Below are 144179 nucleotides of genomic sequence, written 5' to 3'. Positions count from 1 at the left end.
AAAGCAGAGAAAGGAACAGAGCAGCAAAGACTCCTTTCAAAGTAAGGAAGCTCTTGCAAGTCTGCAGGAAGAAAGAAAGCGGCTTACAGAGCACCAGAAGATGCTGAGGCAGGAGCGGTGCACCCTCAGCCAAGGAAGAGACAAGGAGGGCTGGTCCTGTTGTGAGGAGGAGATTCAGAGAAGTCGGTTTACAACGGAATAGGTTTGGCGAATAGAAACAGCACAAAGCCAACAGAGGAATCAGCATTTCCAAAGACACCGTGGAAGGAACTGCGAAGAAAAAAAATAATGGAAACAGAAATGATCGGATGGGGAAGGGAGAAGCGCAGAGATGTTTGGCAATGGGCGAGAAAAGCGTTGAGATTTGGGCTAGCGGCTGAAGGTGGCAAGGGTGGACGGGCTGGCTCTAAACCAAAGCAGACTCTATGGGGTGCAGGCCTGGCTCCCACGCAGCGGCAGCCAGCACTCTGTCCTGCCGTGGAGGTTGTTTGTGGCCTGTGAAGCCATCTTCTCTTGGGCGATTGGAGAAGGGCGTCAACTGACACCGGGTAATAAATGTGCGTTCACAGTGGCCCGTGGTGGAACAGAGCCCTCCAGCTGCCCGGGGTGGAACTGCAGGTGCCTGGTGGAGAGCGGAGCACACTCCCCGGAAAGTCCAGGGAAAAACACAGTACAAAGCAAATCCAGCCAGTGAGGCTCAGGGGTCATAATCAAAAATGTCAACATGTAAAATCCTTTCTTTGTATATAATTACTGAGCCTTTCACTCTACTTATACCTTTATCTCCACTCCCTTTCAGCTCACATCTATGCCTCATCCCAACAAGATCACAGCGCTGGATTCTTACACTACCTGATAACCCCTGGAAATGCAGTGACTTGCTTGGAGTAAGAACTACTGAGTCTAAATGTCAGACCTTACAACAAAGGAGATTAAGATTGGGTAGGAATACCTTTGAAATCTAGATTCATCTGGATTATGATGCCATAGTTAGATATCTTTTTAAATGTAGATACATATGGCCTAACTCTCTTTTTGTCCTCCAATATTCACTGCTCCTCTTCTCTCACACTATAGAATTTTTAGCTGGAAATTTGGTTTCCCAAAAGAAAGACTGTGTATCTCAGCCTCCCTTGCAGCTAGGTGTGATTAAGTTGGCCCGACAGGATATAAACAAAATATTGTTTGTAAGCTCCTGGGGAGCTTTCTAGAAAGACAGTTGGTGTGAGCCTTCTACCCTTTTTTTATTCCTTCCTCTACCCTGCTGCCTGGAATTTAAGTCTAGTCCCCATCTTGGACACAAAGATAGTGGCACAGCCTCAGGATGGGGAAGCAAAACTGAAAGAGAATTGATCCATAAGACTTGCAGTGAACACATATCAGACCAGCACTGTCTGTCCTTGAAGTTGTACAGGATTAAGATAAAACTTTCATTTTTTTCTTTTTTTTATAGAGACAGGGTCTCACTCTGTTGTCAGACTGGAGTTCAGTGGTATGATGATAGCTCACTACAGCCTCAAACTCCTAGGTTCAAGCAATCCTCCTGCTTCAGCCTCCTGATTATCTACAACTACAGATGCACACTACCACTCCTGCTCATTTTTTAATGTTTATGTAGAGGTGGGGTTTCAATATGTTACCCAAGCTGGTCTGAAACTCCTGCCTCAAGTTATCCTCCCACCTCAGCCTCCCAAAGTACTGGGATTACAGGCATGAGCCACCACACCCAACCTAAAATTTCTATTTTGTTTATGCTAATGTTATTTGGCAATTTTCTGTACTTGCAAACCTAATTCTAACTGATATACTAAGTATTAAACTAGTCAACGGGAAGAAAAAGATAATGCAAAAGGTAATGACTTGATATTTAAGAATATCAATAATTAAGAGAAGCAGTATTCTAGGCAGTGGGATTTGTTGGAGCAGATACCTGGGACAGAGGGAGCGTAGCACTTGTTCATGCAGAACAAAACATGACAAAACAGTGCTCTCCTACACAGCATTAGTAGCCAACTAAAGTGTTGTGGAATGAAGCTTAAAGAGTGAAGTTTTAAAGTTTAGAAGAGGCCGGGCGCGGTGGCTCACGCCTGTAATCCCAGCACTTTGGGAGGCCGAGGCGGGCGGATCACAAGGTCAGGAGATCGAGACCACGGTGAAACCCCGTCTCTACTAAAAAATACAAAAAATTAGCCGGGCGCAGTTGTGGGCGCCTGTAGTCCCAGCTACTCGGGAGGCTGAGGCAGGAGAATGGCGTGAACCCGGGAGGCGGAGCTTGCAGTGAGCCGAGATCGCGCCACTGCACTCCAGCCTGGGCGACAGACTCCGTCTCAAAAAAAAAAAAAAAAAAAATAATAATAATAATAAAGTTTAGAATAAGTCACCAATGGACTGGTAGAAAAGGACTGATAAACCTCACTTTGGGTTGCAGACAATAAAGCAATAGGCAGGGGTCCCAGTAGACATAACTGGATAACCCCCCAGCAGCATTCATGAGCTCATGCAGAAGACAGGCTAGATGAAGAGGAGAGGAGTACACAGTGAGGCATCAGGATGGGGCAGGTACTTGGGGAGAAGCTGAAATAATGGGGGCCTCCATGAGGTTCAAGCAGGTGAAATAAAATCAGTCAGGCAGGAGGGATGGGAAGCTGTGATTACAGGCAGCACATGGATGTACTTCAGAATTGGAGCAGTTCCAGTGATGTCCCCAGTGAACATGGGAGATTGAGACTTGGGGATGGGACAGCAGCTTGAGGGTGGTGGGAAGAAGCTGTGGCAGAGTTTTGCTAGATGAGAGGTAGGGGACTATGGATATTAGACCAGGTCCGGGAGTGTGTATTTGAGGGAGAACGGGGAGCATTGCCTGGAGAGGAGTACAGAGGAGGTCCTGTCTTTCAGGGAGAGACTGAGGCTGGGTCACAACTCAAACAGCTACACAGAAAAATCAGGTGCAAAGGATTAGGCAAATCACTCAAAACATGTCTTCAGCCAGGGTTCCTACCATGGTTTAATATATCTTTTTACTGTGGTAAAATATACATAACATTTACCCTTTTAAATTGTATAGTTCAGTGGTATTAATTATATTCCCATTGTTGTGCAACTATCACCACTATCCATTTCCAGAACGTATCCATCATCCCAAACTGAAACTTTGTACCCATTAAACACTAACTCCCCACTCCCGCCTCTCCCTCATCCCCTGGTAGCCATTAAAATTTTTTTTTATTATTTATTTATTTTGAGATGGAGTCTCGCTCTGTCGCCCAGGCTGGAGTGCAGTGGCACGATCTCGGCTCACTGCAAGCTCCGCCTCCCGGGTTCACACCATTCTCCTGCCTCAGCCTACTGAGTAGCTGGGATTACAGGCACCCACCACTACGCCCGGCTATTTTTTTGTATTTTTAGTAGAGACGGGGTTTCACCGCATTAGCCAGGATGGTCTCAATCTCCTGACCTCGTGATCTGCCCGCCTCAGCCTCCCAAAGTGCTGAGATTACAGGCGTGAGCCACAGCACCCGGTCCCCCTGGCAACCTTTATTCTACTTTCTGTTTCTATGAATTTTGCCTATTCTAAGTACCTCATATGAGTGAAGTCATACAATATTTGTATGACTTTTGCATCTGGCTTATTTCACTTAGCATAATATCCTCAAAGTTCATCTATTGTGTAGCACGTGTCAGAATTTCCTTCCTTTTAAGGCTGAATAATATTTTACTGTGTGTCTATACCACATTTTGTTTATTTATTAATCCATCAATGGACATTCGGGTTGTTTCCACATTTTGGGGGCAGCTAGGATTTATTTATTTATTTATTTATTTATTTATTTATTTATTTATTTATTTGAGTCTCGCTCTGTCACCCAGGCTGGAGTGCAGTGGCAGTGGTGTGATCTCTGCTTATTGCAAGCTCCGCCTCCCAGGTTCACGCCATTCTCCTGCCTTAGCCTCCCGAGTAGTTGGGACTACAGGTGCCCGCCACCACACCTGGCTAATTTTTTGTATTTTTAGTAGAGATGGGGTTTTACCGTGTTAGCAGGGATGGTCTTGATCTTCTGACCTCGTGATCTGCTCGCCTCGGCCTCCCAAAGTGCTGGGATTACAGGTATGAGCCACCGCGCCTGGTCTGGGGGCAGCTAGGATTTTGACCACCTGTGGTACAGGCTTAATTATAGTGAAAGGACTGAGGGGAAAGGGAGATTTCACAGAGAAAGGGAGAAACCCAGAGTGAAAGAGGGAAGTAATACACTGTCTCTTTGTACAAATGTGGAAATGGAAGTTGGAAAAAGCCTGAATGACTCAAAGTCACAGAGAACTCAAGTCTTCCAACGTTGGGACTGCTTTTCCTTCTAGTTTACCATCAAACTGGTTGGAACTCAGCTGAACTCCATGACAGGCAAGGAATATGGGTAGGGCCAGAGAAGCAGACCCCAGAACCCTAAGAGCAGAGGCTGGAACCCCAGGCCATGATGCCAGAGCAGCTCAGAAACAGAACTAGAGAGACACTATTCCAAGGCAAAGCCATCAAAGCTTCTTTGAGCTCACCTCACTTGGTCATTGATCCTTTCTGCATCTCTGCCTTTGCTGCTTACTTTCCCTTCTCTGACAGTTCCATCTTGTTCCTTTTCTTGCTCTCTGCAGGATAAGAGCAATCTCTGCTGAGCAGGTAAAAGATTATCTAGGTATCAAAGTACCATCTATACCCCTCCTAGAGAGATTCACATTTTAAGGGGCAACTTTAGAAAATCGAAAACTTTAGGGTCCAAAAGAATCAGCTCTAATGGTAGAATGGCAGAGCATGAGGGTGATGGATTCAGGCCTGAGTCCTCCGCTCCTTGCTGGGAGAGCATGTTAGAAGGGTGCAAAGATGAGCAGCTGGGGGAACTACCCACCCAGCTCTCCTTCCCTTGTGAAGAATGGAGGCTAACTAAAAAATGGACTAGGGTTGGTTTTGTTTGACTTTTCAGAAGCCAATTTTAGCCCCCTTGAGAAAAAAAAAAATGCATCTTATATTTATTTTACCATTCATGCAGTGTGCACTAAAGCACTCTGCACATAGTAAGTTATCAGTCAAACCTATTAGGATGACTAACTGCTGGCCAAATATATCAAACTTGGATGAAGATGTCAGGATAATATAGAAGAATTGCTTTCATTGCTACTTGATCCCTCAGATTTATCATGGGTCAATAATAGCACATAAATATAATCAATGAAGAATATTTTTCTTCTTTCTCAATCTTTGACAGTATTGAACATGATATCCTTCATTAAATACTTGCCCTATTTTGTTTATTTTTTTAGTTTCTTCTTTATATATAAATGTCACCTTGCTTTTATAATACTTAAAGCATAACAAAATCTAGACTGTACCAGATTCCTCTGCAAATACTACAATCTTTTTTTGTCTCTAATAATGAACTCTGTTTTGTCTTTAGTAATCATCTATCACCCATGAGCAAATGCAAGTACATATGAATCCCCCTTAGAGAATCAGAGTTGTGAAAAGACAACTTATTTCCCTTTCAGATTTCTTTATACTTCTTGTATTATATATGAGAGATATATATGGTTATTATTGTGATTTTCATGAGAACCAAATGTCTCCAAGTCCAAAGTAGAATGTGTACAACAGTATCTGTAACTACTATTTGACCAGTGTCTTAAGGTTTACGGAGTACATTACTCTCCTTTGATCCTCGTATGAGTACTGTGAGGTGGTCAAGATGGCAAATAGTTGCCCAATTTGTAAATGTGGAAACTAAGTCTCAGACATAATTTGCAGAAGGTAAAGCTTGCTGACTTAGTCCTCAGTCTTTTAGTCCCACATCTCACCCTGTTTCTACTCTCCCTTTCTCTAGGCATCATATCTGCCTATCTCTACTAGGCTGGCAGTGTCTTTTCAATGCCCAGTTAATGGGAAATTTCTGCTAAACCAACAAATGCAGCAAATGGCAATAGATCTCATTTTCAGTATGTTTCTTTCAAGTAGTCACCTAATCAGGTTTGGCATGCTTATAAATAAGCCTGAAATGTACTGTATTTCCATTATAGATATACTCTTAAAACTAGCTATTAAAAATGTTTCATTATAAACACTTTTTAAAAATCCTTTACCATTCCATCAAGTTTGGAAATAAGATTTTTTAACAGGTTTAAAAAGTGAAAAATGCAGTTAGCTAAAATGTAAGTGAAGTGTAATCTTAGGACTTTTACCAAATTAGAGTATCTAAAATGTTTTCTAAATTCAAAATTATTCAAGTCTACCTCCAAAAGAAAAGCCATTTCTCCAGCATTTATTTTTCTCTTATCATTTGTTTATAATAGTTATTTGACAGGTCCTATAAACAGATAAAATGCATGTTTGGAGAATATTTTTCTATAGAAACAGTAAATAACTATAATGCCTATTTCTTCTGCTTGAAATATTGTTTTCATTAGATAAATTGAGCAATATAAGATCTTATGTTAATTATAGCACAGAGCATAGAAACAAATTTTTCTAACTCAAAGTGCATTATTACTTTATTTCTATATTTCATTTATTTTTTCCTTATTTTATTAAACTCTCCCCACTCATTTTTTATTTTTTATTATTTACTAAGTTCTGCTCCCTTCCACAAAGTGTAACAAAGTAAACAACCTAGTAGTACAGTAATGAAAAAACCAACAAGGATCTCCTTCAGAGTTAGGCTGAAGGGAAACAATTTGCAGTAGTTAAGATTTATTCCCCTATCCTCCCTTCTAAATATTACATAGCTCAACAAAGAATTCTTGTTTAACTTTATTGGAAAGTGTGTAGCAGAACCATGTTTAGAAATACTACAGATCCAAAGGCACATACGTTATCATTGCTAGCTGGGAGGGAGCACTGGGAAAATGAGAATTTCAATTTGTTACACTGACATCTCATATAAATAGAAATATTAACAGTACCAGGAATTGTTTCAAAAGCAATTTCTTAACCTATCGATAATTACTAGCCTACAAATTAATAATAAGCCCAGCTTACTGCTCTTTTCTTCTGGTCCTTCCTTTAATCCTTATTGGGGTAGGAGTTTCAGCTGTTTTAAAGTTTCAGCATCTGAGCTTAAAGTGAACATTTCTGCCCATGTGCATTGAACATCGAGCCTCTGTTCCTGATTTCATTTCATAAACCCACACACTTTCTGCTAAAAGAGATTTGTAATTGTTTGTGGTGTAAAACGTCCTATCAGTTTTAAATTTATATATATATATATATTTTTTTTAAAACATGCTATTCTTATAAACTGGAAAATTTTAAAACTGAAAAATACAGCAATATAAAATGAATCAATCAACAAAGATCTCAGGCTACTTGTTTGGTTTTCTGCGCCCATCACTGTGTATCCTAAAAGTGCTCTTGGGCTCTGCCAGTATTGTCAGGACCGTCCTAGAAAATGGGAACAATGCAGCCCACGCTCCAAAGGGCTGGCGTGGGATGCGCCCCCGGTCGGACGGCTGCCCACGGCAGTGCAAGGCTACGGGTGCGCTGCAAAGGAAGGGGTTCCACGGGCGCCCTTAACGCTCACGCTGGGGAAGGAGGTGCAGGAAACGAAGGAAGCGGGGAGGAGACGGAGAAGTGCTGCAGCAGCTTGAGTCGGCAAGCTGAGAGAAGTGAAAGCAGTCCAGGTTGGGCGAAACACGAAGAAGGGCTGGAGTAGCGGCCCAAGGTAAAAAGATCCAGGCCAGACGAAAGCGGAAACTGGATTAGGAGGGCCCTATTAAGCGAATTTAAGGAGATAGGACTTTAGCCCGAGAGCAACAGAGAGCCCATTAAAGATTGTAAACAGGAGTGACACGATCGGATTTACATTAAAATAAAGCATCTGACTGGCTGCTCTGTCGAGACGGGGGAGGGGCAAGGGCGGAGGCGGAGAGAGCGGAGAGCGGTCGCCGGAGGTCCAGGTGGGAGACGCCGCGCCACGCACCGAGGCATGAGAGCGGCAGCAGCGACAACCAGGCGGCCTGAAGTGCAGACGCAAAGCGGATCCCGGGGCTAGGTGAATTGGGGTAGAAGGATAATGACCAGACTGTAGTGTTGTCTTTGCTGAGTCGGGAAACACGCGAGGCTTGTAGGGAAGGTGCCGAGCTCCGCTGAGAACGCCTAGATTTTGAGATTTCTGTGGCATCCAAGTTAAATATGCCTGGACTTCAGGACACGGGGGTTCCGGAAGCAGGATGACGCGTCAGGAGGGGACGAGACGGTCCAGAGCATGCCCGGGAGAGAGGGCGGCCCAGACGGCGCCCAGGGACCCCCACTCCGCGCCGGCCCGCGCTCCAGCCCTCCCTGCCTCCCTCATACACGCGGAATCTCAAAACATGCGGTGAGACAGGCGGGGTGTTCATTGGTCTAATTTTGCAGGTAGGGAAAATGAGAGCTTGGAGTAGGGGCTTATGCATGACCACCTGGCAGTGAATCTCCCAGGCAATACAAGCCCCACTCTACCCTCCTACAAATTCCGTGCATCCGATTGTTGAAACACATTCGTTCTCAAATTTTTGGTAGAATGCATCACAGAAATGGCTTTTGCTTTATAAATGCCTTTTGTTCCTCTTTCTCCCAATCCCATAATAAAATATCAAGTGACCAACTTTCAATTTTAAATATCACCAGACATCAGAAATATGTAAGCACTTTTCTCTTAAACCGAACGGAGGAAAATCTTAGAACGTGTGTCCACCAGTCAGTGCATAACTTCTCTAAGTTCTCTGTCCTGCATAAATAAACCTTGACAGCTCTGGCTGTACGCTTATTAGCTCAGCACATCCATCCCCGCTTTTCCCGTCTCCAGGACACGCCAGCCCCTCCCGCCCGCCTCGGGCTGCACCACCTGCTCCGGGCGCCTCCCCGCCCCCGGCCCGCCCGCGCCGGTTCTCACGAGCGGCCAGCGCCCTTCCCCGCCGCTCCCGCCCCTTTCACTTCCGCACAGCTTAGAAGTCGGGGTGAGTGCCTCCGCGCCCACCTTCCCAGCCCCTCCGGCGCTCCCAGTTTTCCACACCCGCCACCAGCCGCCGTGCCCCCCACGAAGTTCTCCCTCCCGTGCCGCCCCCTAAGAGGACTTCAGGGGCGGTCCCGGGACATCTGGCGCTGATTGGCTGATCAGCGGCGCCCCGCCCCCTGGGCACGCGCAGGAGGTGGGGCGGGCCTGAGGAGCGCGCGCCGCGCGGCCCCGCGGGCTGAGCGTTCGTGACCCGCGTGCTGGCCCCGGCGTCCGGATCCCGGAGTCTGCGAGGCTGCGGCGGTTGGCGGCAGATGCCGCGGCCGCCGCGGTGTGACCCTGGGCTTGGGGAAATTTTTTGGCCTAGAGGTCTCCTGTTGTCCGGCGGCGGCGCGCCGGGCGTCCCGCGGGGACTGGGAGCTGCCCGAGGGGCCGCCGCCGTCGCCCGCCCGGTAGCCCGGATGTCGCTGCCCCCTGCGGCGGGGCCGCCAACGCGCTGCTCGGCCCCGGGAGGAGGATCGTCTTAAAGGGACAGCGCCGCGTTCGGGCGGAGGAGGCGGCGCGTCCTGCCCTCCGTGCGCGACCCTGCCCCGGGGGACGCCGCGGCGCCCGCCGCCCAGACCCTTTCCCCGGGCCGGGCGCAGTGGGAGCGCCGCGCGCTCTGCCTGGGTTGTCCGCAGATGGCCGACTGAAGCCAGGTTTTACTCCGGCCGGAGCGGTGGCCGGTGGCGCCGCGCGGGGCAGGGAGGCGCCGGCCTGTGATTGGCCGAGGCCACGGTGAATGCAGGACATTGTCTGGTCGCGGCCGTCTCAGTCCCTGCCCGGCCGCCCCTCCCTGGATCAAAATGGGTGCGGAGCGAGGGTCTGGGAAAGCCCCGCCTGGGGGCCATTCAGTGGTGGGAACACCGTAGGGGAAAATGTAACTTTTTTGAGATTCTGAGACTGGCATAAAGGTGCTGATTTAAAATACAAGCTCAGCTTTAACAAGGAGATAAAATAGTTGGATTTAACATAAAGGTTTCCTTTAAACTAAGATGAAAAATATTAAGGTAGTTGAAAAGGATCAAGTGTTATGAAAGTGACTTGGTTTTGTCTTCAGGATTCCTTTAATTAGGACCTGTGATAAGTCATCTGAATGTCCTTTGTAAAATGTTAAGCAAAAGTAACTATAATATGTATGGTCTTAGTTTCCATGTGTGTAAAGACGCGAGACTGGTTAGCTTTCCCAGTTTGCTTCCATTGTTAAAATACTGATTCTGACTAGAGTTGAAATCTTGATGTGTCCTATGGATTGAATCGTATCTCAAGGCCTTGGAGTAGATGAGACCTTTGAAAGAGCCCTTGAGGTGATGATAGTTCTCCCAAGATTATCTTTGAAAATACCTGGGTGTTATTTAAGTGAGGTTGTAATCTTATAGAGTGTAATTGTGCAGTAAATGAAAATTAGGCTGGGCACAATGCTGTAGTCCCAACTACTTGGGAGGTTCACTTGAGCCCTGGAGTTTGAGTCCAGCCTGGACAACATAGTTAAACCCCTGTCTCTTAAAAAAAAAAAAAAAAAAGGGAAATTAGTAGAGGAATATGTGAAGACACCCGCGAAATAAGAGATACACATGATAAATGAGAATTTTGAATAAAGTAAACTTGGTATTTGCTTTAAAAAAACGGGTTAGAAAAAAATATTGTAAAGTTAAAAGCAGACGTGTAGAGAGATTTTTTAGCATCAGTTTAATATCTTTTGAAAACTAAAACAAACTGATTTTATTTGAATAATCAACAACAATTAAGGACTTAGAAATGACAAATGAAGGAAAGACTTCAGAAAGAAGATAAATTTAATGACATGATTCATTGCAAGAGACATGACCTCATTTCTTATTAGAGTGATTTCCACTAAACCAGATTTGATGTTAATTAAGTTTACAGACTTTCCTCAAATTTATAGTAATGCAATATGTCTTTTTTTTTTTTTTTTGTATGGAAAAGAGAAGAGATATAAGGAAAATTGTAAAAAGTTACAGCTTCCTCAAATGATAGTTTTCTAGACGCCTCACCCTCATCCCTCATAATACAGAAATAAAAGAAGCAGAAATAGCGTGATTTCTGATAGCTGTCCCTGGAAGTGAACCATAAATAGTTGTGTGAGTGAAGCAGATTTAGTTTTATTTAAACTCCTAGCACTTAAATTCTTAATTTTTATAATTAAACTGGTTTTACTTAAAAGGTACTGAGTGATTAAAATTTAGAAATTAAGCTCAGTGAAATAAAAAGTTGTTTATAATAAACCCAAACATTAGGCAATATGTATAGGCTATCAGTTACAAAATGCCTCAAAAAAATAAGTTTGAGACTTTTCCAGCATGTGTTTTCCTTAGGATTTTTGCTTTGGTATTCAATATGTAACTTTATATAGAGTGATAATATTTATGGAACACTTGGTATATGCCAAACACCAATCTAAGTATTTTATTTAATCTTCACAAAGATTTTAGGAGGCAGGTACAATTATCCCATTTTAAAGATTTGGAAACCGATGCTCTAGAGGTTAAGTAACTTGCCCAAGGTCTGACGGTCGGTGGATATAGAACTGGGATTCCAGCCTAACTGATTGCTCAAAGCCCTGTGGCTGTGTATTTTCAATCACTCACTAAACAGACTTATAACTATAGATATGAATATTTATTTTTCAACTTAGAGATTATTAATTCGTTTTGATCAGACCTCTTGGACAGTTTACTAATTTAAACATTTTTGCAGTAGCCTTTTCATTCATTTATATTTCAGGTGGCTGTGTGAGTATAAGATGGCCATCTGTTAAGTCAAGCACCTGTGTAATTTTTAACAGTATTATCCCCTCGAATTTTCTTCTTCTATCCTCTCTTACTGATTGATGGATTGATTGAGACAGGGTCTTGCTCTGTCATCCCAGGCTGGAGTACAGTGTCGTGATCACAGCTCACTGCAGCCTGGACCTCTCAGGCTCAGTTGGTCCTCCTGCATCAGCCTCCCAAGTAACTGGGACTACAGGCACACACCACTACACCCAGCTAATTTATTCACTTTTTAAAAGATAGGGCCTTTTCATGTTGCCCAGGCTAAGTCTTGAACTCCTGGGCTCAAGTGATCCTCCCGCCTTGGCCTCCCAATGTGTTGGGATTACAGGCATGAGCCACCACACCCAGCCTTCTGTGCTCTTTTAAACAGACCCTTGGCATGGATAGTGGTGCCTGGGTAAGTCTTTCCACTTCCTGTCTCTCTGTTCCCTTTCCCCCTCTTTTTCTTCCTTCAGACCTATTGCTCCATAGAACTCTATGCCTATTGGCTGTGGTTATGGCATCTAATGTGTCAGTCCCAGAAGAGGTGTTAGCATACTCAGTCACTTAGTTGTTGGCTGAATGCCTACAAGTCACCCAAACCTTCAGAAGATGGAGAAGGGAGGAGGAACCGAGAGGGCAAGAGACAGGAATGTTGGAGGTTCATTAGCATGGCTGAGAGGAAGGACTGTGTTTTTAAAATTTTCTTTTGCCTCTCTTCTTCAGTCTGTACCTTTGGCTAAGACCTGGCACATCACTAATGGCAATCGAGGCTAATGGGTTGCTACCCCTTACAGTTCCTGTGCTCTCTCTCTTTAGGCACTGGTTCTGTAGTTTTTGACCATTAGAGCGCTCATCTGTAGCTCTGCCGAAGACAGGAGAAAAAAAGAGTGTAGTCAATCTCAGATCAATCCCAGTTGTTGCTTGTTTACGGCATCTATAAGGTGGGTTAAGAAGTTAGAAATAAAATTATTCTGAAGGGGATCATTTGTGACTTATTAATCCATGTGATTTTCGATGCTCATTATCACTGAAAATTGAGTTGGCTAAGTCTGTTTAACTTTTGTGATTAAGGATCAGTGTGAGGATTTGATGTTCGGGCTGAGAGGGAGAAAAAGATTGTATGCACACATCCTCCCACTTATCACTTAGCTCTCTTTATCTTTGGCCAACAACTGGTTCTCTAGCTCCTGTACAGTGAAGTGACATCTAGGGAACAGCATGGAGGAAGGCACAGCAGCTGGCAAGCCCGACCCATCGAGTCACCCTGCCATCGGGGTGACAGGCATGGCTGTGCCCAGTGTCTTAATACCCGAGGTGCTCCGGGGCAGTGGAGACACCTCTTCAGGCCCTACTAAAGAGAACCACCTGGCCTCTTATTAGCTAATGGGTATGTCTTTTTTTTTTTTTTTTTTTTTTTCTGGAGTTCCATAATTAAGCTTTTACCATGTGGTATTTCTCAAACCCAGATATTAAAACATATTACAAATATTTAAAAATATTTTAAATCTGATAACAAGCACCTAGTTTCCCAGATCTTTTTTCTAGTATTTCTTAGGGCTCAACAGGTGGCCACTCTTCCTTGCCTCTAGCGCACGGCCTGCCTCTGGCTGTGCCATCTTCTCCTCTCAGGCTAAGGGAGGGCCTGGCTTCCCACTGCTACTGGGCCCTGGGAGCCTTGCCGTGTTGATTCCCTTAACTCTGCCCACACTTCTTGAGAGTCTTTACAAAACCCCCTAAGGAATATGCCTTTGATGACCTCCTCAGATGGTGCCCGATTCAGACACCCATCATGGTCCAGCCCCTCCTTCACCTCCAGTCTATACTGTGGTCTTTGCTTTCTGCATCCTTGCTTCTGACGCATCAGACTGCTGCCCTAACCCACCCACCACTCTCAACCTTGCATATGCTGTTCTTCTGCCAAGAATACGAAGACTTCCTAGAGCCCCTTCCACGTGGGCTGCCTCTATTATGCCGTTACCGCATTGCATTTTAAAATTATTTTTACATGTCTTTAATTTTTATTTTTTTAGAGATGGTGTCTTGCTTTGTCACCCATGCAGGAGTGCAGTGGCACAATCGTAGCTCACGGCAACCTCAAGCTCCTGGGCGCAAGTGATCCTCCCAGCTCAGCCTCCCAAGTAGCTGGGACTGCAAATGCCTGGCTACCATATTGAATTTTAACTGCTGCCTTGCCTTTCCAGAACGGGAAGTTCATTGAGGTCAAAGATGGTGTCTTACACATCTGTACCTTTCTGGTGCTTAGCACAAAGCCTCACTTATGGTAGAACATGGGAAAGTAATAGCTGAATAATAACTGAAAATAAGTTTCTTTCTTCTGTTGATTCTTTTCCTAAATCAGTTTTTAGAGTTTCAAAATTGAAATTTAAAAAATTTCAATCTTGTCAGTATTTATGTACACGAAATTATGTACTTTAATCAATGTGTACATGATAGCATGCTTTTACAATACTGTTTACAGCAGATGTGCTCCTGAAAGTTCCATAGATTAATATTTGAAATTTAAGTGTTTTTAAATGTAATTTGATTTATTAGTGAAGATTTCTTTGTGGATAGTAAAGAATCATTCTGTAAGTTATATGACTTTTTCCTGTATCAGATTTGCCTTAAATAATCCTATGTTGAACTCATTATAAATAGGTTTGACTCAGAAGTATCGTTTTAGTGGTTTTTTGCCTGTGAACAGAAGAATAAGAACCACAGTGTAATCATCATATTTTTCTTCATGGGAATTCCACCATCTGTGTGTTTTGGGCAGTGGGAGAAGGGGAGGACAAACTTCTCCTCGGTCTCTCCCTGTGTTTCTCTAGTTCTAGCAGGGACGTTTCTGTAATTGGTTTTCAACATTTGCTGAGAGTCTGTTTCCTCTTAACATTCAACATGTTTAACAGAAGTCTTGTAATAGTTCCAAAAATAATAAAACCAGTCCCAAGAATAAAATTGATACATTCACAACATATTGGTGTGGTTTTTTTTTTTTGTCATGGCTTTGGTTTTGTTAAGTTCTTTTTAATAATTCTTAGTGTCAAATCACGTGAAGAAATAAAAAGGTTTTCTTCACAGTAATAAAGCCCAGTGAAGAAATGCCATCGATAGCTTGTGCAGCGGGGGGAGTTGTCGGCCCAGAGGCAGTCACAGGACTGTGTTGAAGGCACTCCCAGTACAGTGTGGCCATCTCAATGTCTAGCACTTCTCTGCAGTGATGTAAGTGGATGGTTATGGTTACATGTAATGCTGTAGCCTAGGACGAATGAGAGCTGATGCTTCTGATATATCATTAATGCTGCTGTTAATCTGCTGAAATCCATTCCTCACATTGTCAAATATTAACATAAAAAAGCAACACCTACTTATATTTCATCCCACCCCACCATCACCCCTAATACAGCGATTAATGTGTCCCAACAATAAATTTCTCTGCTTTAATAATTAGATGTTTGACAAGTGAAAATAATTGGACTTCCTTTATAATTATTATTTAATTTAACATTATTATTATTATTATTAAAGCATCTTTAAGTGTTCAGGGCATCTGGACTTAGGAAGAGCTTTAAAATCCCAGAGAGAGATGAGAGGCAGCTGCCAAGCAGGTAACTGGGGAGCTGATAACAAAATCTCTTTGATTTCATGCAAGGCATTTTAATTGTTTCTTCATCAGTAAACTGGAGTCCAAAAGACCTAAGACCTTGGCAATAAAAGCAATAATTCTGGTGAAATGTGGTCCTCTGTGTTGCTGTTAGAGCATGCATCCCAGAGCCAGCAGGATTCACACCATGTTTGGGAAACTTTCATCCTTTCCCTAAATCTGTCCCTTGCACTCTTCTAAATGAGCCCAGTTTTCCCCGGACCTGGATGGGTTGTGAACAAAAAGCCTTGTCACAAGTGTGGTTTCAAGGCCAGCAGCATCCTCGTGGTTGTACTGGGATCGTCTGACCCAGATCTAAAGACATCTTCAGGGGACTCACATGCACCCCCCATCACAGGAAAAGCTGGGCTGAGAGCAGACCCCAAACGAGACCAACCAGAAGCCCCCATAGCTCTCACAATGGGAACCCCTTTGTGTATTTTGTACGCCATTTTGCAGGTTTCCAGAAAGTGGAAGGATTTGCAGTGGAATGAAAAGGAGTATGCACCTCACAGAGCTCCATCAATACTGCGGTTCTGGCCAGGCGCAGCGGCTCATGCCTGTAATCCCAACACTTTGGAAGGCTGAGGCGGGCAGATGGTTTGAGACCAGAAGTTCGAGACCAGCCTGAACATGGCGAAACTTCATCTCTACTAAAAGTACCAAAAAAAAAAAAAAAAAAAAAAAGCCGGGCATGGTAGTATGTGCCTGTAATCCCAGCTACTCAGGAGGCTGAGGCACGAGAATAGCTTGAACTCAGGAGGCGGAGGTTGCTGTGAGCCGAGATCGAGCCATGGCACTCCAGACTGGGTGACAGAGTGAGACTCTATCTCAAAACAACAAAAACAAACAAACCAAAAAAACAAAAACAAAAACACCCTGTGGTTCAAATTCAAATTATATCCTCGCCAAGGTAAAACCAAAAAAACAAATGGTGGTGGGGGATTGTCATTCAGTGTGTAAGCATTACATTTAAATCTGTGTTTGTTTCTTAGGGCTGCTGTAAAAGTATTACGGACTGGGTGGCGTGAAGCAATGGAACTGTATTCTCTCACAGTTCTAGACAAGAGTGGGAAATCCAGCTACAGGCAGCACTGTGCTTCTTCGGAGCTGCTGGCTAGAAACCTTCCTGGCTCAGCCTAGCTTCCAGGGTTCCTGCAATTGGCATTCTTTGGCTTGCAGCTACAGGGGAAGAGGGCACAGAGCAGAGAGGGACACAGCAGCTTGGGAATGTCTCTTGGAGCGACTTTATAACCAGACTTCAGGCGACTCCCTTCGGACTCTGCGTCCCGGAGCCTGTGTTTGTAACAAGTCCCAAGTGACTCTGATGCAGGGAGACAGCCTCACTTGCAACCCACCCCACGGCATCAGGATACTGGGGAGGTCTCCCCAATGTTCTGCAGCCCACACCCATGCCCTGCCCGGAGTGCACCCCAAGTGTGCACTTACATGAACAATTGGGAGAAGTGTGAGAATAATGGATCCGAACTGGAGGAGCCCAGTTCCAGGGAAAGCAATTAGGAGTTTGCTGTGAGAGTATAGTGACAGGTGACAAAGGCCCTCAACAGCGTCATGAACACTTTCATTGTTGTGAAGTCCATACACTAACCCCAAGCCTTGTGAACTAGAGATGGTTCATTCACTTATCAAATATTGGAGTGCCAAATATATGCAAGGCACTATATTCAGTGCTTTGAGATTTGAGAATTTTGCCGTAGTTCTTTTTTAAGCAAATTACATAAATTTAGGAGATTAATATAGAATTGCACGTTTAAAATTTTTATTATGCTAAGTATGGAGATTTTTTGAAAGTGCCATCATAAAAGACTTTTTCATTGTTATTTTATTTTTTATTTGTATTAATTTATTTTTAAATAGGTTAGTATTCAAGAGTCTATTAAACAGGCTGGGTGTGGGTGTGGCTCATGCCTGTTATCACAGGACTTTGGGAGGCCAGGGTGGGTGGTTCACTTGAGGTTAGGAGTTCAAGACCAGCCTGTCCAACGTGGCAAAACCCCATTTCTACTAAAAACACAAAATTAGCCGGATATGGTGGCGTGCACCTATAGTCCCGGCTACTCAGAAGGCTGATGTAGGAGAATCGCTTGAACTCGGGAGGTGGAGGTTGCAGTGAGCTGAGATTGAGCCACTGCACTCCAGCCTGGGTGACAGAGTGCAACTCTGCCTTAAAAAAAAATCTATTAAACAAATTAATAGAGTATTTTTATTTTTTAAATTAACAGGCTATTTTTTTTTTAGCAGCTTATAGAAAAGTTTCCATGTACCGTCTTACGCACCTATTATTAATATCTTGCGTTAGTGTGATAATTTGTTATAATTGGTGAATGCGGATACATTATTACTAACTAAAGTTAGGAATTTACATAAGGGATCATTCTTTGTGTACATTCTATGGGTTTTGATACCTGCAAAATGACATGTATCCACCACTACAGTTTCATACAGAATAGTTTCACTTCGCTCAGGTACAAAGGATGGTGGTGGAAAGTAAATGTCCCTTGCACAGAGGCAACCTCTATTATTATACTAGAAAAAAAAAGCCATTTTAATATAAACAACTTGGAAAAACATAATCTTAGAGAAAAAGAGTTTTTTTCCACAAAAAGAACAGTTGGGAAAACTATGCTTATATATTTTTCCTTTCTTTATTCATTCACTTATTCATTTACCAATGATTTTTTTATACCCCTATGAATGAGGCGTGATTTCAGATGCAGGAACCAGAGAACAAAGCAGTGAAAAACCCATAGCCTGCCTTCTTGGAGTTGAAGTTCTTGTGGGAGTTGGATCAGAAACTGGGACACCTCGTGGAGGCACATGTGAGCAAATGGGGAATCCCAACAGAAGCCAAGGAAGAGAACAACTACCTGGGCCAAGAGTGAGCTGGGTTTATTCCAGGTACTTAGATACAAAAATGAGCACACGTTTAGAAATTGACCACCTGCCTGGCCGGATGTGGTGGCTCGCGTCTGTAATCCCAGCACTTTGGGAGGCCGAGGCGGGCGGATCACCTGAGGTCAGGTTCGAGACCATCCTGGCTAACACGGTGAAACCCTGTCTCTACTAAAAATACAAAAAATTAGCTGGGCGTGGTGGTGGGTGCCTGTAGTCCCAACTACTCGGGAGGCTGAGGCAGGAGAATGGCATGAACCCGGGAGGCGGAGCTTGCAGTGAGCCGAGATCGCGCCACTGAACTCGAGCCTGGGCAACAGAGCGAGACTCTGTCTCAATTTAAAATAAAAATAAAAAAAAAGAAATTGACCACCTGCCTTGTCCAAGACTGGTCAGACAGGGCCAGTAGGACAACTAGTCGAACGTCTTGTGTAGGTCTGAGCTGGACTCGGGAAACAGAGTCTGACAATAGGGCTTGCTCTTGGCTTGAGTACTAACGCAAGGTGAGGCGGGAATACTAAAGCACTGAAAGGATAGTCGTTTTTTTTTTGTTTGTTTGTTTTTTTTTTTGATGAGGGGGTTTCTATTTATGCAAAGAAAGCAGCTGAATCCGCCTGCCGTTTGCATGCTTCTCTGTTCATCTTTCAAGCATCTGGCCTTGCCTCTGATTCCAAGCGGCAATTGAGCTGCACTGAGTTACAGCTCTGCCCACGGCTCTCCCATCTGGAGATCTGTTGGGAAGGGTGAGCCACAGCTTTAAACCTTTACACAAATGAATAGAGTATTCTTTTGATTGTTTTTTGAATGAATAGATTACTTTTTTTTCTTTTTTGAGATGGAGTCTTGCTCTGTTGCCCAGGCTGGAGTGCAGTGGCACGATCTCGGTTCACTGCAACCTCCACTTCCTGGGTTCAAGCAACTCTCTTGCCTCAGCCTGGTGAGTAGCTAGGATTACAGGCATGCGCCACCATGACCAGCTAAGTTTTGTACTTAGTAGAGACGGGGTTTCACCACGTCGGCTAGGCTGGTTTCTAATTCCTGACCTCAAGTGATCCACCTGCCTTGGCCTCCCAAAGTGTTAGGATTACAGGCGTGAGCCACCGCGCCTGGCCTAGATTAGTTTTGTTTTGTTTTGTTTTTTGCAGTTTTAGGTTTATAGAAAAGTTTCCATGTACCTCCTCTGCCACCCTCATTTCCCCTATTATTAACATCTTGCATTCATGTGGTAATTTGTTGTAATTGGTGAATGTGTATTGATACATTATTACTTACTGAAATCAGTAGTTTTAAGCTCATGCCTATATTCCCAGCACTTTGGGAGGCCGAGACAGGCGGATCTCTTGAGGTCAGGAGTTCAAGACTAGCCTGGGCAACATGGCAACACCAAATCTCTACTAAAAATACAAATATTAGCTGGGCGTAGTGGTGGGTGCCTGTAGTCCCAGCTACTCAGGAGGCTGAGGCAGGAGAATTGCTTGAACTTGGGAGGCAGAGGTTGCAGTTAGTGGAGATCACGCCACTGCTCAAGCGTTCCACCCGCCTCAGTCTCTAAAAGTGCTGGGATTACAGGCATGAGCTACCATGCCCTGCCCCTTTATGGGTTTTGATAATTGCAAAATGACATGTATCCATCACTGCAGTATCAAACAGAATAGTTTCACTGCCCTAAAAATCCTCCGTGTTCCACCTATTCATCTCTTCTCATCTCCCCAAAACCCCGAGTAATTATTGCTTTTTTGACTGTCTTTATAGTTTTGCCTTTTCCAGAATGTCATATAGCTGGAATCGTACAGTGGAGAGCCTTTTCAGATGGGTGTCTTTTACCCAGCAATATGTGTGTAAGATCCCTTCGTTTCGTTTTGTGCCCAATAGCTCATTTCTTTTTATTGCTGAATAACATTTCATAGTAGGGATGTACCACCGTTTTTTATCCATTTATCTATTGAAGGACATTCTGGTTGCTTCCAAGTTTTGGCAATTATGAATAAAGCTGCTGTAGATATTCATGTGCAGGCTTTTGTGTGAACATAAGTTTTCAACTCATGTGGGTAAATACCAAGAAACGTTGTTGCAGAATCATTTGATAAGAATATGTTTAACCTTTACGCTTGTTTTTGCAAACAAACTTTTATGTAAAGTGTTTAATGCAGAAAATGTAGCATAACATTTTATTTTAAAACAATATGTTGCATGCAATTTCTTTTTTGACAGGAGTTTGCCAGTTAAGGAATTTGCCACACAAAGCTAAACACTTTAATGTCCAAAACAATACTTGGGATATTTGGTTTTTTAAAATTAGACTTTGTTTTTGAGAGAAATTTTAGTTTCATAGCAAAATTAAGCATAAAGTACAGAGATTGCCCATATGCCCCTAGCACCTTTTTTTTTTTTTTGAGACAGAGTGTCACTGTTGTCTAGACTGGAGTGCAGTGGCGTAATCTCAGCTCACTGCAACCTCTGTCTCCTGGGTTCAAGTGATTCTCCTGCCTCAGCCTCCTTACTAGATAGGATTACAGGTGTGTGCCACCACACCCGGCTAGCTTTTGTATTTTTAGTAGAGACAGGGTTTCGCCATGTTGGCCAAGCTAGACTTGAACTCCTGACCTCAAGTGATCCATCCACTTCAGTCTCCCAAACTGCTGGGATTACAGGCATGAGCCACTGCGTCTGGCCTAGCACCTACATTTTTACAGTCTATCATTTATGAAAATATAGTTGCATGTGGTTTGGCTAATGAAAATGTTGACTTTAAAAAAAAGCAAAACTTCACAACTTTTAAAATTCAAATGCAATAGAAGCACACAGAAACAAGTACAAGCAAAGCAGACCTGACGAATGTAACCATCAGTTCTGGCCGGGCGTGGTGGCTCATGCCTGCAATCCCAGCACTTTGCAAGGCTGAGGCAGGCAGATCACTTGAGGTCAGGAGTTTGAGACCAGCCTGGGCAACATGGTAAAACCCCATCTCTACAAAAATTACAAAAATTAGCCAGACATGGTGGCGTGCACCTGCAGTCCCAGATACTAGGAGGCTGAGGTGGGGGAATCACTTGAGCCCAGGAGGTGGAGGTTGTACTGAGCCGAGACTGCTCCACTGCACTCCAGCCTAGGCGACAGAGGCCAACTTTGTCGCAAAAACAAACAAAAATATAATTTCTCCTTCTTTCTCACTCCCACCCCCTTGCCTTGGTCACTACTCAATACAATGTGTAAACTTACAGACATAACTTTTCTGTGCTTCAAAAGTGAAGTTAAGGGTTTTTTGTTATTTTTTTTCTCAGTTCACTGGCAGTTTCATTTGTGTTATTATTTTTACAAAAATGGGATTCTACCATAAATATTGTTCTGCAATTTTTTTTCTTTAAATACAGTACAGATGCTTTTTAATTTATGATAGAATTGTGTCCTGATAAACTCATCATAAGCTATCCAATAATTGTTAAGACCTCAGAAAATAAAATAAAGTAAAAAATGTCATTATAAGTTGAAAATATCATGTTAAAAATTCACTTAATACACCTAGCCTACCAAGCATCATAGCTTAGCCTACCCTGCCTTAATCTGCTCAGAACACTTACATCAGCCTACAGTTGAGCAAAATTATCAAACACAGCCTATTTTATAATAAAGTGTTGCATATCTCATTTAATTTATTGAATTCTATATTGAAAATAAAAAACAGAATGATTGCTTGGGTACTTGAAATATGGTTTCTACTAAATGCATATTGCTTTTGACACCATTGTACAGTAAAAAATATCATTAGGTCAAACCATCGTAAGTTGGAAATTGTCTGTATGAACTTTCCAGCTGAGTGCATAATGATTGCATAGTATTCCACAATCCATTACCCTATGATAGAAATATAAGTAATTTTGTTATTCCAAATCATGCTTAAGTAAACATTCTATACACACATCTTTATGCATTTGTGCTAAAATTTCTTTTTTTTTTTTTTTTTTTTTGAGACGGAGTCTGGCGCTCTCGCCCAGGCTGGAGTGCAGTGGCCAGATCTCAGCTCACTGCAAGCTCCGCCTCCCGGCTTCACGCCATTCTCCGGCCTCAGCCTCCCGAGTAGCTGGGACTACAGGCGCTGCCACCTCGCCCGGCTATTTTTTGTATTTCTTAGTAGAGACAGGGTTTCACCGTGTTAGCCAGGATGGTCTCGATCTCCTGACCTCGTGATCCGCCCATCTCGGCCTCCCAAAGTGCTGGGATTACAGGCTTGAGCCACCGCGCCCGGCAATTGTGCTAAAATTTCTGTAAGACGAGGCAGAAGTATAGAATTGGGATTATTGGCTCATTTCATACACACGCAGACACACACACACGCACACACATGCACACACATGCACACACACTCTCATCGATTTAAATGGTTCTCTATAAGTTCCAGCAACATAAGTAAATCTCTACATGCTGGATGGTATTTTTTGCCACCTTCAAAGGCAAAAATTGGAATCTCATTATTTCAAGTTATATTTTACTGATCTTGAACATCTTTTCATATGCTTGGAAATCATTTGAATTTCTTTCTTCTGAAATTGTCTCTGTTCATGCTTTTCACCTATTTTTCTTTTAAAATAATTTTCACAAGTAATATACAACAGTTCATATAATACAAGTAATATATTAATGTAATGTCCTTATAAAATTTCAAACAGGGCCAGGTGCAGTGGCTCATGTCTGTGATCCCAGCGTGCTGGGAAGCTACAGTGGAAGCATCACTTGACATCAGGAGCTGGAGACCAGACTGGGCAACATTGTGAGACCTCATCTCTACAAAAAGTAAAAATGAAAAATTAGGTGAGTGTGGTGGTGCATGCCCATAGTCCCAGCTACTCAGGAGGCGAAGGTACGAGGATTGCTTGAGCCCAGGAGTTGAGGTTACAGTGTGTTACGATTGTGCCACTGCACTCTAATCTGGATGACAGAGGGAGACGCCATCTCTTAAAAAATAAGAAATAATTTTTAAAAAGATTTGAACAGCACAGAAGAGTATAGAATTAAAATGTAAAAATTCTGTATCCAGAAATCAGCTACTCTAGTCAAAATTTGGGATGTATTCACCTATAAAGTTTTTTTCTGCATATGTGATACATACATACATGTATACAGACATGTGTATGTGTGTAACTATGATCATAAAAATCTATTATCCTGCATCATGCTTTTTGAACTTAATAGATTTATATATAAATTGTTTTACTTAACAATATGTCATACATAGAGAACCGTGATTTATTTTTATTTATTTATTTATTTTTGAGACAGAGTTTGGCTCTGTCACCCAGGCTGGAGTGCAGTGAAGCAATCTCTGCTCACTGCAACCTCTGCCTCCTGGGTTCAAGCGATTCTCCTGCCTCAGGCTCCCGAGCAGCTGGGACTACAGGCGCCCATCACCACACCAGCTATTTTTTTTTTTTTTTTTTTTGTATTTTTAGTAAAGATGGGGTTTCACCATGTTGGCTAGGCTGGTCTCAAACTCCTGACCTGAGGTGATCTGCTCGCCTCAGTCTCCCAAAGTGCTGGGATTTACAAGCATGAGCCACTGTGCCTGACTAAGGTTTTTTTTCTAAATTATTTTATTTTATTTTATTTTATTTATGTTTTTGAGACGGAGTCTTGCTCTGTTGCCCAGGCTGGAGTGCAACGGCGCCATCTCGGCTCACTGCAACCTCCTTCCCCAGGGTTCGAGCGATTCTCTTGCCTCAGTCTCCTGAGTAGCTGGGATTACAGGCACCCACCAGCACACCTGGCTAATTTTTTGTTTGTAGTAGATACAGGGTTTCATCATGTTGGCCAGGCTGGCCTCGAATTCCTGACCTCAGATGACCTGCCCACCTTGGCCTCCCAAAGTGCTGGGATTACGGGCTTGAGCCACTGCACCCGGCTTTGGAGAACCCTGATTTTTAAACCATCCTTTAGTATTCCATGTGGTATAGACTGAATGTTTGTGTCCCACCCCCAAATTCATCTGTTGAAACCCAACCCCGAAGTGAGATGGTATTAGGAGATGGGGTCTTTGAGAAGTTAGGTTTGGATGGAGTCCTGAGGGTTGGAGCTCCCATGATGGGATTAACGTCCTTTTAAGAAAACAAAGAAGCTAGAGCTCGAGTTCTTGGCCATCTGAAGGTACAGTGAAAACGAAGCTGTCTCCAGACACCAGATATGCCAATACCTTGATTTAGGACTTCTCGGCCTGCAGAATTGTGAGAAATAAATGTTCGTTGTTTAAGATGTATTTTTGTTATATAGCCAGAACTCACCAGAACATCATTAGATTTTTCTTCCTTTTGTTTCCTTTCTTTTTAATCAACACATACATATTGCAAGTGGATAAGGCATTCTTATAGTGCTTTATAAGTATTAGCCCATTTAATCATCATAACCATCCCATAAACAGGTATTCATTTGATTAAGAAAACTGAGGTATGAAAAGGTTAAGTACCTTGCTCAAAATCACATGCTGGTAAGTTGCAGAATCAATTGAAATTTTACTTTAAAATTACCTTATTGATAAGTTCACGCTGTTTCTAGTTTCCTGCGGTTTCGCATGGTGCTGCAGTGCACATCCCAGGGAACCAGCAAGCAGCCTGGAGAGGAGCAGGGAGTCAGGTTCAGGGGGACTGAGAAGGTCAGAAGCACCAACACAGGTAGGAGAAAGAAGGGCTGAAAGCCTTCTTTCTGAAGTGTGGTATGCGGGTGGCCTGCAGAAAGAACACATTCTCACAGCATCCAGGAGCAGAAAGAACAGACCACGGAGCCAATCAAGGACAATTTATCTTGAGAACAAGGTTAAAGTAAGTCAATAAGGGCCAGCTTGCTGGGCAGGGTTTCAATGTGGAAAAGTTGCTTTATTGAGCCACAAGCTATGATCCTAACAGTTGTTATTGCTCAATGATTTGGATGATATGTATGAAAGAATATTATATTACATTATCAAATAGCATGTAAATATGATTTGATATGATTTACCTGGTGAATTTGCTATATTTACTTAGCATTTGAGAATTTTCATTTATATTGAATTGATTCATATGCATATGGAGTGAATATTTGCTGTTTCTTCCTGGATGACATTTTATAGCTAAAATAAGATAAATACTATTTTTATGTATTTTTACTTTTTTTGGAGACAGAGTCTCACTCTGTCACTCAGGCTGGAGTGCAGTGGCGTAATCTCAGCTCACTGCAACCTCCGCCTCCTGGGTTCAAGCGATTCTCTTGCCTCAGCTTCCCAAGTAGCTGGAATTACAGGTTGCACACTACCATCATCATAACTATCCCATAGAACAGGTATTCCTTTGGTTAAGAAAACTGAGGTATGAAAAGATTAAGTTAATTTTTGTTTGTTTGTTTTTTTGTTTGTTTTTTGAGACAGGGTCTCGCTCTGTCACCCAGGCTGGAGTGCAGTGGTGAGATCTCGGGTCATTGCAACCTCCACCTCCCGGGTTCAAGCAATTCTCCTGCCTCAGTCTCCCAAGTAGCTGGGACTACAGGCGCCTGCCACCACGCCCGGCTAATTTTTGTATTTTTAGTAGAGACCGGGCTTCACCATGTTCAGGATGGTCTCGATCTCTTGACCTGCTGATCTGCCCACCTCGGCCTCCCAAAGTGCTGGGATTACAGGCGTGAGCCAATGTGCCTGGCCAAGAAAGGCTATTTTTTAAGATAATAAGCTAAGAGATGTATAGAAAGCAAGAAATTGAAAATAAAAATAGATAAGAACTGATGAAAATCAGAGTTAGTAGAAATTATGGAATATCTTAGATTTGGTCAAACAAAAAATAAAAACAGGCAAGAATTTCCTTCCTAAAGTGAACGAAATTTTGAAAATGTAGAAGCAAAACAAATTTTAGATTTTGAAAACAGAGATCATTAAAACAGAAGTGTTTCTGGAATAAATGTCATTATCTCTAAATATTTTTTAAAAGTCCTTGTTGCATGGAGGCGTATCTTGCTCCTGGATGAGAACACTTGCTATTATAACAATATCAGTTTTCCCCAAATTAAACCATACATTTACCTCAACTTCCTAAAATCCCAAGAGAACTATGAGGGTCTCAAGTGGTGGCGCTAGCATAGAAATACAGAATCTATGACACAATAAAAACTTGAGAAGCAGGTTCAAATATGCATATAAAAGTTGCCTGAAATTAAAGCATTTAAATGTACTGAGGAAAGGATTAACTGCTTAATAAATGATATTAAAACAAAACACGAGCTCATCAAGTTGCCAAAAATATATTTTTCAAATAAAAATTTCCACTATTGGTAATAGAGTGCAGGAAACAGAACATTCTCATGGTCTGATAGGAGTATAAATCGGCACATTTCCGGAGGGAAATTATACAGATATAAAATCTTCAACAATGTCTCTACTTTATGAACCAGTAATTCAATTTCTAAGAATGCGTTCTAAAGAAATCTAGTATTTTATTTTATTTTATTTTATTTTATTTTATTTTATTTTATTTTTTACTTTTAGAGATGGGGTCTCACTCTCTCACCCAGACTGGGGTACAGTGGCACAATCATAGCTCACTGCAGTCTGGAACTCCTGGGCTCACGTGAAAGAGTTGTTGATGTGTCCAAAGATGTATCTCTGAAGATAATAACTGAGTGTTGATTGTTTTGCGTAAATTATTTGTCAATCTAAATAGTCAATAGGAAGACATGATTAAATAAATTATCGAACACCCTCACAATGAAACCTTCACTCAGTGAACACCGTCACTGTGCAGCCATCAAAATTATATAGCATGACAGTGAGCTAACATCTGTCCAGTGCTTAGCATTTGCCAAGCAGATTTCTAAGAACTTGACGTGCAACAACGTGGTTCACCCTCCGCACACATCTGTATGAGGCCGGGCGATGATTACTTTCATATTATAGCTGAGGAACCCAATGAGGGGGTGCAACTCCTTGCTAGTAAGTGGTAGAGCCCGAATTTGAACACTCCTAATCATTACAACTATGTAACAACGTTGAAAGATTTTATGCAACATAAGTGGGGAAGGAGGCAGTGTGCTCAGTGTGACCTGATTTTGGTGAAAGAAGGCATGTATATGGCCGGGCGTGGTGGCTCAAGCCTGTAATCCCAGCACTTTGGGAGGCCGAGACGGGCGGATCACGAGGTCAGGAGATCGAGACCATCGTGGCTAACACGGTGAAACCCCGTCTCTACTAAAAAATACAAAAAACTAGCCGGGTGGCGGGCGCCTGTAGTCCCAGCTACTCGGGAGTCTGAGGCAGGAGAATGGCGAAAACCCGGGAGGCGGAGCTTGCAGTGAGCCGAGATCCGGCCACTGCACTCCAGCCTGGGCGACAGAGCGAGACTCCGTCTCAAAAAAAAAAAAAAAAAAGAAAGAAAGAAAGAAGGCATGTATATATAATCATAGAAGGAAATCAGAATGAAATCCAGAAAGATGCTGAGTGTTTTCTCTGGGGGGTGGGATTCTCAGTCTTTTGAGCAGAGGCTGTTGGTACTCTGGCCCACCCTCGTGTCACCACCTTGAGTGCCCTTATTACAGGCCAGGAGTTTCCTGGTCTCTCTGCCCAAGGGCATCTCTGGCCAGTGCCCAGGGCAGACCAGACTGCTGAGGAGCTGATGTCCCAGGAGTACCCCCTACAGATGACAGAAGGTCCCCTTTGCTGGCTGTGTCCTTCCCACTGTCTCAGAGGGTCCCCAGGAGAATGAGCACCAGGGACCCATAGCAGTAACATTTATAGCAGTGACAACACCTTCGTGAGCTTTATCTGTTCCTCTCCCATCTCATTTCTGCTTTCTTTCGCTGTGCTTCCTGGGATCACCTCCCGGCATATTGGCACACAAATCATCTCAGCGTTGGCTTTGTGGAGAATTCAGACTTGGTGAGTAGTTTTTAAATGTTCTCCTTTCTTCAGGTTTTTGTTTGTTTGTTTGTTTGTTTGTTTTTCCAGCAAACATGTTGCATTTTAACAAGTTAAAAGGAAAACGAAGTTATTGTTAAAAAGGCATTTACTGGATTTCTAGTTAAACAAGGTGGATTGAACACATGCATTTATCTCCTTCACAAGACTGCAGAAAATGCCATCAAGGGAATAAAATATACAAATACACAGGGCAAAGAGAATAGGAGAAGAGATAGCAGTGTACAAGAAATGCCAACAAATATTTGACTTAGCAGAGCAAAATGTCGGTGAACAGAGTTGCAGTCGTGAGGGAAGGTGAGCCAAGGTGTGGGGCTGCCTCTGTGTCTCCTCCAAACACCACACAGCCAGAGATTCAGCCTCCATCCTTCCTCACACGGGAGATGGAGATTGAGTTCGGGTGCCATTGGCTTCAGACAAGGGATGCCTAGTGCCAAGGAAGGAGTGGGTAAGAAACAGGGCTGAGAGCTCTGGGGAGGGAATTGCGAGGTGGGTACAAAATGAGGAGGGGTTGCTTTCTTATTATAAGACTTGTAATACTATCTGGCTTCTAAAAAAACTGTGTGCTTGTATAATGTTCATTTTAAAATAAAATATTGAAGGAATGTTTTTATTTCAATTTAGAAAAATCAGACAAGTGCTATTTAATCCTCAGATGGACACACAGGCACAATGTCTATGGCAGCGCTGGTCACAACAGCCAAAAGGTGGAAATTGCCCAAATGTCCATTGGTGGAAAAATGCATAAGCAACTTGTAGTATAAAATTCAGTTGTAAAAAGGAATGAAGTACACGTACAGCTACAGTGTGGATGAAGCCTGGAAATACGCAAAATGAAAGGAGCCAGGCACAAAATGTCACCTATCATAAGATTTTATTTATATGAAGCATCCGGAACAGGTAGCTCCATAGAGACAGAATGCAGATGGTGGTTGCCTGGGGCTGGGTGGAGGGTACTGGGGCGTAACTTCTGGAATGGGATCCCCTTTGAAACTAGACAGAGGTGGTGGTTGCACACATTGTGCATGTACTAAATGCCACTGAATTGTCCACTTTAAAATGGCTAATTTTACATTTTGTGACTTTCGCCTCAGTTTGAAAAGAAAGAAGGGGACAAAAAAGCATTCAAGACTGATAAAGGACTATGCGCGGTAGCTCATGCCTGTAATCCCAGCACTTTGGAGGCTGAGGCGGGCGGATGGCTTGAGCTCAGGGATTCGAGACCAGCCTGGGCAACATGGCAAAACCCCATCTCTACAAAAAATACAAAAATTAGCTGCATGTGATGGGGTGTGCCTGTAGTCCCAGCTACTCAGAAGGCTGAGGCAGGAGGATTGATTGAGCCCATGAGGTTGAGGCTGCAGTGAGCTGAGATTGTGCCACTGCACTCCAGCCTGGATGACATAGTGAGACCCTGTCGAAAAAAGGAAAGAAAGAAAGAGAAAGAAGAAAGAAAGAAAGAGAGAGGGAAAGGAAGAAAGAAAGAAAGAAAAAGAAAGAAAGAAAGAGAGAGAGAGAGGGAGGGAGGGAGGAAGGAAGGAAGGAAGGAAGGAAGGAAGGAAGGAAGGAAGGAAGGAAGGAAGGAAGGAAGGAAGGAAGGAAGACAACTAAGTGGGAAGGCAAGAAGAATTAGGAATGCTGGACACTACTGCACTTGCCATGTTTTCAAGAACGTTACTGGGCAGACCAGTGATTCTGCCTCGCAGGATGACATATGGCCCTCGGACCAGGCGACACAGTGGAGACGTGCATGCCAGCCTCATGAAATCATGGAGGCTCAAGGAGCAAAGGGCTCACATGCCTAATGAGTGTTGAACAGGTGGTAAGACACCCACAGTTAGGAAGGGGATTGATTATTCCACGTGCTGAGCTTTTCTCTAGATTCAGCAGACACAGATGAAAACAAGGAACACGGAGGAAGCATTCTTCAGAATCTCTTTATACCTTGCCTGTTTGTGTCACACATAGTGTTCCCTAAATCCCAGCTTCATCATAAAGACTCCCTGGGCTGAGGAAGGAGCTGAGGGCTTCCCTTTTTAACCCTCTAAAGCTCGTAATCTACACATTTTTTATGAGTGGAATTGTGCTCCAGCCCACTTCATATGTTAAACTTCTAAACCCCAGTACCAGAAAATGTGACAGTATTTGGAGATGAGGTCTCTACAGTGCAGTCAAGTTAAAATGAGGTGACCAGGGCAGGCCCAACTGCAGTATGACTGGTGTCCTTATAAGAAGGGGACGTTTGAACATAGGGACCCACACAAAGGGAAGATAATGTAACCGGACAGAGACAAAATGGCCATCTACAAGCCAAGGAGAGAGGCCTTAGAGGCAACCAATCCTTCAACACCTTAATCTTGGACTTGCAGCCTCCAGAACTGTGAGACCATACATTTCTGCTGCTAAACTCCCCGAGTCTGTTGTACTTTGTTATGGCTGCCCTAGCCAAGCAATACTACACTGTATAATAATCCCTGCTCTTCAACCTTCAAATGCGTATTACCTGTACAAATATCTCACTCATCTTGTATTGGGTAATCTTGTGAAATAAACTCATGATCATTTTAGATAATAAATTTTTATAGGATAGATCCTAGGGATAAATAATTTTTTGGCTACAGCCTCTAACGGAACCATCGCTGATTACAGTCATTAGTAAATGCTTTTATACTACTAACTGCAAAGAGGATGTTGAGTATCAGTGCTTTAACAGAAATCACCACCTGCTTGAGGAAAATGTATGACATGAAGCATGGTTAACCCACACCTGGGCAGCTCCCAACACAGCACACACACACAGGCAAAGAGGCGGCACGGGGCTGGCGCGGTGGTCATTTACCACGTTCAGTAAATGTGAATTCTGTGCGGCAGCAGCATCTCCTGGGGACTGTAATGTGGCCATTTTAATGCAAAATTAATTGTCAAATATAAGACTGCAGCGGCCTTCTCCCGAGTGATTACCTCACCCTCCAGCAAGTCATCTTCGCTCTTGTCATCGATGCTCCCTACCTTGTTAGCAATATTCAAATGATCACAAATGACTTCAGGATCTCACACATAAAACGCAACACCTCCTGGTCACTCACACCCATTCTAGAATTTGTTCTTACTTGCTTATTTCTACAATAGGAAGGGAATCATTTCTGGAATCTGTGTTATTTCTCCATTGTCATTGTCATCATCATAATCATCGTAAGATGACACTTGTGTACATTTGACCCCTGCTTGAAATTTAGACTGAATTCTGGGCATAAGTCACATTAGAAAATGTGTCTCTAATATTATAGCAATAAAGTCCTATGTGGTACATATGATTTTTTATGGAATCTCTTCTGTCCTGATATTTGATATTCTGAATAGCCTCTTGGTATACAGATTATTGTGAGGCTGGAAGATGTAAATATAATACTCCTAGATATTCACTTTGCTTCTGCCAAGTTGAGTTCTACACATGCCAGGCAGTGCAGCAGCTTTACCCTCCCATAGCCCCTGGCTGTGACGTGCCGTTTCACTGCAGGTACGCAGACAGCCCAGCAGAACAAATGTCTTTGTTTGCAGGGTATAAGGGGTGTATTCGTTTCTATGACTGCCATAACAAAGAGACTCTTTGGCTTAAACCAACAGAAATTTATTCTTTTACCATTTTGGAGGCCAGAAGTCAAGGTATCTGCAGGGCCATGCTCCCTGTGAAACCTGGGGAAATCCTTCCTTGCCTCACCCCAACTTGTGGCTGGCAGCCAGCAATCTTCAGCGTTCCTTGGCATGCAGCTGCCTAACTCCAGTCTCTGTGTTGGCCTCACCTGGCGTTCTCCTTGTGTGTCTGTCTTCACCGGGCCATCTTCTTATAAGGAAACAGTTATGTTGGATTGGGGGCCCACCCTACTCCAGTAGGACTTCGTTTTCATTAATTGCATCTTCCATGTTCCTATTTCCAAATACGGTCAGATTCTGAACTACTGGGTGGTTAGATATCATTTCATTTCTTTTTTGTTGTTGTTATCATTGATAGAGACAGGGTCTTGCTATGTTGTTAGGGATGGTCTCAAACTCCTGGCCTCAAGAGATCCTCCTGCCTCAGCCTCCCAAAGTGCTGGGATTACAGGCATGAGCCAAGTTAGGATTTCAACCTATCATCTTTTGTATTCAACCTATCTTTGCATTGTAGACACAATGCAACCCATAAAAGGGGCATGCTACAAACTTCATGCTTTTTAGTTTTGAGGGCAACTTATAAGGCAGCATTTTTGTTTGTTGAATGAACACAAAATCTTATTTATAGGGAAGTGCATAAAACACATAGGTATAGTTTATAGACATATAAAGCAAATATCCATGTAAGTCTTATTCAGGTCATGAAACAGAACATAGCTAGTCCCAGATAATCTCCTTGTGCCCCTCCTATCCTGCTAGAGGTAACCAATATCCTGACTTTTGTGATCATAATTTCCTTGCTTAACTTTAAAGTTGATGAAATGATGCTATATATATTCTTTTCTGTATATTTTCACTAGCAAAATTCATTCGTTTAAGTAAAATAAGGGTTACTAATTTAAAAATATCATTCATGTTGCTAAATGGTTGCAGTTCAACTCATTTTCATTGCTGTATGTTATCCCACTATATGAATATACTATGGTTCATCCCTTCTATTGATGCACATCAAGGTTGTTCCCAGGGACTATTACTTATGACACTGAATATTCTGGCAGAAGGATCCTGGTGCACATGTGGATGAATTTCTCTAGGGCATGTTCTGAGAGAAGGGTTTGCAGGCTATTTTCTAAAGTGGTTGCACACATTTGCTCTCCTTCCAGTAGTATATGATATGAGCATTTCCTTTGCTTTACAACCTTGCCAACATCCAAACATTTGATGTCAGACTTTTACATTTTGCCAGCCCATGGATTATAACTCTTTCACTGTGAGCTTTAAAAAAATTATATATATTTAGAAATATAGATAACCACGTTGCAAAATTATTAAGATGGTGTCTTGTTCTGTCACCAAAGCTGGAGTGCAATGCCGTTATCATGGCTTACTGCAGCCTCAACCTCCCAGGCTCAAGCAATCCTTCCACCTCCACCTCCTGAGTAGCTGGGACCATGAGTGCACACCACCACACATGCTAGTTTTTTTGTTTGTAGAGATGGGGTCTCCCTGTGTTGCCCAAGTTGGTCTCAAACTACACCAAGTTTCCATATACTTGTCATGCACCTCCCCTAATATTAGCTTTTTTTTTTTTTTTTTTTTTAGATGGAGTCTCGCTCTGTCACCAGGCTGGAGTGCAGTAGTGGCACAGTCTTGGCTCACTGCAACTTCTGCCTCCTGGGTTCAAGCAATTCTCCTGCCTCAGCCTCCCAAATAGCTGGGACTACAGGTGCACGCCACCACACCCAACTAAGTTTTGTATTTTTAGTAGAGACAGGGTTTCAACCATGTTGGCCAGGATGGTCTCAATCTCTTGACCTTGTGATCCACTTGCCTCGGCCTCCCAAAGTGCTGGGATTATAGGTATGACCCATCGTGCCCAGTCAATATTAGCCTCTTACGTAACCATAGAACAATGATCAGAACCAGGAAATTAACACTGATTAAAATGCTGCTAATGAATCAGCAGACCCTATTCCTGTTTCACCGGTTTTCCCACTAATGCCCTTTCCTGGATCCAGCATCCCACACTGCATTTTGTTGCCATGGCTCCCTATCTCCTCTAGTCTCTGACAGTTCCTCGTTCTTTCTTTAACTTTCATGATGCCCAGTTGTGAAGTGTTGGATACTTTGTAGAATGTTGCTAAATTTGGGTGACAGGTTTCCTCATGACTGGGTTGAGGTGACCCATTTTTCGCCATGGAATAGTGTTTTTCTCAGGGCATCCCATTGGGAAGTACGTGGCATCCTCACATCTTCCTAATCACTTGATAAGCCATGGTGTCTGCCAGGTCTCTCCACTGTTGTATTTATTCTTTTGCAATAATATTTTGTGAGGAGATACTCAGACTGTATGCATAGCCTTTCTCAGGCTTTTGCCCATGAATTTTAGTATTGATTCCTGCCTTTAACAATGACTGTGTTGTAGATTTTCTGTTTACATCATCCCTTTTCTCTTTACTAACTGGTCGCTAATGTAAGGAAGAGCTGCGTCTTTCCCATCTACTTAATCATTCATATTAATATAAACTTATGGATATTTATCTCACTCCCTGGTTTATGATCCATTACTAGCATGTTAGTTAGTGTCCTTTGGCCTGACTCCCCTCTGCCCCATCATTTTACGAACAATTCCTTACTTTTCTCTGGTATCGCAGGATATTCCAGGCTCATTTTCTAATTTCACTGCCCCAACCCAGGAAATCAATCATTTTTCTTATGAACCCCAGTTTCCTTTATTAGAGAATGCTATTTAGAAACCAGTAATGGGCAGTAGGCATTATGCTCATTGCTACTGGGCCCTCTCAGCAGACAAAGGTGAAGAAACATGTTTACTCACAGTGCATCTGTAAATATAAAATCCACGAGTTCATGATCTCCTCAATTGCAACCTACCACCACAAGGTTCACTCTAGCCTTTCTCAACTTATTTGCAATGCATTTTTGATGAGGAACTTTGCTCTCATTATCCACAATGTATTTACTTATTTGCTCAGTCTATGTGAAAAGTAGCTTTGCATTGTTAACCCATCCCCTTTACTAGCTACAGCCTTTGTGATCGTTCATTTTGTCTTCAGTCTTACAGTAAACAGTGATAATACTATTTTCCAAAGTTATATATGTTGGTTTTCTTCCCTACCCCTTCAGTGTGGTGTTACTCATTTGACAAGTTCATTAATAGTTTGTATTTTACCGAGTTCCTGCACTTCATGGTTGACTTTATGTTTGGGTTATGTGAAACATAACCATAGTTGAGTCAGAGCCATACAAAAAATGTACCCTGAAAGAAGCAACATTCTCTTGTCCCAACCATCCTATTCCCAGCCCTGTTACTTTTCACCCTGTACCTACCCAGTGTTTGTAACTAGTTTCTAGTGTATTCTAGAGATCTTCTTCCTCATCCTTCTTTATAGCTGTGTAGGACTCCACTGTGTGGATGGACATAGTTCATTGAATCACTATAGTTTACTGAATCACTGTAAGTGGAAATGACATGTGACTCATTTCCAATAATTTCTAATTACAACCAATGCTGCAGAAAGTAACCTTGTGCATATGGAGCTTTTGCTTTATTGGAGAATTATCACTTGGGCAGATTCCTACAAGTGGGATTTCTGGGCTAACAGCAAGTGTATATGTAATTTTATTAAGTATTGTCAAGTTCCCCTCCAGAAAGGTAGTTCCAGTTTGCACTTCTACCAGCAACACACAAAGGTGCCTCACCAATACAAGGTGGCATTGTATTTGACATTTCTTCCAGTCTCATAGGTGAGAAATGGCATCTTAGCTTTAATTTGCATGTTTGAATTTTTAAAAGTAAATTTTATTGTGTTTAAAAGTATACAACATGTTATGGGATACACATAAATAGAAGAAGGTTACTAGAGTGAAGCAAATTAATGTATCCATCACTTACATTATGTTTGAATTAAAAATGCATTTTAGGGACATTTTATATCTTTTCTTGTAAATTGCTCATTTTCCTCCATTTTTCTATCAGGAGTTTGGCACTTTGTTCTTCAATGTTTAAGAATTGGCCTCATAATTTTGTAAAACTAATTCATACTAATACATAGACTGACACTTAGTTTTTGGCCGGGCGTGGTGGCTCACGCCTGTAATCCCAGCACTTTGGGAGGCTGAGGCGGGCAGATGACCTGAGACAGGAGTAGGAGACCAGCCTGGTCAACACAGCAAAACCTCATTTCTACTAAAAATATGAAAAGTAGCAGGGTGTGGTGGCAGGTTCCTGTAATCCCAGCTACTTGGGAGGTTGAGGCAGGAGACTCACTTGAACCTGGGGAGATGGAGGTCACAGTGAGCCAAGATGGCACCACTGCACTCCAGCCTGGGGGACTAGAGTGACTCTGTCTCCCAAAATAAAATAAACAAAATAAATAAAATGAAGTTCTCTATCATGACTTCAACCAAGAAAGTAATAATACCTGGTCCATCCCAACAGAGGATGAGATGATCTACCGTGGTGTTAGGCTTCATTTTAATGTAAACATAAAGCACACCTAAACTCTTGAGAAACACAGGTAGACACTCTGGTTTACCTATTTGTACAGTCAATTCCTGTTTATTATCAAACAGCTTTATCTCTTTGTGTATCTTTTACTCATATAATCAAACCTCATGCTGCCAACCTCAGGACTAAATGAACTGAGATGCGGCTTTACTATGTATGAGAGAATAAATGTTTAAGGTGTTCCAAAGCCAGATGTGAATCAGTTTTTCTGAGTGATTGGAAACATTTTGGTACGATTTATATCCCAATCCTTTTTGACCATTAGCAGATAAACAGGGACTATTTTCCTGTTAACAGGCTATTTTAAAATATCATTAAAAACAAATTGTATGCAGTTGTATATCCTGTTTCAGTTGTATATCTAATTATATGCCACATTCTTTCAAAAAATTGGCTTTTCATTCGGTTGTCTTAAATTTGGAAGACGAATGGTAACCATATCTTTATGAAGATCACAATTTTGAAATGTTACATGTTGAGTGAGACACTGAAAGCTGTGTTTATTTTTTCAGTGACTGATTTTCTATGTCCATAGATGCTATAAAAGTTGATCAAAGATCAACTAAAAATTCAATTACAGTATTACAAATTCAACTGCAGGTACCAATATTACATTATTTGACAGGGATAATAAAATGAGCAAAGAGTGGAAATCATAGACAATAACACTGCTTTCTCAATTAACAGAAAGGATTCATAACATATTCCTTAATGGTAGATGCGATTTGTAGAGAATGTGGAAATGAACTATTGAGAAGTCCACCTGCTGCCCCAGACTGAGGCACATTAGGGTGGTTGTGGGAGGAGTTATATTTGAGGGTTCTACTTTTCCTTAGGGTATTAAAATACATGTCCTGGTTTGTTGTTTTTGTCATTAATTTCTCTTCTTCAAATAAAAGAATTAGGGGAGAAAGCATGGAAAAGAAACACATTAAACTTCCGGAAAAGTTAACAGAAGCTTAAAAATAACAATTTCCAAAGAATCATTCTCTTCTTGGTATAGAGCAGAACCTGTCCTAGCTGCCTTAACTTTTTCTACTCATTGGTAAAGAGAGTGATTAGTAAGACCAGTGTATTTGATATGGCCACTTGAAAGAAAAAGGCTGTACTACAAATACCCACCAAAATAGATTTTCTCTCACCTTTCCCTCTGCCCTCAAGGAGACAGTTAAAACAAAACTATGATAGCATTTGGTGATTTCCCACAGGAGTACTGTCAAACTTTTAACAGAGTATTGCTGAATCTTCAGGGAAGACCTGTAGAAAGTTGAAGGCCGTGAGTGAAATGAAAGTAGTTTCAGAATTAGAACTTCTTTATGCTTTTTTTCAGGCGTAAGTGCTTTTGTGCTGGTTCAAGAGTAGAAAACACTTGCTTATATTGCTTACACCATCAACAAAAAGAATTTCAATATAGTGAGATTTGTCACATTTTAGCAAAATTTTTAAAAAGGGTTGAGTGTTAAAACATTCTGACCTTTTTAAAAAACATGCTTCAACACATGTAAAAGCTGTAAGGGGACTAAAAATACATTAAAAAAGAGGTGGTCATAATAAAAAAAAAAGAACACTTTTATACATAGGATTTTATTTTGCACTGCTATAACAATTTCATTATAGACCAAGGGAGAAAAAGAAAAAAAGGATAAAACCACCACACTGAGTAAATTACTAAAGCTTTTCTACTTTGTAACAGTATTTTTCCATCTGATAGATTTATTGTCATATCCCCTTCAAAACAGACAAGATGCTTACCATATTTAAAGATTATAGAGGTTGCCACCGAAAGAAAAATTTTACACAGTCACTGTACATCAAGGTTGAAAAACTGTCCTGCATGAAAAATATACTTAGAAATCATGTGAATAAAAGAAAAAAGAAAACATTATTGTGTTTAAGGAAAGATTAAAGTCCTCATAATGTGCCATCGAAATGTGGATACTCATTCTTCTTGGAGTCGCTAAGATGTAGGAATTTCTTGCTTCTGCCCTTTTCACTCATTATACTGTGTTTTTCTCCAACAATATTCGTTAAGGCAAACAAATCCTTTTCTGAAGAGGTCTTAAGGAAATTGTGGACAAAGCAAACTTTTGGCATTAAAACAGGTTAACATATACAAAGCCTTTAGTAATATACATTAAGCATATTTCTCTTGGACTAGTGACAAGAAAAGATGAACATGCTTGTTAACAATGTCAAAAAGTTTAAAATTCAGTGTCCAAGCAATTCCTAACAATGCTTCTGTAGCTTTAAGCTCTAAACAGTATAGAATTTATGCAAATGCATTAAAGAATTCAAGCTTGGCAAATTACACCCAAGCAGGTTATTAAACTATATATACAGAAAGTAAATGATAAATACAGAATTAAAAGAGTCCTTCTGTTCCTTATAGCCTTGAAAATTGACAAAGTTTTTGAGGACAGTTCTATAATATTAAACATTAGGTAACCACAGGTGTTGGGAAACCTAACTACACAAACCGATTTAAAATACTCAAGATGACTTTGTAGTGTTTAATACAATTCAGTTCGTAGTTAAGGGCACAAGACAACATTTAACAAAAATAATCACATCAATTGACCTAGAAATCAAATGCAAATAGATATGAATACAATCTCCAAAATCTGTCTTTTAAGTGAACATTAACCATTTATTCAAAGTTATACAAGAATTTGAAGGATTAAAGTCTTCTGTGACATAAAGCCATTTCAAATAGTTTCATGTCTCAGCTGAGCAGGAGGAGAGGGGGTGAAAGAATAAGTGAGTAGGCCCCGTTGGGCAGCTAGACAGTAAAAACAGACTCAACAGCAGCCGCCCCCAGCCTGCTGTCCTCCCTGATTGCCTGCATGTGTTGCATTAGTAGCAGCATGCTGAGGGCCAATTTTAATGCCATTTGCCTGAAATAAAAGAGAACAGAACAATAAATATGACCAGACACAACCAGACGATACAGTTTAACTAGATTTTTTTTTTTTTAATTTATTTATTATTATTATACTTTAAGTTGTAGGGTACATGTGCATAACGTGCAGGTTTGTTACATATGTATGCTTGTGCCATGTTGGTCTGCTGCACCCATCAACTCGTCATTTACATCAGGTATAACTCCCAATGCAATCCCTCCCCCCTCCCCCCTCCCCATGATAGGCCCCGGTGTGTGATGTTCCCCTTCCTGAGTCCAAGTGATCTCATTGTTCAGTTCCCACCTATGAGTGAGAACATGCGGTGTTTGGTTTAACTAGATTCTTAAAAAACTCATTTAATTCTTTATAATACAATTTTATCAAACAACTGAGAAAAATACAGTAAGTAGATTTTAGCAACAATTAAAACAATCTCTCTTAAGGGCTGTTCCTTCCTTTTAAAAACACTGTGGAAATGTTCCTGAAAGTAATTCTTTATCATACCAGGTTCGGGGTAAACAGATATTGGATAATGCTGCTTTTCAGGAAATTCTCGTAATGCAGAAATCGTTTAAAATAATTATTGCAAGTAATCTTTAAAGCATAAAAATATCCAAAGTCCATGCTGCTTTAATACAAGGTAAAATCTTTTCACTAGACAGTGTTTCTGTTCCATGTTGAATCAGCTGTACAGGCTAAGGGCATATGAGTGTTCTGTGTCATCAATAATTTCTATGATCCCCAAAGACATGGCAGCTTGCCAAGAACCCACACACAGAGTAGTTCTTTCATTCATCAAACTCACACTTATGTCTTAACCCTCACTCCCTCAAGTGGATTTTACCTAAAAATACAACACTTTGAGAAAAGTAATACAGTAGCTTCAGAAATTAAGCTCTTAAGGAAACTTTACGTCACAGTAAATCTCAGATTTATAGTGCTTGGCAGTTGTTCTGCAACAGTAGTAGCCTTGGGGTTTCTGGCACTAGCTCAGTATTGACAGCAGCTGATGTGGTTTCTTTTCGCTCTTTTGACTCGTCTTTAATAAAAAGCATGCCCTATGGCTCATTGGTTTTGCCCCCTCTGGGCTGGTAGCAACTTCTTGAGGAGTCAAGGAGTCAGCCTTGGCATTAGGCCAAATAAATAGCACGGCCTGTTGGCTCCTGACAGCACATTACAATCAAAGCTGCATAAGGCACAGTAAAGCAGTCAGCTACTATATGAAACCAGACAGAAACAATGAATGTACTCTTTCAGATAGAGGCCCAATTACTGTTCAATTTATATGGCATTAGTCTCTGAATGGTGTCACCTTTAAACTAACTCAAGAAGTACTATCATATAAGCGCAGAAGATAGGATTGAGAAACTATATTACTCCAAATTAAACAATGAAAAAATCATGTACTTTTTGGAAACCTTAGGCAAACTGCTGTTTGTTTTAGCAGAGACTACTGAAGTAACAGAGAGCCTCATTAATGTGTGGGATGAGACAGACATACATAATGGCTTTCTAACACAATGCTTTTCTAAGTGCAACTGGGGAGAAACCAGGGCTTTTCTTTCAGAAGCCAGAAATCTTAATACAGAATGGCAAAAATATTTATGTGAAAATAATTACGCTACATCCACATAAACATTTTGAAATAAATACAGATAAATGCAGAGTGGGGATGTGGGTCAAGTGATGATCTTTGGTGAACACTGAAATAGATGCTTCAAAGCTTTACATTTTATCCTAATAATGTTGACCAAAACAGTATGAAAATAACATTACAAAAAACCCTATGCCAAATGCCAATTATATATATACACACACACACACACACACACACAGATATATATATTAATTTAGTCTCCTGAAAACATGCTATGCTATATTGGGAGTAATTTCCAAATTTGGTATTTCCCTCTTTCATACCAGATAACAGAAAGCATCTTGCATTAGTACATAGTACATGCATTTATATACCAGAACATTATTCCCAAAGCAGATGACACCATATGGTCATGTGGATAAAAGTGGATTTTCTTTTCTCTTTGGGGGATTTATATTATTTTGCATTGCTTGCAATGAATGGATAGGGTCACTTACTTTAATCCATTTCCATAGATAAAGTGTTGTTCTACTAGAACATATTTAACTACTATACCACATATACCAATTTTTCAGTTGGATGATTGTAAACCAATGGTGTTAACTGATTATCATGATTGATTTTAGGATTAAAAAAATTATAAAACAATGAAGTGAATTCTAAATTAATATTGACCAACAATATTTATATGTATATACCTCATTATTAATGTCAAAGACTCCTTCTTGAATTTTTTCATAAATTTCTTTTGCTGTATTAATAAATGCCTGAAATATAGAGAAATTGGTTCATATTATATAAAACCAAAGCAATAAAATAACATTATATATGCTCTATAGAATATCATAATGTTCAACATATGAAAGTCAGTTGATGTAATACATATTCATAAAGAACAAATAAAGATCATTTTAATATAACATATTAATAAAGAACAATCAATGTAATACATTATATTAATAAAGAACAAGCCCACATGATCATCAATAGATACAGAGAAAGCATTTGACAAAATCCAACATTTCATGATAAACTCAACTAGAAATAGAAGGGAACTCCTCAACCTGATCTAAAGAATGGCATCTAAGAAAAACTATACCTAACATCATATTCAAAAATGAAGGCTGAAAGCCTTCCCCCTAAGATTAAGAACAAAGGATGCATGCACATGCTAATTAGAATTACAAACAGCATTATTCACAATAACCAACAAGTGCAAACAACAGAAATGTTCATTAGTCAATAAAAAAAAAATTGGGATATTCAATTAGAATATTATTTGGCCATAAAAAGGAATGAAGTACTGATTCATGCTACAATGTGGATGAACCTTGAAAAACTGTGCTAAATGAAAGAAGGCAGACACAAAAGGCAACAATACTACAACTCCATTTATATGAAATGTCTAGAATACGCAAATCCATGGAGACAGAACGTAGATTACTGGTTGCCAGAAGCTAGATGGAAGGGAAAATGGGGAGAGAATGCTAATGAGTATGAGGTTTCTTTTTGGGGTAACTAAAATGTTCTGGTATTAGATAGTGGTGATAGTTGCATAACTTTGTGACTAGACTAAAAACCATGGAATTGTTTGTTTACAAACATTTATTTATTTTTGAGACAGAGTCTCACTCTGTCACCTAGGATGGAGTGCAGTGACGTGATCTCGGCTCACTGTAACCTCCACCTCCCAGTTAAAGAGATCCTCCTGCTTCAGCCTCCTGAGTAGCTGGGACACAGGTGTGTGCTGCCACACCCAGCTTATGAATTGTATATTTTAAAAGGATCAATTTTATGGTATGTGAATTATATCTCAAAATAAAACATCATGACCATGAGAGGAAAAAAGAATACTGGAATATGAGAACAGCACATAGAGAAAAACACATATGTAAACTGCATAATCCTCCATGTAAAAACTAGCTTACTTTTGGAGAATACAGGTCCACACAGGGCCTTTTTTGCCATGATAATATATTATTTAGTATATAGTTTAAGAGAGCAAAATTAAAGGATGCTTCTGATAAAGAGATAAAAGGCAGCTCAACTTCTTTGCCATTAAATTGTCAAAATAAAAAACTAGTGTTGGAATACTGTAGATCAAATTAAGCCTATAAATACCAAAATTTATACACAAGCATTCTCTATGTAAAATATTTAGAAATTCTATATAAATATTACCAATGCTATAGAAGGCATATACAAACTCTGAATAGGCTCTAAACTATCAGATTTGACAGATCACAGATAACAGTACCAATCAATATAGTAAAGTCCTCTTCAATTAGCATTCTATAAAAATTCACAAAAGAAAGCTATACTCCATTACCACTGATACAGACCTAATTCAAAGTTTAAAAAGTAAACAGGATTCATGGAGAGGAACAAATCATACCTTTCATCTTTTCTACACTGGAAACATTTGACTGCTGAACTTGCCATCAGAGCTTTTGTTTCCTAATTAACAGGACTGATATGTTTTCACCTTTAAAGGCCTTACAGCTCCCCAGAGTAATCAATCTACTGCAGCTCAATTACTGCACCAAGCACACACCAGTCAGTGAAGGAGATTTGAACGTCTGCGGCAGGAGCACAGAGATATGAATATGCATAAACTCTAAGTGGCTGATCGAATCATCACAGAGGGTCATGAGAATTTGCAGCAAAATAATGAGAAGAATTAATCACTACAGATTCACAAGGCACTTAGGATGCAAGTGCGCTTTTCATGTATGTGCTGGAGCTAAACTGAAGAGGGAACTGGCTTTCAGCCAAGTATGAACTGATTCACATTCTTCAAAATTGAGGTTATCCCTATAAATAAGGAAAAACTTAACTTTATTTCCAATAACACGTCAATTACTGTGATGGCTTCAGAAATCAAGCTAACTAAATACTGAAGTCAACAGATACATAAATTCACAGGGCTGGAGGTGCTTCCAGGAGCATCCACATGTGCACATTTCACTACAACATTACATAGAACTACAAGGCCCCATAAGTGAGTTATACTTCATACAAACAAGCACTTTTATACTACAAAAGTTATTATTAAATGTGTCAATTTACATAAAAATTGCATTTTTGCCCATCTGGTAATAAATCACTTTAAAAACGGGCTTAAGAAAGTGATGCTATATAAAATTTCATAAGTCACTACTAATTTTATTACCTAAATAGTAATGAATACTTTATTAAGCACTTTTAAGCATAGTTGTACCAGATGAACTGAGGATGTACATACAGTATTTTTTATCTGAAAGGCATGCAATTAACTTCATTATAACTGAAATATAACAAATAGTAACAAATAATCTTTGGATAATGCTACATTACTTGGTCGTTCAATCTCTGATTACACATTACAGACAGTAAAATCAAATATTTTCTACCTCCTAAGCATATTATAGAGGATACAATACAAATGGGTTTTATATACTTCATGACAAACATTAATATTTAATATATATTACTAAGTGATTAATGACTAATTTTAATGAGTCCTTGGTGTTTGAAACCCAGCCTGACAAATGTAGACATTAATATACCTGTTTTAAAAGTATGTGGCTATTTGTAATAACACTAGGCTTTGCACAAACATACAAACAATAAAATACGTGGCTATGGACTTTGAAACTGCTGAGTTCCTAAATATAATGAACATTAACCAAATACTATCAAGGCTTATGAGGTCAAATAAAAGTTCTAAGGTAAGAGCCTTGGGTATCACAGACAAAATCTCCTCCACTTAAGATGCAAAACATTTCCAAAAAGATGAGAAATATATATGTATACAATACATTGGCTGGGATTTTTAAAAATTGATCATTTCACTGTATTCATTAAATATCAATACCAAATAAAAACTTTTTAAGGTATGGATGTTTCTAATCCATCTTCAGATCACTGCATTCCATATATATATATATATAAAGTACAAAAATACATTTTAAGTATTGCTTGGTAAATACCTCAAGGCAGTACTAATGTTCTTCACAGAATTAGTTTAATTTGAATGGTTAAGCTATTCCCTTAAAAATACCTTATCTATAGATATTCAACATATTGTAGTTTTGAATCTCTGGCACAATACCTAAAATAGCATAGGTACTTAAACTGCCTTTGTTAAACTCAATTACCCTTAGCAAGGAAATACCTACAGGGTAAGGTAGGCTTACATGAAATTGCTGGTTTCTTTTTGCTTATGTGCATCTCTTTGGGGGCAAGTTCTTTTAAGACTTCATTAAGGGACAAGCAGGAGGCAAAACTAGTAGGTTTTAGAATAGGAAAAAATATTTGTTGACGAACTGATGTCAAATGACTTCATTTGTTTCAATGATTTCATTGTTTGCACCATGAAACAAACAATGTCTAGGCAGATCCACGATTATGAAGTGTAAACAGATTTCTCTGCAGCCAACTGAATTTGGTGCTCCTCCTGCTTCCCCATGTGGCAGGTGCTCTGTTGCAGTATCAGAAGCCTGCCTCTCTCATTTTATCACTAGCCCTTCATTTTCCCCAGGCTTTAACTGGCACGTTCAGTCCTTTACCTTCCTTTTCTTCATTAGCCATTCATTCTCTTGCTTTCCACCTCAAACACTAATCTTTCAGTGTTTGGCAGCATTTAATCTGAATGATACTGATAATACCTAAACTTATGGCAAAATTTCAGGGACTTCAATAGCACAGTTGAAACAAACGTAACCACAAAGGGCTATAAATGTGTTGTAATTCAAATAAACATTCAGTAAATACACATGTTAATGTGTATCTTGCATATCACTGACATTTAGCCAAGGGCACCTATTAAACTGCTGTCACTGGCCAGGCTCACACCTGTAATCCCAGCACTCTGGAAGGCCTAGGCAAGAAGACTGCTTGAGGTTGGGAGTTTGAGACCAGCCTGGACAATGTAGTTAAGACCCCTGTCTCTATTAAGAAAAAAATTGTTGCTACATATTCAGAACTTCTGTAGGTACCATGGAAGATACAAAGATGAGGAAAACTATTGTTGCTGAACAACAGGAACCATTTAGGTAGGAATAAAACCATTTAGTTGGCAGAATTCTAAGCCCAACGGCTCAAATCTCCATAAAGATGGAAGAAAAAAACTTTCTGCACTGATAGGAGAATGCAGGGCAGGATTAAGGCAGGTCTCATGGATATTGTGCTAACAGGACCTTTAAAATAGACTGGAGAGAATGGAGGCAAAGGAGAACATAAGATACCATTTTATTTTTATTATGGTTGGACAGTTTTTAAGGCAAAATATTGAAAATAAATGGGCTTCAACAGAATATTTAAATTACTTCCTTACGTAACATGCTGCCACCTGGTGGCAAGATAAAAATTAGGTTAAGACCAGTATTTTGGACAGTTTAATTATCTTGAACAGATGCTACATAGCAGGGTATCTTGTAAACAAGTGACTTTTAGTTCTTAGAACTGAGAAATATGAGGTAACTAAAATGTGGTTTAATTTTCTTCTCAACTGCTAAAAGTCAATGCTATGAACATTACAGGTATCCATTTGCCTAAGTTAATAATAATATATACTAAGTACTTACTATGGGACAGTCACTATACTGATTTATGAAGGTTTTCATTATTTCTTAAAAGAAATTCTAAGTATGTAAACAAATAAGAAAACTAATGTTAACTTTCTTTTGCTTTCAAGAAAATCTATAGTTGTGGGATGAAGTTAGACCTTTAAAATGAGCAGAATTACTGAGAGCTCTAGAACCAGGCTCTCCAGGACCAAACCCCAGTGCCACTTCTTACCAGCTGTGTTGCTCTGGAACCAGTGCTTAGCCTCTCTGTAAAATGAGGATGATAATGTGGGAAGTATGTGCTTTTTTTTATGTTCAATTACAACTGCAACATAAACAAAACAAATGAAAATTCCTTTGACTTGTATTAAAGGTAAGTGATCCTAATAAAGGAAAGATAAATGTAGCCTACTTCATAGGATTGTTAGAAGGGTTAATGTAAAGCTTTGAAAACCATGCTTGACATGTAGTAAGCACTCAATAGGTGTGTCAGCTGTTGGCATGAACGTTTGGATGCAAAGACACATGGGGAACAACAGGAGAAGGGAGTACGGGTGCTAAATGTGTATGTGCCCTGCAGACACTACAGATTTAAGGAGAGAAATGGTGATCAATGCTCTACAGTCAATTCAAATATCTTGATTAAATAGAGCTAAACCTTAAAAAAGTGAATTGGCAACATATAATGTACACACTGAGCCCCCCAAAATAAATTTAATAAGACTTAGATATTGGGCAAAAATAGGAGAATCCGGTGAAAAGGACAGCAGACTAGAATTTCATATTAGGGAGTTTAAATAAGAAACTTCTTCAAATTCTGTGACTTCTTCAAATTCTGTGATTCTATCTGATTTAGGGTCAGTGAAGAAAAACTCACACATCATCCAATAGTGGCTTTTAAATCGTATTTCAAGGCAATTCTGCAGGGGCCACCTTTTGGAATGAGATGGGAGTAGGGACTGCCCTGTGGAGGGAGAACCTCTGCCTCTTCCCCACCTCTTTCTTTAGCATCACTAGTTCCAAAGTAGAGCTGTTGTGCTGTTACTTCTCTCATACAGTTTCTTTGTGTTTCACTAGAAGGAAAAGGGCCATTGCTAAATCTACAATCTATAATTTTCTCATTTTGTAGACATGACTGAGCGGCAAAAGGAGAAACGACTTGCCCAAGACCACACAAAATTATAGCAGAAGCAGGATTAGAATCTAATATTCTTCTCACTACATATATCTTTCCTTTATTATAATCAGTTATCTTTAATACAAGTCAAAGGAATTTTCATTTGTTTTATGTTGCAGTTAAAATTGAACATAAAAAGCACACACTTCCTATATCCTTTAAAACCCTTTTAGCTAGAAATTATATTGGATTTCTAGGATTATTTTTGGGAGTATATAAAATTTGTATTATTTACATCTTTTGTCTCTTTCCTACCCTTTACAAAAATTAATATCACTAGTATCAATGTTAACTAAAGGAAAGTAGGGAGCCTAAACACATCTTAATTTTAGCAGGGAAATAAAGAGGGGAAGCAACTAGAACTATTTGATTAGAAAGGTTTGGGGAATATGGCATTTAAGAATTTGCTGTTCCTAGAAAACCAAATACCACATGTTCTCACTCACAAGTGGGAGTTGCACAATGAGAACACATGGACACAGGGAGGGGAACATCACACACCGGGACCTGTCGGGAGGTTGAAGAAAAGAGGAGAGAGAGCATTAGGACAAATACCTAATGCATGCGGGGCTTAAAATCTAGATGACGGGTTGATAGGTGCAGCAAACCATCATGGCACATGCATACCTATGTAACAAACCTGTATGTTCAGCACATGTATCCCGGAACTCAAAAAAAAAAAATAGTTGTTTATTTTAGGGTTTGTTGCTGCAGCATAATATAGCAAAAGCTGAGCAATGCAGATGAGTAATTGGTTTTCTATGTAAACTTAATAGTTTTAAAAATCATAATTATTGCAGCATTTTACTCTTCAGTACCGAGTATACTAAACTAACGATTAACATTTTGTAATTCAAGTGATGGACTTAAACTTAGCTCATGAAGAAAAATTTCACTCCAAGTTATTCTTAGAATGCTTATCTATATTCAAAAGTAAATATTAAAATATTTTCAATTAAAAAAAAGAATTTCCTGTTCCTACTTTCTGTCAGAGGTAACGTAAAAATGTTTGATTCCTTAGCAATTTAGTTCTTCCATTTAATAAGCATTTACTGAGTGCTTGATTTGTACCAGGCACTGAGGACACTCAGGTAAGTATGAATACCTTAAATCTCAAGGATGTGGTATATAGGATAGATATGAATCCAATACGGGAACATAGAAGAAAAACCTTCAGTTGCTTAGATGAGTAAGGTGGCGTGACCACTTCTGAGAGAGGAAAGTCCTTCAAGGGAAGGCCTGAAAGGTAAACTCCAACTCATTCATTAGGAAAATTGAGGGGAAGAAGGGCATTCTGGACAGAGGAGAAGATTTTAAGTTCAATTCTGTTGGAAGCTGGGGATAGCCAGGAATGTGAGACAAAGTTTGAGATGTGGCCCTATAGGCAGAGGAACCCTGAAAAGGTAGCAAGCAGGCAAAATGAGAGGAGTTTGGAGAATGAATCACAAGGGGGCGACGCTGGCCACAGGGAGACTGAGGAGTCCAGAGCAATAATCCAAGAAAGAAATGAGGGCCTGACCAATTCAGATGGTGGCAACGAGAATGCATGGCACAGCTCAAACCTAATATCCGTTGTGAAGAAATTAACAGGACTTGGTAAGTGACAGGGTAAAATGGTGATATGTTTATGGATGACTCCGCTTTTGGTTTAAGTGATGAGATAAAAGGGTATACCATGAATTGAGATAAATTAAAAAGGAAGGAAATCAGTTTTCAAGGAAGGAATGAAAAATGTCTTTTAGACATGTGGAATTCTAATACGTTGTACACATGGGAAAGTCTTGGTAGATGGCAATCTATGTAATTGTGCACCTATATGGGGATATAAGCTACAGAAATATGTGAGTGTGTAAGTGTATGACATGCATTTATTAGCATAATTTTCTTGGGTAATGTTTAGCCACCCTGGTTTAGAAGTACAGAAAATAGATGCAACTTTCAAAGTCAGAGTTTGGATCATCTATGAAGTTCCGGGGATGATGGCCAAATTAGAGGTGAAGAAGCTGATGCCAGTCAGCCAAGTCTACCAAAATGTGGAAGAGAGTGGTAAATATTTATTAAACTAAGCTATCCTCAAGGGATACTGGAAAACTGCTGAGGAAGGCCAGGTCAGATTTCCAGTGAAGTCCTGTGGTACGCATTCATGAGCTTAACACTCAGAATCGGTTTAAGGGTGCAACAAAGCCTTCAGTTTACAACCTCATTACAGCTATATAAAAATACTCATTCCACCACTTACAACAAAGCCCAAGACAAGATGGTCCCTCAATGCAAATGAAGTCTACAGACTTTCAAGTACTGAGACAGAATGCAAGTATTAGCAAGGGGCCTTGAAATTGGTAGTCTTCCTAGTTACTAATGTCTTAGTAAGTCACGTGTTCTCTCTGGACATTAAAATTCATCTATCCTGTCAATTTAGGTGGCTTGGTGGGTTACTGCAACCTGTCTTAGGGTTAGCTGGTTGTATTTTCAGCTATTGTCTTGATGGCATCTAGTACTTCAGCAGCATAAGCATAAGGCTTCTGGGAAGGGTGGGGGTTTACCTGGCCTGCCATTATGACATTAACATCTCTCCATCTGAAAAGGCCTTTTCAACCCACAAAGATTCCAGGCAGCTACTGAAGGAAGAAGCACCTGATTAGAGGCCAATTTGCTCATCTGGATTTTTTTTTTTTGGAGACACAGGGTCTCCCTTTGTTGCGCCAGCTGGAGTGCAGGGGCATGATCTCAGTTCACTGAAGCCTTTCCCTCCTGGGCTCAAGTGATCCTCCTACCTCATAGCTGGGAGGACAGCAGGCGTGTCCCACCATGCCTGGCTAATTTTTTATTTTTTTGTAGAGACGGGGTTTTGCCATGCGGGCCAGGCTGGTCTCAAACTCCCGGCCTCAAGTGATCTGCCCACCTTGGCCTCCCTAAGTGCTGAGAGTATAGGTGTGAGCTACCATGCCCAGCCTCATCTGGAGTTTCTAAAATCTCATGTTTTAAAATGCTTGGGCAAAGATAAGGTTTAGGACAGAATTCCACCTACATGTAACAAATGGGACCAAAGCATAATCAGAATGAAAGACTAAAGGAAGAAGAACATCGTTGAAGCAAATATATACTTACTCATCCAAACTTTTGTTATCTAACATGTGGGGGTTGCAGAAATGACAAGAGTCTGTGTCTTTAAAGAACTCAATCCTTATGGTGGGCTGACATGACAAACAAGTGCAATGATATCATGCCAAGGTGAATTCATGCCCAGGATGACACAGGAATGAGTAGAAGAAAAAGTCTATCAATTCAGATGCTGTGTGTGGTGGCTGGTGGTGGAAGGAAGACACGCTGGTGTCATGGAACACACTCCAGAGAAGGGATCAGACTTGACCATACCCTTGGAGGATCAAGTCGGAAGGAAGGGCATTTCAAGTGCACAGAATACTTTTTTGTGGAGAAGGAGAGAGAACACTGTAAAGCTGATCGACTCTTAGTTTACTATGGAGAGCATATGGTGTGAAGGGTTGGCAATCAAAGCATCCTGTATGCCAAGCTAAGGAGTTTGATGCTGAAGCTGTGGGGAACCACTGCATGGTTAATAAAATTGGAGAGAGACATTCAATCTTCATTTTTAACAAGATCCCAGAGGTCACAGGGTAAAAGGACTGAAAAATGAAGACAGGAAGTCCAATTAGGATACAATTATGACAGAGGACAATTTAATAGGAAGAAACAATAACAGGTGAAAAGTGATACGTATTAACTGAATAAATCAATGTGAAGGGGTAAGAGAAAGAACACTATAGAATACAGAAGATTTGCAGACTAGAATAGCGAAGGGCTGTCAGTTCAGTTGGATGTGTTAAATTGGAAAGGTGTGAAGATCACTCAGCACAACTGTCTAGGCAGCAGCTGTCAGGGTGGAGCTGAACATACAGCCTAAAAGGGTACCTGAAGTAACAGACTTAGGTGATATCTCAAAGTGGAAAAAAGAACTGGTAAAGAATATCTGGGGAAGGCCAGTGAGGTGGGGGTAGGGGTAGAGGGACAGAGGGACAGAGGGAGAGAGAGAGAGAGAGAGGGGGGAAGGGGGAGGAAGCGAGAGAGAGAAAATGGTGTCATGGAGCTAAGAAAGTTTACTGAAGAGTAGTCAAAAGTATCAAATATTCCCAAAGGACTGTTTAAGCTAAAAACAGAAAAGCAGAAGAAAAAAAAAGCTATAATTCTTGCTTTTTGAGTGCCTATACAGTCATTGCTGTTACATTTTCTTCTAGCCTTTACGTATTATGAATATGTTTTTATTATTCTTTTACTTATTATCTATTTTGCAAGTTTTCTTTCATGCAATTACTTTTTTATAATAAACTTTTTCTAAAAGTAAAAATAAAAACCAAACAAACCCAGAAAAGTATTTGTTACGTGTGGCTTTTAGGAAGACCAGGATGACTCTGGCCATGGTGGAAGAAGTCAGACTATGAAGAGAAGTGTGAAAAAGAATAAGGAAATGGAGACAGCTCTTAATAGAAGCCAGAAGGAAAAACATTCAGGAGAAATGGAGTGAAAGTATTTTATAAGATGGCTGAAACTTAATTACATGCTGGGAGCCAAGAATCAATAGAGAAGGAAAGGGTGAAGATAATGAGATGGCTTGAAGCAATAACATCTCTGAGAAAATGGGAGGAGACAGCACTCCGCCTGATTCTTCTGTGACAGAACAGACTGGATTCCTCTACAGCTTCTGTATCTCCTCAGAGTGTGACCCCTGGATCAGCAGGATCTACATTAGTTGAGGGCTGGTTACAAATGCAAGCTCCCAGGCCACAGCACAGATCTACTGAAGCAGAATCTGCATTTTAACAGAATTCTTAGGTGATCTGTATGTACATTAATACTTTGTGACGCTCTGGTCAAAAAGACAACTGACTTAGGTAGGTTGGGCATGTGGCTCATGCCATAATCCCAGCACTTTGGGAGGCTGAGGTGGGAGAATTGCTTGAACCAAAGAGTTTGAGACAAGCCTGGGCAATATAGAGAGACACTGTCTCTACAAAAAAAAATCTTAAAAAATAAATAAATAAATAAAAAAGACAACTGACCTGAAAAAAAGAAAAATCTTATGAGGCATTCTTAGTTTAGCTTAAAAAAAAAGTAGTCTCCATGCACCCACCACAAAATATATGTGACCATGAAATAAGAGAGTAAGCAAAATAACACAGACATCAGTCCATGGTATGTTAAGAGGTGTTATGCATCCCCCCCCCGATTCCAATTTTAGGCATTTCAGAGACTTTACAGGAGCTCTTCCCATCACAGGCCTGGAGGCCTAAGAGGGAAGAATAGTTTTGTAGGTCAGGCCAGGGCCCCACCACCCTGTGTTGCCTCAGGACACCGCTTGTGTATCCTAGCCATTCCAGCTCCAGCTGCAGCTCAGTAGAGCCCAGGTATAGCTTGGGCAACTGTTAGAAAAATTTGCTGACTTTTTAAAATCCAGATTTCCCAAGTATTATTTGTGTATACAATAAATATCTATGTGGTTATATATTAGTGTTATGAATGTAGTATATGATAGTACTCTCTCTATGATCCTGTCTTAAGAAATTCTTCCCTCTAAGTAATACCTAGTTTAGGAAGACTAGGGCATTTTATTTTTATGCTCTTTGGAAATAAACTTCAAAGTGTTGCCTTGGGTGCCATTTTACATTTAAGATACTAGTTCAAGATAGGCAGCATAAATCCAGGTAAGAGCAAAACAGTTGGAATATCAGAGGTATAATTAAAGGATCTGGGTACCAATATCATCTGGACAGATACTAAAACATTTAAGAGTATTCACTGCAGGATTTGCAGGTCAGAGGCAGCTCCAAAGATTAGTACTTCCTAGTCTTTACTTTCTCCTTGCTCAGGGCATCACTGAAACGAAGCGTTTTATATACATGTATTAGTTTCTTTCACCTATGAGTCTTTACTCCTTCCCAGCTCAGGGCGTCACTGAAATGAAGCATTTTGTTTGTTTGTTTGTTTTCTAAGACGGAATCTCTGTCGCCCAGGCTGGAGTGCAGTGGTGCGATTTGAGCTCACTGCAACTTCCACCTCCCTGGTTCACGTAATTCTCCTGTCTCAGCCTCCTGAGTAGCTGGGACTACAGGCACAAGCAACCACGCCTGGCTAATTTTTGCATTTTTAGTAGAGATGGGGTTTCGCCATATTGGTCAAGCTGGTCTTGAACTCCGGACCTCAGGTGATCTGCCTGCCTTGGCTTCCCAAAGTGCTGGGATTATAAGCGTGAGCTACCACCCCCAGCTTGAAACGAAGCATTATATATATATGTATTAGTCCCTTTTGCCTATGAGCCTGTAAAATAAACAGCTAGTTACTTTCAAGATACAATGGGGACACAGGCATTGGGTAAATACTCCCATTCCAAAAAAGAAAAATTGGCCAAAAGAAAGGGGCTACATACAGGTGCTATACAAGTTCAAACCCAGAAGGGCAGTCACCAAATCTTAGAGCTCCAAAATGATCTTTTGACTCCATGTCCTACGTCCAGGGCACAGTGGTGTGAGGGGTGTGTTCCTAAGGCCTTGGGCAGCTCCACCACTGTGGCTTTGCAGGGTTCAGACCCCACTGCTGCTCTCACTGGCTGGCACTGAGTGCCTGTGGCTTTTCCAAGCGATGGGTGCAAACTGTTGGTGTATCTACCATTGTGGGGTCTGGAGGACGTGGTCATCTTCTCATGGCTCCACTAGGTGGTGCCCCAGTGGGGACTCTATGTGGAGCACCAAGCCTACATTTTCCCTCTGCACTGCCCTAGAAGAGGTTCTCTGTGAGGGCTCCACCCCTGCAGCAGGCTTCTGCCTGAACATTCAAGGTTTTCCATACATTCTCTGAAATCTAGGCAGAGGTTCCCAAGCCTCAACTCTTGGACTCTGTGCACCCACAGGCTTCCCACCACATGGAAGCCACCAAGGCTTGTGGCTAGCACCCTCTGAAACAGTGACCTGAACTGTACCCGGGCCCCTCTGAGCCACAGCTGGAACTAAAGTGACTGGGATGCAGGGAGTAGTGTCCCGAGGCTGTGCAGGGTGGTTGGGTCCTGACCCTGGCCCTGACCTACAAAGCCATTCCTCCTTCCTAGGCCTCTGGGCCTGTGAGGTAGGGGCTCCTGTGAAGTCTCTGATAAATGCCTTCCCCCATTGTCATGGCTATTAGCATTTGGTTCCTTTTTACTTATGCAAATTTCTGCAGCCTATCTGAGTTTCTCCTCTGAAATGGGCTTTTCTTTTCTACCACGTGGCCAGTCTACAAATTTATCACCTTTATGCTATGCTTCCCTTTCAAGTCTAAGTTCTAGTTTCAGGTCACTTCTCTGCTCACACATATAAGACAGGCTATTAGAAGCAGCCAGGTCGCATCTTGAATGCTTTGTCGCTTAGAAAATTTTTCTGCTAGACACCTGAAATCATCATTCTCAAGTTCCAAGTTCCACGGGTCCCTAGGGCAGGAGCACAATGCAGCCAGGTTCTTTGCTAAAGTATAACAAAAGTGACCTTTGCTCCAGTCCCCAGTAATTTTCTCTTCTCCATTTGAGACCTCCTCAGCCTGGACTTCATTGTCCAGATCATTATCAGCATTTTGCTCACAGTTCAAGCAGTCTCCAGGAAGTTGCAAATTTTTCCTCATCTTCTGAGCCCTCCACACTCTTCCAACCTCGTCCCATTACCCAGTTCCAAAGTCATTTCCACATTTTGAGGTATCTTTATAGCAAACCCCCACTTCTCAGTACCAATTTTCTGTATTAGTCCTTTCTTACACTGCTATAAAGAAATACCTGAGACTGGGTAATTTATAAAGAAAAGAGGTTTAATTGTCTCATGGTTCTGCAGGCTGTATAGGAAGCATGACGCTGGTATCTGCTCAGCTTCTGGGGAGGCCTCAGGAAACTTACAATCATGGCACAAGGCAAACGGGGAGCAAGGCACTTCACATGACCAGAGCAGGAGAAAGAGAAAGAGGCGGGAGGCACTACATGCTCTTAAGCAATCAGATCTCGTGAGAACTCACTATCATGAGAACTGCACCAAGCAGTATGGTGTTAAACCATTCATAAGAAACTGCCCCCATGATCTAATCACCTCCCACCAGGCCCCACCTCCAACAATGGGGATTAGAATTCGATATGAGATTTGGGCAGGGACACAGATCCAAACCCTATCTGTCTGTCTGTCTGTTATCAATCAATCATCTATTTTTCTTTCTTCTCTTCCCTCTCCCTCTCTTTCTCTCTTTTTAAATAGAGACACGGTCTTGCTATGTTGGCTAGGCTGGTCTTGAACTCCTGGTGTCAAGCAATCTTCCTGCCTCAGCCTCCCAAAGTACCAGGATTACAGGCATAAGCCATGGCATTTTGAGTCATTTTTAATATTAATATCATAGCATCATCCCTCCTATTACTAAGTGAATAAAGGGGATTCATATATTATGCTGAGTGGGTGCTTCATTTCCTTGAGTTGAACTGTGTTTTATTATTCTAATTCAGTATTTCTCAATCTCAATACTGCTGACATTTTGGACCAGATAATTCTGTGTTATGAGGAGCTATCCTTTGCATTCATTTACCAGGTTGCCTCTTTTCCCCCTCAACAGATCCTTCTTGGATGAAATCATAAAGCTGATTAATAGGAAATCTATAGATTAATAGTAAACTTATTTCCAGCAACAACACAGCTAGTGCTGGAACAAAACAGTTGTTATCTTGTGCTGTAAATTATCCAGTCCCTTATAGGGAACTGTAACAGTTAAACTTCATGGTGTCCACTTGTATTACAGTAACTGGGCCTTGGTTAAAATGTATAAATAGACTACAGCACAACATCAAAAGGAAACAGATCCAATTCTAAACATCATCAATGTGCCATTTATATTTAACCTTAACAAATAATAATAGTCTAAAAAATATTTTAAGAGAGTTCCCTGTGCATTAAAATTTCTCTACACATGGTTGCCAAGGATCAGCTGGGATGTGAATAATTCTCAACAGATTATAAAAAAGAGGATGATGACCTTCCCTGAAAAGTCCAAACACCAACCACCACTGTCACTAGAAAACGGGAATGTGTCATTAGAATACCTGCCTTATTCTTAACCCATCACATGATCGGCTCTCACAGAAGAGAGTCCTCCAGAGAGCAAGCTGAGGATAGATCCTGTCTGAGCCCATATCAGTTTCTACCCACTGTGCTAAACTGCCTCTCCCATACAGCTCTGCTTATTCTCCTAAGGAACAAAAGGATAGCACAGTTAGGCAAATCTGAGTCCTTGAAAAGCAAAAACGTAAGGCACAGCACTTAGAAAAACTTCCCCATAATTACTATAATTGCTGTTTTTTCCAAGTCCAAGGGTCAACCTGATCAAGAATCAATGGGCCATGCATGCCTAACATTTACCTCCTTGGATCTAATTCTGCAGGATAATTCTTGCTTAAATCTCTGAGTTAGTATATTGTAATATGTCAGCTGCATAGTTTGGTCTTGGCTCTCCTGTCATAGGAACTGATGGTGAATGCCTATCAAAAGGCAGATACCAAGTAAGTACTGGTTTAGTTCTCCTCTTTCCTACTTCTCTAAGGAGAAAGAAATCCTTTTGTTAATCTTCCTTGATCCCGAATAAAGAAACTAAATACTTGTTTTCCAACATTACTTGTTGAATGAAATAAAAGGGATGACACTAAGACTTTATATTAGATATTAAGCAATTACTGCTTAGTTATATATGATAATGGTATTGTATTATATTTTTAAAAATTACTTATACTGAAATATTTATAGGTAAAAATATTTCTGGCATTTGCTCAACAGATGGGATATAAGACTCAAATTGTCTACATGGTGATAACCTCTGAAACTAGATGATGTCTATAAAGGTTTAGCTTTTTAAGTGAGAGTACTGATTATGTTAATTTGAAACAGCAGCCTTTCCAGGCACAGTGGCTTGAGCCTGTAATCCCAGGACTTTGGGAGGCTACGATGGGAGGATATCCTGAACCCAGAAGTCTGAGACCAGCCTGGGCAACATGGCAAGACTTTGCCTGTACAAAAATACAAAAAAATTAGCTGGGCATGGTGGCACACACCTGTCATCCCAGCTACTTGGGAGGCTGAAGCAGGAGGATCACTTGAGCCCAAGAGGTTGAGGCTACAGTTCAAACCACTGTACCCCAGCCTGGGTAATAAAGCGAGACCCCATCTCAAAAAAACAAAATAAAACAAGGCTTAACGACAGTTCTATCAACTTCATTTTGAGCCTACCAAAATGCTTTGATATATATGATGTAGAAAAATAAGCTAAAGAATAAAAGTGTATTGTCCAAAAAATGCCTTTTACTTAAAAATCTGACACGCAGACATTGTGAATGAATGCGGCTTGTTTTGTTTATCTTCTAACCAGGACTTTCTTATTTCATGTTAGCACAATTTCATCTTTAGCTACTTCTGAGAAATGTTAATTAAGAAAGTCTATGCATAATATGCTGGGCGTGGCAGCTCATGCCTGTAACCCCAGCACTTGGGGAGGCCAAGGCAGGTGGATCACTTAGGAGTTTGAGACCAGCCTGGGCAACATAGTGAAACCCCGTTTCTACTAAAAGTACAAAAAATTAACCAGGCGTGGTGGTGCATGCCTGTAGTCCCAGCTACTCAGGAGGCTGAGGTGGGAGAAGCACTTGAACCTGGGAGGTGGAGACTGCAGTGAGTTGAGATCGTGCCAATGCACTCCCGCCTGGGTGAGAGCAACACTCCATCTCAAAAAGAAAAAAAACCAAAACAGACAATAAAGTCTATGCACCATAAAAATTAATTATTATTTGTTAGGCATGTGCTAAACATATATGGAGGGAACTATTTGTATAAAAATTTGCCCTGTGCAGAAATGCGACATAAAGAGCTCTTGTGAAAAAGTCATATCAGCAAAAATTTAATAATTTGAAAAAGAAAATCTGTATTTCTCAAGAATTCATAAAAATACCAACAAGCTCCTATAGCCATATTCCATATTCTAACATTAGTATTTTATTGTGGCTGGGAGGCTTCTTCCTGATGAATTTTCATTTTTAAAATTGTCATCATGGTGTTAAAGGACTGAATTTAATTAGTTTAAGTTGGATGTACACAGTTATTTTTTGATTAAACTTTTTAAGGTAATTATAGATTCACATGCAGGTGTAAGAAATAATACAGAAGAATCCCGTGTAACATTTATGTAGTTTCCCCCAGTGGTGACTTCATATAAAACTATAGTATTAATACATTGTTACAAAATAATTTTATCATTTCAAGAAAGTTACATAGATGGGATAATACAGGATCAACCTTTTGAGAATGGCTTGATTCATTAAGCACAGTTCTCTCCAGATTTATCCAGATTGCTGTATAGTATCTGTACTTTCCCTCTTCTTATTGTTGAGTAGTATTCCATGGTATAGAGGACCACACTGTAACCACACAGCCACTGAAGTGTCGTTTAACCCAATGTCTCTGGTCTGTTTCCAGTTTTTGGCCATTCTGAATAAAACTACTGTGAACATTTGTGTACAGGTTTTTGAGTCAACCTAAGTCTTCATTTCTCTGGGATAAGTGTCCAGGGGTGCAACTGCTAGGATGTATGGTAGTTGCATGTTTAGTGTTTAAAGAAACTGCCCTTTTTCCAGACTGGCTATGTTATTTTACATTCCCACATGCAACGTAAGAGTGATCTGGTTTCTCCACATTCTCTTCAGCATTTGGTGTTCTCAGTATTTTTCATTTTAGCCTTTCTGACATTCTGACAGGTATGTGGTGATAGCTCATTGGGTGTTTTTCTTTCTTTTTTGAGACAGGGTCTGTGTTGCCCAGTCTAGTCTCAAATTCCTGGGTGCAAGTGATCCTCCTGCTGCCTCAGACTCCCCAGTAGCTGGGATTACCGGCTTACACCTACCAGGCCTGGCTCACTGAGGTCTTAATTTCCACTTCCCTAAAGGCTAGTGATTTCAAAGATCTTTTCTAGTGCTTATCTGCCATTTGTAGATCCTTTTCAATGAAATATCTGCTCATATCTCTCTTGCCCATTTTGTAATTGCATTGTTTTTTACTACTGGGTAAAATTACTCAATACTTATGAGAATTTTTACTTCTAGCCACTAGTCTTTTGTTGGGTACTTGGTATGTAAGTATTTTCTCCCAGTCTGAAGATTTGTCTTTCCATCTACTTATACGGAGTCTTTAACAGGGCAAAAGTTTTTGAAGCCGAATTTATCACTTTTTCCTTTTATGAATCATCCTTCTGGTGACACGTATGCCAATGCTCAGATACTGAAATTTTTGGGGTTTTTTTCTCCCCTAAAAGATAAATACGTCAATATTTTACACTTAACTCCAGGATTCATTTTGTGTTAGTTTTTTTAAGGTGTGAGACTTAGGATGAAGTTCATTTATTTTGCCTATGGATTTCTAACTGCTAGAGTTCCATTTGTTGAAAAGGCTATCTTCTTCCATTTAACTATTTCTGAACCTTTGTTAAAAATTAGTTGTGCCTATTTGCATGCATGTTTCCAGGTTATTTATTCTGTTCCATTGATCTATGTGTCTATCCCTTTACTAGTATCACACAGTCCTGATGATTAGCTATGCAAAACTTGAAATCAATGGATGGATTCATCCCATTTTGTTCTCCTTTTCTAAGTTGTGTCAGCTACATTAGTTCTTTTGCCTTTCCATATATATTTTATAATAATATTGTCTATATCTATAAAACATCATACTGGAAATTTGATATGAATTGTGTTAAACATTTATATCAATTTGTGAATAAGTGACATTCTACAAGATTGAATATTCCAAACAGTAGGCATAGTATGCCTCTCCATTTATTTAGATCTTCTTCTACTTCTTTAATCACTGTAACTAGTTCCGCAGTTTTCAGAGTGTATGGCCTGCACATGCTGTTTTTAGATTCACACCTAAGTATTTCATTTTTTGTGTGCTTAAAAATGATGTATTTTGAGTTTTGGCATTCATGTTTTCATTGCTAAAATATAGAAATATGACTGATTTTTATGTCTACCTTGTATCCTGCAACCTTGCTGAACTCACTTATTAGTTCATTTTTTTGTTGTAAATCCCTTGAGATTTCCTACGGAGACAATTACATCATCCACAAATAGAACAGTTTTTATTTCTTCCTTTCTCAGTTGTATGCCTTTTATTTCTTTTTCTTTTTTTTTTTTTTTTGCTTTACTGCACTGGCTAGAACTTCCATCAATATGTTGATTAATGGTGAGAACAGACATTCCTGCTTTGTTCCTAATCTGAGGAACAAAGCCTTCAACCTTTTGCCCTTACGTATAACATTAGTTGTGGGGTTTTTTTCGGTGTATGTTTATGTGCTCTTTAACAAGTTGAGGAAGTCCTCTTCAATTCCTATTTTTTGGAGAGTTTTTAAACATGGATGGGTGTTGAATTCTGTCAAATCGTTTTTCTGCATCAACTGCTATAATCAAGTGGTTTCTCTTCTTTATCTTACTAAATGGTGGAGTACACTGATTTGTTTCTGAATACAGAGCAAGTTGCATCCCTGGAATAAACCCCATTTGGCCATGACGTATACACTTTATACACATACACACACACAATTTCACATATTGTTGAAATTCTATTTTCTGGTATTTTGTGGAGGATTTTTGCTTATATATTTATAAACGCTATTGGTTTGTACTTTTCCTTTTTTTGTATTGTCTTTGGTTTTAGTGTTGGAGTAGTATCAGTTTCATAAAGTAAATAGGGAAGTGTTACATCTATTTTCTGGAAAAGATGGTCTAGAATTGGTGTTCATCCCTTTTTTAAATGTCTGGTAGAATTCTCCAGTGAAGCCATTTGGACCTAGAGATTTCTTTTATGGGAGTTTTAAAACTATGAATTCAATTTCCATTAAAGTTTATAGGGCTATGCAATTTTTTTCTTTTGTTTGAGATGTAGTTTTGTTCTTGTCGCCCAGGCTGGAGTGCAACGGTGCATCTTGGCTCACCGCAACCTCTGCCTCCTGGGTTCAAGCAATTCTCCTGCCTCAGCCTCCCGAGTAGCTGGGATTACAGCCTCCTGCTACCATGCCCAGCTAATTTTTGTATTTTCAGTACAGACAGGGTTTCACCATGTTGGCCAGGCTCAAATTAACTTTTTCATACTGGCTGAGTGTCGCAATTTATGTTTTTGGATAAACTGGTCTATTTCATCTAAGTTGTCATATTTATGTGGGTAGAGCTATTCACAGCATTCCCTAATTACCTCTTTTATATCTGGAGAATCTGTAGTAATAGCTTCTGTTTTGTTACTGACATCGGCAACTTGCACCTTTTCTGTCAGTTTTGCTAGAGGTCAATTTTACTGAAGTTTTTAAAAAAATCCAGCTCTAAGTTTCACTGATTTTTGTTTTCAACTTAATTGATCCCTGCTCTTATCTTTAACATTTCCTCCCTTCAATTTATTTTGGGTTTTTCTTTTTTGGGGTTTATTTTGCTTTGGGTTCTTGAAGTAGGAGTTAAAATTATTTTCAGACTTCTTTTCTTTTTTATTACACTTTAAGTTCTGGGATACATGTGTAGAATGTGCAGATTTGTTACAAAGGTATATACGTGCCATGGTGGTTTGCTGCACCCATCAATCTGTCATTCACATTATGTATTTCTCCTAATGCTATCCCTCCCCTAGCCCCCGGTGTGTGATGTTACCCATCCTGTGTCCATGTGTTCTCATTATTCAACTCCCACTTATGAGTGAGAACATGCGGGGTTTTCTATTTCTGTGTCAGTTTGCTGAGAATGATGGTTTCCAGCTTCATCCACATCCCTGCAAAGGACATGAACGGATCCTTTTTTATGGCTGCATAGTATTCCATGGTGTATATGTGCCACATTTTCTTTATTCAGTCTACCATTGATGGGCATTTGGGTTGGTTCCAAGTCTTTGCTATTGTGAACAGTGATGCAATAAACATATGTGTGCATGTAATTCTATAGAATGATTTATAATCCTTTGGGTATATGCCCAGTAATGGGATTGCTGGGTCAAATGTATTTCTGGTTCTAGATCCTTGAGAAATTGCCACACTGTCTTCTACAATGGTTGAACTAAATCACCCTCCCGCCAACAATGTAAAAGTGTTCCTATTTCTCCACATCCTCTCCAGCATCTGTTGTTTCCTCACTTTTCTTCATTTTTTTTCAGACGAAGTCTTGCTTTGTCGCCCAGGCTGGAGTGCAGTGGCGCAATCTCGGCTCACTGCAAGCTCCGCCTCCCGGGTTCACGCCATTCTCCTGCCTCAGCCTCCCGAGTAGCTGGGACTACAGGAGCCTGCCACCATGCCCAGCTAATTTTTTGTATTTTTATAGAGATGGGGTTTCACCCTGTTAGCCAGGATGGTCTCAATCTCCTGACCTCGTGATCCACGAACCTCAGCCTCCCAAAGTGCTGGGATTACAGGCGTGAGCCACGACACTTGGCTAAGTTTCCTCATGTTTTAATGACTGCCATTCTAACTGGCATGAGATGGGATCTCATTGTGGTTTTGATTTGCATTTCTCTAATGACAGTAATGATGAGCTTTGTTCACGTTTGTTGGCCACATAAATGTCTTTTGAGAATTGTCTGTTCATATCCTTTGCCTACTTTTTGATGGGGTGTTTTTCTTGTAAATTTGTTTAAGTTCTTTGTAGATTCTTGATATTAGCCCTTTGTCAGATGGATAGATTGCAAAATTTTTTCTCCCATTCTGTAGGCTGCCTGTTCACTCTGATGATAGTTTCTTTTGGTGTGCAGAAGTTCAGTTTAATTAGATCCCATTTGTCAATTTTGGCTTTTGTTGCCATTGCTTTTGGTGTTTTAATCATGAAGTCTTTGCCCATACCTATGTCCTGAATGGTATCGTCTAGGTTTTCTTCCAGGGTTTTTATGGTTTTAGGTCTTATGTTTAAGTCTTTAATCCATTTTGAGTTAGTTTTTGTATAAGGTATAAGAAAGACTTCTTCTTTTCTATTGTGTGCATTTAATGGTATAAATTTCCCTCTTGTAACACTGTTTTAGCTGTTTTCCACAAATTGGTATGTTGTATTTTCATTTTCATTCAGTTCAATGTATTTTTTGTAATTCAAGACTTGCTCACTGACACACAGAAGCATACTGTTTAGTTTCCAAGTATTTGTAGATTTTCCTATTTTCTGTTAAACTCATTTCTAGTTTAATTCCATTCTGTTTGGAGAATACATTCTGTATGATTTCAATACTTCAAAATCTATCGAGGTTCATTTTATGGCCCAGGACATGGTCTATATCTTGGTACATATTCTGTGGGCACCTAAGGGATGCTGAAGTCTCCAACCATAATTGTGAATTTCTCTATTTCTCCTCGCAGTCTATCAGTGTTTGCTTCACATATCTGGTACACGCACGTTTAGCACTGTTACATCTTTCTGGAGGACTGATTCTTTTATCATTATATAATGTCCCACTCTGATAATTTTTTTTTTTTGCTCTTGTTTACTTTATGTGATATTAATGTAGCTACCTATCATTTTCAACCTAACTGTACTATTATATTTGAAGTGAGTTTCTTACAGATACCATATAGCTGAGCCATTGTTTTTAAAATTCTCTCTGCCAATCCCTTTTGATTTGTGTATTTTGACCACCAACATTTAGTTATTGATATATGAGGGCTTACATCTGCCATTTTACTTTTTTTCTATTTTCTTTCTCCTGCCTTCCTGTAGGCTAATCAAATCTCTTGGCATTCCTTTATTCCCATGGCTTATATTATTTCTGGAATACACTGATAATCACATCAGACAGTGTTTGTTTACTTCAAACATCAAACATAATTTGCAAGACTTGAAGAAAAAAGTCTATCATATTTATCCATATTTTTATTTCTTATTTTTCTTCTTTTATGGTTTTCTAAGATTCTTTCTTCAATCATTTCACTTCTATTAGAAAACTTCCTTTAGCCATTCTTTTATGCAAATAATCTGCTACTAACAAAGTCTTGGTTTTTCCTTCTCTAAGAATGTCTTGATTGCACCTTCATTTCTAATTTTTTTTTCTTTGCTTGGTAAAGGATTCTGGGCTGATAGTTCTTTTGTTTCAGCTCTTGAAAAACACTGTGCTACGTAAGTTTATTATGGCACTATTCACAATAGCAAAGACTTGGAACCAACCCAAATGTCCATCAATGGTAGACTGGAATAAGAAAATGTGGCACACATACACCATGGAATACTATGCAGCCATAAAAAAAAGATGAGTTCATGTCCTTTGCAGAGATATGGATGAAGCTGGAAATTATAATTGTCAGCAAACTATCACAAGGATGTTCTCACTCATAGGTGGGAAATGAACAATGAGAACACTTGGACATAGGGTGGGGAACATCGCACACCCAGGCCTGTTGGGGGTGGGGATGCTGGGGAGGGATAGCATTAGGAGAAATACCTAATATAAATGACTAGTTGATGGGTGCAGCAAACCAACATGGCACATGTATTCCTATGTAACAAACCTGCACGTTGTGCACATGTACCCTAGAACTTAAAAGTATAATAAAAACAAACAAACAAACAAAAACCACTGTGCTATTTTCTCTGTCCTCCATGGTTTCTGATGATAAATCTGCTATCATTAGAACTGTTTTTCCCCTATAGGTAGGGTGCCATTTTTTTTGCTGCTTTCAAGATTTTTTTTCTGTCTTTCATGTTCAGACATTTGACCATACAGAGGTTTGTCATCACGTGGATTTGTTTGGGTTTAACCTCTTTGGGGCTGTTTTCAATCTGTAGGTTTATATACTTTTTGCCACATTTAAGAATTTTTCAGCCATTACTTCTTTGAGTATTTTTCACAGCCATTCCTTTTTCCTCTCCTTCTAGGACTTACGATGAATCGTATAACATCAGCTTTTGCTATAGTCTTATAGGTCCCTGAGGCAGTGTTCATTTGTTTCCTCAATCTTCTCTCTGCAGTTTAGACTAAGTAGTTACTACTATTGTTCTATTATCCAGTTCACTATTTCTTTCCTTTATCTCCATTCTGCTGTTGAGCCCATTCACTAAGTTTTTTTTTCCAGTGTACAAAGAGCTTTGAAAGAGTTTTAAAATTCCTCAATTACTGTATTTTTTCAGTTTTAAAATTCCTATTTGGTTCCTTTTTTCCATTTTGCATTCCTTTTGCTCAAATTGTTTGTTTGCTAAGACTCTTTTGTTTCAAGCATGTTCCTTGTTTGTTGAGGCATTTTCATGATTGCTGTATTGAAATCTTTGTAAGATAATTCGAACATCACTGCCATTTCACTGTTGGCACCTATTACCTTTTTTTTTTCATTCAATTTAAGATCTTCCTGGTTCTAGGTATGATGAATGATTTTCTATTGAAACATGGGTATTTTAGATACTATTTTATGAGACTCTGGGTCTTATTTAAACCACTGCTTTAGTTGGCTTCCTCTGACTCCACTCCAAAAAGGCAAATGGTGGTGGTAGGGTGCTACTTCATTATTGCCTCGGGATGGTGGAAACAGAGCCACAATTTTTTTGGTGATGTTTGGCTACAGAATGGTTACTTTCTAAGAGTGTTCTGACTTGTGAACACTGTTTTGACCTGCCTATTTCCTGGTTCTCTGGCTAGAAAACTTTTTTTCTGCGCCTGTCGACCTTTCTAGGTTGCCTGTTTCTCTAGCACCCAGTCTTGGGTATGTGGCAAAAAGAAAACTAAGGGAAATCATCACTATGTCATTCCTCTGGCACCAAGTTCTATAGCTGGTGTGTAGTAGGCTATACCATCTAGGCTTATGTAAGTACACTCTATGATGCTCACATGACAATGAAATCACCTGGTGACATATTTCTCAGAATGTATCCCTGTTGTCAAGCAACGCATGACTGTATAATATTTTACCTAAGAAAGAATTCTTCATTGAAAATATCAATGCTGTAGAATTACTGTGGTGAATTTCTATGTTCAAGGGTTAATCAGAAGAGCTCCAAGTATCATTTTTTTTTTCTTTCTTTCTTTCTTTATTATTATTATTATTATACTTTAAGTTCTAGGGTACATGTGCATAACGTGCAGGTTGGTACATATGTATACTTGTGCCATGTTGGTGTGCTGCCCCCCTCAACTCGTCAGCACCCATCAACTCGTCATTTATATCAGGTATAACTCCCAATGCAATCCCTCCCCCCTCCCCTCTCCCCATGATAGGCCCCGGTGTGTGATGTCCCCCTTCCCGAGTCTAAGTGATCTCATTGTTCAGTTCCCACCTATGAGTGAGAACATGCGGTGTTTGGTTTTCTGTTCTTGCGATGGTTTGCTAAGAATGATGGTTTCCAGCTGCATCCATGTCCCTACAAAGGACAAAAACTCATCCTTTTTTATGACTGCATAGTATTCCATGGTGTATATGTGCCACATTTTCTTAATCCAGTCTGTCACTGATGGACATTTGGGTTGATTCCAAGTCTTTGCTATTGTGAATAGTGCCGCAATAAACATACGTGTGCATGTGTCTTTATAGCAGTATGATTTATAATCCTTTGGGTATATACCCAGTAATGGGATGGCTGGGTCATATGGTACATCTAGTTCTAGATCCTTGAGGAATCGCCATACTGTTTTCCATAATGGTTGAACTAGTTTACAATCCCACCAACAGTGTAAAAGTGTTCCTATTTCTCCACATCCTCTCCAGCACCTGTTGTTTCCTGACTTAATAAATATTTACTGACTGCTTACTATGTTGAAGGCACATGCTAGCTGTTTCCCAAGACCCTGACCTCTGTTATCCTTACAACAGTGATTCTTAAATCATTTTTCAGAACTACTTTCTCTAGTTGCTCTTATAAGCTGTTCTTATCCAGAAATCGGGAACTAAGCATTACTTTGGATAAACTACGACTTTTCTTAGCTTCATTACCTCTTTTTATAAAATAAGAGTAATACATTTACCTTAGAAAGGATCAACTATGTAATCATCTATTTATAATATGTATAAACACACTGCCTCCAAACACATACAGCATAAAAGAATACACTGTGTTCAGAAAAGTTCCAACAGTTCAGGTTGATCAATGGAAATAACTGAAATAATACAAATTTCATCAATAGATGAAACAGAATTCTCATGCTTTGTAAAATATTACATAGCAATACTATAATACTTTAAGCAGAAGTGGTGATGTGATAATATATTGACAGTTAAAAAAATAAATAAAATTAAAAAAATAAGCAGAAGTGGATATAAATAGCTACAAATGTTCTGGTGTCTTGAAACATTTCCAAATTTCATTAGCGTGTTCTTTATTTCCCTCCCATGCAACACAAAAAAGATTTCCCTACCATGCAACCCAAAGAACTCCAATACCTTATATCTGTGAGTACAGTGGGTTCCCAGAGAAGAAAGCCATTTTGCTCAACATAATTTGAAAGAACAGAACTACACTATCCTCCTCCATTGGCCAGACTGACTTTATATGAATGTGATTAAAATATAACTCTCGGAAATTATAGGAAATTGTTTAGAAAAAGGGAGGGAGGGAAAATATGTACAAAGATGTAAGAAAGCATTCAGGCTTTAAGAGAAGGCTCAATATGATTTAAGAGTCTGACAGAAGGTAAATGTTGCAAGGCATTTCAAGGGGAAGAAATTTTCCTACTTTATGATGTTCAAAGGCCATCCGACTAAAAACTTAAAATAAATAATAAAATGAAGATATGTAAAACATTTCTATTAATTATAAAGATGAACATTTTAAAGGGCCTCTTATTTACCTCTTCTACATTGGAAGCAGTCTTAGCAGACGTTTCCATGAAGATAAGTCCATGTTCTCGTGCAAAAGCTTCACCTTCTTCTTTTTTTACTTCTCTTCTAGATTCTAAATCACTAAATATGGGAAAGAAAGGGTCACATTATTAATCAACATGGTACAAATAGAAGCATCTGTGGAAAGTGTACCATGGAATTCAAAGTTGTGATGACCATTCTTTTAATTAATTTTTAACATACTAACTGTATTATTTAGGGTATTATGAGGGTTAGTATTTAGAACACTGTCTAGTTTCTTAAGAACAATCCAACAGAAGAAAGAGTCTGTGTTAGAGTTCTAGAATGTTAGAACTAGCTGTAACTTAAGGGAGCCTCTAGTCTAATACCTTGTATCTTTGAGTACAGTGCGTTCCCAGAGAAGAAAGCCATTTTGCTCGACATAATTTGAAAGAGCAGGACTATACTATCCTCCTCCATTGGCCAGACTGACTGAGTTTCTATGAATGTGATTAAAATATAACTCTCAGAAACTATAGGAAATTAGTAAAATCCAAAGTACTAAAGATACATTACATCATTGATCCCAGTTTGTTTAATTCCCAGTTTCTTCTTAAAGCAAAATTGATATAGACAGAGAGGGAGAAGGAGGGACGAAGGACTAGAGAGAGAAAAGGAGAAAGGGAGGGAGAGAGAAAGTATAAGCTAGAAATTTCCGATGAAAGCAGGGTATTCATTTTTATCATACTAGAACTGTATTAGTGAGGTGGGGCGGGGGGGGGGGAAGTAGCAGTCGCTTTTAAAGCATGTTTTATTTTAAAAGTTAAAAAACTTTACTATTTATTTCTTTTTACATAGTATTTACTATTACATGTTTATACATGAAAAAAGATGTATGATAATATCCACATACTTCCAGCTCGTCTTGACATATTATTTGCTAGATTTCAGGTTTCTTTCCCCTTAAGAAATAAAATCAGCAGAATCATCACCTGTGTGTCTCTGATCCCACTCTCCTCCCTCTTACCCTAAAGGTAACCATTACCTGAATTTGCTGTTTTCATTCTCATGCATGTTTTTGCATTTATACTCATGTTTATAACCATAAATGGTATTTCTTTTTCATGTCTTTAAAAATTCAGATGTAGCTACTGTTTTACAACTTAACTTTGGTCAACGTTATGTTTTTCAAATTTATCCATATAACACATGTAGATCTAGTTTATTTTTTAACTGGTGTATTATAGTCTACTGAATGATGCAATACAACTTAAATTCTCTATGAGACAAAGTTATTTAAAATTTTTCATTATTACAAACAATGTTACAATAAGCATTTTATATATATATTTTTTGTGTATACATGTGCCAAGGCTTTTCCAGGGCAGTTTTTAAAAATTTTTTCAGAGACAAAGTCTCACTATGTGGCTCAGACTGGTCTTGAACTCCTGGACTCAAGTGATCCTCCCACTTTGGCCTTCCCAATTGCTAGGATTACAGGACTGAGCCATTGTGCTAAGCCTGGGTAGGATTTTTCAAACTGTGTCATGACTCAATGAATCGTAAAAATCACTCAGTAGGAAATAATCAGAATTTTTTTAAAAAAAGAAACAATAGGCCAGGTGCAGTGGCTCACACCTGTAATCCCTGCACTTTGGGAGGCTGAGGCGGGAGGGCCACCTCAGGTTAGGAGTTCAAAACCAGCCTGGCCAACATGGTGAAATCCCTTCTCTACAAAATACAAAAATTAGCTGGGTATGAGGGCGGGTGCCTGTAATCCCAGCTACTCAGGAGGATGAGGCGGGAGAATTGCTTGAACCTGGGAGGCGGAGGCTGCAGTGAGCAGAGATCATGCCACTGCATGTACTGTTTCATGGAACTTATGTATAAAGGTATAATTTATGAATATTTCGTTTTATGTGTAGGTGTATACACAATTTATTTACTAGGTCATGATGTAAAATATATTTCTTACCATAGGTCAAGTCAAAAACTCAAAAGCCATAGTACTTGACTATATAGTTAGTGCAAAGTTTTAAAAATACCTCAGTTTTCCAGGCATTACATCATATTGTTGTCTTAGTTCACTCCCTCTGAATCCCACTTAAGTTGCTTAGGTTACTTAAGTATCTTTCTTTTTAATTTATGCCCCCTTTTTGTTTAGGGTTTGCATTGTAATCCTTATACTGTTAAAAAACTTTCATCTTTTAAACGTCTGCTTCCTATTTCTTATATAACCAATTTATTAATACAATGCCATAGTAAGAAAAATCTGTGTCATCTGTCGCTCTGACTAGGTCACTGCCCTTCACTGGCTCCCTACTGCTTAATGCCTCTAATTCAAAAATTGCTTATTCCCTGCTTTGATGTCTACCCACAATTCAATTCATCTAAAAATAATCATCTCATTTATTTCTGTTCCTTCTTGTTCATTATACTCCTGATTTTAAAGGTCACCCACCTACGATCATCAGAAACATCTCTTGTTTACATACTATGCTTTGTTTATTTCTTCTCACATTTGAACTATCAGCTCCTAGTGGTTGGCAACCAAATTTAAGCCACCTGTCACTCATCATGCTCATCATGTTTCAGACACAAGGAAAAAATCGGTAAAATAAAAGGATTAAAAATTCTCTTTACTCTCCAAGTATTTTCCTCTTATTATTTCATACCTCGAATGGCAGAGTAACTATTTCCATCACAGAAAGACTAAAGCTTCCCTCCAATAGCTTCATAACCTTAAAAAGATTTAGTGAGATGATTTAAATATGGAAAAGAATACCCAAGAAAGGCCTTCAGAGAATATAATGGTTTCTTCTCTACACAAACAAGCAATGTTTACCTTTTTATAATGTAAATATCACTTAAGTAAATGTTTTCTCTTAACAGCAAATCTCAATTTCTATTAAAAGAACACTCTAAAATCTATACAGTGTAATGATGTTTTACATTATAGTTTTACAGCTTTTTTGAGGTGTAATAGACATAAAAGAAGTTGTACTTAAAAGCAAAATTTGTTTAGTTTTAAGATATGTATGCCTGTGAAGCCATCCGTCTCCCAAACGTTTCCTCAGACTCCACTGTAATCCATCCCTTCTTGCCACTGCATCCTAGGCAGCTGATGATCCGCTTTCTGCCACTACAGATTAGTCCGCATTTACTAGGATTTTTATATAAACGCAATCACATGGTATTTTTGGTCTGAGTTTTTTACTCTGTAATTATTTTGAGAATCATCCATTTTGCTGCATGTATCAATAGTTCATTCCTCTTTATAGCTGAGCCGTAGTCTGTGGTAAGGCTATATCACTATTTTTCCATTCATCTGTTAATTGATATTTGAGTTGTTTCCAGTTTGGGGCTATTACAAATAAAGCTGGTATGAGTATTTGTACATAATTCTGTGGACATATGAAGACATATTTATGTTGTGTAAACATCTGGGAGTAAAATGGCTAGGAAATACAGATGTGTGTTTAATTTCTTTTTTTGAGACAGGGTCTTGCTCTGTGGCCTAGCCTGGAATACAGTGGCGTGATCACGGTTCGCTGCAGCCTCGACCTCTCAGGCTTAAGTGATCCTACCCCCTCAGCCTCTGGAGTAGTAGCTGGGACTTTTAAGTATGCACCACCATGTTCTGCTACTTATTTTAAAAATTTATTATTTTTGTATAGACGAAGTCTCCCTACATTGCCCAGGCTGGTGTCAAACTACTAGGCTCAAGTGATCCTCCCGCCTCGGCCTGCTAATTTCTAAAGAAACTACCAAATTGTTTTCCAAAGTGATTGTATCATTTTATGTTCCCATCAGTAGTATATCTTCTGTAGTGAACTGCTGGTTCAAATCTTTTGTTCATTTTTAAAAACTGGACGTCTTCTTATTAATGAATTATAAGCATTCTTCATATACTCTAGACATAAATCCTGTGTCAGTTATATGTTTCACAAATATTTCCTCCCAGTCTGTAGCTTGCCTCTTCATTTTTGTAACTGTTTTTCTTCAAATTTATTTATTTAAATTGATAGATAAAATTGCATATATTTATCATGCAGAACATATTGTTTTGAAGTATATATACACTGCAGAATGGCTAAATCTAGCTAATTTGCATTATCTCACAGTTATTTTTTGTGGTGAGAACACTTAACATCCACTCTTTCAGCATTTTTCCAGAATGCACTATATCACCATTAACCATGTCACGATGTTGTATAATAGTGTAACTGTCTTTTGAAGAACAAAGTTTTAAATTCAGTTAAACAGCAATTTATTGATTTTTTTCTGTTTAAAGTTCATGCTTTTTTCTGTCCCATTTAAGAAATGTTTGCCAAAATAGGGTCACTAAAATTTGTTTTCTTTAGAAATTTTAAGTAGTTTTAGCTCTTACACTTAGGTCTATGATCCACTTCCAGTTAATTTTTGTATATGGTATAATGTAAGGGTTGAGGTTCATATTTTTACACACGACTATTAACTGATTCAGCACCATTTGATGAAAAGATTACCCCTTCTTCAACTAAGTTAGCATCTCTGTCAAAAAATTAATATATCATATATATCATGAATATATCATGAATCTACTTCTGGAATTTCTTATTCAGCTCTGCTGATCTATGTCTGCTTATGCCAAACAATATTAAATTGATTATAGTATAATAAATCTTAAAATTTGTAGAATAGTAAATTCTCTTCAATATTGTGCCTCTTTGTCAAAGCTGATTTGGCTATTCGGTGGACTTTGCATTTTCATAGAACTTTAAAGTAAGCTTGTCAATATCTACACTCCGAAAAAAAGTCTGCCAACATTTGATAGTTTGATTAGGGTTACAATGAAACTTTTTTTTCCCCCTTGGAGACAGTCTCGCTTTTTTGCCCAAGCTGGAGTGCAGTTGGCGCAATCATAGCTCACTGCAACCTTGAGCTCCTGGATTCAAGCAATCCTCTCACCTCTGTTTTCTAAGTAGAGCAAAAGGCGTGTACCAGCAAGCCTAGCTAGTTTTTTTTTAAAATTATTATTTTATTTTTTGTACAGACAAGATCTTGCTACATTCCCAGGTTGGTCTTGAACTCCTTGCCTCATGTGATCCTCCTGCCTTGGCCTCTCAAAGTGCTGGGATTACAGATGTGAACCACTGTACCTGTCCTTCAATGAATTTTTACATAAATTTGAGAAGACATCTTATATTTAGTCTTACAATCCATGAACATGGTTATATCTCTTTATTTATTTAGTCTGTTTACAATATTCTCTTTATCTTTTTTATTTATAGTGATGTCAACCTTTCTTTCCTGATATTGCTAATGTTTGTCTTTCTCCCTGATCAGTATCTATTTTATTTTATCTTCTGAAGAACTAGCTTTTGGTTTCATTGGTTTTCGCTTTCTCTTTTTTTTCACGGGCAGGAGGCTTTCCTTGAGTTTGATTTGCTCTTATTCCAGTTTCTTAAGGCAAAAAAATTATGCTATTTTCTTTGTTTTTTTTTTGAGACAAAGTCTTGCTCAGTTGCCCAGGCTGGAGGAGTACAGTGGCATGAACAGAGTTCACTGCAGCCTCAACTGGGCTCAAGTGATTATCCCACCTCAGCCTCCCGAGTAGCTGGAACCACAGGAATGCACCATCATGTCTGGCTAAATTTTACAATTTTTTGTAGAGACTGAGTCTCCCTGTGTTGCCCAGGCTGATCTTGAACTCCTGGGATCAAGCAATCCTCCACCTGGGCCTCCCAAACTGTTGGGATCACAGGTGTGAGCCACTGTACCTGGCCCTAGGCTGTTCATTTAAACATTTTCTTAATAGTACTATTTTAATTGCATCTCACACATTTTCAAAGATTGCAGAGAGAGAAGTTAACTTGTGGGAATAAATGCAAATAATTCCTGTCCATGGAAACGCAGACTGTGTCCTGTGGAATAAAATTAATACCCTGTTAATATTGTTCAGTTTTGCATCCATCTTGTAAATGCATTTCAGTATTCCTTATTTGATTATAAATGTGTGGTACTTTGAGTTCCCTTCTGAACTGGTTGAAATATCTTACCAGTTTCCTTATCTTGTTAATTAATGAGATAAAAGTTTTGAGATGTCCTCATTATCACATAAGTCATGATTTTGTCTATCTAATATTAATATAACCCTAAAGAAGGAATGGGCTGGGTATGGTGGCTTATACCTGTAATCCCACTACTTTTGGAGGCCCAGGTGGGAGAATCACTTGAGGTTAGGAGCCTGAGACCAGTTTGGGCACAAAGTGAGACCCTTTCTTTATAAGAAATAAAAAGACTAACTGGGGGTGGTCATGCATGCCTATAGTCTCAGCTACTTGGGAGGCTGAGGCAGGAGGATTCCCTTGAGCCCAGGAGGCCGAGCTGCAGTAAGCTATGATCACACCACTGCACTCCAGCCTGGGTGATAGAGATCCTGTCTCAAACAAAAGAAACAAAACAAAATAAAACAAAAAGAATGGTGCCTAGCATTTTGAAAATACTAATATTTTCTTACCACTGTAAGTTTCTACAAAAATTAGTGAAAACTTTCCCATACTCTTGGAAGTTTATGGAAACTGGTCAAGCAAGAAGGTTTTCTCATATTTTAAATGGACAGCACAAAGATGTTCAATCCACCTGCTCAAATAATCAGTAGGTTTTAACTTTACATCAGGAATCTGATGAAATTCCTTCAGATTACTTTTTAAAGTACTTCTTTACACAAAAACTATTTCAAATAATAACAGTAATAATTTCCAAGAAAGTTTATTATCATCATTTTAAAAATCAAAAGAAACACCTTAGAATTTCTGAAATTTTATAACTTAAGAGGCTGGTAACTCACAGTTGAACACATGTTAAGGAAAGTAGTCAAATAAACAGTACAGTCTTCATCACTAATGCAATGTAAACTCTAAATTAGCCTTTTTACCTTTTATTTCCAATAAGCATAATGACCATGTTGGAATTGGAATGCTGGCGGGCATCTTCTAACCAGGTTGTCAAGTGGTTGAATGTATCTCTCCTAAACATAAATAATAATTTAATTACTATGTTCAAAGCATTTCCCTCAGTATACAACAAACAATATACACATTATTAAAAGAGAATCATTTTTAGCCACATCCACTTATGTAACGAGAAGTAGTTTTAAGCACCATATCTGCGTTTAGAGTTCACTGATTACATTTCAGTTTATAAATTTAATGTAATCACACTTCAGAAAATTCCAATGAATAAATAATATTGCCAATTTCAATTTGAAGGTGCTAATTCAAATAAAAACAATTCAGGTGCAGGTTTCTGTAGTAAATTTAAATTGGACTCAAGACACAGTTTTAAAGGTGAGTAGCCAGGGCAGAAAGGCTAAGCTGTTCTTTCATCACTGTTAACCACATTTATTTAGAAAAATTCTCTGTATCGACTACTGAATTGCAAAGTTTTCAAGTTCTCACCGTGTAATATCGTAAACTAGTAAAGCTCCTGCTGCACCTCTGTAATACGACCTTGTGATGGAACGAAAGGATTCTTGCCCTGCCTGTGACGAAAGAAAAGGTTGGAGAGTTTCCTTTAATACAATGTCCTCTATATTTTTATATTATTCATATACAGAATACAGGCAGGTAGGGAAGGAGTGCATAAAGGGAGAGAAGAAAACTTAACTTCATCAGTCTTAGGAAAAAGTTACAAAATACCACTATTGCTCAAGATTGCTCAAGTCAACCAGACGCACATGTAGTGCACACACAGTCGCTCCTGCAACCTCTCCACCCCGCAAGACCTCTAAACCCTTTTTGGCAATCCCTGACAACCCAATTTACTGAATGGCTTCACAATACATGAATCATTATTAAAGGACAGAATGGACTCCTAGCAACTAAGCTCTGAAGACAAATTTGAAAGGAAGCAAATAACCCAGAGCCTCACATTTGAATTCAATAACCCACTCCCTGGGGCAGCTGTTGACACTAGAATAAATAAAGCCCATTGTAAATAAATGATGAATGACATCTTTACGCCCACCATCTGCTGGTGTAAAGGTTGTTGGAAGGCCAAGGATGCAGATTTTATCAGTTATATCATAAACTGCAGTGAGCTTTCAACAGTCATCAAATGGAATTCTTTGAGCAATCATTTTATTATGAAAAACAAAATGGTTCTGAATTTAATTTATATAAGTTTTTTCTCCACACTTAATCAATTTTCTCTGTATCTGATACATAACGCTTGTCAAAAGGCAACAGGATGTAAAAGTCATCTTTATATCCACTTGTGAAACAGACACAAGAGATTATGCAAAGCTAGGTGATTTCTCTTTTACTCGTGGTACTAATTTCTGTTTTTTTAAGAATTGCTGGGGAGGAATGTGACTGTTGTCTCTGAGTTTAAAACTGGACAGCTCTTATATGAAGTTATTTTTCATTTTTAATCCCTTCTTTTTCTATTTTTGCAAAACTGTAAGCATTTTAATTAAGTAAACGTAAAGCCAATTTTAACGATTTTTATATTCAAAATCCCCTAACTTGAAAAATATTGACGTTTACACATTCTGAGTTCTGATCTTGCAATGGAAATATTTAGCCCTTCCCACCCTCAGAATGCGCATGTTTAACACTCAACACTCTACAATACCTTGCTCTTCTTGGCCCTTCTTCTACACTCCCTCCTCCCTGACCCCCTGCATGTGGCTAAGTGTGTGCTAGGCACTGGGTCTGGCACATAGCAGGCATTCAGAGAAAGCCTGTTGAGTGAAAAAATGGAAACACAGGCCGGGCATGGTGGCTCATGCATGTAATCCCAGCACTTTGGGAGGCCACGGCTGGTGGATCGCTTGAGCCTGGGAGTTTAACCCATTTATGCCTAGTCTTCCATTATTGGAATGCTAAGCTTGTGGGAGTTATTTATATCCTACTGCTCAAGGTCACTGACAAGGTCTGATTTTTCACAAACAAAATTTGCAACCTCCTGCATAAATGGGTTAAGACCAGCCTGGGCAACATGGCAAAACCCTGTCTCTACTAAAAATACAAAAATTAGCCCAGTGTGGTGGCACGCCAAGCTACTTGGGAGGCTGAGGGAGCAGGCTCTTCTGAGCCCAGGTGAGAAGGTTGCCGTGAGATGTAACTGCACCACTGTACTCCAGCCTTGCTAACAGAGCAACACCTGGTCTCCAAAAACAAAAACAAAAAACCAACAAAAAAGTGAAAGAAGAAATCCTAATGTCTTAGTTATACGCATAAAATAATCAGTACTCCATCCCATGTAGCTGAGTGGACATCTGTAAATCCTAACATGCTAAGATTCAATGCAAATAACTTCTCCCATGTGGAAACTAACAATTAGACCCTCTCTTGGCTAGGCAATTTTGGTAGTTAGAATAATATCATGCTAAATTAGATAGTGAGAGAGCCATCACATAAAAGGGCTTTACAAAAATAGCCAAATCATTTCACAGAGCTTAGGTTAAACTGAAGACAGCTGGGTATAGTGGCTCATGTCACTTTGGGAGGCTGAGGCAGGAGTATTGCTTGAGGCCAGGAGTTCAAAACCAGCCTGGCTAACATGGCGAGTCCCCATCCCTACAGAAAAATTTTCAAAATTAGCTGGGTGTTGTGGCTCACACATGCAGTCCCAGCCACTTGGGAGGCTGAAGCAGGAGGATCACTTGAGCCTAGGAGTTCAAGGCTACAGTGAGCTATAATCACACCACTGCACTCCAGCCTGGGCAACAGATGAGACCCTGTCTCTTTAAAAAAAAAAAAAGAAAAACAACAACAACAACAACAACAACAAAACCCCAAAAAACTAGAAGATACCATGTTTTTATTTTAAATTCATTTTTTTTTAAAATTTATTTTTTATTTTTATTTTTTTACAGAATTTTTTTTTATAGAGACCAGGTTTTACCATGTTGCCCAGGGCGGTCTCAAACTACTGGACTTTAAGCAATCAACCTGCCTCGGTCTCCTAAAAGTGCTGGGGTCACAGGTGTGAGCCACTGTTCCAGGCCAAATTCACTGTTCTGAAGGCACACTGGCAGGAAATATCTTCTTTCACTGCTTAGCACAGGAAAACTAAGGACTAGATCTTTAGGGATTAATTTCACTGTAAATCCTATGTATCAAGAAAGGATTCTGTGTTAGGTACAGTAGTTCCCCCCTTATTTGAGGTTTTGCTTTCTGAGGTTTCAGTTCTTGGTGGTCAACTGCAGTCTGAAAATATTAAATGGAAAAGTCCAGAAACAATAATTCCTAAGTTTTAAATTGTACACTCTTCTGAGTAGTGTGATAAAAGTCTCCCACTGTCCTGCTGCTCTGTGCTCCTGGGGATGTGAACCATCCCTTTGTCCAGCCTATCTTCACTGTATACACTACACTACCTGCCTGGTAGTCACTTAGTACAGGTTGAGCACTCCTTATCCAAAATGCTTTGAACCAGAAGTGTTTCCGATTTTAGAATATTTGCATTACACTTATCAGTTGAGCATCCCTAATCTGAAAACAAAAATTCAAAATGCACCAAAGAGCATCTCCTCTGAGGGTCATGTGAAAGCTCAAGAGGTTTGGGATTTTCAAATTACGGTGCTTAAACTGCAGCTGTCTCTGTTATGGCATCGAAAAACTAGTATATATAGAGTTCAGCACTATCTGCAATTTCAGGCATCTTCTGGGGGTGTTAGCATCTATTCTTCATGGATAAGGAGGAACTACTGTAATACAAAAAAGATACGTATTTTGTTAGTTCAAAATAAAAATCAGGTTTACAGCTCAAATATCGCCCATGGCTGATCATTAAGCAAAGGTAAAGTCCTTTAAAACAATCTCTCCAGGGACATTCTGTGCGATGAATTAAAATGAACACATTGCTAGAAAAGCACTACTATAAGATCTAAAATTTCCAGTTTAGAGCCTAGATAAAAGAGTAAAAGACAAAATAAATTTAGGAAAAGGAGAAAGGCAAACTTTCATAACCATTCTCATTCCTTCTGAACTGTTTTGCAAAGAACAAAACATGTTCCAATATGGAAATAACTTACACAATAATCTACACTTCTGTCCATTACAAAATTAAACAAAAACTCGAGTAAATAAAAAAACACAATTCCCACTGAAGACTATGACTGTAGCTATGCATCTTAAGATCTATGGTTATTTCATAATAAATAAAGATGAATATTCAGAAGAGTTTACAAATTCTTGAGAACTTACTTACCTGAAAACTATCACAACTCTGGCCTATTCTCTTATGGCTTCTCTAACTATAAACAAACTGTTATAAAACAACTAACTGAATAAAGTTAGCCCAAAGGTTAACTACCTTGACGTATTAAAGCAAAGTAATCTGATTTTTAAAAAGTACCTTAGGCCGGGCACGGTGGCTCACACCTGTAATCCCAGCACTTTGGGAGGCCGAGACGGGCAGATCACAAGGTCAGGAGTTGGAGACCAGCCTGACCAACTGGTAAAAACCTCTCTCTACTAAAAAATACAAAAATTAGCTAGGCGTGGTGGTGCACACCTGTAATCCTAGCTACTCCTACTCAGGAGGCTGGGGCAGGAGAATCACTTGAAGCCAGGAGGCGGAGACTGCAGTGAGCCAAGATCATGCCATTGCACTCCAGCCTAGGCAACAGAGCGAGGCTGTGTCTTGGAGGGGGAAAAAAAAAAGTACTTGAATATATAACTATCCAAACTCAGCCTGACCTACATTGTTTTAAGTGAAACTTTTTGTTAACTTAGGGCTGGGCGTGGTGGCTCATGCCTATAATCCCAGCACTTTGGGAGGCCAAGGCGGGCAGATCACGAGGTCAGGAGATTGAGACCATCCTGGCTAACACGGTGAAACCCCGTCTCTGCTAAAAATACAAAAAATTAGGCGGGCGTGGCGGTGGGCGCCTGTAGTCCCAGCTACTCGGGAGGCTGAGGCAGGAGAATGGCGTGAACCCGGGAGGCGGAGCTTGCAGGGAGCCGAGATTGTGCCACTGCACTCCAGCCCGGGTGAGAGAGCGAGACTCCGTCTCAAAAAAAAAAAAAAAAAAAAAAAAAGTTAACTTAGGAATTGTGAATATTGTGTTTGATCCTCTTCATTATATCACTATAAACTGTTGGTTAAAGGGGATTTTGGAAGCTTGAAACCAAACAGGATACAAAATTCTTTGTATGTAATAGTCAGATTCCTGATAGTAGCTTAGAGTGTAAAGAAAAACACATTTAATCAAACAGGAATGATGCCTAAGTGAACAGCACCACAAAACAAACTTGGGGTGGAGTGGCCAGAGTGGACAATAAGTTCTCTTGGCTCACAACATAACTGTTAGATTTACTTAAAAATCCGCAAGATTAGCTAGGTGTGGTGGCTCATGCCTATAATCCCAGCACTTTGGGAGGCCAAGGCGGATGGATCACCTGAGGTCAGGAGCTCGAGACCAGCCTGGCCAACATGGTGAAACCCCGTCTCTACAAAAAATACAAAATTAGCCAGGCGTGGTGGCATGTGCCTACAACTCCAGCTATTCTGGAGGCTGAGGCAGGAGAATCACTTCAACCCAGGAGGCGGAGGCTGCAGTGAGCTGAGATTGCGCCACGGCACTCTAGCCTGGGCGACAGAGCTGGACTCTGTTCCAGAACAAAACAAAACAAAACAAAACAATTCACAAAATACTCAGACATACAAAAAAGTAAAGCAGAACAAGTCTGCCTAAGAGATAAGGAACATGCTCATTTTTAGTGATGCTTAATATTAAATCAGAGTCATGGAACATCTGTGCAAAAGAAGTCTTACACCTTCATCTTTCATGTGAGGATTGCCAAACCAAAATTGATCCTTTGCATCATAATTTTAAAACTTATTTCTAACTGCCAGATAAAGAATCCCCCAAATTGGCTTTTCCATGCATCTAAGTCTTTTGGTGAATAGCAGTATTTGTAGTAACCATGCTGGCAACTAGTAGTCATCTTTACCTCTTCTTCCTCTTCTACTCCTATAAAATATAACTTTATACATATTAAGCTATAGTTCAAAAATCTCTAAATACCCTGAATTAAAGTCCTAAGCTCTTGAGAATCAGATCTCTATTTATCTCACATGAATTTTTTCTTATTCAATCAAAGTCTTATTCATACAAGTCCATTTTTTTCTACTGATATCTTGTCTATAGTCTGAAAATTCCTGCTTTTGTGCCTCTGCTTAACTCCTTGCCTGAAAAACTATTTTCTTCTCTCTCCACCTATCCAATTTCCATTTCCTTTGAGGACCAGCTCAAGTCCCTAATTCTTTCACAAAGCTGGGAAAGCTTGTCTACCACAGCCCATAGTTATCCTTTTCTCCTCACAAATCCAAAAGCACTTTCATGTGGTCATTTGGTTCTAATACTATTGATTAGACACAATGAACATACTATTCAATGCTTATCTTTTTTCCTCTTCAGTTATCCTTGAGGGATAGCTTAACTCAGAGTACTAAAGTATATTTATAGTAGGCACTCAAATATGTTACCTGGATTGATCCCAAAGAGCCAATAAAGTGAGAAAATTAAGATTTGTGAGAATCAGTGTTAGAGTAATACTTCTCTTACTTGCATTGCTAGTTATTTATCAAACAACTCCAGCTATGTAGAACACAGATGAGAACCAAAAGAAGGAAAGAAGGATTTCTAAACAGCCAAATAAACTGTCCCTTGCCCAAGCATTAAATCTCCGGTACTTTACTTAAAAGACTCAACTTAAAAATTCGGACCTCTACCAAGGAACTGCTATCATTGAGAGGAAAGATTTTGAAATCTACATGCATGTCCAAAACTTCTATTCTGGGTGACAGTAAGATCAGTAAGAATCAAAGTGATTTTTAGGCTGTCTTAGTGTCCACAGCAAGGGTGGTGAAAAAGTCAACCTGCACTATTTAGCCGTGGGATCCTAGAAAAGTAACAATGGGTGGAAATAACCTAGAAAAAACAGCAGAAGTTGAATGCTTTAAAAAATTTGAGGATATTTACTTTGGAAAAAAGGCTTAGCTGGGTGCAGTGGCTCACGCTGTAACCCCAGAACTTTGGAAGGCCAAGGTGGGCAGATTGTTTGAGCCCCGGAGTTTCTGACCAGCCTTGGGAACATGGCAAAATCCCATCTCTACAAAATTAAAAAAAAATTAGCTGGGAGTGGTGGCGTGTGCCTGTAGTCCCAGGTAATGGGGAAGCTGAGGTGAGAGGATCACTTGAGCTCAGGAGGTGGAGGCTGTGGTGAGCTGTGATCACACCACTGCACTCCAGCCTGGGCAACAGAGCAAGATCCTATCTCAAAAAAAAAAAAAAAAAAAAAAGAAAAGAAAAAAAAAGATAAAATAGGATATGATCACCGATGTCCGAATTCTTTTAGTGCTGCCATGTAAGAAAAACTGGAGACCACAGGTGGGAGGTAATCGCTAAAGTACAATGAAACGTCTAAGACAGTTTCCTGTCCCTGTAGTTCTTCAAGAAAATGTCGATGAATTGCTGCCTAAGGAGGCACAACAGTTGGAGCTCTAAGCCACTCAACTCCTGGCTGTGAGGATGATGGGGGAGAGGAAGGAAGTGACAGTAATGGGAACAGAGAGGAAAGGCAGAAGTGGAGGCAGGATTGTTTCCAGCCTTCAGGATTCCAGGTCCTCTCCCTGGCTCACTGCATCTGGTCATCCATCCTTACTGATGCATTCAAACAAAACAATATTCAATTTTTAGAAATAATATGTCAAGAGTATAAAGTAACACTTTTTTTCAAAGGAGAAAAAAATGTCTGTGATTTGCTGAGAAGAAACTTTTAGCATGTTAGTTTTCATATAATTTTGTCAAAAGTCTCACTAACTCTTACTTGATATAAGATATGTAAAACAAATATTTCCAGGGAAGCTGAGTAGATAAATGAACTGAACTAAAACGTTCATATTACAAATTTTTTTGGAGGGGCTGGGAAATCAAATGTATTTGGATATGCTAGAAGGCAACTGAAAGAGTGATAGAAGGCAAGAGAAAAAGTAAGAGAAAAAGAACAAGAGCAGGACGAGGCAGTAATGGCTTGGGTCTAACAGTGAGAACACACCTCTGCCTTTTTTCTGCCAATGAACAGAACCGGGGGCAACATATTTTTTTTTTTCTGAATTCCCCTGGCAGAAGAATAATATTTACAGTTTGGCTTTGGCTTTTAATAAATGAAAAAAAAGTAACTCAGTACAGGGCCAAGTGTCAGTGCTTTAAGGGAGGCACCGATAGACTTTTTTTTTTTTGAGACCGAGTCTCGCTCTGTTGCCCAGGCTGGAGTGCAGTGGCACGATCCTGACTCACTGCAAGTTCCACCTCCCGGGTTCACGCCATTCTCCTGCCTCAGCCTCCCGAGTAGCTGGGGCTACAGGCACCTGCCACCACGCCCGGCTAATTTTTTGTATTTTTAGCAGAGACGGGGTTTCACCGTGTTAGCCAGGATGGTCTCGATCTACTGACCTCGTGATTCGTCTGCCTCGGCCTCCCAAAGTGCTGGGATTACAGGCGTGAGCCACACTGATAGACTCTTATCACTGCTTCCAGCTGTGAAATTGATTGACGGCCTTAAGGCCTCCAAGGAGTATCTGCTGTCAGCTATCCTAACTATTTGCAAAAGAAAGCAAAGGTGGTGGATGTGAAAATTTTGCAAGGAAAACTCCTTAAATTTTTTGAAGATAAAAATGACAAACATCCTGTAGGCCAGGTGCAGTGGCTCACGCCTGTAATCCTAGCACTTTGGGAGGCTGAGGCGGGTGGATCACCTGAGGTCAGGAGTTCGGGACCAGCCTAATCAACATGTAGAAACCCTGTCTCTACTAAAAATACAAAATTAGCCAGGCCTGTAATCCCAGCTACTTGGGAGACTGAGGCAGGAGAATCACTTGAACCCAGGAGGCAGAGGTTGCAGTTAGCTGAGATTGCACCATTGCATTCCAGCCTGGGCAACAAGAGTAAAACACCGTCTAAAAAAAAAAAAAAAAAGAATAAGATACTAAGAAAACTTCAGTTCTATAAGGCTGATGAAACAAATAACAACATTTGGCTAATTTTCCCCTGAAGGACTCTAGGATGGTTTTGTAAACATCTTGGGCCATGAATAGACGTAAGCCTTGCTACCAAAAATGCAAATGGCTATCCAAATGTATAGACACACATTAATGGTATGGAAAATCCTGTTTCACTCAGATATAAACTAAGTGTGAGACCAATCTTAATGTGTATTAGATTACATTTATTAAAAAGTTTTGGAAGTTGGGTATGAAAGTAAGAATAAAGTCAATGAAAATAAGAGAAAAGCCTGACCAGCCCGGGAAACATAACGAGATTCCATCTCTACAAAAAATTTAAAAAATTAGCTGCACGTGGTGGGATGCACGTGTAGTCCCAGCTACTCAAGAGGCTGAGGTGGGAGGATTGCTTGAGGCCAGGCGTTTGAGGCTGCAGTGAGCTGTGATCATGCCGCTACACTCAAGCCTGGGCAACAGAGTAAGACGTCTCAAAACCAAAACCAAAAACAAAGAAAAAACCCAACAAAAGAGGAAAACTTGTAAGAAAGACAAAGACTCAAGAAACAACCTCCAAAAGAAATAAGTTAAATTATTTTAAACAGTCCTTTAAATCTGGATCAGGCCATTCGTTCGGGAGCTCTCCATGTAGAAGTTGGAAGTGGTCGAATTATTTCTTGGGCGTTATGATGTCTTTAAAGGGACCACAGTCTCTCTCAGAAATAGAGGAAAGAAAACGAGCCCTCTGCCCTCCTAGAAGAACACAAACACGGGTTTTTCTTCTATTCCCTTCTCATACTGTCCAGCAAAAGAAATTATTTTAGATTTCTTTTGTAAGTTTATTGTTGTGCAAAGAAATCAACTCAAGCAAAAACAAAAACAAAAAAACACCCACAAAAAACCAGGCTTCTATCAAAAGAATGCATGATGAGTTAATCTACAAAACAGACAACTAGGAAATGAATGGCTTACTCAAGTTTCAAAAAACAAAGATTATTTAAGGGACTACTTTAAGAACAGAAGAACAAGTGAATAAAATAACCTACAGACAATGAAGTGGTTTATGCCCAAAATATCACATAATTATCATTACTATATTAACCTTTCCTTTTCAAAACTATGTACTATAATTTAGTAGATGACATCTCCTGAACACATCCAGTGACCCTACAAGTTGCTTAGACAGAATGAGATTCTCTATTCATTCATTAAAATTTACCAAACGCTGTATGTATCAGTCACCAAGCTAAGAATGCAGGATACAAAGCTGCCTAAGATATAGGTGGATCCTTCCCTCATAATGCTTATTCTAAGAAGGGTAGCTAATGTGAACAAAAAGCTATGACAATGGGACCAGAACTACAAGAGATATATGCACAAAATACTACGGGAAGAATAAGTTATTCCCATGAGGGTCAAAAAGGCTTCAAAAAGAGCTGATATCTTAGTTGCCTTAAATGGAAAAGAAAAAAAAAGGCACTTTAAGCAATGCAAGTATTTATGCAAAAATATAAGAAATGAAAAATATGTTTATTGAAGAGTAACAGCAGTCTGGTTCACACTACACAATGCAAAGATGTGTGTTACACAAGGTTATAAGCTAAAAAGAGTAACTTAGTTTATGTAAATCAGTTCTGAATAAGAGACAGAAACTCAGCCGGGTGTGGTGGTGCACGCCTGTAGTCCCAGCTATTCAGGAGACTGAAGTGGGAGGACTACTTGAGCCCAGGAGTTCGAGGTTGCAGCGAGCTATGATTGCGCCACTGCACTACAGCCTGGGTGACAGACACCCTGTCTCAAAAACAAGAAGAGAGAAACTCTTTTAATACAGAAGTAGAATATACTTCTTTTTGGTTGGATTATTAATTTTAAATTTCTAGGAAAAAAGGGACTTTGTGTATTTTATTTTCCTCTTTTCCACAGAGTTTTGAGATGTTGCCTGAGACAATGCAAATCAAAAGTTTTGAGATGCTTTAGGCTCACATGGGAAATCCCTAAGAAATAGTAAAAGTGTGAATCTTCACTGAGGAAGAAGAGGCAAAAAAGCACAAGAACCAAGAGTTGAGTGGACAATTCAAGGACAGGACAAGACAGACATGTAGGGTTATCATTTATGGGACAACTGTGACACATAGGAAGATCAGGAAACCCAGGTCCCACAGCAGCCTTCAGTAACTTGCTTGGTCTAGGGAATCCAGTCTGTGAGACTGGATGTTCTCTAAGGTTCCTTCTTTCACTGGCTACTACACATGACAAGTGAGAAACTAAGACTGAGTGACTGAAGAAAAATAGGCCACAGGTATATGATGATTTATATCTCATTTACTGGTTTAGAGAATATGGTCTTTGACACAACAGGAGACCTTTCAGGTTTTCTTAACTGGGGTTCTGTGAAGAATTATCTCCTAATGCCCTAAAGCAGTGGTTCTCAAAGTGTGATCCGAGGATTCTGGGAATTCCTCAGACTCTTTAAGGGTCCATGTGGTCCTCCATTTCCCAACTGACTATTTGTGTGAGGCTGGATTTTCTTAACATACTTCAATTAAACAACATATGTAAGGCTCAGTGCAGAAGCAGATATGAGAATCCAGTGTCTTCTATTCAGCAGACAGATATCACTAGTCTCACTAGAAAAATGTAGTTGTTTGTTTTGGAAAATATAGTTTCCATTACAATTGTATTATTTACCCTAACAAGTAATTTATTAATTTAAAATGAATTAATGATTGAATATTTGATACGTTTCCCATTTTTAATTTCTAATATGGTAAATACTAATACCTTTAAGCCATATAAGCTAGAGCTCTTTGGGGGTCTTCATTAATTTTTAAAAGTATAAAGCAGTTCTGAAACAAAATGGTTTGAAAATTGCTACCTTAAGCCACCCAATGTATATAATACAGTCACTTCACTTTTATGCATCTAAAATGGGAGAACAGAGAAAACAGTCACTCAAAATATTTTCTGTATATTATGGTTCAGATGAGGAATCACGATTAAAAACAATATTGTATAGCATATAACAGGTACTCAATGAACACGGGTATGACAGAATTAGGATAATGGATTAAGAGCAACATGACTTCAAGTTGTTAGGACCAAAATATTTAAAATAATAAGCTTGAAGAATAAGTTATTGTATAATATTGATATTCTTATTTTACTTCCTACGTGTACTTGAGACACGCTGATTGTTTTTCTTAAAAATACAGTTTCTAGAGCATTTCAATTTAGACCACATAACATGAGCATTCACTCAGATATGCTCACTAACACCAACACCCGGGGCCCATCTATTGAAAACAGCGCATAAGAAAAACCAATCTACTCCAGCACCACATTTCACCTCAAGGCTGCAGGAAGTTAGTGTCTAACAAACCATAACAGGCATATAATAATACTAAAACAAACGTACAATGTACTTTCATAAAGCAACTTTACTGAGATCATACAGTGCATTTTTCCTATACTTACCGTATCCCATATCTGAAGTTTTATCTGTTTCCCGTCAATAGTTATCATTCGAGCACCGAACTCTACACCTAAATGGAGTACAAAATGATTTGTTACAAAATTAGTGGGAATATATCTCACTTTTGAGGATTCAAAACAGAATGTTTACTTCCAAAACATGCTATGCTAGGTAATATACAGATAGACTTTAACAAATGCAGCTCCTATACTTAGAAAATATATAAGCTAAGAAAGAGGTGCTAATAAGACATAAGCTAAGGACATAATTAAAATACTAAGATACTGAAATGTGGCAGAGTCAATATTAAGAAACCAACTGTGATCTTCATGTTTTGCAGGCTCAGTAACATAAAAATTAAAAAAGAGATAATCCAAGAGCCATAATTATTAATCACAAATGTTAAATATTAAAATTTCTTAAAAATTACATTAATATGGTATAAAAATCACCAAAAAGGGACAGATACATTTCAATATCATAGTATTGGTTCCAAGCATGAGTAATTAGCAAGGAAAGAAATCTCCAAATCTGCCATTAGCTATAACCAACGTTTTAACATACTTCCCAGACAGTGCTCCATGAATACACATGCAGAAATAAGTATATAATTCTGCATAAATGGGAACATAAAAATTCTGATCTACAATTTGCTTTTTATTTATTTAATAATACATCACAGACATTATTCTGTATCACAAACATCCTTGCAAATCAATAAACATAAAACTATGCCATTATTTTTGATGTCTGCATAATATTCTTTTGTGTACAGATAATTTACTAACTTGATACTTTATTGCTATAGATTTAGGTTGTTCTCCTATTTTCACTAAATAATGAATGCTAAAATGAACTTTCTGCATACATTTTTCAACTTACTATAATTTTAGGCAAATTATAAGAAATCGGATTACAGGTCAGAAGGAACACAGACTTCACACCCACAAGTTTACTACTTTGGCTTTTAACTTGCATTTATCATCTTTGGAAAGTACTCATTCAGTCATCAAAATAGTAGAAAAATAGGGGATAATTTTAGAAGGGCAAACAGTTGTGAAGACAACTCTGAAAGTAGTATATCTCTTATACCAAATCATTACTACCTAGAGTATGTTCAATCAGTATTTAGATCAGAGTCAGGGTGAAGGGAGGACACACATGGTAACCAGAAACCAAATGTTATCCTGGCAGAAAAACAACTTCTAGTTTCCCAGAGAAGAACACACTGCCCAATGTCGGAATTCCAATTCAGCATCTCCCATAACTCCCCAACTGTGATTAGAAGGGTGAGAAACAAAGATAATTTGTCCCATGACATAAAACCTGATGAGCTTTTACTCTACATTATAATAGTTATTCCATCCTACAGACCTGATGAATACCAAGAAACTAAAAATGATGTTTATGTTTCTCAGGCCCAGAAATACAAGAAAGCTAGAGAAAAGAGATTCAGGGGTCATCATGTATCAGACTGAAAAATGAAAAATTGACAAATTATGCCACATAAAACCATTACAGTGTTTACATATATATGCACCTACATATGCATATAGATTCATGACATATCTATGTGAATATATATATTCATATCTGTTCTATGCCACAGGGTGGAGTCATACACAAAACCCATTAATGACATGAAAAATGAAATTAGTTGGGGGAAGAAACCAGTTGCTAAGTAAGATACAGATGTTCTTTGAAATACTCCGTATTGAAAATGAATATATTGAAGCACAAAATTCTGCATGTCAGCGAGATATCAGACAGAGTAGAGGCTTTTTCATGAATCTATTGTTTCTATGTACAAATGAGACAGAGAGAGAGAAAAATTTATTTTTATTTTTCCTTTCACTGTCAGGGATGGGCTGGCTTTTAAGCACAATCCAAAACTATCTACATTGCTCATAATGTCAAATTTAACAAAAAACAACTACAGACTAGAAACAGACCAACCCATGAATGCTCCTGGTACCAAGGGTGAGCAGATAAGGAAGGCAAGGCTAGCAAAAGCAAGCAGATGCTCCCTCTCTGGAGCTGGTATCTTGAGCAGAGGGCTAAAGATATGGAAACTGACTTCTGATCATTCCATCCGAGCAGATGAGAAGCTAACACAACTGCTCCTGCTGCAGGAGAGCTATTAATAGTTTCTGCTTCCTGACCTCCAAGATGCTTTGTTCCTGCCCAATTCCAAGACAAAGTTTCCAACTTACTGTAGGTTCCATATATAACTACAGATATTCTAGAATATTTCCTTTGCTTACCCTAGCTAGAATTGGGTTTTAGTATGTTCGTCTCTTTACTCAAATTAAGCAGATTACCTGGACCCAGTGGCTCAGTATGGCCTGTAATCCCACACTTTGAGAGGCTGAGACAGGAGGATTGCTTGAGCCCAGGAATTGGAGACTAGCCTGGGAAACATAGGGAGACCCAGTCTCCATGAAAAATTAAAAAATGAGCCAGGTATGGTGGCATGTGCCTGTGGTCCCAGCTACTTGGGAGGCTGAAGCGGGGAAGGATCACTTGAGCCTAGGAACTCCAGGTTGCAGTGAGCCATGATTGTGCCACTGCTTTCCAGCCTGGGCAACACAATGAGACTTTGTCTCAAAAAACAAAAACAAAAACAAAAACAATTAATAAAGCAAGCAGGAAGAAGTCGTGAAGCTTAAAATCTTTAAACAATGATTTTGCCTCCAAAAATACATCCAATTTTAAATAAACCTGTTAAGTGAACATCAAGAATGTTTTTAAACCAGGGATATGTCATAATACAATAGACATTTTAACTTCACTTATCAACCAGGTCAGGATGGATAAAGAAAAACAAAACAACAACAACAACAAAACACAAGAAGCAAAGAGACCAGTTAAAAGGCTACTGTATTATATTTAGGCATGAGGTTAAAAAATGGTGGTGGGAAAAAAATACACATCTCAAAAAGAAAAACTGACAAGTGTTGTTGATTACTGAAAAACTATGATTTCTGTTTTCCTATCAAATGAAGCAAAAACATACTTTAATTTCAGCTTCAGAAATATAGCTCTTTCCCATTTACCTTCCCATAACTGGGTTCAATGTAGGTTTTACCCTTTAATTCTATGTGACAAATGAAAACACTGAATCCTAGTCTCTTGGAAGCCTCAGAAACAAATACAGAAACCAAAAACTTGACTTCTTTTCTGGAATATTAACATTTTTAAATCCTTTTCCTTGGATGTATACATGCTTGAGAATTCCATTTAGAAAGGTTTCCTTCTCTTTTTTTATGTGATAAATTGTTATTCTCTATGCCTTTGAGGCCCTCTTCCCAGATCCATTTTCAATTAACAGCCAATTTGGCTGCTAGATAAATTTCTGTGAAGTCAAAGTCAAGACCTCATTTACCTGACATTGTCAGGGTGTAATGCTTATTTTCTCAGATACGTTATTCACTTACAAGCTTCCAGAATCAAATACTCTGAATAGGTACACTTTTTAATTGTCTCCAATCATTATCATCCTTGCATCATTTACTGAGCATTCATAATCAGTATCTACTAGGTTGTGTGACCCTGGGCAAGTTATTAAGCCCCTTCTTTGTCTTAGTTTTCTCATCTGTAAAATGGTATTCATAATACCTACCTCATGAGTTTTTTTAAGATTAAAAGATGATTACATATGAAATAGAACAGTGTCTGGCACACAGTAAGTATTTAATATGTCAGGTATAATTATTATTATTCCATATTATGCACTAGAATGTCTAAACTACCATCCACATGACTAATGATGACAGCCCCTGTGAGAAAGGGCCATCTGTCAGAGACAGGTAGTCACTGGTACAGATATGTGCAGAGGCAGAATGTGGCTCCTTACCTAGGTAAGGCTGGGGCGTGCCCATTCAGGCCTCCTTGTAATGTCAAGGCCAGAACTTCCAGGCTGCTGGGGTACTAGGTGGGGTGCTAAGCGGAGAGCATAGCTAGGTGTAGAGCAAACAGCCTTCCTTACCAGCATGGTAACATATGGACTCCTATCCCCTATTCCTGTTCCTGGAACCTAGACACTGCAGAAGTTGAAAATGGAAGACTTGTGGGAAGACTTGTTCAAAATGAGACTTGTGGCCTGATTTTTCCTAATTCTAGAAACAAAGGAAAACTAGATACAAAAAGCAATGTCCTCAATTTTCTATGTAAAACAAAACAGCAAACACCACACTTAATGGCAAAACCCTAGAATAATTCAAATTATACTGAGAAAAATATTACAATATTTTCAATTTGGAAATTATTCTAGAGACTTTGGTCAAAAATTAGAGTAACAAAATTAAGAGAAACAGATTTTGGCTTAGGAAAAAATCATAACTTACAGATAGGACTAAACAGTCTACCTAGAACATACAAAATAATTTAACAACAGTGATGAAAAAAATTTACTTACAATAGCAACAAATCTACAAAATCTCAAAACAAACTTAGAAAAGCATAAGGCCTATATGAACAAAACTGTAAAATTTTACTGAACAGCATTTAAGAAAGTCTGAATAAATGAAAATATATATTATGTGTATAAACAGGTAATCAATGCTGTAAAAACATAAATTATCTCCAAATTAGCTCATAAATTGAACAAAATTATTTTCAAATTTAAAAGCCTCACTAATAGTCTTGCAACTTGGCAAAGTTCCATCTGGAAGAACAAATGCACAAGAATAATCAAGAAAACCTAGAAAGAAAGACCACCAACTGGCATGAAGCACACTACAAAGTTACAACAACTACCACAGTATGATATTGCCTCATGAAATAGAAAAAAAGACGTGGGAGGCCAAGGCAGGTGGATCACAAGGTTGCGAGATCGAGACCATCCTGGCCAACATGGTGAAACCCCGCCTCTACTAAAATTACAAAAATTAGTTGGGTGTGGTGGCACGTGCCTGTAATTCCAGCTACTCGGGAGGCTGAGGCATGAGAATTACTTGAATCCAAGAGGTGGAGGTTGCAGTGAGCAGAGATCGCACCACTGCACTCCAGCCTGGCAACTAAATGAGACTCTGTCTCAAAAAAAAAAAGAAAAGAAAAGAAAGATGAACAAAACATATTTTGGCACCATCAAACAGGCTTGCTTACACACAGGGATTTAACATATTACAAAGGTAACAGGACAAGAATGAATGGCTTATTTAATGGTGTGAGGCCACGAGCTATATAGGGATTAAAGAAAATGATAGCAGCCATAAAAAAGAATGAAATCGTTTCTTTTGCAGCAGCAGGGATGGAGGTGAAGGCCATTATCCTCAGTGAACTAACTCAAAAAATCAAATACTGCATGTTCTTGCTTATAAAGTAGGAGCTAAACAATGGGTACACACAGACATAAAGATGGAAATAATAAACACTGGGGACTCCAAAAAAGTGGAGTTTGGGAAGGGGGTGAAGGATGAAAAATTACCTATTGAGTACAATATTCACTATTTGGGTAATGAGTATGCCAGAAGCCCAGTACCCGCCAGTACACAGTATACCCATGTAACAAACATGCGCATGCACCTCCATATCTAAAATAAAATTTAAAAAAAGAAAGTGATATACATGACCACATACCAAATAGAATGCAAATTTAAAGTTACAGAAGAATATTTAAGACATTATATGTAATTTTTGCAAAAAGCAAGGCTAGGAAGCCACAATAGATTTGAGTTAAAAAAAAAAACAAAAAACAAAAACAACTAGTTATCCCTTAATAATTCAAAGTAGCAAAAAAAAAAAAAACAAACAACAAAAAAAAAAACCACAAAGATATATGACAAGTAAAATCAAAGAGAAGATAAATAGTTCTTAAACATAGGAAAAATGCTCGGCCTCACTAAAAAAGAATGAAAAAGTAAAAAAACAAAACAAAACTTTTTTGTCTCTAATTTACAAATATTAAAAACTGAATGAGCTGCAGTAGAAGGAAGGATGAGAAGGAATGGGCACTTTGATACATCAGCAGGGAGAGTGCAAATTAGAACAGCTTTGTGTGTGTGTGTTTAGGAATACATTTAAAAGCTTCAGAAGGCACTAACACACATCACTCAGTGGTTGCTGGAGGGCCAAAGTTATATAGGGAATTTAACTCTCTCCAGATTCTTACAACATTTTCACAATGATCACACTCTGAGAGGAAAATACTTCCACATTTTAAAAATCAGCTACAGAGGGCCAGGCATGGCGGCTCATGTCTGTAATCCCAGCACTTTGGGAGGCCGAGGCAGGCAGATCACGAGGTCAGAAGATCAAGACCATCCCGGCTAACACCGTGAAAACCCATCTCTACTAAAAAAAAAAAATACAAAAAATTATCCAGGCATGGTGGTACGTGCCTGTAGCCCCAGCTACTTGAGTGGCTGAGGCAGGAGAATCGCTTGAACCTGGGAGGTGGAGGTTGCGGTGAGCCAGGACGGTGCCACTGCACTCCAGCTTGGGCGATAAAGCGAGACTCGGTCTCAAAAAAATTATTTTTCAGCTACAGAGACTTTTTGAGAGCTTAATGAGAAGTTCGAGAGGTCTTTTAAACTATTATTCTAACTTCTTGGCAATGTTGTTCTAGGCAACTCAAGTTACTAGAAAACTGAACCTCAAATAAATGAGGTGTATTTTAAAACTGATTTCCTGTGGTGAGCCTGACGGAAGCAATCACGCTTCAATTCTATTACTTTGTCCTAAAAGTATACTTTCATTTCCACCAATCATTCCTTTCTTTCTTTTTTTTTTTCTTTTTTTTTTTTGTGAGGCAGGGTCTTGCTCTGTTGCCCAGGCTGGAGTGCAGTGGTGCTATCATGGCTCACTGCAGCTATCATGGCTCACTGCAGCCTTAAACTCTTGAGCTCAAGCAATCCTCCCACCTCAGTCTACCAAGTAGCTGGGGCTACAGGTGTGTGCCACCACGCCTGACTAGTTTTTAAACTTTTTGTAGAGATGGGATCTCACTCTGTTGCCCTGGCTGGTCTCAAATATCTGGCATCAAGTGATCCTCTTGCCTCTGCCTCCTAAAGTGTTGGGATTATAGGTGTGAGCCCAGCAATCATTTCTTATAGGTTGACTGGTTTAAGGAAGTCGGGGAGATAGGTAAGAAGGTGAAATCAACATATAAATGGCCTAGCCACTAGACTAACATTTGTCAAACTGTCCATTTGTAGGTAGTGAATTAAATGTAGTGGAAATTAGCGGGCTATGCATTATTTGTAAGCAACATAACTGAACAGTATAACATAAAGGAATGCAAGCATTAAGCCCTGCAATGGCAAGTACAGCTTTATGAAGTGTTCCTCCACTAAGTAGGTAGAATATTTAGCAAATATTTTTAGAGTCCCTAGTATGTACCAGGTGCAGATACAGCAATAAACAAAACAGAGAACCATCTGCTGTCATGGACCTTACTTTTTATTGGTGGGGTAAAATCTATTTACTTATATTTACTTGTATAAAACGTTAAGGAGAACAATAAATCTAGGTGGGAGGATGGGTATGAATGTGTGTATATAGGTATACAGATTAAAAGCTGGAAAAGAGAGCCATGAAAAATAACCATCAAAAAGGGAAAAATTAATGATGCCTGAAAGCAAAAAGAACTACTAAAGCAGTATCCTTCAGTAGGCCCTGGCTAAGAACTTAAGTTTACCCACAGCACCAAGGGAAAGGCTTAGTTTATGGGCACAATGCAGGTAGGTGGGTCAATGCAGTGGTAGAAACCTGTGAAAACCCTCTTCTACTTGCCTCTATTTTCTGAGTGAAACCGAAACTGGGTTATCAGCTGAGAGTAAAGATAGCAAAGATATCTTGCTTAAAGAGCAAGAAAGTCTGATATCGTTCTACAGGAAACTAAAGGGTGCATATAATGGAAATAAAAGTACAATTGTCAGGTAGTACTAAGGGTTTACTTGACGTGAGTGTCCAAGAAATTAAAATGAGACTAGTTAGTATGGCTCTGTACTTTTCTCCAGACATGTCTAGCTGTACATGTTAGGAATAGATGATTGGATTTAACCTATGGTTTAGCCACAAGACTATGATACAGCATGAGAGGGACAAGAAAACTGTGGGTATATGCAGGAATGATTAAGGAGGAAAGTAGGAACACAAGAGAGATGAGAGTGAAAAGATGATAGAATCAATGGCATAATTTTGATGAGGTGAAAAAATTGTTAGCATTAGGGACTAAAGAAAGTGAGCAGGAAGGACAGGATAGAAAGTCAAATAGTCAATGCATGAAACTAAATTCTGAAGTGGTTCCAGATACTGGTAATGATGAGTCCTGAGAGTAACTATGGGAGGGAGTAGCTGAAGCAGGGTGGAACCAAGATCACTGGGGACAGGGGGAGAAAAATAAAGCCACTGAGAGGCTAGGATGTGTGCACCAGGCAAAGAACATAAAATGTATTTCCAGCTGGGTAATCAATATTTAAAAGTCATTTCTCCAATGTTTTTAACCTTCAGTGCCCATATGAATCACTTGGAGATCCTGTTAAAATGCAAATTATGATTCAGTAAGTTCTTTAACAAGCTCCCACACGATACTGATGCTGCTGCTGGTCCAGCGCAACAGCACACGAACCATCTTTTGAGGAGCAAGGCTCTAGTCTGAACCTTCTGAATTGTGTCCATGAAGCTATTTATAAACTGCTTCTATGATTCATTTCTTAACAATTCTCACTGAGAGAGACAGTCAAAGGTTAAAGAATATTTGTACACAGCCTTTTAAAAACTTTCATGGTCTTTTATTTTCTCTTTTCTATCATTTAATACCTTCTTAGTCACAAACCAACCTTAAATTTTTCCACCCTCATTTATTCATCCAGCAAAGGCAAGTATGCAGCAGAGTAAAGATACTGTCTTACTACTTATTTTACCAAAAATTCTAATGTTCTTTTTAAAAATATGTGACAATAACTGCTAACTTTTTTTATGTCTGAAAAATATATTGCTGTGATGAGTGTCAAAAATGTTAAGGAGGTCTTGGGCCAATGAAGGCAAAAACATGTCTTAACAATACTGCTTCTACTGGCCTGTATTTAGCTTGACTGAAGGAATGGTGGTACTGAATACCCTTTTAATGTATGTATGCAACTCTACATAAGTTGTAGTGGCAAGAAGCACCCCTTTACTCTTCCTCTTCCAGAGTTGGCTTTTACTTTAAAAAATGACTTTCAGTGAAAACAATGTAATTATCATTATCAACAATGAACATTAAGCACCTATCAGCATTCTGAGAACACTTTTATGATCCTAAATGTTCTGTTTGCTTCAGATAATTTTTTAAAGTATCATTACCTCAAATATCCTGAAACATCTTAAATATTGAGACTCTGTAGAGTGAATGTATAGAGTACATTTATGTTCACTTTATAGGATCTAAAATAAGATTTCAACTTAAAAAAATAGTTCATGATAGCTACCATCTTCGTTCTGTAATAACAGACTGTTGCTAAAGCCATGGTTGGACTATGACCCCAACAAAACACAATCCATTTTATGAATGTGTACGGGGTGTAATTTCCCTTAACACACAGCAGGTAAAAAGACGGGACGTCCTACATACATCCTCCATAAAATTTACTTTGCCTTTTTAGGAGGACTGATCCTGATTATGAATAATGAATTTCTAACGCATGAGCTACTAGGAATCCATATTGGTGCTGAGCATTATATTGAAACTGTGCCTATACAGTAGTTGTTCCTTTCCTGTTAACAATGTTTCTCCATAAGTGTGGGTATATAAATCTTACTTCCTTTAAATGGGAGCTATAGTTTGGGATATGGACAGTTGTTCAGAAAAGAACTGTAATAAGCAAATATGTCAAGCAATGGCATCCTCTGAGAAGAGAAAGACTGAGGGTATGAAAAAGTACTAAGTGTTCAGGCAGGAGCAAGCAGCAAAGACTTGATGGCACATAGTGTCTACACGTGTTAGAGAAAAGTAGGAGAGAAAGCAAGAGAGGCAGACTGAGAAGAATCATGAGCTCAGGAGTCAATGGTTTATAAACAGAGTAGAGAATTGATCATTACAGGGGACAAAAGATAAGGACATGGTGACTAGCTAGAATAGCTAGGTGTGAGGGAATTCTGGTGGTGGCTATGTATGACTACTCACCCAGATTGCTCCTATGACTACCAATGTGGAAACCATGTTGTATAAAAGTGATTCTGGGCCCATGAAGAGAGTGGACAGAACAAGAGAGAAGTGGGCCTGAACCAAATTGAGCCAATGAACTCTCTTGCCTAGGAAACTTAGAACTGAGTTAAAGAGAATCTCTGCTCTCCTGAATGGTATATGAACTTTGGAGCTATTGACAATGGCCATTTCCCATCATGGAGATAGGGAAATCAAAAACAATGGTCAAAAGGGAGACAGAAAAATGAAACCGGCATGAGAAGAGAATGGGAGACAATGAGGGAAGGATGGAAGACTGAGAAACAGAATTTCCTGTGTTCCCTCCTTAAAAGCTCTGAGCTCTGGTTCCAGGCTGACCCAGCTGGCTCCCTGCCCTCATGTTGAGACATACCTGAATATTAAAATAATAAATTGCCCTTTTGTTTAAACCCATCTGGGTAAATTTTTGTCATTTACAACCAACTGTAAAAGTTAGAAAAAAAATGGTATGCCAGTCAGTGCAACCAGAAAAACAGAAACTACACTTTAAGTACGTAGGGTACAGGGAATTTAATGTAGGGACTTGGTTATAGTAAACAAAGAGCCCCCAAAAACCCAAAGAAGAGATGGGGAATAAGCCCAGAGATTACAAACAGCAGGAAGCTGCTACCACCCCTAGGCTAGAAAGACAAGAGGGAAAAAGGTTATCAGAGCTCAGGAACCAGACCACTTGGGCCTGCCAGGCAGGGGCTGGAGCCAGAGGAATGGAGAACACAGTCAACCCAAAGAGAAAAAGATCCTTGGTTTTTCTTCTCTTTCAGCCTCCTATTTCCCAGTGCCTGCCATTAGCAAACCTAGTGTGAAGCCAGCTGGCAGTTTATATGAGTTATAGTTTCCCAAACAACTCTCGGGTCTACTCCTTTATCTCTCCCCACAAGTACAGCCTATGGCAGACGTGTCCAATCTTCTGGCTTCTCTGGGCAACACTGGAAGAAGAATAACTGTCTTGGGCCACACATAAAATATACTAACACTGACAGGTGATGAGCCAAAAAAAAAAAAAAAGCAAAAAAATCTTATAGCGTTTTAAGAAAATATATGAATCTGTGTTGGGCCTCATTCAAAACTGTCCTGGGCTACATGCAGGTCATGGGTTGGACAAGCTTGGCCTATGTTAACTTCTGACAGTAGGCTCAGGTCCATCTTCTCCACTTGGTGTGCCATACTAACTTAGAACTTTATACATAAGAGTCAAAGAAAAGGAAGAACACTGTTGTTTAGTATCCTATACTAAAAACAACTGTTTTGCTAGTTATCTTAGAACTGAGTCATGCCTAAAGTTGGCTAGTTTCAAACCTATTAAGCAAAGAGCAAATTTGCCTCTATAGGAGGTGGGGAAGAGAGTTCATTAAACAGGCCAGTGCAGTGGCTCACACCTGTAATCCCAGCACTTTGGGAGACTGAGGCTGGCAGATTGCCTGAGCCCAGGAGTTTGAAACCAGCTTGGGCAACAAGGCAAAACCCTGACTCTACCAAAACACGAAAAATTAGCCAGGCATGGTAGCGCATACCTGTAGTCCTAGCTACCTGGGAGGCTGAGGTGGGAACATCACTGGAGCCAGGGATCTGGGGGCTGCAGTGAGCTGTGATTGCATCACTGCACTCCAGCCTAGTCTACAAAATGAGACCCTGTCTCAAAAAATAAAACAAAATGTTACAGTTATTAGGACCAGCATGAGTTACCTGTTTCACCCATCATTATTGTATACACTTAAAACTATCAAAATTAAAATAGAATATGGATAGTCTTAATGACAGTAGTTGCTAACAAAAGATTTCAATATATCCACAAAGTATTATACCTGTAGCTTAGTTGAAAACTATTAGTTAATAATGTTATTCATGAGCTCTATCTTTGATTTGGTATTTTAAAAACACACAGAACATAAGGATCAACATGCTATAAATGGTAAATTAATAATGTCAACAGAAAATGAGCAGTCAGTAGCTAAAAAGATTCATTAAGCAGTTCGTTGTAAAGAATGACTAGATTTCCAATGATCTGTTTCTTCATATTTGACTAATTTACAGTTAATGGGCTACAGCCACAAAAGAATAATCCAGCTAGATTCTTCAGCTTTCAGAATATAAAATGTAATTTTTAAACAAATAAAAATCCTAAATAGTAAGATTACCTAAAGTTTTTAGCTTTTCACTCATCTTAACTTTTTCCTTTGCATATTAATAAAATGGAAAATCATTATTTTAAATAATAACAGCTAATATTTGTTGACTATTTCTTACCAGTAACTATTTCATTTACTCTTTATAACTGAGGAAAATACAAAATGCCCAGTGGTACTTTTTCTCAGTTAATAATTATAGGAAAGTCTAAAGCACTTTCACATTGCCAGGCACTTTAATGCTTTACATTTACTAACTCACTGCTCACAGTAACTTCATGTGATTGGTACTACTACTATTCTCATTGAACAGAAAGAGAAACTGAGACATGAAACAGGGAAGTGACTTGCATAGGAAGTTAGTAGCAGAGACTTGATTCAACTTCCAGCAAGCTGAGTCAAAGTTTCTGCTCTTACCTTGCTTGGATACTGTCTCTTAATTGTTTCATCGTTAATTACAACTGAAATCTTAAAAACTACTGTCTTTCAGCATGCTAACCAGTTCTACAAAGCTGGGCAATATTTATTTTTACTACACATATTTTTAAAAAGTGACAGAGACAAAACTGCATAACAACAAATCCAGTTTCACGGATTTTAGCATCATCACTAGTAGAATGGACCTTCTAGCATTTTCCATTTAAACTACCCAAAACTTTTAATGCTTCTCATCCCTTTTATAAAACTTACCAATAGTAAGGTCATGCACTGGCTGAAACCTCTTGTCTGTAAACTGTAGCAATAAGCATGATTTACCAACACCTGAAAGTTAAACAAAAAATAAATAAGAGACAAAATTCACAGAAATTAAGACACTTTACAAAAAGGATATGGAAAAAAGGCAGCCAGGGCTTCTGGTGCATTGTGAATAATCTACCATGATTTCCTCAGTACTCTTAATTTCTTGCAAAATAAGAAGACTAATGATTTAGGTGGAAGCTATAAACCAATCTAAAGTACATTTTCTTTCTTACAGTCTAAAGTTCATTTCTTACAATCTAAAGTACATTTCTTTCTTATACATTCAATATTTCAATGTGAAAGATAAATGTGGCAGCTAAACTTGTAGACGACAACTAACCAGGTCCTCCTGGTAGCCTCTACTATGGTAGTGTTTTTGTGCACTTTTGTTCTTTGTGTAACAGTGAAAATATTTAAAGCATAGTAATAGTTCATTTTATCATACTCCCCTATGAACAAACAAATAAATAAGCTAGCAATAAGTGTCTGAGATCTACTTTTCTGGGAAAAGTTCCTTGCTCTGTTTTCTCGCTAATTCATTTCACGAGCAAATGGAATCTGAATTGCATTCCTTCACTCTATTAAAATTGACCCCATTAAGGTCATGAATATAACTTCCACATTTCTAAATTCAAAGGAAAATTTTCTATATTCATCCTACTTGTCCTCTAAGGAAAACTGGATACTGAATACCATACCCCCTTCTTACTCATTTTCAAGTCCTCTAAGAAACACTTCCTCATCCTCATGCTAGACAAAGGCTGCTTAATTGATAGCATCTTGCACTTCTACAAAATACTAAAAGCAGTCACCATTCATTCATTCATTCATTCACTCACTCAAAGTCTTTACTGAAAGCTAAGTATCACTACACTAGGACTTTAAAATACAGTAATGTAGAAAACCAACATGGTTCCTGTGTATGGAGTTACAGTCTAGTTACAGGTAGAGAAATTAAACAAAATGAATACCGAAATAATATACTGTATATGAATAATTTGAAATAATTATAACGACTGATCTGAAAGGGAATAAAGTGCTATGAGAAAGGGTAACAAACTCAGTGCAGTGGCTCAAGCCTGTAATCCCAGCATTTTGGGAGGCCAAGGTAGGCCTTAAGCCCAGGAGTTCAAGACCAGCCTGGGCAACAGAGGGAGACAGTCTTTTAAAACAAAAAAAGACCAAAAAAAAAAAAAAAAAAAAAAAAAGATGGGTGTGGTGGTGCGCATGTGTAGTTTCAGTTACTCGAGAGGCTGAAGTGGGAGGATAGTCTGAGACCAGGAGTTGAAGGCTGCTATGATCACACCACTGCCCTCCAGGGTAGGTAACAGAGTGAGACTCTGTCTCACAAAACAAACAAATGATACTTAATTTAGACAAAAGGAATGAAGAAAATCTTTTTTTTTTTTTTGGAGATGGAGTTTTGCTCTTTCACCCAGGCTGGAATGCAGTGGCATGATCTCAGCTCACTGCAACCTCTGCCTCCCAAGTTCAAGCAATTCTCCTGCCTCAGCCTCCCAAGTAGCTGGCATTACAGGCACACACCCCCAAGCCTGATTAACTTTTGTTATCTTTAGTAGAGACAGGTTTCACTATGTTGGTCAGGCTGGTCTCAAACTCCTGACCTCAGGTGATCCATCCCCCTTGGCGTCCCAAAGTTTTGGGATTACAGGTGTGAGCCACCATGCCTGGCTGGGATAGAGAAAACCTTTCTGAAGAAATGACAGTGAAAAGAAACTGGAATTTCAAAACATGCGATCTTTAGTTTTCTTCTCTGTTGTATTACAAAAGGCCCAAAGTCAAACTCATTTTATCCAATTTTTAACTCTTTTGAACAGACTTTCAGGTGTAGGACAGAAGACAAAAGAACAGTTTTTTTTTTAAGTTAAAAGAGTTAGTTATCAAGTACACCAAAAGAATTTACTCTATATCCAAAACCTAGCATGAAAGAATATTATCTTTTTTTTTTTTTTTTTTTTTTTTTGAGACGGAGTCTCACTGTGTCTCCCAGGCTGGAGTGCAGTGGCGCGATCTCGGCTCACTGCAAGCTCCGCCCCCCGGGTTCACGCCATTCTCCCGCCTCAGCCTCCCAAGTAGCTGGGACTACAGGCGCCCGCTACCGCGCCCGGCTAGTTTTTTGTATTTTTAGTAGAGACGGGGTTTCACCATGTTAGCCAGGATAGTCTCGATCTCCTGACCTTGTGATCTACCCGCCTCGGCCTCCCAAAGTGCTGGGATTACAGGCTTGAGCCACCGCGCCCGGCCAGAATATTATCTTTTAAAAGATGTGAAAGTTAAAAATAGGTGAGCAATTACTTAACATCCCCAATTTTTTCATGTGGTATAGAAAAAATATATATAGTTAGAAATCACAAGTTTTCTTGAGGGACTTCAAGAATCATCTAAGAGTTTGGTAATCATTTAAGTGATAGAAGAACCAGAAAACCCTTTCCCACCTCACAAGACAATATGTATCACTCTAGTAATACTAATCTTATTCTGACTAAGTGCTGGTTAAATACAGAAAATGCTTATTTCTTTGGTTCCTCATTTTTCAGGATTCCATATTCCAGCTCAGGCTGGCCACAAACTCTTGACCTCAAGAGATCCTACCACCTTAGACTCTCAAGGAGCTGGGACTATAGGTTATGTGTCACTACACCTACACCTAAGTTTCTGTGTTCCTAAAAAATTTTTTTAAAATTTTAATTGACACATAATTGTACTTATTTATGAGACAGTGATATTTCCATACATGTATACAATGTGTAATGATCGATCAGGGTAATCAGAGTATCTGTTCACCTCAAACATTCATCATTTTTTTATGTACATTGGTAACATTCAAAAATCCTCTCTTACAGCTATTTGAAAATATACAAGAAGTTATTAATCATAGTCACCCTATAGTACTATAGAACAGGAGAACTTATTCCTGCTATAATTTTGTACCTGTTAACCTAACCACTCCCTATCCTCACCTTTCCCCTACCCTTCCCAGCCTCTAATACCCACAATTCTACTTTCTGCCTTTATGAGCTCAACTTTTTAAGCTATTACTTATTGTGAATATGAGAACATGCAGTATTTACTTTTCTATACCTGACTTATTTCACTTTACATAATGTCCTCCAGTCTCATCCATGTTGCCACAAATGACAGGATTTCATCCTTTTTTATGACGAATAGTATTCCATCGCGTATATTTACAACATTTTCATTATCCATTCATCTACTGGTGGACACTTAGGTTGATTCTACATCTTGGCTATTGTGAATAGTGCTGCAACAAACATGGGAGTGCAGATATTAACACTACTTTGATATAATGATTTATATTCCTTTGGATAAATACCCAGTAGTGGGATTACTGGATCATACGGTAGTTTTATTTTTAGTTCTTGGAGGAATCTTGATATTGTTTCTCTTAGCGACTATAATTTAAATTCCCACCAGCAGCATATAAGAATTCTCTTTTCTCTGAATCCTCACCAGCATGTTATTTTTTGTCTTTTTGATAATAGCCAGTCTAACTAAGATGAGATGTTATCTCACTGTGGTTTTGGTTTGCATTTCCCTGATGATTAGTGATGTTGAGCATTTTTCATATACTTGATGGCCATTTGTGTGCCTTCTTTTGAGAAATGTCCATTCAGATCCTTCCCTCATTTTAAAATCATTTTTGTTTTTACTGTTGAGTTCCTTGTATATGCTAGATATGAATCCCTTGTAAGATAGTTTGCAAATATTTTATCCCATTCTAAAAGTTGTGTTTTCATTCTATTGTTTCCTTTGCTGTGAAGGAGTTTAGTTTGATATAATCCCATTGGTCTATCTTTGCTTTTGTTGCCTTTTTGTTTGCTTCTTGTGCTTTTGAAGTCTTATCCATAATATCTTTGCCTGGATCAGTGTCCCGAAGCATTTTCCCAGCATTTTCTTCTAGTAGTTTTATAGTTTTGGGTCTAGTTTTGAAAGACCAAAGTATTTCACCCATTTTGAGCTGATTTTTGTATATGGTGAGAGACAGGGGTCTAATTTATTCCTGCACATGGCTATCTAGTTTTCCCAGCACAATTTATTGAAGATAAATATATTCGTGCCCATAAACTATATCTATATAATGTATCAGCTTACAACCTCCTTGAAAATAATCTCTTCTGGCTTTGTCAGGCTACAACTATCTCTTTGATGTCTTAATTCTATGACAACCAACTCCTCTTCTTCCACGTAACCCTGAAAATACTGGAGGTCTTCCTTAACCCTCTGCACTCTACCTTTTGTTGTCACTTGAGAGCACGAATCCAGACCCGTGGCCTCAACCTATGTTCTTCTTTTTCTTTTTTTTATTTTGAGATGGAGTCTCGTTCTGTCGCCCAGCCTGGAGTGCAATGGCGCGATCTCAGGTCACTGCAACCTCCGCCTTCCGGGTTCAAGCAATTCTCCTGCCTCAGCCTCCTGAGTAGCTGGGACTACCGGCGCACGCCGCCATGCCCAGCTAATTTTTTGTATTTTAGTAGAAACGGGGTTTCACCATGTTGCCAGGCTGGTCCTCAACCTACTTCTATAAATTAGTCAGTGATTATCAAATCCACCACCTTAACTTCACTCCAATTATTTCCAACTGCCTACTAAACATTTACACTTCAATACCTTCAGCTCCAAAACTCAGACTTCTGGAACCAATTTCATTCTTTTTCATTCTCTTATTCATCATCCTCCCAATCAACCTGTGATTCACCCTACCCATGACAGAAGAGACCAAAACACAGCTTCTCCTTCAGTATTTCCTAATCTCTGGAATTGTTTCCCAATGGATCATACTTAAAAGAAACTTGGAATCATCCTTAATTACTCCTCTTCTTTCATCATCCAGCTCTAGTGGTTCATCCATCTCATCAATTCTCTCCGAAAGTCTTCATAAATTCCATGCTCTACCCTCCTCTGAATCATCAGTGCTCTAGTTCTGGTTCTCACTAAGAACCAGATCTTTCTTCCTTCAGCCTTTCTAATCTATTTTGTAAATCACTGTGAAAATGTTTGCTAAAATGCAGATACAGTTAACTCACTCTCATGTTACGCTGACTAAAATATAAAAATTCAAGATCTTCAAAATAGTACACAAAGTCCTTTTTGAGCTGAAAATTATTACTCTAAGAGATTAATACTAAGACAACACAGTCCAAAGACTCTATAGTTAGCAACAACAAACCATCTCTTGTCCCCTGAAATGATATCATATTTTTTTGCTGGTACCTTTTACAAAGGAACTTTTCACTTCCTGGCAAATTTAAATTCATGCTTTAAGACTTAATTCAAAGTTTTATATGTCCTCTTTGGTAGAACATTCTTGTTCCAAAGATTCTACCAATCCCCAAGCAGAACTAATGGTTTAGCCCCGACAATCATATACGCCAATGAATCAATCAATTTCAGCCTTGGGTTCCCATAATACTATATACATGCCTCAAAACCCTGATTAGAATTCCAGCTCTGTCACTTATTAGCTGTAACATAGGGTACTTGACCTTTCTAAGCCTCAGAATTCTTGTCTATAAAATGGAGGAAATCTTTACCCTCAATGAACTGTTGTAAGAAGCAAATGAAATATATAGATATAAAAGGGACCCTGTACAGTACTGGTAACCTGAGTGTGTCCTGTTTATAACAATTATTTGAGCTATACACTTAGGATACATGCATTTTTCTGTGTGCCTAATATACTTCAATAAAAATGAAAACAACAAACTGATGGTCTTTTTGATGCATCAATTTGGCTAGGCCCTACCCTCGTTATGCAGTCAAACACTAATCCAGGTGTTGCTGTGAAGGCATCATACATGTAATAAAAATCCATAATCGGCTGACTTTAAGTGCGACGGGGGCTTCCCAGAGAGAAGAAATAATTCCGCCCGTGGACAGCAACTTTAGCCATACCTGTGGGTTACAGCCTGTCCTGAGGATTTCAGACTTGTTTGTCTAGCCCCCACAATCACATAAACCAAATAAACCAATCAATTTCAATTTCAACTCCCATCTCTATCTATCTAATCACATGCACACATATATCCTACTGGTTCTGCTTCTCCAGTTGGACATTGACTTTTTTTCACTTTTTCTTTTTTCAACCCCTATCTTTATTATCCCAGATACTGAATCTTACAAACAACTGTCACCACTCAAAAAGCACAGTGTGTAGAACAGAAAGCCCTCAAATAAAGCTATTATTTTTATTAATTGTATCATGCTTTATAGGCTCTCCTATAACAGAACGTGACCCCCCAAGTCACATAGTATATGAGCTCTATTAGGACAGAAATCACTTGCAAGAGTGTGTCCCTAGCACACAGCAGGTACAAAGCAAGCCTCTATCTGTCCTCATACCTTTTTTACTAGAAAGCTTGTCTAAGTTGTTGACTGATAACAGAGAGAAAATTTGCACATACAGCTAATTCTAAATTTCCCTTACTACCTCTAGAAGATGGGAGGGGTTTAACCAACTGTGTAACTTTCCATATATCATTTCATCTTTTTGGACATAATTTTACTATACGTACAGAGAATCACAGAATTGAGCCAGACAATCATCAAGTTTCTTTCTAACTCTACTAATTGGCCCTGATGATTTATTACTTAGAGCTTTAAAATTTAGTAACATTTTCTTCTCATGGATAAAGTTAACATCTGAGTATCTGTTTAAATAGAAATGGAAAACAATGAATCCATCACGTCACAAAGTATACTAATACGAAGAGAACATAGAGAACTCTTTTCCCTACAACTTATAAGAGTGATAGGTCACTGAGCATGGTGGCTCACACCTGTAATCCCAGTACTTTGGGAGGCTGAGGCAGGAGGATCACTTGAGACCATGAGTTCTAGTCCAGCCTGGGTAACATAGCAAGACCCCATAGGTATTTAAAAATTAGGCTGGGCGTGGTGGCCCATTCCCGTAATCCCAGCACTTTGGGAGACTGAGGTGGGTAGATCATGAGGTCAGGAGTTCAACACCAGACTGGCCAACATGGTGAAACCCCGTCTCTACTAAAAATACAAAAATTAGCCGGGTGTGGTGGCAGGCACCTGTAATCCCAGCAACTAGGGAGGCTGAGGCAGGAGAATTGCTTGAACCTGGTAGGCAGAGGCTGCAGTGAGCCGAAACTGCGCCACTGCACGCCAGCCTGGGCAACAAGAGCGAAACTCCGTCTTTAAAAAAACAAAACAAAACAAAAACAAAATCCCAGCTACTCAAGAGGCTGAGGCATCAGAATCGCTTAAACCTGGGAAGTGGAAGCTGCAGTGAGCCAAGACTGCGCCACTGCACTCCAGCCTGGGCAACATAGCAAGATTCTGTCTCAAAAAAATAAAAATAAAAATAAAATAGCAAGGCGTGGTAGCACATCTGTGGTCCTAGCTACTCAGGAGGCTAAGGAGGGACGACTGTTTGAGCCTAGGAGTTTGAGGTTGCAGTGAGCTATGACTGAGCCATTGCATTCCAGCCAGAGTGACAAGCAACACCTTGTCTCCAACATAGAATAAAAATAGTAAAAATAAAAGATGTACAGCTTCTACTGAATGTCACTTTTGCACCACTGCAAAGTTGAAAAATTGCTAAGTCAAACCATCATAAGACAGAGACCATCTGTAGTTATCTTTTTAGTGCCTCAGTTTCCTAATCTGTAAGAAGTAGGCTAATAACACCTATTTAATAGGATAATTGAGAACATTAAATAAGTTAATCCATTCTAAGTCTTAAAACAGTGTCTGGCACATAGTAAAGTTTCAAAAAAGAATTAAACAAATGTTTGTTGCTACCATCAATAGTAAACCACTATTACTATGTCTGTTTACACTTTAGGCTCCCTAAAAGCATGAACCATGATCTATTCATCTTCAGCATTAGCCACATGTATCTCCAGTGCAAAGACAAAGGCTCACAAACTCGCGGAATGGGGTGAAAGACTATAAACTTGCTTTTTTCCCAACATGTGAGCACAAATGTGTATGTGTATACAGGAGAGGGAGAGAAACAGAATCAGTTGCAGGGTATTAAATGCTATGGTACAAAGAAAAAGCTGAGCAGGGCAAGGATGTAGGACCTGAAATGCTGGGGTAGGGGGAAGGAGGACGGTATGTTACTAAACCAGGTAGCCTCTCATGGAGAAGGTGAGATTTAAATGAAGGTTTAAAGGAGATGAAGAAATAGGCCAGTGGATCACTGAGAGAAGGGTATTATTCCACACCAAGGAAACAGTTTAGAAGAAAAGTTCTAAGGTGGCACATTTTAGAGAAACTGCAATAAGGCCAATGCGGTTAAAGCACAGGAGGCGGGGAGAGTCATGCCCCTAGGAACTAGGATATAGGAATGACAGGGGCCTAATCACACAGAACCTAAAGAACTCTGTGTTTATTGAGACAAAATAGGGGATTCACTGGAGAGTTTTCAGCAGAGGAGTAAAATAATTTTACTTAAATTCTAAAAGGCCTACTGGCTGCTACAATGAGAACAAACATAAGTAGAAGCAGATGAAAGCAGAAGCAAAGAAGGCAGGTGTGGTGGCTCACGCTTTCCCTAGCACTACGGGAGGCCAAGGCAGGTGGACTGCTTGAGCCCAGGAGTTCAAGATCAGCCTGGACTACATGGTGAGACCCTGTCTCTACAAAAAAATACAAAAAACTTAGCCAGGCATGGTGGTGCACACCTTAGTCCCAGTTACTTGGGGGGCTGAGGTGGGAGGATCACTTGAACCTGGGAGGTAGAGGATGCAGTGAGCCAAGATCGCGCCACTGCACTCCAGCCTGGATGATGGAGTGAGACCTTGACTTACAAACAAAACAAAACAAAAAAAACCATGAACCAGTAAGGAGCTTTCTCAGTAAGACAAGAAATGGTGACTTGGACCAGGGTGGTTGCACTGGGGGTAGCTCAAAGTGACTGAATTCGTGAGGCAGAGCCAAGAGAATGTGTTGACAGTGTGAATTTTTTGAGAAAGAGAAGTGAGTTAAGAATGATTCCAATGTTTTTGCCTGATCAAACAGTGAGTTCAATGAGATGGGAGATGTAGGTAGAGCAGATTGAGAGTGGACAGATCATCAGTTCCAGTTTGGTTATTTTGAGTTGAGATGTCTATTAGTCATCCAAGAGAGAAAGCTGAGTAGACCACTCAATATGTGAGTACAGATTTCAAGAAAGACGTTCAGGATGAAGATAAGCCACATGTAAAGAGGAATCAGCAAAATAATAATAATAATAATAAAGACAGACATAGCCTATGTTTGTTATTTAATCACAGAATTAAACAGAATGAGAACAAACAAAAATGGATTTTGAGTGAAGGCTGGCAAATTCCAAAACCCCTCCCCCCCCTTTTTTTTTAAAAGGAGGACAAATAGAAAGCCTGTATTTAAATCTTTAACAACAACAACAACAACAACAACAACAACAACTTCTGGAAAGGAATCCCCTATAAACAGTTGTTTTTGCTACTTTTCTAATAGAAATGGAAAATTAAAGAAAAAGCAACTATCTAGCGTTTTAAAAAAAGTTATGCTGGGATCTCTGATAAAAACCCAATTTGAAATGGGGAGAAAAAACTATCTCCTGCCAATGGCTTTCATTCTGCACCAAGAACAAGGCCTGTGCACATCCTCTCCCTTTCTCTCCACGTAGACAGACATTCCACATTACAGATGCTGTCCTTTGTCATTCCAGTGAAGTAGCTCCAATCTCCAATCATTTTCTATCCATTGGTAGTTTTCAATCCACACCAAAAAAAAAAAAAAAAAAAAAAGACCCAAAAAACAAAAACAAACAAACAAAAGCAACCCAAGCTGATGCTCAGGCCTCACACCTCCAGAGATTCTGACTGAATTGTGTAGTCGTTAAAAGCACTACCTGGGTGATCTTGGATAAACTACTTGGCCTTTGCATGCATCACTTTCAAAAATGAGGATAAGAACAGTACATACTTCACAACAAGAGTTGTGAGAATTAAACCAGTTAACATATATAAAGCACTGAAAACATGTAGGAAGCACTATGTAATAACTTACCAGTATTATTATTTAATTAAACAAACAAAGACAAAAATCCAACAAGGATTACCTCTTCACTTGAAGCTTCCTCTAGATGTCCATGTAGTTTATCTTTTCTTTACATCCTAGAGAAGTACTATATTCCTTTACCATTCAAAACTAGATCTCAGCCCTCTCTCCCTGTTTGGAGATCTAGCAACCTGTTTTTCTTGCATCTTTATTACCTGCTTCTCCATGGAAATCTTCTGACACATGCATTCAAGTCTCCCATCCTCGAACACACTCAAGAGAAGATTGGTCAAGTCTTGTACATCAAATTCTCTCAGCTATCACAAATAGGAAATATCACTAACTAGAATCTTAAACCTGAAGGTTTGAGAAGGCTTAAGAAAAAAGAAAAAGTCCAACACAAAGAATTACCCTGAGATTTTGGAGAGTACCTGTACAGATGACAAAGGTTATTTATTTGTTTTCCTAAACAAACAGAAAGCCATGCGCACCCTCCACCTCTTCTAGTATTCCTCTGGATGTGATCTTTCCCTTAATGGACTTCAGAACACTTTATCTCTGAAACGATAATTATTATGTACTAACTTTTATCTTACACTACAGTTATTTAAATGCCTGTTTTTACAACATTTATAAACAAAGTTCCTTTAGGGCAAGATCTGTATTCCTATTCATCTTTTCATTCTCCAAAGCACCTAGAATGATCTGTTCAGCTAGTATTGATGAATTATTTGTTCAATGAATAAAAAGCAGATGTGCAAAACATTGTTTTTTAAGGCCTGATGTGGATATCTTGGATATACACAGATCATCACCACTCTGTAATTAATACAAATCACTACACTTATTAATGCTGCTATTAGAGTTGGTACCATACCTTACCTTCTTCCTTTACTCGGGGTCGGAGTCACTGTCCCTCAGTAGGACACCATTGTGAGAGCTGAATATTAAACATCAAGTCAATGAGATAACAATTATGAGTAGTACTCATTAAAAATCAGATTCCTGGCCGGGTGTGATGGGTTCACACCTATAACCCCAGTGCTTCAGGAGGCCAAGGCAGGAGGACTGAATGCTTGAGCCCAGGAGTTTGTGACCAGCCTGGGCAACATGGCACCTCTACAAAAAATAAGCTGGGTATGGTGGTACATGGCAGTAGTCTCAGCTACTTGGAGGATGAGGTGGAAGGATCACCTGAGTTCAGGAGGCTCAGACGTTATCATCCCACTGCACTACAGCCTGGGTGACAAAGTGTGAAACCTTGTCTCCAAAAGTAAAAATTAAAAAAAAAAAAAAGACAGATTCCTGAAGCCCCATCTCAGAGATTTAGTATGTCTTTGGTGGGGCCCAAGAACTAATTAAGTCCTCTGGTCATTTTAAGGCAAAGAGTCCTTACGAGTAGGTGCTGGGTATTCTACTGAAGTTCATTTTCCTTGTCCTAAACCAACTTCCCACTAATTGCAAGATTTGTCAATATTAGTGATGATTCTATTTTTACAATCAGAAGCCAAACAGCTTTAATTTAAAATATGTGAAAACGAGGTCAGGCATGGTGGCTCACGCCTGTAATCCCAGTACTTTGGGAGGCTGTGGTGGGCAGACTGCTTGAGCTCACGAGTTCAAAACCAGTCTGGGCAATATGGTGAAACCCCGTGTCTACCAAAAACACAAAAAAACTAGACATTTTGTAATCATATTACAAACTGAAAAACCATGAAACATGAAAAAATAAAGTCTGCCCTTTTCAGAGTATTAATAAACAACAGGCTTTACAGTTGTAACACCAGTGTTCAAATCCATCTGGATAATTTCATAACCTGTGACCTCAGGCAAGTTAGTTATGGAAACTGAGCTCTACTTCCACATCTATAAAATTGCAAAATGAAAATACAGGCTGGGGCTCACACCTATAATCCCAGCACTTTGGGAGGCGAAGGTGGTAGAATCACTTGAGGCAAGGAGTTTAAAAACCAGGCTGGGCAACATACTGAGACCCCATCTCTATTTAAAAAACAAAAAGAAAAAAAAAGGCACGAGGGGAAAAAAAAAAGAAAAGAAAATACAGCATTCCTATTTCAGAGGAATGCATGAGGCTCAAGTGATAAAATGTAGTAGTATTTTGCAAATTCAAAGTTTTAATACAAATGTTAAACTGAGGATTCTTCAAGACGAGTACAGCTAAGAGAGCATTATCTCCAACTAAACTCACCTGACCACATTAAAAAACTTAAATGAATTGGGCTGGGCATGGTGGCTCACGCCTGTAATCCTAGCACTTTGGGAGGATGAGGCAGGCAGATCATTTGAGGTCAGGAGTTTGAGACCAGCCTGGCTAATATGGTGAAACCCTGTCTCTACTGAAAATATAAACATTAGCCAAAATAGCTTGAATCCGTGAGGTGGACGCTGCAGTAAGTGGAGATCATGCCACTACACTTCAGCCTGGGCAACAGAGCGAGAAACAAGAAAAAAAGAAAAAAAAAAGAATTGAAGGAAATATCTGCAATTTTATCACTTTTTTGTTTTTTTTTTGAGAAGGCATCTCACTCTGTCGCCCAGGCTGCAGCGCAGTAGTGCGATCTCAGCTCACTGCAACCTCTGCCCCCCGAGTTCAAGCGATTCTCCTGCCTCAGCCTCCCGAGTAACTGGGATTACAGGCACCCGCCAACATACCCAGCTAATTTTCGTATTTTTAGTAGAGACGGGGTTTCACCATATTGGACAGGCTGGTCTTCAACTGAACTCATGACTTCAAGTGATCCACCTGCCTCAGCCTCCCAAAGTGCTGGGATTACAGGCGTGAGCCACCATGCCCAGCCATCACTGTCTTTTTAAACAGAATGATTTCGGGATTGTTTTCATGTTGTTGGTTTGCCATATATTATCCCCTTGCATCCAAGGGAATAATTTTCATTTCATCAGCTGTATACTCTCTGGCGGTTTACTGTAGTAAACTGGATAATGGCCCCCCAAAAGATATGTCCAAGTCCTGACCCTAGAACCATGAATGTGACTTTATTTGGAAAAAGGATCTCTGCAGATATAATTAAGAATCTCTGGATGAGCTCATCCTGGATTTAGGGTGGAGCCTAAATCCAAATGACAAGTGTCCTTCTAAGAGAAAGGCAGGAGACAAAGACACAGGGGAGAAAGCAAAGTGAATGAAGACAAGGATAGAGAGTACAGTTCTGCTGCCAGAAGCCAAGGAACGCTTGGAGCCACCACAAGCTGGAAGAGACAAGGCAGGATTCTCCCTGGAGCCTTCTGAGAGAACGCATCTAATATCAGGTGTCTGGCCTCAAGAACTGGGAGAGAACAAATTTCTGTGATTTTAAGCCACCAAGCTCATAAGTTGTTACAGCAGCCCTAAAAACCTAATACACTAATCAAGAGTCATCTTTCATTCCTAAGACTCTTACGTTGTTAGTTTCCCAAGCCTTGTCGATTCTGTCTATAATAATTCCTACTGTAATCAGTAAGTTACTCAAACACAAGAAATATTGAGTGGTGTGGGAAAAGGAAATTGGGAATACGGAACATTTATTTGAGAAGGCTGTCTAGCGAAAGCTAGGAGGGAAGAGAAGAAACAGTTATTCAAAGAATATTAATTGAATGCATCATGCCTACTATATTTCAGGCATCAAGCTTGGTAATAAAAATAAAGTTCCCAAGAAGATGTAGCTTTAAGAACGTAAAACATCTTTCTCCTGGAAACTGCAAAGTGTAGAAAAAAGTATGCTAACAAAACTGAGAGTTGCTAAAGTATCAATTAAAAAAAGAAATAGACAATATGAAGAACTAACCTTCTATCCTCTTTCCCTTGATGCAATCATCTACTACTATTTGTTTCTTTCTTTTACAGTATTAAAGTACACCCAATATTAAAACACTTCTGGGATGAGACCAAAATCACAAAAATGAGTAAATGACACATAAACTCAGCTGAAAGCCTATGTTCCTATATGTCAGTATCTCTTAAACATTGGGCCTCTGCATACCTTTATTCAGTGTTCTTTCTTTTCCTTTTTTTTGACGGAGTCTCGCTCTGTTGCCCAGGCTGAAGTGCAGTGGCACGATCTCGGCTCACTGCAGCCTCTGCCTCCCGCGTTCAAGCGATTCTCCTGCCTCAGCCTCCCGAGTAGCTAGGACTACAGGCACTTGCCACCACGCACAGCTAATTTTTTTGTATTTTTAGTAGAGATGGGGTTTCACCGTGTGAGCCACAATGGTCTCGATCTCCCAACCTCGTGATCTGCCTGCCTTGGCCTCCCAAAGGGCTGGGATTATAGGCGTGAGCCACCACACCCAGCCTATTCAGTGTTCTTTCTCTAATAATAACCAGCGACTTCTTTTGTCTACAGCTACTCATCTTTAAGATTTAACTCAAGTGTCATATCGTCGAGGAGGCTTTCCATAACACACACCTCTCTTTACAAAGGTAGAAGTATCTTCCTTTGTATTCTCCTGATTTTTATTAAAAATTTTTTTTCTCCTGATTTTTATTTATTTTTGGTGGTGGTGGTGGGGGGCGGGGGGTGCTGCTGCAGGCCACATCTGATTTTTTCAAAGATGAAAATTATCTGGCTGTGAATGTATAAAATAATTTATTTAACTGTCTGGTTTCAGGGGAAAAACACAACAGCCTCTGCTGTCAATGCCAGAAGAGAAAGAACACTGACAAGTTTCTGTGATTATCTCGCTCAGCTTGGGTGTGACGTGGACTCCAGGAAACCAAATCTAGACCTGTGTTTCAATCACTAGATGAAGTAAGCCTCACTGAAGGCCTACACTTTAAAAATAGACTTATGAAGAACTGTAAGCATATGATGTATTCAGAAACTACTTACTAAGCACCTTAAATGGATACACAATGGTTAATGGAGTTTGTTCTTGTCGCCCAGGCTGGAGTGCAATGGTGCGATCTTAGCTCACTGCAACCTCTGCCTCCTGGGTTTGAGCAATTCTCCTGCTTCAGCCTGCTGAGTAGCTGGGATTACAGGTGCCTGCCACCACGCCCAGCTAATTTTTGTATTTTTAGTAGAGATGGGGTTTCATCACGTTGGCCAGGCTGATCTGGAACTCCTGACTTCAGGTGATCTGACCGCCTCCCAAAGCGCTGGGATTATGTTTTATCCTGCACTCTTTATGAAATCTTTACCTGTTTTTTTTTTTTTTTTTTTTTTTGAGACGGAGTCTCGTTCTGTCGCCCAGGCTGGAGTGCAGTGGTGCAATCTCTGCTCACTGCAACCTCCGCCTACCAGGTTCAAGCAATTCTCCTGCCTCAGCCTCCTGAGTAGCTGGGATTACAGGTGTGCGCCACCACGCCCAGTTAATTTTTGTATTTTTAGTAGAGACGGGGTTTCACCATGGTGGTCAGGCTGGTCTTGAACCCCTGACCTCATGATCCACCCGCCTCAGCCTCCCAAAGTGCTGGGATTACAAGCATGAGCCACCGTGCCCGGCCCAAAATCTCTTTACCTTTAACTCCCTTAAAGTTCTAATTTTTTCCCTTAATTTTCACCAATGTCCTTTTGTTGTCTCAGGATCACATCTAAGAAACCATATTACATTTATTTAACTGTCAGGCCTTCTTAAGGTTCCTCTTGGTTTTAACAGTTTCTCATGCTTTCCTTTTTTTGATGTTCTCGGCAGTTTTGAGGAGTACTGATTAGGTATTTTGTAACATGCCCTGTGTTGAAATTTGTCTAATTTTTTCATGATTAGACTGGGATTATAAGTGTTTGGGAGGAAGATGACAGAGAAAGATTACCATTTTCATCACATCATATCAAGGGTACATACTATCAATGTAACTGATCACTGTTGATTTTAACCTTCATAACCTGGCTAAGGCAGTCTGTCAGGCTTCCCCAATGCAAAGGAACTTTCCCCCTCTTTTCTATACTGTATTCTTGGGAAGGAAGTTACTATGCACAGCCCACACTAGAAGAGTTGACTTCTGCCCCAGAGTTTTCACATAGGGAAAAGTTTTCTCCCCATTGTGTCTTACATAATGTCACCTCTCATCACCATATCCAATCTTCTGCCTTTCCACATTGTTTTAACATTACCATATGTAGGCATTACTTTTACATTAAAAAAATGGGCCAGGCATGGTGGCTCACACCTGTAATTCCAGCACTTTGGGAGGCTGAGATGGGCAGATAACTTGCAGTCAGAAGTTCCAGACCAGCCTGGCCAACATGGGGAAACCCCATCTCTACTGAAAATACAACAAAATTAGCCAGGCATAGTGGCACACACCTGTAATCTCAGCTACTTGAAAGGCTGAGGCATGGGAATCGCTTGAACCTGTGAGACGGAAGTTGTGGTGAGCCAAGATTGCACCACTGCACTTCAGCCTGAGCGAGAGAGGGAATCTGTCTCAAAAAGAAGAAGGGAGGGAGGGAGGGGGGCAGGCAGGAAGGCAGTATTTGAGGTATACACTTTTCAGAAATGGAAAAGTGCCTGAAAATTATCTTCATTTTTAACACTTTTCACTCCCTATGATATCCTTCACTAAATCCTGATAATTCTAGCTCTCATCTGTAACCTCCTTTTATTTTCATTACCACTGCCTTAGACAAGGCCTCTAGGAACCTCTTCTCTGGAACATTTTAATTACCATCTAACTATATACCCGTACCCTTTCAATCTATCTTACATGTGACTGCACCAGGAATGGATGAGAAAAAAAGAATGGATGAGTCAGAAGAAAAGGATTACATTTAACATCTAGTATGTCTATGCCACTATATTACAATATGAATATATACGGTATTTGGTTTTAAAGTTAATTATAATTCTAGTTGTATAATCTTTCTTTTAAAAATTTCAGTGCATTCCACTGTCTACAGAATAGAGTTCAAACTCTACCTTAACCTGTCACATGTACCTCCCTAGGTCTACCATGTTTAATGGATTTATCTTTCTAGCCTTATTTCTCCTAACAGCCTGATACAGGGTCCATACTAAAGTCAAACTGGACCATTCATATCAAGGACAGTACAAGGTGTGGAACTTAGCAGACAACTGCCTTCCTGTTTACTCCTATTTCTATATTTTGATTTTTTACCATTTCTACTTGTCAGAACCAGTTCAAATGTTATTGTACCCTATTTTCCAAGGAGGAAAAAGGCATTCCCCTTCTTACAAAATGCCATACTTTCTTGCAGTTCCTCAGTCAGAGTCCTTATCATATTCTACAAGCACAGCTAGACTATAAACCCCTTAAGGGCAAGGACACATCAAATCTACTTTTTAAATCCTTCACAATTGTACTTAGTCCTACGTTTTATATTTGGTGAACTTACACCTTCTACATTTCAAAATACACGACGAATTTAAGAGATAACAAATACTCACTGGACTAGATTTGAATCCTGTGTATGACACTGAAAAAGTTGCTTCAGGTCTCTAGGTCTTGTTTGCTTATTTGTGTAATGGTAATTATACTACATCTTATTCATTAGTTATTGTGAGAAATGAAAGATAATATGTAGCAAAAGAGATAATGCATCTAGGAAAAATCACTTCTTTTTCCTTTCCAAATACCTAAAGACAAGCTCACTTTATCTGCTAAGGCCAAATTGCTCTAAACGTACATACTTGATTAAGCACTTATCATATGGTACTTTTATTATCAGTTTACATATCTAGCTTCACTCCTCAGGAGCAGTCACATTCGCCTTTTTGTATTTTGAAAACGACCTTGCACAGTGAACTGGCTTAAAAGCAGATGCTCAGGGAATGAATTAATGCATCTCATGCTCACTGGAAAGATCACAAAGTAATAGACTATTCTATCAAACAACTCTAGTCTACATCTCAAGAAAAAAAACTACCAATTTCTAAAAAAAAAAAAAAAAAAAATTCAATAGTGGATTTTTCAGATGGGAAAATGATGCTAGAGAATGAAAACACGACTGCATTAAATTAGAGTTGTATCTGTATTATTATCTGCCCCTAACTTAAGTGTTATTTTCCTTTGAAAAGGTAGTGAGTACAGCCATGTGCCAGTTATCAATTGACTGCCTCCTTGCTCCAAATCCACCCTTCACTGTCCTTCAAGTGAGACTGAAACCTTCCTACCTTGGTAGGGCACAGGGCATAACAGCTTCATCAGCACTCAGCACCCCTCTATGGCCATCTGCTCCCAGCACTCCTTCAGGTTGCTTTCCATGGAGTTCTCAGGCTACACACACACCATGGAAGGGTTCCCCAAGCATGAAGAGGGCAGCTGTCCAGCTCATTTCAGTCCCTTAATGTCTCTGACATCCAGTAGGCCTCAGCTGTGCCCCTCCAATGAAGTCTGAATGTCAGATCTGTTCCTTCCTTCCGTGCTCTGCATAGCCTTAGTGGTAGTGACTACTACCCTAACTGCTGTTACTATAGTCTTCAGAGTTCTCTCTACCTCTCAGCCAATTCCCCCATTACTCTAATCCTACATTACAGTTAAGGATTGTTTACATTAGACTTTCTCTGTTCAAATTCCTGTGTAGTTTCGGTTTCCTAATTGAACTCTAAATGATACAACTAGCATGAATAATAATATCCTGCATTAGATAAGCCAAATTTAATTTGGTAAAGTTGAGGGTATTTGAATATCGGTAGAATTTAAATTTTCTTAGGAAAGACATAGTTTGTCTTTAAGTGCAGTATTTTTGCAAATACAAAGCTAGATATGATTTAAATCTTAAAAAACTGGAAAACAGAGCATTCAATAATTTTATTAGGGAATACGTTACAGAGGTATTAAACCTGATAGCAAGTAAGAATGTGGCGAAAATGGCATCCCTATTCCTTTCTTCCTCCCAACTCGTGGAACTTTCCTCACTAGTTTATCTTAATAGTGGAAAATGGCTAGAATGTTTAAGAAAAATCAGGAAGAATAAAACTGGGCTATATGGCCAAGCATGGTGGCTCACGCTTGTAATCCCAGTACTGGGAGGCTGAGGTGGGAGGAATGCTTGAGGCCAGGAGTTTGAGACCAGTCTGGGCAACATAGTGAGATCCTGTCTCTATAAAAAATCAAAACTTAGCCAGCCGCGGTGGTGTGCACCTGCAGTCCCAACTACTCAGGAGGCTGAGGTGGGAGGATTTGCTTGAACCAGGGAGGTCAAGGCTGCAGTGAGCCATGATCATGCCACTGCACTCCCACTGGGCAACAGAGTGAGACTCTGCCTGAAAATAAACAAATAAAATAAAAAAGAAAACAGTTATAAATACCTTTTAGAATTGTAGGATGTCAGTTTTGTTGGAACTAGAGAGGTCCTCTGGTGTGATGTTTTTTAGACAGCCATACTGGTCAGGTCATGAAACCAATTTAGTGGATTGGAACTAGCATTAAAAAAGAATTAGATGGGCCAAGTGCGGTGACTCACACCTGTAACCCCAGCACTTAGGGAGGCCGAGGTGAGTGGATTACCTGAGGTTAGGAGTTCGAGACCAGCCTGACCAACATGGTGAAAAACCCTGTCTCTACTAAAAATACAAAATTAGCTGGGTGTGGCAGCACATGCCTGCAATCCCAGCTACTTAGGAGGCTGGGGCACGAGAATTGCTTGAACCTGGGAGGCAGAGGTTGCAGTGAGCTGAGATCATGCCACTGCACTCCAGCCCAGGCAACAAGAGCAAAACTCTGTTTCAAAAAAAAAAAAAAAAAAAAAAAATTATAACAAAATAACAAATACATATACGATTAGAATAAGCACACTTAGAAATTTTTGTTTTGGAGATATATATGCATTTACACACATGAACCCTAGATTGCAATGTAAAATATACTTTATTCTGTGGCTTATAAAAAACAAACCTAGAAATTACTGTGCAGTGTCTAACCCAACTCATATACAACAAAAGATCTCATCCACATTTTTGCTAGTACTGACGGTAAAATAAATAAACTGGGAAGAATCTGGAATACTTCTGTTCTCTTTTAATTGATATTTAAGAGGACAGAGATATTTACAAGGACAGAGATCAAAGGAAAAATCTGATTGAATCACTTGTTGTCAATTTAACATAAATAATAAGAGGCAGAAACTCAAAATCAAGTTTTTTTTATTCTAAGTCATAGTTTCTTTTCCCACTGGTCCACTCAACCTCCTGAATTTGTTCTTTCCCAGATACATGCTGCTATTTGCAATCAATAAATTTGCTAACTAAAAAGAAAGTTATCTCACTTTCCAGCTAGCAATACTAGGGATGAAAGGAACATTCTATAAGTAAAATGATTCTGACATTGCAGAAATTTAATAAAGAGAAATGTTTTTAAAAGAACACTATTTCCACTATGCTGACTTTATCCCAAATAATAGTGTTCCAATTAGGTTACCTATGTGACTTAATATACACAATTAATGTTGGTTAGGCTGTTGAATTGTAAGTACGTGAAATATATACCAAAGTCAAAATTAAATATTCTTTCTAAATTCATACTTTTAATGGAAGGTAATTTGGCAGTACCTATCAAAATGCAAAATGTAATTACCAGTGACCCAGAAATTTTACTTCTTGCACAAATGCACAAGAAGGCTAACGGCAACATTGTCTATAACGATATTCATCAACGCAGGTGTAGGTGGACATTTGCTGTTTCTCGCTACCTAACATCAGAGCACTCTTCTTTGAGATCCTTAGCAGCTAAGGCAGGGAGACATGTGTCCTAGACTGAGCCAATCAGATACTCCTATCTAGAACTTAGAATCTTGAAAAAGTGCTGCAATATCAAGGACCATCAACAGACAATACATAGTGGCTACAGTGGAGATGAGAGCAGTGGAGGCCAGTGGTATGCATCCAGCATCCTCTCAAGCAGGCCGTACTGACAACAGCAATTTGGCTGTGCCTTGCCTTTCTTCATTTTGCCCATCTTCAAACTTGATTTTATTGCTTTCCTGTCTGTGAACCATCCAATCTTTCCAATAAAATCTTCTGTTTACATTAACCAGAATTGGTTTCTGTTATTTGCTACCACAGACCTCGACTAACAGAAATCAGAAGCTGATAAATTGTGGTTCATCTATCTAGAATTTTTAAAAAATGAGAGAGATTTACATGTGGTGATACAGAAAGACACTCAAGATTTACCCTCAAATGAAAAAAATAAAACTGTAGAACAGCGGTGATTGTATAATCTCACTGGTAGAATTGGGACACATGTACACATACACAGGCTTAGAGAGGTACAGAAAATTTCTGGAAGGATGTTTACCATGCTTGCTTACATATGTAAAGTGTGAAGAGGAACTTTCATCAACACTATATAAGCAGTACTTTTACTGACTTCATCTAACTACCTCCATAGTGTCACTGCATTTAAATAACCAGCAAAACTTCTAGTGTGACCACATATAGCTACTATAAATGTTGATCTGATAAGAAAATTACAAGAAAGCCTGCAAGTAAAATAATGCACTGTGAAACAGAAAATTTTGATTTCTTTCTCCTCCCTGTGTCTAAAAATCTCTGAAGAATACTACTAAGTAGTACTTTTTAGTAAGACTTATTCATGGCTAAGGCTGAAAATTCACATAGCCACACTTAAGTCCAACATGATTTTTCTATTTCTCCTACAAATTCTCCAAGAAAAGAAACTTTAAGCCAGAAAGAATGGGGGGAAAGGCCAAGCAAGAAAAAAAAAATTAAATGGTGAATGAGGCTTATTACTGTACAAATATCTGAGTTGAGGGTAGAAATTTGCTCCACTTAGAGAATGGGGAAGGGAATAACGCTCCTTAATGCAGATATCCAGAGGGTTAAGCAATCCCTTAAACTATGACACACAATGGTCTTCACAGTATAGTCCCAAGATTCCTTAGTGTTAATCATCATATCCCTTTCCTCCAGTCCTGATGAAAATCCTTTACTGCCACATTTTGTACATCACTCCTGGTATAAAGTCATTAAACCTTCTTGGCAAAATAAGTATGAGGAGCCCAGCCCAGTATTTCTCACATTATATAAAGATGGGGCAAAAGCACAAACTGATTCTACTGATTAGGTGGACAATTATTCAAACAAGTTATACCAAGTCTGTACCTATCACTTGATTTTTCATTTGTTATTTATGTTTTATTTTAAAGAGACAGAATTTTACTACACTGCCCAGGCTGGAGGGCAGTGGCTACTCATAGGCATGATCATGGTACACTGCAGCCCTGAACTCCTAGCCTCAAGCAATCCTCCTATCTCAGTCTTCCAAGTAGCTAGGACTACAGGCACATTCCACCACGTCTGGTTATTGATTTTTCATTTGGAAAATGGGATTAATAGTTACCTACTAAGATTACTGTGAGAACACATATGAATGTCACAACATAGTACCAGCAGCATACAGTAAGCGGGTGCTCAATAAAGGTTTACTGACAATCTGAAATCTGTTATAAGCCATTCACTCCACGGTTAGAAAGTACCCTGTCCACATACCTTTAGTACTTTGTACATATTTTTATTACATTTTCTTGTAGTTATTGTGGCAAATTGGTCTTCCCTGTAGGGTAGGACAGTCTTCATTTTTTGAACTCCAGCACAGGGACTGCCCACAATAGTATCTTTTTTTTTTTTTTTTTTCCCTGTGGGAAACTGGGGCAGTTTTATTGACAATGGCAAGGTACAAGACTCCACACCTAGGTATGTGGGCGAGGTAAGGCCTGAGCTCAGGCCTTATGATCCTCCTCCGGACCCTTGGAGGAAAACTTCTCCTGCAGTTTCTTCCACATGCTTTTATCCATTTCCTTAAGCTCTTCCAAGGTGTCTGTGGACAGGATCACCTTGTACTCTTCCAACGACAGGCCACTGAAGCTGGTGTCTCTGGGGCGAGGGTACTTGTGTTTGTAGTAGTTTGTATGGAGTCGCGCTAAGCTCTGGTACATCTGATCACAGGCCTCAGGCTCTGCAACCTGGGTATTCTCTCCCTCCCGAAAGGCCTGTGCTACCCGCTGTCACAGGTAAGCGCCCAAGTCCCGGCCCCGTTTGGTCTCGTCCACTGGCCATTCCTCACAGAGCTTAAGAAAAGGCCGGTACCAGCTAGCCACCATTTTGGGCCCCCAATAGTATATTTTTGTTGTTGTTGTTGTTGTTTTGTTTTGTTTTTGAGACAGAAGTCTTGCTCTGTCGCCCAGGCTGGAGTGTAGTGGTGCGATCCAAGTTCACTGCAACCTCCGCCTTCAAGTGATTCTCCTGCCTCAGTCTCCCGAGTAGCTGGGATTAGGCACCCATCACCACGCCCAGCTAATTTTTATATTTTAGTAGAGACGGGGTTTTGCCATGTTGGTCAGGCTGGTCTTGAACTCCTGATCTCAAGCAATCCACCCGCCTTGGCCACCCAAAATGCTAGGATTACAGATGAGAGCCACCACGCCTTGCCCACAATAGTATGTTAAATTTCTTTAAGAAGAAGAAGAAAAATAATCAACTGTGAATCTCTATTCTTTGCATAAACTCCATCTTCCAAGCCTTCATATGTGTCAATCAAACTCCTACTCCAGCACAAATTAACTTACCAGTGAACAACCTCTTTCCATTTTATGAAGAGTCCAACTGTATGTCTTCTACTCATGGTCCTGATATGAGTCCCTCTTTTATATGTCAGTCACCTAAATATCTGAAAGTCATTATTATATTCTCCTTTAAGTCTTCTTTTTCAGGTTAAAATGATTCAGATACTCAACAATTCCTAAAATGTCATGAATGTTATAGCCTTCATACCAGTGTTACTGGTCTCCTGAGCACGGACTCCTGTTTGCAGATATTCCTTTAAAACAAGATTTTCAGAACTGAATTGCAGTTGAGGTCTGACAGGGTAGAACCTGCCTTATCCGTACACTATACTTTTACTAATCTAGCATCACATTTATTCTTTGGTTCACTTTATTACTTATCTGACTCATATGAATCAAGTAATGTAAAACTAAGTTTTTAGACATGTGTGGATATCGAACCAGCTGACCTCCATTTTGTATTTGTATGATTATTTCACAAGCAAATACTGGGTTTTAACTTCATTTTTATTTAATTCAATTTTGCTACAATTTGGACAATCATTCTGCCTACCAAGGTCACTTTGGATTCTGTCAGTTAAAATCCAAATTATATATTAGCTCTTTCAACCAAACTGAACTGCGTCCAAGCTGTTACTAATATCAGAAGTAAAAAATTCAGGACTGCATGTAGCAGCATGCTCCTTCCAGCTTGCCTACATGGCAGTCTTTTATGGATAGTTCTTAAACCAGATGAAAATCCATGTAGCAGGCTGGGTGTGGTGGCTCATGTATGCAATCCCAGCACTTGCAGAGGCCAAGGCGGACAGACTGCTTGAGCTCGGGAATTTGAGACCAGCCTAGGCAACATAGTGAGACCTTGTCTCTACAAAAAATACAAAAATAGCCGGCTGTGCTGGCATGCACTTGTAGTCCCAGCTACTCAGGAGGCCGAGGTGGGAGGATCGCTCGAGCCCAGGAGTCGGAGGTTGCAGTGAGCTGAGATTGTGTCACTGCACTCCAGCCTGGGCAACAGAGCAAGACTCTGTCTCGGAAAAAAAAAAAAATTCCACATAGCTATGAAACCAGTAGAATTTCTTCACCTCACACCCAAGTTTATCCTGAGCAAGTATAACAAATACCTTTACATAGAGGACTGGTGACTCAATTCATCAGGCATACATTATTATTGCTTTAATTTATAACTTTTTAGCTATTTATTAGTTTTTGTGTCAAGTAAGGCCTTGAGCATAAGTAATCTGGGACACATATACTTTTACTTTGCCCTCTGACATAGTTAAAACTGAACTAATAATACTTTATCCAAAGAAAGAAGATAACCACTGACAAACAGATTTATTTATATCAAAGACTTCTATAGAGCTACAAAACTACTTCTTTCCAAAGGGGTTCAAAACTGACTGAAATCATTCAAGTGGTACCACAACTACCAAGAGTGAGTGTAGAAGAAATCAACGTAGGCCGGGCACGGTGGCTCATGCCTGTAATTACAGTACTTTAGGAGGCCAAGGCGGGTGGATCACCTCAGGTCAGGAGTTCAAGGCCAGCTTGACCAACATGGTGAAACCCTGTCTCGACTAAAAATACAAAAAAATTAGTTGGGCATGGCAGCCAGCACCTGTAACCCCAGCTACTCGGGAGGGTGTGGCAGGAGAATCGCTTGAATCCAGGAGGCGGAGGTTGCAGTGAACCAAGATCGCACCATTGTACTACAGCCTGGGCAACGAGAGCGAAAATCTGTCTAAAAAATAAAAAAAAAATCAAGGTAGAAAACAACTACTGGCTTTCCCATCTCTTCCTTGAAGACTAGTGAAAAATAGTACCTCCTTGATATTCTTCTCAATCTCAAGTGGATCGTGAGGACACCTGAGATAGAAAAGAACTTTTTCTTTTATTGAGTCAAGGAGGACAACAGAATCAAGGAGAGCCATTCTGTGGTTAACACATGATCAGCAGAGTGAACAGCTTTTTTTCTATAGGCAAGACCAACTCCACTAAATTTTAGAATGCTCAACAGGTAGGAAACATTATCTCTAAGGTATTACTATTAACAAAGCACTTTGTAGCTTACAAGGCACCTTCACATATTATTTACTATAAGCTCACAAAAATCCTGTGAGGTAGCTAATCCAGGCATTGCTATTGGTTTTTCCAGATGAGAAAACTAAAACTGAAGGGGTATGAACTTTACTGAGGTCACAAGTAAACAGTACAGACACCACATTGATCGAGATATGCTAATTACAAATACCAGGCTCTTGGAAAACTTTCAAGAGTGGTGTCTAAGCTAAAATAACTGGAAAGGACTGCATAGTAGTTATTTCTAAAGAAAGACAAACGCAAACGGGTCATCCATCAATTTTAATAATGCAGGGGCAGCAGAGCAAGCATGAATACACTACTGACACTGATATATCAACTGTAAATAAATTAAGGAAACAAATGACTAACACTTAAATTTTAAAAACAGCTGTAAAGCTAGGGGTAAAAAACAAAACCAAACCCTGAGCCTTGGTGAATAACTCTACAGGGTGCACTAGGCAGATACTATACCTGTTTTAGAAACAGAAAATTTCAGAATTTAAATTAATTGTTCACGCGCACTAGTAAGTTAGTGGCAGGTATCTTCTCTTCAGTAACCTCTTTACTGGCCTACAAGGAATAGGTGACCTATCCATGCTTGGAAAAATCTACCATATTATTTCCTGTGCAGGACATGTGCCCGTCTAAACTCAAAAGCCCATCGCAAGTGGGCATGCCTGTGATCTACACCTTGATCTTTGTCTACATGACTGAACCAGGGTGGTACTTGATAGTAGAAATAAACCCAAATCCATCAGTGATTTCAATACATATGAAAACATTAAATTATCCTGTTAAAATACAGCCTCTCAGATTGACATTTTTAAAATATAGAAATGGGCTACAATAAACAGGCTTTTTTTTTTTAAAAAAAAGGTGATAAAGGACTAGGCATGGTGGTTCATACTGTAATTCCAACACTTTGGAAGGCTGAGGTAGGAGGATCACTTGAGCCCAGGAGTTGGAGACCAGCCTGGGAAACATGGCAAGACCCATTTCTGCAGAAAATTTAAAAATCAGCCAGGTGCAGCCAGGCACAGTGGCTCACATTAGTAATCCCAGCACTTTGGGAGGTTGAGGCAGGCAGATCACGTGAGGTCAGGAGTTTGAGACCAGCCTGGCCAACATGGTGAAACCCTGTCTCTACTAAAAATACAAAAAGTAGCCAGGTGTGTTGGTGTGTGCCTGTAATCTCAGCTACTCAAGAGGCTAAGGCAGAATGGCTTGAACCCAGGAGGCAGAGGTTGCAGTGAGCCAAGACTGTGCTACTGCATTCCAGCCTGGGTGACAGAGCGAGACTCTCTCAAAAAAAAAAAAAAAAAAAAAAAATAACCAGGTATGGTGGCATGTGCCTGTGATCTCAGCTACTTGGGAGGCTAAGATGGGAGGATCCCTTGAGCCCAGGAGGCAGAAGCTGCAGTGAGTCATGATAGTGCTATTGCACTCCAGCCTGGGTGACAGAGCAAGACCCTATCTCAAAAAAAAGGTGACACAGAACCAGAATGAGTCAACTGATTACTTTGGAGAGAGATTTACATATGCTGGTAAAGCCAAAGATGTATATACCTTCCACCCACAAATCCGCTGCAAGATATATTTCTAAAACTCTTAGCATCCAGCTCAAGGAGGCAGGCACAAGAATAATGTATGCAGTATCGTTTTTACAACAAAATAAACAACTTTAAAATGTCCGTAAGAATGGAGAAAACTGCAGTACAAACAACAGAACATAATCAAGCAATTAATATCAATAAAATACAATGAAATGTATTAATATAGACAAACCCCCAAAGTAATGAGCAAAAAGGTTTCAGAGTCAAGTGTAATGTTTACTTCCTAAACAAAGCACATATGAACTAAATATGCAAAATTAATATCAAATACCTGAATTCAAAAAAATCATACTAAGAAATAAGTGAAGGGAAACCTAATGACAAAGGAATAACTTCTCAGTAAGATGTATGGGTCATAAATACCTTACAAATTAGCCCCCAAATTCATGTGGGGAGGGGAGAAATAATCTGACAGAAGAACAAGAAAAATCCATTGTCATGACATGAGATTTTAACATCTCTCTCCAAAGGTCAAAAAGAAGTAGACAAAAAACTATATAGAAGATACGATCCACGCTAATATCAAGTCTGATCTAACAGACATGAAAACCTGAACTCACTACATACACAAGAATATACTTTTCAAGCACATATGAAACATGTACAAAAACCAATCAAGTACTCGGCTACAAAATTAGTCTCACACACTGAAGAATCAGCACATATAGTCTACAGTCTCTCAGTTTAATAAAGTTAGAAATCAATAATGAAAAGATTCTTTAAAGAAAAGAAGAAAAAGACAGAAGAAAAAAAAAAAAAAGAAAGATGCTTACTGGGTCAAGAGAGAAGCCATGAGAAGAAAACAAAAACTTCGGAGTAGCCAACTGCTCAAGATCTGTTACACAGTTTTACTTGGATTCCTGTAAGTCCTCTTTAAATTCTTATCATAAACCTCTTTTCTTGAGCTATTTGGAGTGTGTTTCTGTTCCTTCACAGAACAAAATCCTACCCAGTCTTTTAAATCATTACCAGGAGCCAGGCACAGTAACTCACACCTGTAATTCCAGCACTTTGCAGGGCTGAGGCAGGAGGATCACTTGAGGCCAGGAGTTTGACAGACCAGCCTAGGCAACATAGTGAAACCTCATCTCTTAAACAAGATAAATCATAAAGTGGACTTGGATGGCCATTCACTCTAAATTAAGCAAAACTGCCAAAAATATAGACATCCGAAATAAAAGGAATCTTCATAAACAGTCTTGATAACGTAAAAAACTTGCCATAAAACAACTTGATGCAAACAAATAAAAACACCAACACAGGCTAGGAAAAAAAACAATTAGAGACAAGGATAACATGCTCCTTCAAGTATCAGCTGGCCAAAAACAAGCAAGCTAAATGGGGGGCAGTGGGAGGATCAACATATTAGAACACAGAGGGCAAAAAAAATTGTTTTTCCTATTATTAGCATTACTTAGACACTATACAGCACTGGTCAGATTTGGATGAATTTTTCAAATACATATGGGGAAATTATAGAAACATTCAAAGCAGCAGGATAAAAAATAAAGATATAACCATTTTTTATTCTAGTTGTTGTTACATGTATGATATCATTTATTCATTCCCATTTTATAGATAAGGACACCAAGACTCAGAAAGATCAAATGGGTTGCCCACAGTCACATGGCTGGTAAATAGCAGAGAAAGTACTTTATCCTACTTTTATATAGGATAGTTCTGCATTATTATGCATGAACGGAGGTCCTACCTATTTAAGGGAATTGAAGGCTACGTACTCTCACAGCAACTCAACCGATCAAACAGTAAGCCAACAGAAGAGGTATGATGTGAAATTTATGGGAATCAGGAACTGTAATATGGGGAAGAGAGCATGAACTTTGGAGTCAGAAAAACCTGGGTTCAAGTTCCAGATTGGTCAGTTACTAGCTGTATACAAGAAGACTGTATGTGGTAACAAGTGTCCCTTTCCTCACCTATAAAATGGTGTCTTCCTCAGAGATTCAATGAGTTATGCCTCTAGAGAAAATGCCCTATAAAACCAGTTGTATATTTATACTCGCGATACTGTATTATTTTTAAAAGGAATCAGAAGCAAAGCTTCTTTCAAGACCCACAATGTCAGTAGTTACTTAAGTATATACATGAACGTACTTCAAAAAAAACAATGAATACTAATATTAGGATAAATTAGCAGGATTGTCTCTTTGCACTGGTTAGTGCTAAATTCAGTGTCCACTTCAAAGAAGTCTACACAACCTCGTATCATAGATTTTTAGTATAAATGTCCTGATATGGTTTGGCTTCGTGTCCCCATGAAAATTTCATCTGGAATTATTACCTCCACGTGCTGGGGGAGTGGCCAATCTGGTTGTTTGATAAGGCATGGCCCTTCCTCCATTGTTCTCTCTCCTGCAGTCTTGCGAAGAAGGTACCTGCTTCCCCTTTGCCTTCTGCCATGATTGCAATTTTTCTGAGGCCTTTCCAGCTATCCAAACTGTGAGCCAATTAAACCTCTTTTGTTTATAAATTATCTAGTCTCGTGCCATATCTTTATAGCAGCATGAAAATGGACTAATACACGTCCTTTCTGATATTACTTTACTGTTTCTACCATTTGTTCCTTAGCCCTTGAAATTGTCTGGCTCTGTGTCCCTACCCAAATCTCACATCAAATTGTAATTTCCAATGTTGGTGGAGGGGCCTGGTGGGAGCTGATTGGGTCACAGAGGTGGATTTCCCCCCCCTGCTGTTCTCAGTGACAGTGAGTTCTCACGAGAGCTGGTTGCTTAAAAGTGGGTAGCACTTCCCCCTTCACTCTCTCTTTCCTGGTCTGACATGGCAAGATGTGCTTGCTTGCCCTTCACCTTCTCCCATGATTGTAAGTTTCCTGAGGCCTCCCAGCCACGCTTCCTGTACAACCTATGGAACTGTGTGTTAATTAAACCTCTTTTTCTTCATAAATTCCCCAGTCTCACGTAGTTGTTTTTTTTTTTTTTTTTTTTTTTTTAGACGGAGTCTCGCACTGTTGCCCAGGCTGGAGTGCAATGGTGCCATCTCAGCTCATTGCAACCTCTGCCACCCGGGTTCAAGCAATGCTCTTGTCTCAGCCTCCTGAGTAGCTGGGATTACAGGTGCATGTCATCACGCCCGGCTAATTTTTTGTATCTTAGTAGAGACGGGGTTTCACCATGTTGCCCAGGCTGGTCTCGAACTCCTGAGCACAGGCAATCCACCTGCCTTGGCCTCCAAAGTGCTAGGATTACAGGCATGAACCATCATGCCCAGCCTCAGATAGTTCTTTATAGCAGTGTGAGAATGGATTAATGCAGCCCTTTATGGTAGGCAGAATAATGCCCTCCAAAAGATATTAACATCCTAATCCCCAGAACCTGTGAATATTTTACCCTACACAGCAAGGGAACTTTGCAGATTTGATTAAGATTAGACCTTGAGATGGGGAGATTAGCATGGATTATCCAGGTAAGCCCAATCTAATCACACGCATCCTTAGAAGTGAAGAACCTTTCCTACAACAGAGAGACATGGGATGGCCCAACAAGAATAAGAAAGATGAGACACAAGAAGGACGTGACCCACTGTTGTTGGTTGTGAAGATGGAGGAAGGGGACCATGGGCCAAGGGATGTGGGTAGGTGGGTGGACTCTAGAAGCTAGGAAAAGCTCTCAGATGATAGCCAGGAAGGAAATGGGGTCTCAGCCCTACAGTTTCATGGAAGTGTATTCTGCCAACAACCTAAATGAGCCAAGACTCTCTAGAAGGGAACCCAGTCCTATTGAAACCTGGATTTCAGCCCAGTGAGACATCTTAGACTTCTGAACTATGTAAGATAAATTCATGTTGTTTCAGTTGCTAAGTTTCTGGTAGCTTGTTATGATAGCAATAGAAAACTAATATATATATACACACACACACACACACACACACATATATACACGTATATATCCTTACTCTCTCATTTACATTAAAAAACTAAAAAAATTATATAAGTGCCCTTAAATCCTGTTTTGAAACAAGGAGGAATAAATTGGTCAATGCATGCAGTCTACCCAGCAGAACCTACCTGGCACACATTCATCATTTACTGAAGCACTAACTCTAACTCTGTATCAGGCACCATCCTTCCTTTAAGGAGTTGGCTACAGCATGCAGCTATCAATATTCATTTTCTCCCTTAGATTTGGCTAAAAACACGGTGACTCTCAGCTATACCTGAAAATAAGAATACTTTAAAGTGAGAACTGGGAGAAACCTAAAGCTACATTGTGACTATGAAAAGTAAAAATTCAGAAGATATGGGGAAGGAAAGAGCAAACAAAGGGGAATGGAGCCAGACCACCCTGTAATCAAGAGAATGGCCCGTGGAGTCAGACACCCCTCGATCTTTGTTCTACCACTGTATTTGTTCGTTTTCACACTGCTATAAAGACACTACCTGAGACTGGTAATTTATAAAGGAAAGAGGCTTAATTGACTCACAGTTCTGCATGGCTGGGGAGGCCTCAGAAACCTTATAATCATGGCAGAAGGGGAAGCAGGCACATACTACATGGTAGCAGGAGAAAAACAGAGTATGAATGAGGAACTGCCTTATAAAACAACCAGCTCTCAAAAGCACTCACTACCACCAGATCAGCATGGGGGAATCGCCCCTATGATCCAGTCCTCCCACTGGATCCCTCCCTCGACACGTGGGGACTACAGAAATTAAAACTTGCGATGAGATTTGAGTGGGACACAGAGCCAAACCATATCAACCATCTACTAAGATAACTTGCCCCAAATGGCACAACTCAGTTTCTTCATCTGTAACACAGTAATCTCATATATCTGTTGAATAATTAACAGATAATAAGTTTTTGATATGGTGTAGGAACTATAAAAAGTGTGGAGGATTACTCATGAGAATCTGCTATACAGACCACAGTGCCAAAAGCTAATGTGATGGAGAATTCCATGCAAATTCAGTCTGGCTACACCTTAGGGATTAAATAAAATCCCCCAAAGCAGAAAATTTGACAGCAGAAAAAGAAGAATCAATTTTAGAAAAATAAGCAAAAAAGGCCCATGGCTAAACCAGCAGTGGAATTTTACAGTACTACCATCACTACAAACAATATTTTTTAAAAATACTGATGACTAGGACTCCCCGGAGAGTGACTAAAACAGCATTTCCATGGATGAGAACCAAATATTAATAGTCTGAGTTGAGAAACACCGCAGAAATTAAAAGGGGGCTTCTATCTGTGCATGACAGGAAAAGAATCTAGAACCTTTTTGCCAGGCATCTCTTACTTACAAGTAACAGCTAAAACTAGAGTACTTTAAAACTTGCAAATAATCAAGGCTAACGAAATCAAATGGGACAGTTTCTTGGAGAAAATGTAAAGTTAGAAGGGAGACAAGAGAGGTCTGCATATAGCTGCATCTTTTGTACCAAAGGACACAGTCTCACAGACTGAGGACGAGCAGAGAATAACAAATAAAGTAAGCACAGCTGGGCCAGAAGGAAAGGGAAAAACAGCCGAGATGGCAAAATTAGGGCTTGCTCAAATAAAACATCAAACTGGCTGGCTACTGCAAGAGGAGGAGAGCTGAAGAGTTAAAACGAAGGAGGGGAGCAGTTGGGGTGATAAAAGACAAAATTTCATGCTGGACAGGAATGGCATAGGACAGAAAGGATAGAATACCAATTGAGAAGATAAGGAGGGAGAGTCACCAGAGGAGTTTAAGAAAGGTAAATAGGAATGAGAACAACAGGGACAATGGCCTCTATGATTCACTATAAAGTCTCAGGCACAGTATAAATATTAGGTGGAGGAAGTAGTAAATAAACTGGGTTAGAAAACAGACAGCAAAGAGCTAGTTAAAAATCCTGAAGGACCACCAATAACATACAAAAATTTAAGGATAACAAAAGTATATCATCTAAATTGCAAATGATGTTAAAAGATGTTTCAGCTCTCATTTGATAAATGAAACAGCTAAGCACATCTAAAAACGGGCAAAACTAAATAATATAGTTTAGGAATCTGTAAGTGACACAACTACGAAGAAAAGCAGGGGAGGATTAATACAAAATTCAGGCTAGTGGAAAACTGGTTGAGAAAGAGATGTATGTAAGAATGTGGAGTCCTTGGCTGGGCATGGTGGCTCACACCTGTAATCCCAGCACTTTGGGAGGCAGAGGCGGGCAGATCACAAGGTCGGGAGATTAAGACCATCCTGGCTAAAATGGTGAAAGCCCGTCTTTACTAAAAATACAAAAAATTAGCCGGGTGTGGCGGCATGCGCCTGTAGTCCCAGCTACTTGGGAGGCAGAGGCAGGAGAATGGCGTGAACTCGGGAGGCGGAGGTTGCAGGGAGCTGAGACTGCGCCACTGCACTCCAGCCCGGGCGACAGAGAGAGACTCGATCTCAAGGGAAAAAAAAAGCAAGAATGTGGAGTCCTTTTGCATGTGTGTTTATCATTATTCTTTAAAACTATTAAACTGCATATATATTACATATATTCATTTATATGCATGCTATATCTCATAATAAAAAAGCTTTCATAGAATTTTTCTACCTCTGAACTTCCCAGTTTGTTTTTTGAAGATAACTCTAACAAATCTGCTTATATAATAAAATAAAATGACTAGTATTTCTGGCCACAGGTTTTGCAACATTCAGCTCCACCTCAAATTTAGTCAATCAAAATCCCTAGGGGTTGGGTTGCTGAATTTTTTTTTTTTTAAACAAACACCTCAGTGATTCACAAGAATCTAAAGAATCTCAAATTTGAGTCTCCCGCAGAAAGGTCTTCCTTCTGTTTTTCTCTAGAGCTCCTGAGAATCTAATCCCATTCCTTCCCCAAATCCTCTAGAACTTTGCTCCTTCCCTCCCCTTCTCTTGTATTTAACCTTTCAACCTCAAGTCTCTCCTATCTTAAAATACAAACACGCACTCACATCTACTCTTCAATAAAATAACCCATGCATGGTTCTACTTGTAACTTTCCAATAACTCTTCTGGTAAAAGCACCAATACTACGTGTGATATTGTTTAAATTTTTTTTAAAAAAACAAAGTAGGAGGACCCTACAATATAAAAAGCCCCATTTCACCAACACCAACTCTTCCAGTGTAATCAATATAAGCATATAATTCTACTCTCCTCCCCAGAAGTAACAGTTAAGTGTGTAGTCTTGGGACTTTTTCTATTTACACATATAAAAATCCACAGTTTTTTTAAACAATATAAATGAAAATACACCTTAGTTCTCCCCCTCATTGATGTCTGAATCAAACACTGTGGCAAAGCACTAATGTCTTCCTACCATTTCAACCAAAAGTCCCTAACCTCTACTGCACATGACACTAGTAACCACTCCCTCTCTATTCCATGACACTGTACTGCCCAGGTCTCTCTTGCTTTTTTGATTATTCCTTGTTAGTCTACTATGCTGATAACTTTCCCCATGTGCCCCATGAACACTAGTATTTCCCACCATTACATCCACGCTTTCATCTGTCAATGCATTCAATGAACAATCACACCTACTTCATTCCAGGAAGACAACTTTGTCAGATCCCCATTTGTCAATAGTTTTGCATGTGAACCAATGCTCCAAATCACTTGCATCAAAGAAACAAACGCTGCCTTGCCAGGGTGGCTCACACCTGTAATCCCAGCACTTAAGGAGGCTGAGGTGAGTGGATCACTTGAGGTAAGGAGTTCGAGACCAGTCAGACCAACATGGCGAAATCCCATCTCTACTAAAAATACAAAAATTAGCTGAGAGTGGGGGCGGATGCCTGTAATCCCAGCTACTGGGTAGGAGAATCACTTGAACTTAGGAGGTGGACATTGCAGTGAACTAAGATCACATCACTGCACTCCAGCCTGTGTGACAAGAGCAAAACTCTGTCTCAAAAAAAAAAAAAAAAAGATAAAAGAAAGAAACAAATACTTGCAATTTTGGCATGATACATAATTTCACTTTGCAACTAATTCAAACGACATTATGATCAGCAAGCCCCTAAGCCAATCAGGAGGATGCGAATCAGAAGTAAGCTTGAGAAATTAATTTTTTAAAGTGATAACTTATTAATAATTATTTTCATGTCATGATAATTTTTCTTCCCTACATAACCCTGTAATTTCAAAAGCTCAGAAAATGAACTCTCAGGTAATAGGGACTCCATTTTATGTTATTAGCTCCCAAATCTCTATCCCAGATTACTCTCTCCTGAGCCAGAAATAAACTTTCAACTACATACCAGACATTCCCCCATGCCCACTCTGGCAGTGCCTACTCATCATTCCAATTTCAGCTCAAACATCACCTAGCGCCTCCCCTCAAGGATCCATCCACTTATCTATTAAATGAATCTGACACTCAGTGGTGTACCCTTGCATCTAAGACAAAGCCAAAGAGCTTCCTAACTAAAAAGATTATTTAAAATGCAAGTGGGGCTGACAACAGTGGCTCGTGCTTGTAATCTGCCACTTTGGGAGGCTGAAGTGGGAGGATGGCTTGAGCCCAGGAGTTTGAGACCAGTCTGAGCAACACAGTGAGAGCCCATCTCTACAAGAATTTAAAAATTAGCCAGGCGTGGTGGCATGTTCCTGTGTTCCCAGCTACTTGGAAGACTTAGGGTGGGAGGATTGCTTGGGCCCAGGAGACTGAAGCTGTAGTGAGTGAGCCGTAATAGTGCCACTGCACTCCTGTCTGGGTGACAGAGATCATGTCTCAATAGATAAATAAATAATATAAAGTAAAATAAAATAAAATGTAAGCGGTGGGTATATACATAAGACAGAAAAATAAATAAAAAATAAAATGTAAGTGGGACTGGGACTGAAGAGAGGCGAAACAGAATGAGGGAACAGAGGAGGGGACCAGCATAAAATGCAACAGGGAGTGGTAGGATTTGTTAAAATCTCAAAAGAATGCATAAAAAGGAGTTGGCCAGGTGACAAAAATCTTTGACATAACTTTTTTTGATAGGGAAAAACAAGAAAGGGTGCTTCAGATATTAACAGAAATAAGAACGCAACCAAATTTGTGCCTTTGTTTACCTTGCTGAGCATTGAGCGGCAGGGAGGGTTATTGATAAGGTTAAAATGCTAGGCAGATGCTAGAGTTTCAGGAGCAAAAATTACTATAGGTTTGTATTTTTTCTCTCCTTCTATGCTTGAAAATTAACTGCTTATTAAATAAATAACGGCTTATTAAAAACCACTTTCCACTTTACATCTAGATTTAAATGACACATTTTACTAAATGACTCAGAAACAAGACGGGAACAAGGAAACAATTTAAAGCTACATTTTAACTGCATTTAGTCTTACAGTAAGAAAACAACTCAATAGTATCATCATGATCATGTAAAAGTTTTTGAAACCTCTTCTACTAAGGAGGGAACTCTGTAAAGGAAAAATGTGCATTGTTCCTTTCCCTTGAGAAATCAAAGTACTTTCACATTTATCCTCATTTTATCTCACATACTGAGAGAAGGTTATAGGTTAGGGAAACAGGGAAACGAAAAATTAAGTGATTTCCTTCATTCTAAGATGCATGTTTTTGACCTTGACTTTTTAAAAAATCAAGGTGGATCCCACATTACTGATTTTAAAGCCACCTTTTCTAGGGGAGGGCCACACTGAGTGTATCTTACAACTATGGGTATCCTCTGAATTCAAAAAATATGGTAAAGGATTTTGCCCAAATTAATAAGCAAGAAAGTGGCAGAACTGGGTAAAAACAACAACAACAACAAGAAATCTCTGTTAAGCTATTAATATATACAAACAGGAATATAGCAGCCTGTTTGGCTCCTCTCTTATTAATTAAATATACAGGGCCTACCTTTTACTAGGCTCTTCCTGAAAGAAACACAGAGCCATACATAACATCTTTTCTGCCTTCAAGAAGTATATAATGGTGCCTACATAATAGAGATGCCTATACAAATATCTATAAAACAAAAAAGTCTGGGATCAATATCAGAAGAATGACACAGAGTGAGAAACATAAATTCAAAAAAGGAGTAGTCACTTTCAGCCAGGATACTGTGAAAATCTTCACACAATAAGAGCTTAATATATGTTGACTGTGAAGACATTATGGAAAACTCAGATAAGACTTTGAAGGACTGATGGATTTTCCACAGGGAGAGATGGTGCCAGAAAGCACTCTAAGAATAGAGAGTAGCAGGGCCCAGGAAAAAAAACACCGAAATCAGCCACGGGGTCTCAAATGGCAGAAGCAAGGTGGGGAATAGTGGGAAAGAAGGCTAGAAATGTAGATAGGGGCTAAAATACAGAGTTCACTGAAGGTCAAACAAAAAATTGTGAGCAAACAGGAGTAGCCTTTTGACATTCATGCTTCAGGAAGACTACACTGACAGTAAACTACACTGGCTGAACTGGAGTGGGGAGAAGTACTGCTGCAGACAACACAGTGTCAAGAATTCCATTCCTGAACTAGGTCGTATCAGCAGCAATGACAAGAAAGAAGTGTCTTCCCTTCGAACTGCGTGGGGACTGCTTTTGGATAAGAGCAAATTCCAAGAGAACAGAGCATTAACTTGTTAGGATTTGTAGCCCCACTACTCCCTGCACAATACTTTATTTACCCACAGTAGAGCCTCAAATAAAAAACTGAAAAATGGCAATCAGCAAAGTCTGATTTGAATCTTCACCACTAATGAGATAGCCAAAAGGCCATAGTCACAAGCTTCTATTGCTCAAACCCAGTCATATTACAGTTAATGTGGCATTCCTCTCCAATCTTGTTTTTACAGACTAAATCAAACTTTGCCAGAAGGCTTTAGAATTCTCCTTCCTTCGTCCAAATACACCACAGCATTTTTCTTTTAAAGTTTATAAATCCAATTTCAACACACACACACACACACACCAGAAAACCTTGCTGAAAACTCATTTATCTAGCAGAAAGTTTTTCTTTCAGGCAGCAATCAACATGCCCTTTTTTTTTTTTTTTTTTTTTTGAGACGGAGTCTCTGTGTCGCCCAGCCTGGAGTGCAGTGGCGCGATCTCGGCTCACTGCAACCTCCACCTCCCGGGCTCAAGTGATCCTCCTGCCTCAGCCTCCCAAGTGGCTGGTATTACAGGGGCCCGCCACCACGCCCGGCTAACTTTTGTACTTTTAGTAGACACGAGGTTTCACCATGTTGGCCAAGCAGGTCTCGAACTCCTGACCTCACCTCAGGTGATCCCCCACCTCGGCCTCCAAAAGTGCTAGGATTACAGGCGTGAACCACCGCGTCCGGCCAACATGCTCATTTAGTTACTTATAGAGCCTGCCACATCATTAGTTCAACTACAAACTGCTGCTTACATTACCAAAGTTGTGCAAAGGCTCCAAAGTTGTGCAAGAGTAACCACTGAAATCAGACTCTGGTATATTAATAGTTGCAACATCTAAACAATCTTTATGTTTATTATTAGATTCAAAGTAATGCCAAATCACAGGTATTAAAAATATCTACGAAGAGTTTGTTTACGTTTCTGTGGAATACACTAGGATGTCATTTTAAGTGAGAATAACTGAATTTCTTTCTGCTTCAAATGGGCATGAGCTCACCTGAAAATTAGCAGTTGACACCGAACTTGACATATCTAAAACATCAGCGTCCCCAACAGACATACGTAAGTACACACCCAGAGCACTGAACGACTTTACATTACTATTAAATAACCCCAGTTCACACGTGGCAAAAGTGCACAGAACTCGTTCATGCTTTCCTAACCCCGAAAGGGATTCTTCAGCCGTCAAGTAATGAGACGTGACTTATTCCGCCTTGAGAGTTAAAGGTGTTAAAAAAGCACATATATGTATATATTATATATATTTTAAAGCTTTCCTTTTCTCCTTCTCAGTTGCCTGTCCCACACCAAAAAGCGCCTTGCCCAGGCCTTGACAGATGCGTGCAGGTGGAGGAAGGTTGTTACTGGTCAGGAACTAAGACCAGGGTCCCAACACCTTCTGCTCGCCTAGGATTCCCTTTTTCTTTCTTCTGGGGCCGCGAAGAGACCTAACGCGAGGGGCCCTGGGGGTGGGGTGCAGTCATGTGAGTCGGGTCCCGGCGGCCCTGCGCTAGGCCTCCCCTCCTGTCACACACTTCCTGAATCGAGTGTCGCAAACGGCTGCCGCGGCCCTCAGCTGCAAGACTGGCCCGGTCGGGGGCCGCAGACCGGGCCTGGCCAGGCCGCGGCCGCTCGCAGTGCCCACGTCACCAGCTCCAGCACTGCGGAAATGGAGCGGCGCGGCCGGGAGGGAGGCGCCGGGTGGAGTCCGCGTCCCCGCCACCGCCAGACGCCGTTTGCCTCTCAGTCCGGGTCCGGAGGCCGCCGACACTCGCCCGACCGCGCCCGGGGCCCTCACCTGTGTCGCCGATTATGATGTACTTGAAGAGATAGGCGTACGCCATGGCCGCGGCCGCTCAGTGCCAGGGCACACGGCTCCTCCTCCCGCTACTGCTCCTCCTCCGCGCCCCTAACCCCGGCGCCGCTCAGCCTCGAAACGCCAGGTCCCGCCCGCCGCCGCCGCCGCTGCTGTCAGCCGCCGGGAGTGAGGGGCTGTGAGGAAGCCGGACGAACTGACACCCGCAGAGCCGAGGAGACAGCGCCCGACCGAGCCCAGCCGAACAATAACAGCCACCGCGGCACCTCCGCCCCGCCTCCGCGTCGACCCGGAAGTGCTGCGGCCGCCGGCGCCGCCGGAGGAAGGGGGAGGAGCCCCGCACGCTGGCCGCGCCCCGGCGGCCGCAGCACCGCCCCGCACGGAGCAGGAGTTCCCCGGTCCGGTCTGTCCCTAGGCAAGGCGAGTCCGGGCTCTGGTCTTTCCGCGACGTTTGAGCGGGCGAGCCCGGCGGCCAGGAGACGCCGGGAACGGGACTGGTGGGGATGCAGAGGCTAGGTTCTGTCGCCTTCCGCCCTGCGGTGGGGGCGCGGGGCACGTGGGGGTACGGCAGAGGCGGTGTTCGGTGCAGGGCCCCGCCCTCGGCTGCTGAAAATGTGTGTGAAAATGTGGGAGGCACACGGCGAGGGGGTGGGGGTGGGGTGTTATTTCTGTGTTTGGCATCGGGGCTTGAAGGTGAAAAATGGCAGTATTTATAAATGGGAAACCGTAAATCTGGGACTGCGAAGTAAATCATGGTATGTGCATACAGTGGAGTACTACGTTGCTCTCACCTGAGGTCAGGAGTTCGAGACCAACTTGGCCAACATGGCGAAACCGCGTCTCTTCTAAAAATACAAAAATTAGCCGGGCGTGGTGGCGGTCGCCTGTAATCCCAGCTACTCGGGAGCCTGAGGCAGGAGAATCACTTGAACCCGGGAGGTGGAGGTTGTAGTGAGCCGAGATTGCACCACTGCACTCCAGCCTGGGCGACAGAGCGGGACTCTGTCTCAAAATAATAATAGTAAATAAAAATGAATAAAGCCTCTGGATCTGTCCTGGTTTTGAGGGCTGCTCAAAAAAAAAAAAAAGCCTAATTTAGGTTAAGCAAAACCGAGACAGTCTGTATATGTGTGTATATATAACATGCACCACATGTAATATATGAATTGTATACAATTTTTATGTGTAACAAATAGTGGGAAAACATTTACATTCCTATATATGCATAATCAATCTGAAAGGAAAGGTAACTGGTATTAAGAGAAAGGAGGGAATGGAATTGGGGGGAAAAATGTACTTTTCCCTGAATTTTTTTGTGCAGTTTGATGCTTTTTGCAGTGTTCATGAGTTACCTATTAAGAAATCCTGTTAAAGGAAAAAAAAATGACTATGCATTCGAGTAATAGTTATTGAATACTATGTTTCGTGTACTGCCAGGCATAGCAACTAGAGGCCCTGCATTTCTACGTTCTGTTTTTCTACTTTCCTTTTTAAATCATCCAGCCCAAAATGTCACCACTCTGTTCAAAAAGAGCACAGGTTATGGAAGAGGAGGTGGAGAATAGAGTGTCAGGAAAGATTACTTAGAGATTATGATTTCTGAGCCAGGAATATGAATGATGTATAGAGTTTCTCAAAAGAACAGCAGTTTGGGGAAGGGAACCAAAGTTTATGGACAAGGAACAGAATGTGCAAAATTCCCGGATCTGTTGAGAGAATTTGAAGTTGCGGAAGGAATCTAATTGACTAACTCATATCCTCATAACCCATAACCTCATATGGAAGGAGAATCATTGCTGGGGAAAAGTGATTGGGATTTAGTGGCCCTGGTTCCTTTTGCCTAATACTCTTCTCTTTGGGGCCTCTCATTATATAATTAGTACTGACACCATCATGCTGGGTAGATGTGGAGAGTTGCTATGTGCTTTGGTTGGCCTTGCCAAATATGAACTCACAAGGTTTTTCTGGAATATTTGGAAGGCATTTTACTAAAGGGTGAGGAGGGATGGCATGGAAGAATTTGACATGAAAAGCTACCTGGAATCGCAAAATTTGGTTCATTCACCTTTAGTTTGAGGAAGGGGAGGTCCCTGCCCAAGGCCTCCAGGTTTCAGATGTCATTTTGTCCCTCCCACTTGAGTGCCTTCACCCACGTCTTCCTGGGTGATAGAGGAGAAACTCAAGTCTTCACTCTCACAAGATAGAGGGACATGGCCTTCCTTCACCAACAGCCTCAACTGGACAACGCTGTCAGGATGTCATACAAATGCCTGGCATCCTAGGAGTCAGGAGTATTCTTGCATTGTTAGAGGAGGAGAGTACCTGGAGAGGTCTCTTGTGCCAGGTTATGCAGGGCCTTGTATGTTATGTCACCATGCATTTAGAACTTTACCCAGTAGACACAAGGGAAATTGTGACAGGAAACAGGGTCAGAACTGGGTATGTAGCAGAAATCATAGAAATGGATATAAAGCTATAGAGGTAATATGTTACAAGGAAAATAACTTAGGAAACCCGGCTTCTGGTCTTGGCTGTACCTGTAACTGATTGGATTAATGTGAGGAATCGTTTAGCCTCTTAAAGCTTCAGAGCACAGGTTGCGACAGTTTGTGCCTGCAGTCCCAGCTACTTGGGAGGCTGCAGAGGGAGGATAGCTTGGGAGTCGAGGCTGCAGTGAGCTAGGATGGTGCCGCTGCACTCCAGCTTGGGCTATAGGTTGAGACCCTGTGTCTTAATGAATAAAATAATTATTTAAAAAATAATTTTTAAAAACTTATGAATGGTTCAGTGCACTTGTCTATAAAGTAAAGGAGTTAAGTGTTTCTTAAAAGGGCTATTCCAAGCATGAAGTCTTAATTTTCTGCTTAACCAGCCTCCAAATCTAAAGCCATCTGTAAAAAAGGTAGTAATCCTCTTGTGAAAATGCAAGGGCCATAGATGTCAAATGCATATTGTTCTGATTGATTGATTGAGAGGAGGTCTCGCTCTGTCATCTAGGCTGGAGTACAGTGACCCAATCATGGCTTACTGCCGTCTTGACCTCCTGGGCTCAGGTGATTGTCCTGCCTCAGCCTCTTGAGTAGGTGGGACCACAGGCACATGCCACCACGCCCCGATCATTTATAATTATTATTTTTTGGAGAGATGGAGACTCCCTGTGTTACCCAGGCTGGTCTTGAACTACTGGCCTCAAGCAAGTCTCCCACCTGAAGGACAGGATTTTCAAGTTCTTTTCTGGGCTTCAGTTTCCTTATTTGGAAAATGTGGATAACTGCTTCACAAAGTCCATTTAGTATCAACTAAGATAATGTATGTGAAAATACCATGTAAATTATGAAAAATGTATACCTAATACATAAAACTCTTTGTGCTGCATAATTTTTAGAAATTACCTTGAGGGACTGAGTGCGGTGGCTCATGCAGGTAATTCCAACACTTCGGGAGGCAAAGGCTGGAGGATCCGTTGAGCCCAGGAGTTCAAGATCTGCATGGGTTACATGGTGAGATCCTGTCTCTACAGAAAATTTAAAAGGAAAAAAGAAATTACCCGGAGGAAGTAAAGGCCTAATCACTATATAAATTCATG

The 144179-nt window shown here is 39.8% G+C and overlaps 1 protein-coding gene, 1 long non-coding RNA gene and 1 pseudogene across 5 annotated transcripts; 1 reads left to right on the top strand and 2 right to left on the bottom strand.

The window, feature by feature from the left end:
- Positions 1 to 7916: 7916 nt before the first annotated feature.
- Positions 7917 to 8994, top strand: LOC112629704. The gene is made up of 3 exons (XR_003120743.1): positions 7917 to 8024; positions 8180 to 8348; positions 8817 to 8994. It is a non-coding gene; the product is annotated as an uncharacterized LOC112629704 (long non-coding RNA).
- A 27911-nt stretch (positions 8995 to 36905) lies between these two features.
- On the bottom strand, positions 36906 to 140972 carry RAB2A (RAB2A, member RAS oncogene family). Of its 3 annotated transcripts, XM_025393149.1 has the most exons (8): positions 140576 to 140972; positions 100911 to 100982; positions 87932 to 87999; positions 75904 to 75986; positions 75381 to 75473; positions 68470 to 68581; positions 41626 to 41694; positions 36906 to 39324 (listed from the first exon to the last, which is right to left on the bottom strand). In XM_025393149.1, exons 1-8 carry the CDS (start codon positions 140619 to 140621, stop codon positions 39229 to 39231), a joined length of 639 nt encoding a protein of 212 aa, XP_025248934.1. In that variant the 5' UTR covers positions 140622 to 140972; the 3' UTR covers positions 36906 to 39228. The 3 variants fall into 3 exon arrangements, with proteins under 3 accessions (XP_025248934.1, XP_025248937.1, XP_025248935.1); XM_025393152.1 differs by lacking the exon at positions 68470 to 68581; XM_025393150.1 differs by lacking the exon at positions 100911 to 100982 and having other exon boundaries at positions 140576 to 140918.
- LOC112629688 lies at positions 123582 to 124042 on the bottom strand (annotated as a pseudogene). Its single transcript, XR_003120741.1, has one exon. The product of XR_003120741.1 is annotated as a ubiquinol-cytochrome-c reductase complex assembly factor 2 pseudogene (transcript).
- Positions 140973 to 144179: the final 3207 nt, after the last annotated feature.

Source organism: Theropithecus gelada, chromosome 8 (assembly GCF_003255815.1).
Source record: "Theropithecus gelada isolate Dixy chromosome 8, Tgel_1.0, whole genome shotgun sequence".
In the NCBI taxonomy this organism is placed as follows: Eukaryota; Metazoa; Chordata; class Mammalia; order Primates; family Cercopithecidae; genus Theropithecus; species Theropithecus gelada.
Note: the sequence above shows the minus strand (reverse complement) of the source record. Positions and strands in the feature narration are given on the sequence as shown.

Coding starts and splice junctions, on each gene's coding strand:
- RAB2A (XM_025393149.1), bottom strand. CDS start 140,621: ATGGCGTACGCCTATCTCTTCAAGTACATCATAATCGGCGACACAG. Junction 100,983..140,575: donor CATCATAATCGGCGACACAG/GTGAGGGCCCCG, acceptor TTTAACTTTCAG/GTGTTGGTAAATCATGCTTA. Junction 68,582..75,380: donor ATGCTTATTGGAAATAAAAG/GTAAAAAGGCTA, acceptor TCCCATATTTAG/TGATTTAGAATCTAGAAGAG.